Below are 108,896 nucleotides of genomic sequence, written 5' to 3'. Positions count from 1 at the left end.
GCTATTTCTCAAGTGACTGTGCTAATTTACACTCCCAAAAACAGGATAGGAGTGTTTCTCTATCTCCACATTCCTGAGAGAAGTTGCTGTACTTTTGACCGTTTGATAATGGTGATTTCAACTGAGTAATAGCACTTTTCTGTTTTATTACCTGTCATTATTTGCCATGAACTTAGTGAGCTGGGATTGAAGCATGGACAGGCTGCATGAGGCACTCAATAGCAAACGAGGTGGCTGTTGATCTGTCATAGCGAATACTGCACATGTTGGCGTTGTGTATTCTTTATAACATGACCTCCACCTGCCTGAGCAGCTTAACCTTTGCACAATCAGAGACTGAACCACTACCCAGGAAAGAAAATGGGCCATATCAGGTGACAGGCAATTGGATATTTGAAATGGCCGCATGAGTTTCTGGTCCCACTGTGTTCAGAGAATCAGAACTGGGATGCAGGGTACCGACATGGACATGAGTGTGACTTCAGAGAAGAGGTTCAACCCCACCGTGTTGTCATCTAGGGATCACACAGAGCTTGGGTCCAGATTTAGCAATACTCAGTGAGCCTGGGATCTTCTAGGACCCCACTGAGGAGAAGATCGAAGAAAGGGAGCAGGGTGCAGCTGGTGTTCATTTGGGGTTCAAGGTTATCCTGATTCCATTTCCAGATGGAAACTTACTGGATACTTGACGTTGGAGAACAGATACAACATTGATAAGATTTGATGTTCTCATCTTTAAAGTGGAGATGCTATTTGAATCACCTTTCTTCTAGTGATAAAAAAAAATGCATTATTTTCTCTAATGAGTCACCTTTAATGTCCATATTTATATCAAAGGTCTCTGTAAGACAATTTAGGCTTTTTTTTTTGTAATCTTTATTTTTTTTTATTTCGGCATATTATGGGGGTACAGATTTTAAAGTTTCAATAAATGCCCTTCCCCCCCTCCCCCCACAAGTCTGAGTCTCCAGCAATTTAGGCTTTTTAAAATTTTCTAACTCAAAATACTTCAACTCTCGACAACTACAGAATTCTAAAGCGGCATAAATTCCAGCTCCACCTCCACCTTCAGTAAGCTGCCTTCCCCCGTGTCTGCACATGAAATCCCCCTCCCTGGGTCTCCTTTGCTTTTCTGATGAGAACACTAGTCTTCTTGGATCAGGACCCGATGATCTCATCTTAACTTGATTATATTGGCAAAGGCCTGTCCACAGTCACAGGTTCTTGGGCATAAAATTTCAACACATACTTTGGGGGCACTTGTTGACTAACAGCATCCCCAAAATACACAGAAGTGAAATTAATCAAGGATGTGCAATACTTATACACTGTCAATTTAAAACACTCCTGAGAAAAATTTTATAAGACCTAAATTAATGGAAACTCATCCCAAGATTACAGATTGGAAGAGTTAAAGTTGTATAGCTGTTAATACTCTCCAAGGCAGTCTACAGAATCAATAGATACCAATCAGAATTTTAATTTACATTAGGCAACATTGAGAAGTGCACATGGAATTATAAATTACCCAGAACAGTTAAAAACCTTTTTTTCTTTTTTTTTTCTTTTAGGATATTGCAGGGGTAGAAATGTTTAGGTTACATATATTGCCTTTGTCCCATTCAAGTCAGAGCTTCAAGCATGTCCATCCCCCAGACAGTGCACAACACATCCGTTAGGTGTGTATATACCCACTCCCTCCTCCCCCCTCCCACCTGCCCGACACCGATGAATGTTATTATTATATGTGCACTTAAGTGTTGATCAGTTGAAACAAATTTGATGGTGAGTACATGTGGTGCTTATTTTTCCATTCTTGGGATACTTCACTTAGTAGAATGGGTTCCAGCTCTATCCAGGATAATAAAAGAGGTGCTAGATAACCACTGGCTGAGTATAACCTCATGGTATACTTATACCATATTCTATTAATCCACTTTTGTATTGATGGGCTCATGGGTTATTTCCACATCTTTGTAATTGTGAATTGTGTTGCTACAAACATTAAAGTGCAGATGTCCTTTTTATAGAATGTCTTTTTCTTTCTTTTGGGTAGATGTCCAGTAATGGGATTGCTGGATCAAATGGTAGTTCTACTTTAAGCTCTTTGAGGTATTCCCATATTACTTTCCACAGAGGTTTTATTAGTTTGCAGTCCCACCAGCAGTATATGAGTGTTCCTATCTCTCCTCATCCACACCAACATTTCTAGTTTGGAGACTTTTTGATAAAAGCCATCTTCACTGGAGTTAAGTGATATCTTATTGTGGTTTTGATTTGCATTTCCCTGATGATTAGCGATGTTGAACATTTTCTCATATGTTTGTTGGCCGTTAGTCTGTCTTGTTTTGAAAAGTTTCTGTTTGTGTCATTTTAAATGGGTTTGTTGGTTTTTTTATTGCTGATTTTCCTGAGATCTATATATATTCTCATTATCAGCCCTTTATCAGATGTGTAGCACGCAAATATTTTCTCCCATTTTGTACGTTGTCTGTGGGCTCTAATGACAGTTTCTTTGGCTGTGCAGAAGCTTTTTCCTTTGATCAGGTCCCACTTATTTATTTATATTTTATTAGAACATGATTTTTATTTCATCATATTATGGAGGTACAAATATTGTTAGGGTTATGCTGTGATTGCCTTTGTGGTCTTCTTCAAAAATTCTTTGCCTAGGCAAATGTCTAGAAGTTTTTCCGACTTTTTCTTCTGGAATTCTTTTTTTTTTTTATTTCGGGATATTATGGGGGTACAGATTTTAAGGTTTCAATAAATGCCCTCACCCCCCACAAGTCTGAGTCTCCAGCATTACCATCCCCCAGATGGTCTCACTCATTATGTATGTATATACCCGCCCCCCTCCCCCCCTCCCACCTGCCCAATACCCTATTACTGTAGTACCTATGTGACCACTTAGGTGCTGTTCAGGTAATACCAATTTGCTGGTGAGTATATGTGGTGCTTGTTTTTCCATTCTTGGGAAACTTCACTTAATAGTATGGGTTCCAGCTCTAACCAGGAAAATATAAGATGTGCTATGTCACCATTGTTTCTTAGAGCTGAATAGTACTCCATGGTATACATATACCACATTTTATTAATCCATTCTTGGATTGATGGGCACTTGGGCTGTTTCCACAGCCTTGCAATTATGACTTGTGCTGCTATAAACATTCGAGTGCAGGTGTCTTTTTGGTAGAGTGTCATTGGATCTTTGGGGTAGATGCCCAGCAATGGGATTGCTGGATCAAATGGTAGAATCACTTGTATCGCTTTAAGATATCTCCATATTGCTTTCCACAGAGGTTGAACTAGTTTGCAGTCCCACCAGCAGTGTAGGAATGTTCCTCTCTCTCCGCAACCATGCCAGCATTTATTGTTTGGAGATTTTTTGATAAAGGCCATTCTCACTTGGGTTAAGTGATATCTCATTGTGGTTTTGATTTGCATTTCCCTGATGATTAGAGATGTTGAGCATTTTTTCATATGTTTGTTGGCCATTCTTCTGTCTTCTTTAGAAAAGTTTCTGTTCAAGTCCTTTGCCCACATTTTAATGTGGTTATTTGATTTTTTCTTCCTGATTTTCATGAGTTCTAAGTATATTCTAGTTATCAGCCCCTTATCAGATGTGTAGGATGCAAAAATTGTCTCCCATTCTTTAGGTTGTCTCTTTACTTTCATGACTATTTCTTTGACTGTGCAGAAGCTTTGTAGTTTGATCATGTCCCATTTATTTATTTTTGTTGCTGCTGTGATTGCCTTTGGGGACTTCTTCATAAACTCTTTGCCCAGGCCGATGTCTAGGAGAGTGTTTCCGACTTTTTCCTCTAGAGTTCTAATAGTTTCATACCTTAGGTTTAAGTCTGTTATCCAGCGTGAGTTGGTTTTTGTGACAGGTGAAAGGTGTGGGTCCTGCTTTAGCCTTCTACAGGTGGCTATCCAGTTTTCCCAGCACCATTTATTGAAAAGGGATTCTTTTCCCCAGCGTATATTTTTGTCTGCTTTGTCAAAGATTAGATGGCTATATGAGGATGGTTTTATATCAGGATTCTCACATCTATTCCACTGGTCAATATTCCTATTTTTGTGCCAATACCATATTGATTTAATTACTACAGCTTTGTAGTATAGTTTGATATCTGGCATATTAATGCCTCCAATTTTGTCTTTGTTGCCTAGAATTGCTCTTGATATTCAGGGTCTTCTTTGGATCCATATGAAGTGTAAAATTATTTTTTCTATATCTGTGAAGAATGCTGATGGGATTTTAATAGGTATTGCATTAAATCTGTAGATCAGTTTGGGTAGTATAGACATTTTGATGATATTGAGTCTGCCGATCCACAAGCATGGTATGGATTTCCATCTGTTTACATCCTCTGCTATTTCCTTCCTCAGTGTTTCATAGTTCTCCCTGTAGAGGTCTTTTACGTCCTTGGTTAAGTATATTCCTAGGTACTTTAATTTCTTTGTTGCTATTGTGAAGGGAATTGAGTCTTTGATTTGGTTCTCAATTAGATTGTTGTTGATGTATATGAATGCCTCTGATTTCTGTGTATTGATTTTGCATCCTGAGACTTTACTAAATTCATTGATCAGTTCCAGGAGTTTCTTGGTTGAATCTTAGGAGTTTTCTAGATACAATATCATATCATCAGCAAACAGTGAAAGTTTGATCTCTTCTGCCCCTATTTAGATACCTTTGATTCCATTTTCCTGTCTGATTGCTGTAGCCAATACTTCCAGCACTATGTTGAACAGAAGTGGAGATAGTGGGCAGCCTTGTCTGGTTCCAGTTCTAAGTGGGAATGATTTCAATTTTTCCCCATTCAGTATGATGTTGGCTATGGGTCTGTCATATATGGCTTGTATCATTTTTAGGTATGTCCCTTCTATGCCTATTTTCTTAAGTGTTCGTATCATGAAAGGGTGTTGAATGTTGTCAAAAGCTTTTTCTGCATCTATTGAAAGAATCATGTGGTCTTTGTTTTTGCTTCTGTTTATGTGGTGAATTGCATTTATAGATTTACGTATGTTGAACCATCCCTGCATCCCTGGGATGAAGCCCACTTGGTCATGGTGGATTATTTTTTTGATAAGTGTCTGGATTCGGTTAGCTAAGATTTTGTTGAAAATTTTTGCATCTATATTCATTAGGGATATTGGTCTGTAGTTTTCTTTTTTTGTTGCATCCTTTCCTGGTTTTGGTATCAGAGTAATATTCACTTCTAAAAGGTGTCGGGGAGATTTCCGTTCTTCTCGATGTTGTGGAATAGTTTCTGCAAGATAGGTACTAGTTCTTCTTTGTAAGTGTGGTAAAATACGGGTGTGAAGCCATCTGGACCGGGACTTTTCTTTTTAGGGAGATTTTTAATTGCTGTTTCTATTTCAGCTCTTCAGATTGGTCTGTTCAGGGAATCTATTTCTTCCTGGTTGAGCCTAGGGAGGCTACGTGTTTCTAGAAATTTGTCCATTTCCTCTACATTTTCCAGTTTGTGTGCATAAAGATTTTTGTAGTATTCATAAATTGTATCTTGTATCTCTTTGGGATCAGTTGTGATATCTCCTTTTTTATTCCTGATGGAGCTTATTAGAGATTTCTCTTTTCTGCTTTTCGTTAGCTTAGCCAATGGTGTGTCAATTTTGTTTATTTTTTCAAAGAACCAACTTTTTGTTTTATTAATCTCCTGAATAGCTTCCCTGTTTTCAATTTCGTTTAGTTCTGATTTGATCTTGTTGATTTCACTTCTTCTGCTGGGTTTGGTGTTGGTCTGTTCTTCTTTTTCCAGCTCTTTGAGTCGTTTCATTAGATTGTCTATTTGTGATCTTCTTGTCTTTTGGTTATAGGCATTTATGGAGATAAACTTTCCTCTCAGAACAGCTTTAGCTGTGTCCCAGAGGAGTTGATAACTTGTCTCTCCATTGTCATTTTCTTCATAAGATTTTTTTATTTCCGTCTTGATTTCTTCATTTATTAAGTAATCATTTAGTAGGAGGTTGTTTAATTTCCATGTTTTTGTGTAGAAATGTGAGTTTCAGTTAGGGTTGATTTCTACTTTTATTCCACTGTGATCTGAGAAGGTACATGGTATGATTTCTATTTTTTATTAATTTCTTGAGATTTACTTTGTGTCCTAGGATATGGTCAATCTTAGAGAATGTCCCATGAGCTGATGAGAAGAACATATATTCAGTGGATTTTGGGTAGAATGTTCTGTAAATGTCAGTCAGACCCAATTGTTCTAGAGTTTTGTTTAAGTTCATTATTTCTTTATTAATTTTCTGTTTGGAGGATCTGTCTCGTGCCGTCAGTGGAGTGTTGAAAACTCCGGTGATTATGGAGTTGCTATTAATCCATTTGCTTAGCTCCAGTAAGGTTTGCTTTATGAATCTGGGTGCACCTAAGTTGGGTGCATATATATTTAAAATTGTTATCTCTTCTTGTTGGACTGTGCCCGTCACCATTATGTAATGACCCTCTTTGTCTTTTACTACTTTTGTTGGTTTAAAAACTAAATCGTCTGAAATTAGAACTGCCACACCAGCCTTCTTGTGGCTTCCATTTGCTTGGAATATTGATCTCCACCCTTTTATTTTTAGTCTATATGCATCCTTGCAGGTTAGATGTGTTTCCTGAAGACAGCATATACTTGGCCTGTATTTTCTTATTCATTCAGCCAGCCTATGTCTCTTGAGTGGAGAGTTTAAGCCATTCACATTTATTGAGAGAACTGATAGGTAAGGTAGATTACTGTTCATTATGTTGGGTTGGATGTTGTTGCTATGATTTCTGTCTTGAGCCATTGTAATATCTGGCCTTTAATATCTTCGGGTTTTGGTTGTTTTTATATTTGTGGGTTATTATTATGATATTCCATGCGTAACGCTGTTTTAAGTACTTCTTGTAGGGCTGGTCTTGTCTTGGTGTATTCTCTGAGCCTTTGCTTGTCTGAGAATGTTTTTATTTCTCCTTCATATACGAAGCTTAGTTTTGCAGGGAATAATATTCTAGGCTGGGCATTGTTTTGTTTCTAAAGAGAGAGAATGCGGCCCCAGTCTCTCCTTGCTTGTAAAATCTCATTAGAGAAGTCTGATGTTATTTGAATTGGCTTTCCCTTGTATGTCACTTGCTTCTTTTGTCTTACAGCTCTTAGAAGGGCCTCTTTAGTTGATACTTTGGTCAGTCTGATGACTGCATGTCGTGACGTCTTTCTGTTTGCATTGAATCTCCCAGGGTTCCTCTGAGCTTCTTGAATTGTATATCAAGATTTTGAGCAAGGCCTGGGAAATTTTCCTCTATTATATCATCAAACAGCTTGTCCAACCCTTGAGTGTTGTCTTCTTCCCCTTCTGGTACCCCTATGACCCTCACATTAGGTTTCTTCACATAATCCCACAGCTCTTGTAGGCTTTGCTCTTTTCTCTTGTTTCTCTGCTCTATTTCTGTGACTGATTTATTTAATTGGAGGGTGTTATCTTCAAGCTCTGAGATTCTTTCTTCTGTTTGATCTACCCTGTTCTTGAGACTTTCCACTGTATTTTGTAGTTCCTTGAATTGATTCTTCATTTCCAGGAGTTTGGTTAAACTTTTCTTCATTGTGTCTATTTCTTTTTCCATATCCTGGAGGCTTTTTGTGGTTTTTTTGTGTTGGTTATTTAGTTGTTGTTGCCGCTGGGTGAGTGTTCTTATGATCCACATACGAAATCCCTCCTCTGTCATATTGGTTGCCTGATTTTGGTTGGTGTCCGTTTCTAGGGGGCTGGTGCTCCTCTTTAGGGGTGTGTTTTCCATTTGGTTCTTCAAATTTCCTGAGTTCTTTCGCTGATTTCTTCCCATGTCGATCAGTTGTTGTTTCTTTCCTATAGGTTATTGTTTGGGTATTCACACACCTTGTTTAGTTTCTGAGGCGTTAGGTAGTGTCTGTGGGTGAAATTGGACCACTCCCTGTATATTGAGTCAGTGGGTGCCGTGGAAAGGCTTTGCAAGATGCTGTCCCTATCAGTAGGTGGTGTTTGCTTGGAGGAACAGGCTATGCTGTTGATTTTGTGTCCTGTTATCAACTCTTGTTCTGGCTGGATCTGGGTTGGGTAAGCCTGCCCTCAGGCGGTTAGCAGGGGTCAAAGTTCTGTTCTCTGCTTCCAGGAAAAGCTGTCAGGGCGGGGCTGGAATGGTCCTGCTCAGCCAGAAAGTCTGGGTGTGGGGGTGGGGCTGTCTGAGACCCACAGTCTGGAGTGGGTCTGGCTTCTTTCCACCCTCCCCAAGTCCGCAGCTACTCCCTGGCCTCTGTCAGCAGGCCGGACCACAAGCCACCAGGCGTCCCCGGACCGTGATGCCGGTGGGGAGGTTCCCTGAACAGGAACGCCACCTGGGTTGGCAGCATGGCCTCCTCCTGGGAGGAGGGTTGCCCTCTAGGACGCCGATCCGCCCCTGGAGGCACACACACCTAAGTAGGCTGTTCACGTATAACCCTTCTGTTCCCCGGAAAATACTAGCCCTCGGTGCAGGGGATCTGGTCTGCAGGTCCGACCTCTGGGTCCCAGAGTTCAAACTGTATCCCCACCAGGGAGTGGATTTCTGGTCCCAATTCACCCACAGGGAGCCCAAGCTGGGTCTATGTCTCTCAACCTCTGAGTCAGCACCGTTCTCCTGGGAACACGGTGCCAGCAGCACCTGGGAGGGCGGGCGGGTAGGGAGCTCACAGTCTGAGTTCCCCTGAGTCAGGTGTAGGGTCCCAAACGGGAAGGTCCCATTCCCTGGAGGTGCTTCCGGCTGGTGGCTGTATTGTCTCTCTGGGCAGCCGCGGGTAGGGTCGGCGGAGGGGAGGAGGAGGCAATATGGCGCCTGCCGCGCGGCTCTGGTCTGTGCACACGGTTTTGCCCGGAGGAAGTTGGGAACCTGGTGCCACATCTGCTACAGGCTCACTGCTGGCTGGTGGCTGCAGTCTCTGGGCTGGTGTCCGCAGGTCTCTCCACCCGCTGGGGAGCCCACCAGCAGTCCCGAATGCAGGGGAGGGGAAACAGCAAAACCACCTACCCTTGCCGCTGGTCTCCGGGCTGCTCCGGTGGTCTCAGCCTCCAGTTCTCCTCCTCAGCCTTCTCCCGTGTAGTCTCCCGGGGCCTCAGGTACCCCTCCTTCTGGCCCTTATCCGCTGTACGCTCGTCTTCTTGCTTCTTTTTTCTAATTTCTGCTAGAATCTGTCTTTTCTGCAGAGACACTCTGTCTGGCAGTGTTTCTCGTCCGCCATCTTGCTCCTTCCCCCTTAATGGTTAATTTTAAGTTATTTTAACTTTATCTCGAAAAAAGAGTATATATGGAATATTTATAAAGTATGTAGCAATGTCCCAGCATGTTGGGAATGCAATCTTACTGCCCTCATCATGTACACTCACAGTGCAGTGAGAGAAGACAGCATTCTCTATGCCCAAACCAAGTACAGAGGTGCTTTGGTTTTGCTTTCTCCCTGCATACACTGGTAAAGGGTAAGAAAAAATATGGCCTTATGTTGATAGCACTGTTCCATGGTCCATCTGGACCTCTTCAACTTTTTGAGCTTCCCCATCTCCTAAATTCTGGCTCTTAATCTGATGTCCCTAATGCACCATGCCCTGTATGTAAACACCCTTCCTGTTTCCCCTATCAGGACACAGGCCTAGAAGAGTGGCTTCCCTGGTTCCTGTACACAGAAATGTGCACAGGGATGTGTCGTCCAACTCTAGTTTCAGCACCATGGCTAGGGCCTATGAGGACTCATAGCTTCCACCACCTTAGGGCATCTTAGTTGATGAATTTACATAAGCTTAATGCCCATATTTGGACTCTTAGCAAGTGGGTCCTTGAAGGCATCTAATAAATAATATTCAGTCAGAGCATTAGTGTAAATTGGAAAAAGTCAAAGGGATGCCAGTAGATAATGTTAATTCAAACTCCTATCACAGTTCATCAATTCTGAATAGGAATAGAATTTAGGAGCTAAAAACATTGGTCCTTTCTGCAGCAGGACAATCACTGGGTGTCATGTACAGTTGACCCTCTCTCATCTCCCTCAGGACATCTCTTCCCAGACTGGGTTCAGGATACTAATTCTTGGACATTGCCCTAAAGACGATAGGTTAAGAGGCACATCAAACTGATTTGAAAATCTTGGTCTACCTCTTATTATCTCTGTGTCCTTGGGAAAGTCAATTCACCTCTTTGAGGCTCACGTTGCTTTTCTACAAAAGGGCAGTAATAATGGGGTCTGCTTTGCAAGGATGATTGGCGGATTGACACACAGAGATTGGTACAGTCTGCCTCTCACAGGAAGCCAGCAGTTTAGCTAAGAGGCAAGGCTCTGGAGCCAAGTAGGCTGAGACCTGATCTAAACTCTGTCTCTATTAACTATGTGACTTAAAGAAAATTAGCCACATGCCTCCATTTTGTCATTAGTAAAATGAGGATAATGCTAGTAGCTACCTCCTCGGTTTGTGCTGGTGGGCTACTTAGTTAACACAGGTGAGCTGTAAAGTGAAATTCTAACATGTCCACTCAATAATGTGGGCTGTTATTTTTGTTACTTTTATCATTATGTGCCTAGACAGAGCCTGATAAACCTTGCTCAGTAATAATAGATGCTTTTATGAATGATCGTTATGATTTTTGAAGGCCCTTAGACATCTAACACATACTCTGGTTTACTGGACTCCCCATCTCAGAGTTAGAGACTCCTTGTCAGCCTGTGGGATGATGACAATTTTAAATTTATATATTCATTCCAGAAACATCTCTTGGTACTCTGGTGTGCCACATTCTGTGCAGGAAAACTGGTTAATTAGAAATAAGTTAAAGTCATGCTGTGCTATGAAAAACTGTGACATAGAGAGCCATGAACTATGCTGCCAGGAGCTTAGGTGCTGCTGTAACACAAGAGGGGCACCAATTTCTCTCTAATGAGTGAGGAAAAGCTTCTTGTAAGTGTAAACTCAGATGGTATCTGGAAGAAAAATAGCTCAGAGAAGAAGGGGGAAGAGAAGAAGGGTAGAGAACATGTCAAAAAGAGAGAGAATTCAGTATATTTAGGTAACATCAGGTATAAGGGGCTGGACCTTACATAAGAGTGAAACTTGAGGAAGACAATTTTCCCCAATTGCTGGAGGGATCAGTTGATCCTTACATGTTAAATTAAGTATTTAATCATTTACCATGTAAAGGCTGAACATCAAGGCAATAGGAGAGACATCCAGGTGTGTTTAGGAAAATAAAGCAATTCAATGTTCTTGGATTAAAAAAAACAAGAGAGAGAGGGAGATGTAATGAAAGAAGATCACACAATCGGCCTGACACACAATCCATTAAGTGTTGAATACCTGGTGAATAAATAATTAGATCCTGAGAGCACTTGTGTTTCACTCTGTGGGTGTGAGAGTTCTGAGCAGGAGAGTAAGATGCTCAGGTGTGGTTGTAGAACCAAGCTTACCTGGAGCTAATGGGGTGGGCAAGGGTCTCAGAGGTGCTTATGTAATAGTCCAGGTGCGAGAGGATCAGGCCTCATTTGGAGCAGGGGCATTGATGAAGAGAGAAGGAAATGGGTTGGGGAGAGATTCAGAAGGCAGAAGAAGCAGACCTTGATGATTGTTCATGGGGAAGAAAAGCAAAGAGACAAAAATTACTCTCAGAAGTCAGTTCTAGGTAATTGGGCGTGTGGCAAACATACTTCCAGAGCAGGATACAGAAGAAGCACTGCAGATTTGGGGAGTGAGGAGAATGGATATTGACTTCTGTTGTGGATGTGGTGGGTAAGAGGGTCTTATAGAATATTCTTCAAAAGAAGAGTCAAAGAGCAGCTGGACAGGACTGGAAATTCAGCCCAAAGCATAATCAATGCAGAAGAGAGGTAGGAAAGAATCCAAGGTGCAGGGAAAAGCTAGGAAAGGCTGAGTCGCAATAAGTGAGGGTGACTCTAACCCAAGTCTCTGTGGTGGACAACCACCACTCCTTACTCCTTATCAATCCTTTTGTCCATCCCAAACCTCAAACACTGTGTCATATGTAGCGAAGTTTATACTTTTTGAGTCTGCGCTTGTGAAGGTGAAAATAGAAGCTCACTTTCCCTGCCTCCCATGCAGAAAAAGTGCAGGCATGTGAAGTAGACTCTGCCCATCAGAATGTGCCCATGTGAGATCTCACACTGGAAGTGAATGCCACAGAGAATTAAACACCATGCAGAATTCCTTATGACAGAAGATTGGTGCATCCATAAAGTTCTCAGGGCAGCAGTGGTGCAGTTTAATTTAAACATGCACAGATGAGCCCCAGTGGTGAAATTTGTGCTGTCTGATACCACCCAGTACTGGTAGAGCGAATGTGAGTGTCCCAGCCCAATGGGGGCCAGATTGACACCTCCCAAGAGAAGTTCTGTGTTCTAATCTGATTTCTGTTCCTCCTTGCAGGGCCTCCTCCAGGTCGGAGTCTTGTTCCTCCAGAGGTGCTGAGAGTTCCCCAAAATCCTTCCAGAACTTTAGGTTCCACATCAAAACTACAATGAGATATCACCTGACACCCATGGCCACCACCAGAGGAACAGAAAATAACAAGTGTTGGTGAAGATGTGGAGATACCAGAACCCTTGTACATTGCAGTGGGAATGTAAAATGGAGCGGCCATGATGAAAAACAGTATGGAGGTTTGTCAAAGCATGAAATTTATAATTTCTGTATGATCCAACAATCCAACTTCTTCTTTTTGGTATATGTCCAAAGGAATTTAAAGCAGGATTTCTAAAAGATATTTGCTCCCTCAACCTCATTGCAGCATTATTTACAATAGCCAAAAGGTAGAAGTAACCTAAATTTCCTTCAACAGATTAATGGATAAAGAAAATGTGTTATATATTATACTTACCATGAAATAGTACACAGCCTCATCCAGAAGAAAACCAAAATTCCATGTGTCAGGGCGGGGTCGGCTCCTCTGTCCTTGAGCTGGTGGAAAGTGCCCAGCATGCCCAGTGAGGTACATGAGATGGACACCTTCCCTCCTGATACTACCACATGGCTTGGGTGGGTGGAGAGGAAGGATGTCCAGTCCTGAGAGAGGAAGTGGGAGCCTTGTTAAAGGAGGACCTTCACCCCACTTACCCCCAGGGGTGGAGTGTAGGGTGTGAGCACTACCCCCCCCAGGACACACTCAGTTCCCATCTGTCTGTGAGGAGGAGCCCACAGGGGGGAGAGCACCCAGCTCCTCCCTCTCACCTGTCACCACCAGGTGCAGGAGGTCAATGAGCTTGGACCAGACATTCCAGCCATGATATGCACACTGGGAAGCCCATGTGTGTGAGCTTGTGTATTCAGTGTAAAAATCAGCCTTCTTGCTCAAGTCCTGTAGGTCTCATGTATCTATAGGTTGAGAGACTCTCACTTTATTCACATGGTGGACATCAGCCTGCGGTGACCCCTGTCACCAGATGGTCACATGAATCCCCGTGGTGAGAATGGAGCCAGCGTCAACCCATATGTAGGGTCTGGGCAAGGTCCTGGGAATGTAATTTGAGCTGGAGTTCCTTGGGGTGGCCTTCTCCCTCAGTTTTCCCAGCTGTCACTTCAAGGCCCCTTCAAGGTCACCATATGCCTGGATCTCTGTATCCCCCAATCCTTTTGCCCAAAGTACCCAGGTTGGTTCTTTGGATTGAACAAGGAAGTGTGGGGTGACTCACCTGCCTGTGCTGGTTCTATGGCTTCAGCAAGACCTGGCAGGCAGAGTCCCTGTGAGAGCTCATCCCCCACCCACATATAGAAGCTGCTCCAGGTCTGATCTGGCCCCTGGGAGCTGGTGTCACAGATGGAGCTAAGCACACCCGCTCCTTCCTTCTTTGCCTGCATCATATTTAAGGGGTTAGAAAGGTATTTTCTAGGTCAAAATTTTCTCAGAGCTCTGACTATAAGGATATACGGACATGTTAAAATCTCAAGGTGTGTGTCTGGCTGGGGCAGGTGGGGATACCTGTGATGAGCTGTTCTGTTGGGAGGAGCCATGTTTTCTGGGGCTGAAGTGTTTGTCTCGGTCCTGATCATCAGCAGTATGAATGCCAGGCAGAGATGTGGGTGTCTTGTTTGGAAGAAGATGGAGAGGTGGGGAAGGATTTTGATCAGGAAAGGGTCAGTGACAGATCAGGTTGGGGCCAATGAGAATAATGAACTTCAGCAGGGAGTGAGGACCCAGAGTAGGGGACCAGAAAGGAGGCTGATGTGACAAGACATCTCCAGTCTCCAGCTAACCGAGGATGGTGGTGAAGGACAAGGAGACCTGGGTAAGGAGGACTCAGGGGCACAGCTGTTTGGGTTCATTCATGTGTGAAACAGAAGCGAGTGGGGAACTGAGGGCTGCTCCACTCTCTGCCTCGGTTCACTGGAGGAGCCAATGGGGCCATCACAGGACAGATGATCCCAGGAGGAGGAGGAGGCTGGGATGTGTTTGTAAGACAGCTAACTGACTGGCAGAGGAAGCACAGCCTCCCTCCTCACCGGGGTATGTGGTTTTGTTTCTCCCAAGCACTTCCTCCCTCTGACTTCCTCATTCCTATAAGTAGCGGCACCTTCTCTTCGTCTCTCTCCTTTAAAACCCCTGAGTCATTTCTGCTTCCTCACTACCTCTGCTCCCCCTGCCCATTGCCCTTCATCTGACTGTGGATTCTGTTTTCATGCTTTGGGAAAGAGCATTCATTGGAGGAAGTCACAGTTTCCAGTGTAAGATCTGGGGGTAATGCCTAGTCTTGATCGATCTTGAGCAGACAGCATCCTCCTTTCCTACTTTCCTTTATTGTGGGAAAATGATAATGACCCCAACTCTCAGAGTTAGTCTGAAGATCAGCAGTGTCTGGACATGGAGGGGTTTCAACCTGTTGTAGTTTCAATGACCAGATTAAGACATGTGGTGAAAGAGTCCTTATGGCAGGAACCACAAGTGGGACTTCCCTGAAACTGCCTTCAGACCGAGAGGGCAAATCAAAAGTCATATTACATCCTTGCTTGATTAGCAAGTAGTTGACCACAGGATTCAGGAGTGCTGGTGTTTCTTCCTGGATTCTACAGTTAAGCCCAACTGAAGGTAACATTTCATCAGATGGTAAAATCGCAGATGAAATTTCATCCGTGGGTTAATGTTTAATCACTTTGGGACTTGGGGCATCTGTGACCTGGTGGGAGTCCTACCTGAGACAAAGATCCTGTGTCATGATTTAATTTCTTAATGTCTAAGGAGTCTCTAGGGAACCACCTCCTTTTTCCTTGCACTTATTTTTATTGAGGCAAGATTCATAAAACACAAAACCGACCAGCAAATTATACAACTCATTGGCATTTAGTAAATTAACAATGTTCTGCAGCCACCACATCTATTTGGTTGAAAGACATTCACCACCACAGAGGGAAACCCCATTGCATTAAGCAGTGTGTCTCTGCCACCTCCTCCCTGGCATCCTCTGACAAACCTCAAACTCCTTCATGTTTCTGTGGATTTTTTTCTTCTGAATGTCATATTAATGTAATTGTACAGGATATGACATTTTGTGTATGGCGTCTTTCACATAGCTTCATATTATTAATTATCATCCACAGTGGGTATATATATATATATATGTATTCCACACCTTTTCATGGCTGAATAATATTCCAATGCACAGAGATTCAGTTTATTGATTTATTCATCAGCTGATGGACATTTGGGTAGTTTTAACTTTTTGTCTATTGTGAGTAGAGCTTCTATGAGCACTGATGTATAAGTAAGTGCTTGTTTGAACATCTGTTTTCAATTTTTTGTGTTATATAACTAGTAGTGGAAATCTAGGTTACATGGTGATTTGGGGTTTAATTTTTTGAGGAACTGCCAAATTTCTTTCCAGTAGCCAAACCATTTTCAGTCTCACTAGCAGTGTATGATGTTCCCAATTACTTCACATCCTGGAAAATACTCGTTATTGTCTTTTTCTTGTTCATTTATTTCTCTTTGTAGTTAAGGGCAAATAGTGGGTTTAAAGTGGTATTTCTTTATGGTTATTTATCTTATTTTATTTTAATGACTAATGCCATTGAACATCTTTTCATGTGGTCACTGTCCATTCTTGTATCTTCTTTGAAGAAATGTCTATTCAAGTCTTTTGACCAATTTTTATTTGGGTTGCTTGTCTTTTTGTTGTTGATCTTAGGTATGTTTATATATTCTGAACTCTAGACCCTTATAAGACATGTGGTTAGCAAATACTTTTCAGGATTGCCTTTTCATCTTCTTGGGTGCATCTCTGATAAACACGAATTTTGAATTTTCATAATTTCAAATTATATATTTTTCTCTTGTTGATTGTGGTTTTGGTGTCACATCTAAAATTTTTTTCAAGAACAAGGTTATGAAAATTCACTTCTGGGTTTTCTTCTCAGAGTTTTATAGTTCTAGCTCTTATATCAATACATTTCTAGTTAATGTTTGTGCATTGTGTGTCGTAAGGGTCCAGCTTCCTTCTTTTGCATGTGGATATCCAGCTTTCACAGCACCATTTGTTGAGGAGACTGTGATTTTCACATTGAATGTTCTTGGTACCCTTGTCAAAAATCACTTGACCGTATGTATGAGTTTATTTCCTGTCTTACAATTCTATTCCATGCATCTAAATGGCTATACATCTGTCCTGAAATTCATTTGATTAATGATGTCCTGCAGCAAGTTTTGAAATCAGGAAGAGTGAGGTGTCCAACTCTTTCTTTTCCTTAAAGTTTTCAACTGTTCTGAGTAACTTATAGTTCTATGTGCATGTTTTCAATGCTGCCTAATGTAAATTAAAATTTTGATAGGTGTCCATTGATTCTGTAGACTGTCTTGGAGAATATTAACAGCTATACAACTTTAACTTTTCCAACCTGTAATTTTAGGATGAGTATCCACTATTTTAGTTCTCTCAAAATTTCTTTCAGCAGTGTTTTAAATTGTCAGTGTATAAATGTTGCACATCTTTGATTACATTCGCTCATATGACATGAGAAGGAAATCAAGGGCATCAAAATGGGGGCAGAAGACATCAAACCTTGGTCTTTGCTGAGGATATAATCTTATATCTAGAAAACCCCAAAGATTCTGCCAAGAGACTACTGAAATTGATAAGTATAGCTAAAGCAACCTTAAGCAAAAAGAATAGATTGGGAGGCATCAATAGTACTACTCAGTCACAAGAAAAACAACGGTGATTTAGCATCTCTTATATTATCCTGGATAGAGCTGGAGCCCATTCCACTAAGTGAAGTATCATAAAAAAGGAAAAACAAGCAGCACCTGCAGTCACCATCAAATTGGTATTAATTGATCAACACTTACATGCACATATGGTAGTGACAGTCATCGGGTGTTGCACATGTAGGGGGGGAGCAGTAGATGGATATATTCATACATAATGGGTGCGGTATGTACCGTCTGGGAGATCGGCACGCTTGTAGCTATGACTTGGGCAGAGCAGAGGCAATATCTGTAACCTAAATATTTGTACCCACGTAATATTATGAAATTACAAAATTCAAAGAAAAAAATTAAGCAAAATTAAACTTAAGAAAAGTTAAATAAAATTTATTTCAGCAGTGTTTTATATTGTCAGAGTATAAGTATTGCATATTCTTGATTAAATTCAATCCTATGTATTTTTGGATGCTATTAGGAGTTGAACAGTCTCCCCAAAAGATATGTTGAAATTCTGTGCCCAAGAATCTGATTGTGACCAGGCCCTTGCCAATATAATGAAGTTAAGATGGTTCATAATGAATCAGAATGGGTCCCGATCCAAGAAGTTTAGTGTTCTCTTCAGAAAGGCAGGAGAGATACAAGAAGGGGGATTCCATGTGCAGACACAGGGGGAAGGTGGAGACAGAGATGGAATTTATGCTGTCCCAGCTGAAGACTGCCTGGGCCACAAGAAGGTTGGAACAGTCAAGTACAGCTGCTTCCCTCGAAGCTTCAGAAGGAGCAGAGCCCAGCTAGCACCTTCATTCTTGACTTCTGGCCTCCAGAATCGCAAGAGAATAAATTTCTATTTTTTAAAGCTACCTAGTCTGTGACACTTTGTTGCAGAAGTTGTAGGAAAATGACACAGGTTCTGGGACTGGGGAAGGGAGCTGCTGTGACAGATACATAAAAATGCAGATGCCGCTTTAGAATTCTGTAGTTGTCGAGAGTTGAAGTATTTTGAGTTAGAAAATTTTAAAAAGCCTAAATTGTCTTACAGAGACCTTTGATATAAATATGGACATTAAAGGTGACTCATTAGAGAAAATAATGCATTTTTTTTATCACTAGAGGAAAGGTGATTCAAATAGCATCTCCACTTTAAAGATGAGAACATCAAATCTTATCAATGTTGTATCTGTTCTCCAACGTCAAGTATCCAGTAAGTTTCCATCTGGAAATGGAATCAGGATGACCTTGAACCCCAAATGAACACCAGCTGCACCCTGCTCCCTTTCTTCGATCTTCTCCTCAGTGGGGTCCTAGAAGAGCCCAGGCTCACTGAGTATTGCTAAATCTGGACCCAAGCTCTGTGTGATCCCTAGATGACAACACAGTGGGGTTGAACCTCTTCTCTGAAGTCACACTCATGTCCATGTCGGTACCCTGCATCCCAGTTCTGATTCTCTGAACACAGTGGGACCAGAAACTCATGCGGCCATTTCAAATATCCAATTGCCTGTCACCTGATTTGGCCCATTTTCTTTCCTGGGTAGTGGTTCAGTCTCTGATTGTGCAAAGGTTAAGCTGCTCAGGCAGGTGGAGGTCATGTTATAAAGAATACACAACGCCAACATGTGCAGTATTCGCTATGACAGATCAGGAGCCACCTCGTTTGCTATTGAGTGCCTCATGCAGCCTGTCCATGCTTCAATCCCAGCTCACTAAGTTCATGGCAAATAATGACAGGTAATAAAACAGAAAAGTGCTATTACTCAGTTGAAATCACCATTATCAAACGGTCAAAAGTACAGCAACTTCTCTCAGGAATGTGGAGATAGAGAAACACTCCTATCCTGATTTTGGGAGTGTAAATTGAGAAATAGCACAGAGTTTCCTCAAAATACTAAAAATAGAACTATCCTGTTGATCCAGCAACCCGCTTTCATGTATATATCTGAAAAAGAAAGGAAATCAGACTATTGAGGAGATATCTGCACCTCAATGTTCATTGCAGCACTATTCACAATAGTGAAGATATGGGTTCAACATAAGCACCATCGGTGGAAGAATGGGTAAAGAAATGTGATATATATACACAAGGGGATACTACTGAGCCATAAAAAGAGTGGAAGTCATGTCATTTGTTGTAACATGGATGGAACTGGGGAAAGTAATGTTCAATGAAAAAAGCCCGACAAGCTCTGACTCTCACAGAGTCAGAGAGTAGCATGGTGGTGACCAGAGGCTGGGAAGGGGAGTGGGAGATGTTGGTTGATGTGTACAAACATAGAGTTACACAGAAGGAATCAGTTCTCATGCTTGATAGCACAGTAGAGCAATATGGTTAATGATAATTTATTGTATATTTCAAAATAGTTTGAAGAGAAGTTTTGGAATGTTCTCAGCCCAAAGAGATGATACATTTTTGGGGTGATGGACATCCAAATTACCATGATTGGTTCAGTACACATTAATAGCATGTATCAAAATACCACTTGCACTCTATCAATATATACAATTGTTATGTATCAATAAAAAAGAAGTTGTGTTATTTACCGATAATGACAAGTTCACTTGTCAACCAAACAAAAGTCAAGAATTGCATGCAATCCAGCAACCCCTATGATTTCCATCTGAAAAAACCTTCCAAAATTGTCTCATTTATAATCACCGTTCCGGACTGCATGGGATTTATTCTTTTCTATATTTATGGAGTTTAATTTAGGTATGCCTTTCCCAAAACAAACAAACAAACAAACAAAAACCCAAAATGCTATCTCCTTCTGACCTTTATGTAGTGGGCTAGCCTTGCACACTTTCTGTAATGTTTTTCTTCCATTTACTCACTGTAATATCAGAAGATTGATATGGGCTTGTCTTTTACATTTAGCTGCACATTTGCACTGCCATATAATACATAACGGTGGACATAAACCACATATTTTTCTTTTTTTACAGATGTGTTTTTCAGTTTTGCAGCTGTCATTTAATATAAGTGCCACTCCTATCACTGCTCTTGTGAACATAACCTCATGCACATGTGCACATTTTCCTCTAGGGTACATACTTTATGATTATAGCCAGGTATCTTTTCATTTTAACTGGATAGTTCCACTATACTCACCAAATTGATTGAAGTAATTTGTAATCCTACTACTAATGTACTGAATTTTTAAGTGAACACTGTTATTTCTTGCATTCAATATTGCCATTTTTGTCTGTTGGTTATCATGTGAGTATTTGAGGATTATGATGTCATAATTTTATTGTAACTATGCCCTATAATTTTATTGTAACAGTGCCCTAACACTGAAGCAGAAATACCATTACTTCTAAAATACAGAGAAATAATAGGGCATATGTATAAGCAAGATGTGCTTCAGATGGTCTGGGCTCATGTATGAATACAATTCCGTTCATTGCTTCCCAAATGTGCATTTGGTTATGTCTCATTGCTACCTTGAATTTGGCCATGAAAACAAATTTATGCTACAGAATTTGGCAAATGCCACAAATCTGAGGATTTAAAAAATACCTTTTTCAGAATCAAGATATCGGGTCATCAAAGTGACCGGGTCGTCACTTTAAAAGTCAGCGTGGTGACTTCAGGTGATGCTATTTCAGGACAATCTATATGGACAGCATCTGATAAAGAGTGAAGGGCTTGTAGAGTCTACACAGGTGTTAGGGCATCCTTTGGATTTATATTTTCCTGCTTGGAATCTGATATTCTCTGACTGTTTCAGTTGTTGAAGCAAGTTTGGAAGTCTGAACTGAAGAGATGGAGACTGGATGAAGAGCATCAGGGAATGAGGCCAGTAGGAATAAAGGACACTGTGTGACATGGCAGTGGACCAGAGCAGGAAGGTGCACAGAGGGCTGGACTCAAAGCTGCCATGTGGGTCGCAGCTGCATGTCTGGGTGGCAGGAAGAGGGACCCAGTGGGGAAAGTCACTGTTTGTGGAGAGGAAAAGCATCGCAGTTCAATGGTCCTATTCAGAAACACTCCATGCAGTGTCCCTGCACTCGGACACTGATTCCCCCTCTGGAAATGAGCAGCAGACAGAACAGACAGCACATGCCCTAGATTCTCTTCCAGAACCTCCTGGGGTCATCAGATTTACTTCCAGGGATCGACCACTCTGGACGGTGTGTTGTTGTCTCTGGAGTTTACCTCCCGGCTGCATCCTGGTGTCTTCTCCGGCTGTGCCAATCCTCAAACAGCAGAATCCCGAGGGCCACCAGGATCAAGCCAGCCAGGCCCATGCGGACGAGATTCTCCACTGTGTAATCCTGGGGGTGCGGGGCTGGGGATTGTGGACAAAGAGATCAGAGAGGCCAGAGCAGACCAAAGTCACACAGGATCCCTGGAGGTTCCCCAGGGACACCGTCCTCCCCTGGACAGGCCTGACCCTCTGTGGCCAGCCCATGACTGAGAGGGTGTCCTCACTCACCACTCGTGGGGTCTGGCTTGTTTTGTGAGGGGCTGATGGTCTCAGCTGCTCCTGAGCATGAAAACAGAGGGCAAGGGGCAGAGGATGAAGAGATCTGAGCTCAACCTCTCCCTGGGGCTCATGTCTCATGACGTGACTTTCATGTAGTTTCTCAATAAACCCTTTCTCTGCTGCACCACGGTTCAGTCTAGCCTTCTCATTGAATCATTTCCACTTTCCTGTTTCTTTGGATTCACACTTTGCTTCTGAGTCATTTTGGGAGAGTTTTGCTGGATACTAAGAGCTCAGGACCAGGAAGGAAAATGGTTCCCCCCATGCGGAAATAACAGAGCCCTTGTGTGTTCTCTGTTTTGTCTGGGAGAGAGGACCATGCCAGCTAGTTCCCCCAGAAATGTGCATTTCCACTTAGCAACAGTCGAGCACCCAGAGGACATAGATGTGGGGTTGGTCCTGAGGGTGAATATCAGGGCTGCCTCCCCTTTAGCCCACCTTGGCCAGGTCACCTGAGGTCTCATCATCCCTTTAATCTTATGTTAATTAATTCTTCATATAGCTGGGAACAACTGGAATGTGATTCATACACACATGCATGCACATATACAAATGAATACTTCTAAGGGGTGGTGTTACCACAGGCTCATCAAACAGTATTTCTGCTTTTATGAAGAATTAGTTTATGTGGAAAGACCAATAACAATCATGTAAAAACAGAACACATAAAAAATATCGAGGATATGGATGAATATGAATATACATGTAGATATATATATGTATATACATATGTATATATAAAAAGCTTTCAATATTTATTTAATATTTAGTTACCTACTTATTAATATTTTAGGTATGAAAAATTGTTATCCAATTTAAAAGTAAAGAAGTGATATTTCAGCCGGGCGCAGTGGCTCACACCTGTAATCCTAGCACTCTGGGAGGCTGAGGCGGGCGGATTGCTCAAGGTCAGGAGTTCGAAACCAGCCTGAGCAAGAGCGAGGCCCCGTCTCTACTATAAATAGAAAGAAATTAATTGGCTAACTAATATATATAGAAAAAAAATTAGCCAGGCATGGTGGCGCATGCCTGTAGTCCCAAGTACTTGGGAGGCTGAGGCAGGAGGATTGCCTAAGCACAGGAGTTTGAGGTTGCTGTGAGCTAGGCTGACGCCCCAGCACTCACTCTAGCCTGGGCAACAAAGTGAGACTCTGTCTCAAAAAAAAAAGTGATATTTCTATTTTCTTGTAGTTTATATAAATTTTATCAGTAAATTAGAGAAAATTAATTACAAAAGTAATGGAATAGAGGAATTCTGTAGTAAATCAATTTGAAATAAAATGAATATAGTCAAACTAATACCTTTATATTTAGAAAATATAAAGGAATCAAAGACTTCTCTTATAAGTTATTAAGGAAGTTGAACAATTCTTTAAATTGCAATGAATGCATACAATTCTTACAAATGAAATTGGAAAAACATTTCTTATGTTCATTAATACACCTTCATTTTTAATGTGAGGATGGGAGGTATTGATATTAACATGAAATTATTTTCCAAAGCAAATGCATAAATTAAATTAAGTCCAAATCAAAATGGGAATACTCTTATTTTTAAATCATAAATCCATGTCACTTAAATTAAAATTATAAATTTATATATTCAATTACTTCTTTAAATGTTTCCGAAAATGAGGGAGTGACATTACATCACTGTGCACAGAAATTGCAGAATAGACATGAGTTACACACAAGACGTGCTGTGCAATGATTCCCTTACTTGCCCCAGTGAGCAGGTGCAGGTCCCACCTTAGTCTCAGGTGTGCACTGAGCACAGAGGCCACCAAGGGAGCACAGGAGGGGCCGTGCCCAGCGGTAGCCACAGCCTGGGGAGCCTCTGTCTGAGGGGTGTGTCTGGTGTGGGCTCCATCCTGACCACACCCAGGTCCCACCAGGGCCTGAGCAGCCTCCTGTCCTGTCCTGGCAGGGCCCAGGAACCCCACATGTGTGGGTAAGGGGCTCTGTCCTCAGGGTCTCTTGGAAATGAGAGATAAGAGCTGTGAAGGGCACGTTGTCCTGTCCCCTCTCCAACTCGCCAGCCTGTCCTCCCCTCCACCTGCCCCAGCATCTTCCCTGTCTCCAAGTCAGTCCTGGACACCAAATCCTGCAGACCCGGCCCGTTCTCCTCCTCCTGCTCACCAGACATCGTCCCCAACAGGTTAGAGGCCTGGGCATCACACAGAGCTGCATGGGTGTGGATTTAGTAAACATACGAGAGATGTCGTGTGGTGCCTAAGAGAAGGGAGATTCTGAACCAGTGGGATTTTATAAATCTTTGCTGTTTCCATGATATTGGGGCTTCCTCTTACTAAGATGAAATTCCAACACTAATGTACAAAAAACACATGTACCTGCCTCTGTCTTCCTTAGTTTTTAAACTGAGTGAGTTACTGGGAGGAGCAGGACAGGTCCAGAAAGGGCTGGAGACAGGAGAAGGTCTAGGAAGAGCCACATCCCAGATGCCCAGGGGTCAGAAAGAAAGGGTGTTTGGAGGTCACTCCCAGGCAACTCCCCCTTATTCAGAGGGGAACCCAGGGCAGGAGGGGGAAAGGCTTTCTCAGAAGTTCCTCCTCCCAAGGAGAGGTGGAGCCAACGCAGACCCCACCCCCTCCCGGGCTCCCTCCCACCAGACTCCTAGACTAAGGCCCTGTTATGTTCCCTCCCCTGGTCCTGGCTCCCTGGTGAGTCGAGATGGCTCCTGGGTGTCCTTCTCAGGGAGGGGGCAGACCCGGTCCCTCCCTCCATCAACTCTGGTCCCTCCTTTCTTTCTGGATCCCGGACACCTCCTTCCCCTCTGCTTACCACAGAGGTCACAGCTGCCCCATCCCCAGAGCCCCAGAAGCCACGTGGACCCACCTTAATGTTCACCCTACTCCCTGCTCCTCTGGGGAGCAGATCCCTCCCCTCGATATTGGGAATAGGATTGAGATAAGTCTAGAATTTTCTCTGAGGTCAAGGTAACTGTTTCCATCACCCATTGGATCAGGACCTGGAGGTGAGGGGCTGGGACACCCGGAGGTTCTGATTCTGAGGAGGAGACATCAGGAGGTGGGTGGATGGGGCCTCTTCCTCCACCTTCAGTCTTATCACATTTCCTCTGAGGTTCACCTACATCTCATTCCACGTTCCCTGCCCTGCACCCTCACTGAGAATTCAGAGTGCTGCCCATAGGTGGAAGGTCCTGTCTATTTCCACTTTTCAGGGCAGGACCCTCTCCTGGGGGTGACCTCCTTCACCGCACATTCCTTGTTGTCCCAGAGCTCTCCTGGGGCAGGGCCTGAGCTGATCCTTTGAGCTCAGACAGGACAGGGTTGGGGTCCTCACCTGAGACCTCCAGCTCCAGGGGGTCACTGGGCAGTGACAACAGGTAGGGGGAGGTGCTGAGTGAGCCATAGCACCTATAGGTGCCCCCGTGGGCTGAAGTCACAGGACTCATGGAGAATTCAGCCTGGAACTTCCCAGCTCTGTCCTTTGATCTGAGATTCAGGGGGGGATCGGCTGCCCCCTCCTTGGTCAGAAGGAAAGTGTCCATCTTGCTCTGTGACTGACACAGCAGGGTCACATCCTGTCCTGAAGCCACTGTGGGGCCCGGCTGCACCAAGAGGGAAGGTCTTTCATTGAGCTGTCCTAGAGAGAGGAAGGGGGAGTGGGGGAGGTCTGAGCTGAGACCTCCCCAGGGCCTTTCTCTGAGGACCCTCAGTGTCTCTGTCTGTCTCTGTGATCTCTGGGTCTCCTCCTCCCTACCCACTGCTGTCTCTCTCTCTGTCCCTCCCAGAGACCCACCCCTCATTCCAGCCATCACCCCTGGGGCTCCCCTGGCATGGCCTGTGCAGAGTCTGGGTTCCTGACCGACCCCACTGGGCTCCTCACCTGTGATCAGGATGTCCAGGGGGTCGCTGGGGGCCGACAACACAGAGGAGAGGTTCTGTCCACCATAGCATCTGTACTGGCCCCCATGGGAACTGCTCACAGGGCCCAGGGGGAAGTCGGCCTGAGACAGCCCAGCCTGGGGCTGCCAGCCAGGGCTCTGGGCAAGGACACGTCCCCCCTCCTGGGACAAAATGAATCTGTCGTAGCCGACATCAGAGTGACACTGGAGGGTCAGGCTCCTTCCAGGGGCCAGGACACGGCCCTGCGTGCTGAGCAAGGAGGGCTTCCTAGACACACCTGGTGGAAGAGCAGGCTGTGGGCTGCAGGGGCTGGTTCCTCCCAACACCTCCCGTGTCCTGCCCTGGCCCTGCAGGTCCCGCTGTCTCTCACATTCTGGGTCTCTGGACCTAGGAGCCCTTTCTTCACACTCAGGACTATCTTGGAGGCATTTAAGAAAAATAGGGTCCACCTGCTCCCGGCCACTGTCTCCCTAATGCGTCCTCATCTGACTGAGCTTCAGGACGAACCAGCAAACAGCCCCTCCCAGGTGAGAGTGACCTCCCTTGCAGAGCCCCCCCTGGGGCCTCCCTTGTTCCTCACCCCTCCTCCACACCTTGCTGTGGGGTCACTCCCATGGCCTGCCATCAAACAATCTCCTAACAACTGTCCCCAGATTGTGTAAGAGAAGGTCGTGGCTTCCTCACCTGACACCAGCAGCTCCAAGGGGTCACTGGGGCCCAACCACACCCAGGGGTTGTTCCTGTAACAGCCATAGCATGTGAACGTCCACCTGTGGCTGGGGGTTACTGGGCCCACAGGGAACAGGGCCTGGGACCACACAGAGGAGGTTCGCTGTGAGTCCTGAGTCCGGTTGAACTTTTTTTCTCCTTCCTTAGTCAGAATGAACTTGTGAAATTCCAGCAGTGAGCCACATTGGAGGGTCACGTTCCCTCCTGAAGTCACAACAGGGCTCGGCACGGCTGAGAGGGTGGGTTTGCCATAGAATCCTAGGGGAGAAGGAGGCAGCCATGTTCAATGGGATTACACCTCCCACATCACCCCCAGGGCTGGGCTGTGACAGGGAGACACCCTGAGACCAGACCCCTTCCTGAGGGCAGAGCCTGGGGCTGGGACCCCGAGTGTCCTCTCACCTGTCACCACCAGCTCCAGGGGGTCACTGGGCTCTGACCACCCAGCAGGGCTCTGATAGGAACAGCGATATCGTCCTGCATAGAGCTCTGTCATGGATGGGATGTTGAACTTGGCCTTGTTCCCAGGCTCCAGTGGTGTCTGTCTGTCCCAGAGCTCTGATCTTCCCTCTTTATCCAGACGGTACACCATGGCACCCAGCATCCCCTGACACCAGATGGTCACAGGGCTCCCCTGGGTGATCACAGAGTCTGGCTCAGCCCAGAGGGTGGGTTTGGGGAAGGTCCCTGGAAGGAAATCAGAAACTGGGTCCCAAGATGTCCCCACCCCTCAGATCCCAGCTCTCAGCCCAGGACCCTCCAGATGTCCCCGTCAGTCAGCCCAAAACTGCTGTTCCCCATCCCCAGCTTCCCAGGGGCATCCCCTTGTCTCCAGTAAGGAGGAGGGACCTGGGATAGCTGAGGACAGACTCACCTGCCTGCACGCGGGCCCTGGTGCCCAGACTCAGCCCTGGAAGAGAGTTCCCTGTGAGAGATTTGTCCCTGAAGGCTGAGCACGTCCTGTCCTCCCCAGGAGCCTCCTGAGCCCCTGGGGTCTCCTGCTAGAGCAGGGCCTGGCTGTGGGGTGGGGTCCCCCCCAGTCCAGGTCTCCCTCCCCTCTTCCCATCTCACCGAGGCAGAGCAGGGCCGTGAGGGTGGGGGTCATGGCGTCTCCTACCACTGGCCCGGCTGTTCCCACAGGACAGACAGACACACAGGGTGTGGCCACTTGGCAGCTGAGTCCTTCCTGTCACGGAGTTGTCACATCAGCAGCCCCACAGGAAGGGGAACTTCCACCCCACTCCAGAAGCCTGGTTCTCTCTCATTTCCCCAGGGCTGGGGTGAGCACCAGGCTCTCTGCAGATGTTTTAGAAATGGGATCTCCTGGACCCCCAGCCACCATCTGCCTCATCTCACTCATCTCAGGATGTAGCAGCAAATAGACCTGGTGCCCACCTGTTCCACTCCTTTCAGGTAAGGATGATGAGGGCGTCTATTCCCTCAGAGCCTCCACATGGGGCCTCCTTCCCCCCTCAGCCCGTCCTTCAGCCCAGCGCTGCGGGTCCTCACCACGGCAGTCATCTCCCCACCCTGGAGACACTCCAGGGAAGCTGCAGGTTCGAGCCCATGGCAGACTCAGACCAGCAGAGACACACGGACATCTGTCATCGCAGTTCTCCTAGAGCTGCCTTGTGGCCGTGAGCACGAAAGGGACAGGGACATACAGGGCAATACGGGAATAAAATATGACCCTTTTCTTGGCCCTACAATGTGTGTGTGTGTGTGTGTGTGTGTGTGTGTGTGTGTGTGTGTAACCAATAGTCCCTTCCTTCTACTTCCTTTTTTATTATGCAACAGCTTCCAGCCCCAGCTCCCTGGGAACCAGCACCTGAGTCATTCCTGTCTACTTAGGGCAAAGTGTTTCCTTGGGCATCCCTCTGAACCTCAGTCCATGTCCAAGGTTTTTGGAACAATTACTTAGGCAGAAGCCCTGATTTGGGTGTTGGGTGGGGAATTCTTGTCTATTTCATTCCTGCTCATTATCCATTGCCTGTATGTCGAGGTTTTTTCTTTGGAATATGTTGTCAGGGGCCCCACTCCTCACACTGCATGTGGGATCAGTGGTGCCTGGAGGATGGGGGGGGGGCGCTCATTCATGGTTAATTTACAGACCAGGTTAAGACACGAGTGGTTGGGACATGAGGGGATCCTGGTGTCTGCTCCAAGATCAAAGTGGAGGATCGATGCTCTCACCCAAGGACCCCCATCTGTTCTTATTATCGAGTAATGCTTCTTCTAATGTTTCTGAAACATGTAGCCATGGTCTTACGCTGAAAAACGTTAAAAGAAAACTTCCCAATATAGGAAACCATAAGAAATAACATAGAGAATAGGTGGATGGCCACTGGTTTCTGGGAACACCCAGTGGATGTTAAGGTGGAGCTCTCACCTCTGTGTTGGCCATCAAAGGAACTCGAGTGTCCTCACGGGCAGAGAGGTGCTCAGGGGTGCAGGCTCAAGCTGGAAGCTGTGGCTCCCCGTCCCATGTGTTGCCAGGCAGGCACAGGGCCATCTTTGCTTGCTGACCCAAGCCCATGGTCAGCACTGAGACACCTCCCCCTTGCGTGTGTGCTCAGATGCACTGCAGTACTGTGAGACATGGGCGAATGTACCACTCACGTTGGACCCTTCTTTGTTGGGTACGACTCTAAGCAGACACTGGGTTTGGAAGAGTGGAAACCATGTGGCAGGGGAAGCTGGAACAATTCCTTTTTCAGTTCTGAACTCCATGGTCAGTATAGGAGAAAGCTTCCCATGGAAAATCAGGTTTGTGGGAGGTGAACCATGCAACCAAAATGAACAATAAAGAGTAATCCTCTCCAGGCACGGTGGTTCACACCTGTAATCCTAGCACTCTGGGAGGTGGAGGTGGGAGAATTGTTTGAGCTCAGGAATTGGAGACCAGCCTGGGCAAGAGCGACCCCATCTCTACTAAACAAAGAAAAAAATTAGCAGGGCATGGTGGCGCATGCCTGTAATCCCAGGTACTCAAGAGGCTGAGACAGGAGCATGGCTTGAGCCCAGGAGTTTGAGGTTGCTGTGAGCTAGGCTGACACCACGGCACTCTAGCCCAGGCGACAGAATGAGACTCTGTCTCAAAAAAAAAAAAAGAAAAAAAAAAACAAAACTCAAAAAACCAAGCCAAAACAACAATAAAAAGATTAATCCTCATCATGTTAAAAGTGCTACCAGTGACAATCTACAGCCTCGTTATTGAGGGTTATCATATCCAAAGAAATAGATAGTAAGAATGTAGGAAACCCATGTCAAATTAAGGATATTTAAATATTTGAAAAAATATGAAGAAAATTGAATTTTTGAGACTAGAATTTGTATTTACTTTAGAAGAATGAACTTTATAATAAATGAACTAGAAACTTTAGAGGTGAAAAATCAGATTGAATAAACACCATCAAACATTTTATTTTAGGAAGGCTAAGATGCAACTAAAGCAACAGTTAATAAATTGGAAAATAAAAAATGAGAGAGTTTTTCAAAATGCAATATAGAGGGACCCTAAATGGAAGTTTAAGGTATATGGTGCAATTAAAGGAGGAGAGACAACATCATATCTACTGTGGATGTCGGAAGGAAATAAGGGAAAATGGTGTCTGTCAACAGTTCAAGAGATAGTTAAACATTTTACAGAGATAGGGACAGACAAACTAAGTGCTATGGTTATGCATTTATAAATGAAATGTGTATCTTAAAGCTTCACAGTCATATATAGATAATGAAGAATAAATCTTAAAAATACCCCCTACACTGAATTGTGTAGTATTAAAAGGCGAAATTTATTTTAAGTGATTTTTAATTCAATAAACACACACACACAAAGACAGCTGGCCTGGAAGCCTAACAAACAGACAAATAAAAAAATCCCTAAAATTACTTCTTAGAGAAAATGCAAATTACTTTCAGAAGAATGGAATGTTCATTGAGATTAGAATTCTGAACCACAAAAAAAAAAATGACCGAAGATATTAAACACACATTTAAGGAATTCATTATGAATGAAGTATCTTTATACTAACCCAAATTATTAAGGGCAAAGGTAAAAGTGTCAACAAGTAACAAATTCCAAAGCATGAGGAAGCTTCGGGCAAGACTGACCTGCTGGGGTCGCATCTCAACTGTTAACCCACCACATCAAGGTTCACCATCATGAAGAATGAGGAGGGTTTGGGGGGTAGATGCCTTAAAATCAGATGTGCTTTACCTTCTAAATATTGTATCTTTTTTGTTATGATTTTAATGGACACACAATAATTGTACATATTTATGGGGTGATATTTTGATACATGTATGCAGTGCATAATGATCAAATCAGGACAATTAGCATATCCATCAGCTCAAACATTTATCATTTCTGTGTTGATATCATGCAAAATCCTCTCTTGTAGCTATTTGAAAATATATAATAAATTGTTCATTATGGTCATCCCACAGTGCTATTGAATACTAGAACATAGTCTTCTATCTGGTTGTAATTTTGTGTCTTTTAACAAATGCCTCTTTATCTCCCTCCTTTCCTTCCCTTTGGCAGCCTCTGATAACTCCTATTCTACTCTTTACTTTCGTGAGATAAACGTTTTTAGCTTCTGTGTATGAGTGAGAACGTGTCATATTTGTCTTTCCATGTCTGACTCATTTCACTTAACATTATGTCCTCCAGGTACATCCATATTGTTGTGAATGACAGTTTCATTCTTTTTTATGGCTGAATATTATTTCAGTGTGAATATATACCACATTTTCCTTATCCATTCTTATTCTGATGGACAAGGTTGATTCCATATCTTTGCTATTTTGAATTGTGCTGCCATAAACATAATAATACAGGTATCTTTTTGATATATTGATTTATCTTCCTTTGGGTAGATACCTAGTAGTGGGATTGTTGGATTAAATGGTGGTTCAATTTATATTCTTTGATGATCTCCATACTGTTTTTTATAGAGATTGTACTAATATATAGTTCCACCAAAAGTGTGTAAGAGTTCCCTTTTCTTTGCACCCTTGCTAACATTTATTTATTTTTTGTCATTTTGGTTATAGACATACTGAAAGGTGTGAGGTGATATCTCACTGTCATTTTTCTTTGCATTTCCTTGATGATTAGTGATGTTGGGAATTTTTTCATATACCTGCTCATGATTCCTAAGTCTTCTTTTGAGAAATGTCTATTTAGATCATTTGAGCATTCGTTAATCAGATTATTCGTTAATCAGATTTTTACTGTTGAGTTGCTTTTTACTGTTGAGTTTTCTTCCTTGTATATTCTGGATATTAATGATTTGTCAGATGAACAATTTATAAATACTTTATCACATTCTCCAGTTTGTCTCTTCACTCTATGAATATTTTTCTTTGCTGTGCAGAAGTGCTTATTTTTTATTTTTAAAAATGCTTTTGTCCTGTTTTTAGTATTTTATATAGCACGAGTATTTTCATATAGTGCTGAGAATACTTTGCAATCTTCAATTTTAATGGCCGCTTAACATTCTCTCTTGCTGTAGTTTTTCTGCTAATTCTGGTATGGTTGGACATTTTTCTTTTTCTTTTTTTGTAATTTCAAAATCCTAAAGGAGTACAAATATTTTATGTTACATGTATCATTTTTGTAATGCTTGAGTTCTGACTTTAGGTGTGCCTATCACCCAAATAGTGTTCATAGTATCTATTAAGTAGGTTTTTTATGCTTTCCCTGCTACCCACTACCCATGGTTGATTTCCATTGAGTTTTACTGCCCTGTATGCACATGTGTGCTCATCGGTTAGTTCCAATTTAAATAATTGGAACTAATTAGTTCTAATTAACTAATTCCAATTAACTAATTAATTACATGTGGTGTTTGTTTTTCCATTCTTGTGATATTTCACTAAGGAGAGTGGTCTCCAGTTTTATCTAGATTGTTGCAAAAGGTATTAATTCTTTTTTATGGCTGACTAGTACTCCATGATATACATATACCACATTTTATTAATCACTTATGAATTGATTGGCACTTTGGTTGATTCCACATCTTTTCAATTGTGAATTGTGCTGCAATAGACATCCAAATCCAGGTGTCTTTTTGGTGAAAAGTCTTTTATTCCTTTGACTAAATACTGATAGTTGGATTGCTGGATCAAATGATAGGTCTGCTTTTAGTTCTTTGAACTCTCTCCATACTGTTTTCCATAGAGGTTGTACTAATTTGCAGTCGCATTAACAGTGTATAAGGATTCCTTTCTCACTGCATCCATGCCAGCATCTGCTCTTTCTGAAGTTATTAAGAAAAGCCATTTTTACTGAGGTATCATATTGTGGTTTTAATTTTCATCTCCCTGATAACTAGTCACATTGAGCATTTTTCATATGTTTATTGGCCATTAGTCTTTCTTCTTTTGAGAAGCTTCTGTTTATATCTTTGCCCGCTTTTTAATAAGGTTGTTTATTTTCTTCCTTGCTGATTTTCTTGAGTTATTTGTAAATTCTGGTTATTAGTTCTTTACTGGATGTGTAGCTTGCACATATTTTCTCCCATTCTGCAGGTTGCCTATTTGTTCTGTTGATTTTTCCTTAGCCATACAGAATCTTTTTAGTTTAATCAAATCTCATTTATTAATTTTTGTTGTTGCCATTATTATCATTGAATATTCTTGAAGGGAGGCAAGATGACTGACTGGACACATTGCTTGTCAGACCTCCCAGAGAGAAGGAAGAGTTTCAGATAACGTGCTGATTCATGTACAATGCAGTTCTAAGTATTTCCCATAGGTTATTTCTACTCATGAAAAATTCCCTCAGTGTTTGCTTGTCTGGAAAAGACTTAATTTCTCCATCATACATGGATTTTAGTTTTGCAAGATACAAGATTCTAGACTAGCAGTTGTTCTGTTTAAGAAGATTAACAGTGGAGCCCCACTCCCTTCTGGCTTATAAGGTTTCTACTGAGAAGTCTGCTGTTAGCCTGATGGGTTTTCCTCTGTAGGTCAGCTTTTGCTTACATCTGGATGCTTGTAGAATTTTTTCATTCATTTGACTTTGGCCATGTTGATTATGATGATGATTATGATTAATATTGTGTGTCTTGGTGACGTATCTTGTAATGAATCTTCCTGGTGTTCAATGTCCATGTTGAATCTATACTTGTGAATCTCTGGTAATACCAGGAAAGTTTTCCTCAATAATTCCCTCAAACAGGTTTTCCATGATTTTAGCTCTTTTTTCTTCTCCCACAGGGATACCTATAATTCAAATGTTATTTCACTTCACATAGTCCCACATCTCTCTGTGATTGCTCAGACTTCTTTATACTCTTCTCTGCATCTTTGCATGACTGGGTTATATCAAGAGCCTTGTCTTTAAACTCTGAGATTCTCTTTTTTCATTTGTTTAGTCTATTGCTGATGCTTTCTGCTGTGTTTTGAAGTTTTCTAATGACTCTTCCATTTCTTAGTTCTTTTTAAAAATTTTTTTCAATTGTTTAATTTCAGCATATTACAGGGGTACAAATGTTTAGTTCTATTATATCGTTTCTTATGTTGTCTAGCTCTTTAGTGACTTTTTAATTAATTTTCTGGACCTTTTTTCTTCTTTTGGTTGGTTTTGAACTTCCTCTTCAATTCCATTCATCTTATTTGCCATCCACATTCTGAATTCCATTTCTCTCATTTCATCAATTTCTTTGTGGAGGGAGTCCACTACTCTAGCTTCATTTTTATCCCTTGGGGGTGTCAAGCCATTTTGTTTTTCATACTGCCAGGGTTCTTTTGCTGGTTTCTTCTCATCTGGATCCTCTTCTTTCTGCTCTGGGTTAATAGAATTGCAGGGCATTTGTTCTCTTTTGCTAGGAACTCCCCTCATTATTAGGGGAAGGGTAGGACCCTAGATGGAGCTTTTGTGACCTACTGTGGAATGCTGATCCATCAGGGCAGAGGTGGGTGCACTTAGAAGCCTGTAGAGCAGCTGTTCTGTTTTGACCCATTCCCCTTTGAGTGCTTCAGTTAGAGCCCGTAATACATGATCTTTGTGTGGGATTGGGGGCTTGTTTCCCAGCTTGTTGTTTGGAGTTCGAGGTGGGGGATGAGGATGCAACCCTCTTCGCCATGGCTGTTGTTGTGGGAGATTGCTCTGCCTGGAGTCACCTGGTGGTGGTGACAGTGGCAGCTGGGTGAGTCTATATAGGCAGTGGTCATGGATGACTGGGCTGTTGACATTTGTACAACCTGGGCCCAGGGGTAATGTCTGTTCAGGACTGGGGGTCCCAGATGAAGTGTTGGACCCCAGGGAGGTTTCACTGGTCTATAGACAGTCATGGAGACTGATGGGTATTGTCTTTGAGCCTACGCTCAACTTTTGAATTTTTTGAGTGTTATTGCAGGCCTTGTGGGGTCCCGGTGCTCTGGGGTAGTGCCTCAGACTCAGACACATAGAGAGCTTGAGAGCTGGCTCTAGGGATTACAGGGTCAGAAGCACACATATGGAGCACTGTTCCATCAGTGTGGAGACTGCCCACATGCAGTGCAGTGTCTCTTCACAGACTCTGAGTAGTTCCTCAATCAGCCCAGAGGGCTGCAGTGGTGGAGGGAGACCCCTGGTGGCTTGAGCTGCCTGCAGGTCCTTTCTGTCCTACAAAGCAGTGCTCCCTCAGGTTGCTTCCATTCTGCTGTCTTCCCCTCTTCCCCAGCAGCGCGAGTTGTATTGAGACCCCCAGCTTAACCTCTGAGTTGGTGGGCAATGCTTGTGAGTTGGATTCAGCCCATTTGGTTGAGCCAGTAGATGGTGTAATGGGCTGTAGAGTGGTTCTCCTTGTCAGTGGTTGATGCTTGCAGAACAGAGCCAACTGCAGAGATGTCCTTTTGTGCCTGTAATAAGATTTAGCGCCTTTAGAGAAGCCCTTGAATGCCCATCAATAGGAGCGGCCCTGCACTCCCAGGGGATTGCTTGTTCTCTGTCAAAGAGAGGCTGGTGGAGAAGGGAGCCTGGCTGGGTTATGTTGGGTGACCCTAGAAGGTTCTGCAAAGTCTTGGCAGGGCTCAAAGGTCATATCCCAGGCCCCTTCAAAAAGCCACAGGGAGAGAGGCTGATGTGACCTCTCAAAACTTAAAGACTGATCATGGGGGAGGGGCAGTCTGTAATTTACCAACTGGTTCTCAGAGTGAGCTCCACCTCTCTCTCACTACTCCTGCTCTGGGAACTTACTCCTGTGTTGGCAAATGGGCACCCAAACGTCCCGGTTTTGGTAGCAATGGCACTGGGAACTTTACACAGGGGGACCCACCCTCATCAGACAGTGTGACTTTCCCATGGGGGTTGGGCACTCCCCCAGATCACTGTGGCTCAGATCCCCAATGTACTCTCCTGTCTGTTCTGGGGAATGGGTTTTCTTGCCTCCCGAGGCAAGCTCTCAACTCTCTCCCTTGTGACCCCTAGCAACCTGCTTGAGTCCTGGGGACACAGGATCCAGCCTGTGTGTTTGACCTGCTGGCTTGTGTCTCCAGGGAGTGCCGACAGGCAGGGAACCCCCACGCCAGTCACCCCTGGGTCCACTGCAGGTCCTCAAGCAGAAAGGTGTGGGCCGCACTCTGGGGAAACCTCAGACTGGAGGATGCTGCAGCTGATGAGGGGCAGCCACTCCCAAAAGTCTCAATATGCCCTCTTGGCTGCAGTGGGTGGGGGAAAGATAGGAAAGAAAAGGGTCTGAATGGAAGGAAGCCGAGACCCATATCCTCTGGTCCCTCTCCCTGGAAGGAACCCTGCCTGGAACATTCAGGCTCTGGGATCACACTGTTTCTTCCCACTGTTCAGTGGTTGCCACAGTGCTTGGGCTCATAAGGGTGGAAAGGCTTCCTAATAACTCAGTAGCCTGCTGATTACAAAGCTGTGTGGGAGGAGAAAAGGGATCCCCCCTTACCCCTTCACTGATCTCTGAGCTTCTTTGGGTTTGGTACTTGCCAATACCTATTTTTCTTTTTCTTTTTCTTCTTCTGCCTCACAATTTCCCCTCCAGGAAGTCCCTGGCAGGGTCTGGCACTTCTTCCTCTGAACTACACCTGAGTGGTGCCCATTCCCCCCTCCACTTTGTCTGAAACCCTCCCTTCCCTCTGGGACGCTCCAGCCAGCGATGTCTCTAGTCAGCCACCTTGCCCTCTTTCCTCGTGTCTTCACTGGAGGAAAATGGAGACCTGCAGAAGGATTTTGATTAGGGAAAGATCAGAAACGAGGAGATTGGGGCTATGAGAATAATAAATATTGGCAGGGAGTGGGGCCTGGAGTAGGGGACCTGGAGGGAGCCTGAATTGGTGGAGATAAGACATGTCCAGTCTCCAACTGATCCTAGACTGTGGTGAAGGACCAGAGGACCTGGGTAAGGAGGACTCAGGGGCAGAGATGTTTGGGTTTCTTCATTATGTGAAGCAGAAGTGAGTAAGGAATTGAGGACTGCTCCACTCTCTGCCTCAGTTCGCTGGAGGAGCCAACACGGTCATCACAGGACAGATGATCCCAGGAGGAGAAGGAAGCTGGGACATGTTTGTAAGACTGTCAACTGACAGGCAGAGGAAACACAACTTTCCCCTGGGTCTGAGTGTGTGGTTTTGTTTCTCCCAAGCACTTCCTCCCTCTGACATCCTTATTTTTTTTTAGTCTTAAAGGAAAATTTATTGAAAATAAAATATACTTCCCCCAAATTCAAATTAATGTCAAACCCCAAAAGAAATCACTAGCTCCTCAGCAATTGATACCAACTTAAATGAAATGGTTAAAATGACAGATGAAAAATTTCAAATATGCATTTTGGAACTTTAAGATTTAATGTCTGCCCTGCTGGTTTTCAGACTTTCTTGGGGCTTGTTGCCCTTTCTTTCTTTCGGAATGAGAGTACTTACCTAATGCCTGTACCACCATTGCATCTTGGAAGTAAATAATATTTTTTGATCTGACAAGCTTAGAGGTGGCAGAAACTCACCTTCAATCTCAGATGAAATTTTGGACTTTGGACTTCTGAGTTGTTGGTTGGAAGGAGCTAAACTTTTGAGGACTATTGGAAGCGGGTGATGGTATTTTGCAATGTGCGGTAGGCTAGACATTTGGGGGCCAGTGGTGGAATGAAATAGTTTGGATGTTTGGCCTCTCCAAATATCATGTTGAAATCCAATCCCCAGTGTTGGAGGTGGGGACTGGTGGGAGGTGTTTGGGTCATGGGGGTGGATCACTCATGAATGGCTTGGTTCTCTCTCTACAATAAGGAGTGAGTCCTCACTGTATTAGTTCACTAGTTTGCCCAAGTGCTGGTTGTTTAAAAAAGCCTGGCATGACCTCCCCCTTCTGTTAGTCCTTCTCTGACCATGTGACATGTCTGCTCTCACTTTGCCTTCTTCATTGATTGGAAGCTTTCTGAAGCTCTCACCAGAAGCAGATGCTAGCAAAATGCTTCTTGTATGGGATGCAGAACCATAAGCCTAATAAATTTCTTATTTATAAATTATCCAGCCTCAGGTATTTCCTCTGTAGCAATGCAAAACAGAATAACACACCTGTGTGAGCACAAAACTGTTCTCTTTAATTCTATTAAATTACTCTTTCCCCAGGCTGCGATATTTTCTTGGCATGTACGTGACTATCAGAACATGGATGAATACAGGGCAGGATCCTCTGAAGGTCTCCAGTTCTTTCTGGGCTATCCTCTTCAGGACTATGTGCTGTGAACTCTAGCTATCTTGGTCTCCCTAGACATCTTGCTCTGTCTCATCAACTCAGGAGACTGCCCTCAGTTCCCATTCATTTACTGAAGCCTAGAAATTCTCTCAAGGCAACAAACTGAGACAATTATAAGACTCACTTCATTTGTTACCTCTTTCTGAAGTATTTCTGTGTCTGTTATCTTAGTTACTATGGCCTCAGACTCTAGTGGACCTAAACTCCAGGCCAGTGCCAGGAAACCTAAGGTCTAAGCCCACCCCAGTAGGCCCTGGTGTTCAATCAACCTTCACAGATCTGGGCTCCAGGATTGTCTCTACTGACTCAGGCTCAAGGATCACCCCAGTGCCAGGCTGGCCCCTGTAGACTCAGGCTTCAGGCTATCTCCCATGGACACAGGCTCCAAGTATTACCCTGATGACTCAGGCTTTAGGCTGTGCCCCATAGACTGGGTCAACAGGTCCATTACAGTAAACCCTTACAGCAGGCCAGCCCTCACCACCCAGAAACCAGGCCCATTTACCTGCCAACAAAAGTGCAAGGCCAGACTGCCCAAGATGCCAGCAGCACACCCAACTACAGACTATACCACATGGCCCACTCAAAATCTATAGGTGTGCTGACTTGCCAAGTGCTTTCCCTGATGAAACCTGTCTGTAAGTACTGGAATACTACTTCTTCAATTGTGGAGACACCAATGCATGACACAGGGATCACAAATAGTCAGGAAATATGACACTACCAAGGGAAAATTAAAATAATACACTGGTAATTGACTCTAAAGAAGTTGAGATCTATAATTGAAAAGAATTGAAAAATATTTAAATATAATTATCATAAGGAAGCTCAGTGAGCTACAAGATAATACAGTTAGATAACTAATTAAAATTAGGAAAACGAGAGGGGCGGAGCAAGATGGCGGACGAATAACACCGCCAGACAGAGGGTCTCTGCAGAAAAGACCGATTCTAACAGAAAATAGAGGAAAGAAGCAAGAAGACGAGCATACAGTGGACAAGGGCCGGAAGGAGGGGTACCTGAGACCCCGGGAGAATCCACGGGAGGAGGCTGCGGAGGAGAACTGGAGGCTGAGACCACCGGAGCAGCCCGGAGACCAGCGGCAAGGGTAGGTGGATCTGCTGTTTCCCCTCCACTGCATTCGGGACTGCTGGTGGGCTCCCCAGCGGGTGGAGAGACCTGCGGACATCAGCCCAGAGACTGCCGCCGCCTGCCAATGGTGAGCCTATAGCAGACGTGGCACCAGGTTCCCAACTTCCTAAGGGCACCTCCGTGTGCACGGACCCGAGCCACGCGGCAGGCGCCACATTGCCTCCTCCTCCCCTTCGCCGACCCTACCCGCGGCTGCCCAGAGAGACAATATAGCCACCAGACGGAGGCACCTCCAGGGAACGGGACCTTCCCGTTTGGGACCCCGCCCGCCCTCCCAGGTGCTGCTGGCACCGTGTTCCCAGGAAAACGGTGCCGACTCAGAGGCTGAGAGACATAGACCCAGCTTGGGCACCCTGTGGGTGAATTAGGACCGGAAATCCTCTCCCTGGTGGGGATACAGTTTGAACTCTGGGACCCAGAGGTCGGACCTGCAGACCAGATCCCCTGCACCGAGGGCTAGCATTGCCCAGTGCACAGAAGGGTTATACGTGAACAGCCTACTGAGGGCTGTGTGCCTCCAGGGGCGGATCGGCGCCCTAGAGGACAACCCTCCTCCCAGGAGGAGGCCGTGCGCCCAACCCAGGTGGCGTTCCTGTGCAGGGAACCTCCCCGCCGGCACCACAGTCCGGGGAGACCGGGTGGCTTGTGGTCTGGCCTGCTGGCAGAGGCCCAGGAGTAGCTGCAGAGTTGGGGAGGGTGGAAAGTAGCGAGGCCTGCTGCAGACTGCGGGTCTCAGACAGCCCCACCCCCACACCCAGACTTTCTGGCTGAGCGGGACCATTCCAGCCCCGCCCTGACAGCTTTCCCTGGAAGCTGAGAACAGAACTTTGACCCCTGCTAACGGCCTGAGGGCAGGCTTATCCAACCCAGCTCCGCCCAGAACGAGAGCTGATAACAGGACTCAAAATCAACACCATAGCCTGTTCCTCCAAGCAAACGCCACCTACTGACAGGGACGGCATCTTGCACAGCCTTGCCACGGCATCCACTGACTCAATATACAGGGAGTGGTCCAATCTCACCCACAGGCACCACCTAACGCCTCAGAAACTAAACAAGGTGTGTGAATACCCAAACAATAACCTAAGGAAAGAAACAACAACTGATCGACATGGGAAGAAATCAGAGAAAGAACTCAGGAAATATGAAGAACCAAACGGAAAACACACCCCCAAGGAGGAGCACCAGCCCCCTAGAAACGGACACCGACAAAAATCAGGCAACCAATATGACAGAAAAGGAATTTCGTATGTGGAACATAAGAACACTCACCCAGCTGCAACAACTCAATAACCAACACCAAGAAAACACAAAAAACCTCCACGAAATGGAACAAAGGTTCAACAAAGAGATTGACACAGTGAAGAAAACTTGAACCGAAGTCCTGGAGATGAAGAATCAACTCAGAGAACTACAAAATACTGTGGAAAGTCTCAAGAACAGGGTAGATCAAGCAGAAGAAAGAATCTCAGAGCTTGAAGATAACACCTTCCAATTAAATAAATCAGTCACAGAAATACAGCAGAGAAACAAGAGAAAAGACCAAAGCCTACAAGAGCTGTGGGATTATGTGAAAAAACCTAACGTGAGGGTCATAGGTTTAGCCAAAGGGGAGGAAGACAACACTCAAGGGCTGGACAAGCTTTTTGAAGATATAATAGAGGAAAATTTCCCAGGCCTTGCTCAAAATCTCGATATACAAGTTCAAGAAGCCCAGAGGACCCCTGGGAGATTCAATGCAAACAGGAAGACGTCACGTCATGCAGTCATCAGACTGACCAAAGTATCAACTAAAGAGGCCCTTCTAAGAGCTGTAAGACAAAAGAAGCAAGTGACATACAAGGGAAAGCCAATTCGAATAACATCAGACTTCTCTAATGAGACTTTACAAGCAAGGAGAGACTGGGGCCCCATTCTCACTCTTTTGAAACAAAACAATGCCCAGCCTAGAATATTATTCCCTGCAAAACTAAGCTTCATATATGAAGGAGAAATAAAAACATTCTCAGACAAGCAAAGGCTCAGAGAATTCACCAAGACAAAACCAGCCCTACAAGAAGTACTTAAAACAGCGTTATGCACGGAACATCATAATAATAACACACGAATATAAAAACAACCAAAACCCAAAGATATTAAAGGCCAGATATTACAATGGCTCAAGACAGAAATCATAGCAACAACATCCAACCCAACAGAATGATCAGTAATCTACCGTACCTATCAGTTCTCTCAATAAATGTGAATGGCTTAAACTCTCCACTCAAGAGACATAGGCTGGCTGAATGGATAAGAAAATACAGGCCAAGTATATGCTGTCTTCAGGAAACACATTTAACCTGCAAGGATGCACATAGCCTAAAAATAAAAGGGTGGAGATCAATATTCCAAGCAAATAGAAGCCAAAAGAAGGCTGGTGTGGCAGTTCTAATTTCAGACGATTTAGTTTTTAAACCAACAAAAGTAGTAAAAGACAAAGAGGATCATTATATAATGGTGAAGGGCACAGTCCAACAAGAAGAGATAACAATTTTAAATATATATGCACCCAACTTAGGTGCACCCAGATTCATAAAGCAAACCTTACTGGAGCTAAGCAAATGGATTAATAGCAACTCCATAATCGCCGGGGATTTCAACAACCCACTGACGGCACGAGACAGATCCTCCAAACAGAAAATTAATAAAGAAATAATGGACTTAAACAAAACTCTAGAACAATTGGGTCTGACAGACATCTACAGAACATTCTACCCAAAATCCACTGAATATATGTTCTTCTCATCAGCTCACGGGACATTCTCTAAGATTGACCATATCCTAGGACACAAAGAAAATCTCAAGAAATTTAAAAAAATATAAATCATACCATGTACCTTCTCAGACCACAGTGGAATAAAACTAGAAATCAACCCTAACAGAAACTCACATTTCTACACAAAAACGTGGAAATTAAACAACCTCCTACTAAATGATTACTTTGTAAATGAAGAAATCAAGACAGAAATAAAAAACTTCTTGAAGAAAACGACAATGGAGAGACAAGTTATCAACTCCTGTGGGACACAGCTAAAGCAGTTCTGAGAGGAAAGTTTATCTCCATAAATGCCTATAACCAAAAGGCAAGAAGATCACAAATAGACAATCTAATGAAATGACTCAAAGAGCTGGAAAAAGAAGAACAGACCAACCCCAAACCCAGCAGAAGAAGTGAAATCCAAAAGATCAAATCAGAACTAAACGAAATTGAAAACAGGAAAGCTATTCAGGAGATTAATAAAACAAAAAGTTGGTTCTTTGAAAAAATAAACAAGATTGACATGCCATTGGCTAAGCTAACGAAAAGCAGAAAAGAGAAATCTCTAATAAGCTCCATCAGGAATAAAAAAGGAGATATCACAACTGATACCAAAGAGATACAAGATACAATTTATGAATACTACAAAAATCTTTATGCAAACAAACTGGAAAATGTGGAGGAAATGGACAAATTTCTAGAAACACACAGCCTCCCTAGGCTCAACCAGGAAGAAATAGATTCCCTGAACAGACCAATCTCAACAGCTGTAATAGAAACGGCAATTAAAAATCTCCCTAAAAAGAAAAGTCCCGGTCCAGATGGCTTCACACCTGAATTTTACCATACTTACAAAAAAGAACTAGTACCTATCTTGCAGAAACTATTCCACAACATCGAGAAGAACAGAAACCTCCCCGACACCTTTTATGAAGCGAATATTACTCTGATAACAAAACCAGGAAAGGATGCAACAAAAAAAGAAAACTACAGACCAATATCCCTAATGAATATAGATGCAAAAATTGTCAACAAAATCTTAGCTAACCGAATACAGACACTTATCAAAAAAATAATCCACCACAACCAAGTGGGCTTCATCCCAGGGATGCAGGGATGGTTCAACATACGTAAATCTATAAACGCAATTCACCACATAAACAGAAGCAAAAACAAAGACCACATGATTCTCTCAATAGATGCAGAAAAAGCTTTTGACAAAATTCAACACCCTTTCATGATACGAACACTTAAGAAAATAGGCATAGAAGGGACATACCTAAAAATGATACAAGCCATATATGACAGACCCATAGCCAACATCATACTGAATGGGGAAAGATTGAAATCATTCCCACTTAGAACTGGAACCAGACAAGGCTGCCCACTATCTCCACTTCTGTTCAACATAGTGCTGGAAGTCTTGGCTACAGCAATCAGACAGGAAAATGGAATCAAAGGTATCCAAATAGGGGCAGAAGAGATCAAACTTTCACTGTTTGATGATGATATGATATTGCATCTAGAAAACCCCAAGGATTCAACCAAGAAACTCCTGGAAGTGATCAATGAATTTAGTAAAGTCTCAGGATACAAAATTAATACACAGAAATCAGAGGCATTCATATACGCCAACAACAATCTAATTGAGAACCAAATCAAAGACTCAATTCCCTTCACAATAGCAACAAAGAAATTAAAGTACCTAGGAATATATTTAACCAAAGAGGTAAAAGACCTCTACAGGGAGAACTATGAAACACTGAGGAAGGAAATAGCAGAGGATGTAAACAGATGGAAATCCATACCATGCTCGTGGATCGGCAGACTCAATATCATCAAAATGTCTACAGTACCCAAACTGATCTACAGATTCAATGCAATACCTATTAAAATCACATCAACATTCTTCACAGATATAGAAAAAATAATTTTACGCTTCGTATGGAACCAAAGAAGACCCCGAATATCAAGAGCAATTCTAGGCAACAAAAACAAAATGGGAGGCATTAATATGCCAGATATCAAACTATACTACAAAGCTGTAGTAATTAAAACAATATTATATGGGCACAAAAACAGGAATATAGACCAGTGGAACAGATGTGAGAATCCTGATATAAAACCATCCTCATATAGCCATCTCATCTTTGACAAAGCAGACAAAAACATACGCTGGGGAAAAGAATCCCTCTTCAATAAATGGTGCTGGGAAAACTGGATAGCCACCTGTAGAAGGCTAAAACAGGACCCACACCTTTCACCTCTCACAAAAACCAACTCACGCTGGATAACAGACTTAAACCTAAGATATGAAACTATTAGAACTCTAGAGGAAAAAGTTGGAAACACTCTCCTAGACATCGGCCTGGGCAAAGAGTTTATGAAGAAGTCCCCAAAGGCAATCACAGCAGCAACAAAAATAAATAAATGGGACATGATCAAACTACAAAGCTTCTGCACAGCCAAAGAAATAGTCATGAAAGTAAACAGACAACCTACAGAATGGGAGAAAATTTTTGCATCCTATGCATCCGATAAGGGACTGATAACTAGAATATACTTAGAACTCACGAAAATTAGGAAGAAAAAATCAAATAACCCCATTAAAAAGTGGGCAAAGGACTTGAACAGAAATTTTTCTAAAGAAGACAGAAGAATGGCCAACAAACATATGAAGAAATGCTCAACATCTCTAATCATCAGGGAAATGCAAATCAAAACCACAATGAGATATCACTTAACCCCAGTGAGAATGGCCTTTATCAAAAAATCTCCAAACAATAAATGCTGGCGTGGTTGCGGAGAGAGAGGAACACTCCTACACTGCTGGTGGGACTGCAAACTAGTTCAACCTCTGTGGAAAGCAATATGGAGATACCTTAAAGCGATACAAGTGAATCTACCATTTGATCCAGCAATCCCATTGCTGGGCATCTACCCAAATGATCCAGTGACACTCTACAAAAAAGACACCTGCACTCGAATGTTTATAGCAGCACAATTCATAATTGCAAGGCTGTGGAAACAGCCCAAGTGCCCATCAATCAAAGAATGGATTAATAAAATGTGGTATATGTACACCATGGAGTACTATTCAGCTCTAAGAAACAATGGTGATATAGCACACCTTATATTTTCCTGGTTAGAGCTGGAACCCATACTACTAAGTGAAGTATCCCAAGATTGGAAAAACAAGCACCAGATATATTCTCCAGCAAACTGGTATTAACTGAGTAGCACCTAAGTGGACACATAGGTGCTACAGTAATAGGGTATTGGGCAGGTGGGAGGGGGGAGGGGGGCGGGTATATACATACATAGTGAGTGAGATGTGCACCATCTGGGGGATGGTCATGATGGAGACTCAGACTTTTGGGGGGAGGGGGGGAAATGGGCATTTATTGAAACCTTAAAATCTGTACCCCCATAATATGCCAAAATAAAAAAAATAATTAAAAAAAAATTAGGAAAACCATATGCAAGAAAAATTTAAAAATCAACAGAGAAATTAAATCCATAAAAGACAAACAAAAATTCTGAAGCTAAAGAACACAATGACTGCAATGAAAAATCCATAGAGAGCTTCAATAACAGATTGTATCAAGCAGAAGAGTGTCCCGGCCCGCGGGACCTTCTGTTACTCGCGGGGGAGAGGGGGACCGTGTCTGAAAGAGATGAGCGAGAGAGAGAAACGAGACCCGAGACCAAGCAAATGGTTGTCAAGGTCTGCTTTACTTAGATTTTTAGTGGGTTTTATAAGTATACAAAAACAAGGAAGTCAAAACAAAAAATAGAGTAGTGATGATGAGGCTTGGGTCTGGGTTGATTAGCCCTAATCAGTGTCTTATCAGTATCTTGTTTTTGACTGATTACTCATCTCCAACCGGAACATTTGCAGTCAACACATCCCGGAGCATTCCGTGGTCAGCACGTCATGGACTGCGTTCTTCTCGGAGCTATAGCTGGAATTTTCCAGGGCGAAGTCCGTGCGTAGGACAAGTCATAGGGGAGTTGAGGGTCTTTGAGGGTCCTTGCCTCTAACATCTCCCCCTCTCTTTATTAATATGAGGGAGGTTTATATAAGTGGGTGGAGAGCCTGTCTTAGGCTACGCGATGGGCTTCCGCGACCAGCACCCCAAACATAAGATCTGGTGATTAATGTGAAGGTGAGGCCTCTGTCTTAGGCTATGTAGGTGGCATCCAGCTCCGGCACTTCTGATTATGAAGTGTGCCCCCGGGCATGGACCTACAATATTCCCGTCATGGAGTTACCTCACAGCTGGCGGGGTGTGCACCTGGTACACGGCATCGCGATAATCCCGTCATGGGCGTCTCCACAGCCTTTGGAACCAACTGTGTTCCATGTCTGAGGCAAGGTCTGAGAAATTTAAACCCTCTGTGGCTGAATGGGGAGACTCTGTATGGAGGTCTTCTCTGGAGCCTCTTTGTTCTAGCCGTTGGTAAAACACGGAGACCGATTTTTGTGTGGCTGCGTCTACCTGTGACTGCCATGTATAGTTGTAGATCTGATGGATGTTGGTTGCGATGGTGCTCTTGGTCACGACTAGAATCAGGCATAGGAGAGGCAGCACCTTTTTTCGGGGAGTCATTGTAGTTCTGGAAGAGAACAGAATTAAGAATTCTTCTCAGGGGATTCCCTGGGTGGGTTATATAACTTAATCGCTCTCTCTGGTAGCCATCTGGCGTTTCCTGCCTGGGTATCATAGATGCAGGCATGTCCTTTTCCCCATATGAGGACAGGGTCAGGCCCCAGCCATTTGCCTGTAAGCGGCTCTTTCCATAAGGCCTGTGCATAAGTATCTGTGGTGGATGGGTGCCAAAGGCGGTCGGCGGCCGTTTTACCGGCAGTGTCAAAGCTGAGAAAGTTTAAAATGAACAGGGCATGATTAAGTAGGGTTTTGGAATTACCTGTTAAAGGGTACAAAATTCCTCCTCCCGATTGTAGTCTGGAGAGCATATTTTTTAACGTCTGATGAGTTCTCTCTACAATACCTTGGCCCTGAGGGTTGTATGGAATGCCTGTAATATGCTTGATGCCTAACTGCACACAAAAACTTTTGAAATTGGAGCTGATATACCCCGGGCCATTGTCAGTCTTAATAACTTTAGGCTGAGGGAGGGAGGTGAGACAGGCTATAACATGGCTGATAACGTGGCGGGTGGCCTCGCCTGTTTGTAGGGAAGCAAAGATAAATCCACTGCAAGTATCTATAGAGACATGTATATATTTAAGCTTTCCGAAAGGGGGGTAATAAGTGACATCCATCTGCCAGAGCTCCCCAGGGATCAGGCCGCGAGGGTTGACTCCTAGGTGTGGCTCAGGGAGAAGGGTAAAACAAGCCCTGCATTGGCGGACGATTTCTCTGGCCTGTTCTTTAGTAATGGAGAATTTAAGCCTGAGGGTATGGGCGTTGAGATGGTGTAAATCATGAGCCTGGCGTGCAGCGCAGACAGGATCAACAGTGATATTGTGAACAGCGCCTGCAACGCGAGTCGCCTGATCAACAAGATTATTTCCAGCTACTAGAGGCCCAGGAAGGCCAGTGTGGGCGCAAATATGGCCTATAAAAAAGGGCGCAGAACGGGAGTGAATGAGTCCTTGTAGTTGCTGGAACATTTGAGTGGTATTGTTGAAGGGCCGAATATGAGGCACAGTTTCCAAAGTGGCAACAGCATGAGCAACATAAGAACTATCAGTATACAAGTTAAATGGTGACTGATCTACGTATTTGAAGACTGCGACTAAGGCTGCTAATTCAACCAGTTGAGCAGAGAAGAATCTGGTGGGAAAACTGCGGACCTGGCCATTAATGCTATAGGCCGCGGTGCCTGAGGAGGAGCCGTCGGTAAAGACTAAGATGGCTCCTGGAATGGGGGAGACTCTTGTTTTTTTGGGAAATATTACAGGTGTCCGATAGAGGAACTGAATTAGTTTATCAGGGGGGTAATGATTATCTAGTTTGCCCTGGAAAGACGTACAGTTAACTGCCCAGTCATCATCAGTCTGTATTAGCCACTGAATTTGGGAAGCATTGTAAGGGAGTATTATGATATCTGGATCTTTTCCAAAGAGCTTAAGGGAGTTTTCTCGCCCCAATCGAATAATTTTAGCTACTAAGTAAGGGTAGGTGGGAAGGACTTTAGGGGAGGAAGCCGATAGGTGAACCCAAAAAAGAGGCTTGCCCTGCCAAAAGAGTCCTGTGGGCGAAAAGGGGGTGGGGAGGACAATGAAGTACAAGGGGGAATCGGGGGAGAAGTAGCCAATGGCCTGGGCATTTATGGCCTGCTCGACTAAATCGAGCGCTTGCTGCCCTTCTTTAGTTAGGGAGCGGGGAGAGGTTGGGTCAGTATTTCCCTGCAGGATGTCAAATAGGGGTTTTAACTGTCCTGTGGTGAGTTTTAAATATGGGCGAAGCCAATTAATGTCTCCTAGAAGATGCTGAAAATCGTTAAGGCATTGAAGAGAATCTTTTTCTGATCTGTACTTTTTGGGAGAGGACCTTGTTGGGGAATAATTCAAAACCTAGGAACAGGTGAGGGGGACAGACCTGAATCTTTTCGGGGGACAAGTGGAGGCCTCGAGCTTGTAAGGCCGAGATAACCTGCATAGTAACTTGATGTAAGTTTGCCTCATCGGCTCCGGCTAAAAGAATGTCATCCATATAATGAATTATATATAGTTGAGGATGTTGAATTCTAAAAGAATCAATTGTCTGAGCCACATATTTTTGGCAAAGGGTAGGGCTGTTGGCCATGCCTTGAGGCAATACTCGCCACTGGAAACGCGGGGAGGGTCCTATACAATTTACTACCGGAAGACTGAAGGCGAAGCGCTTACAGTCATCTGGGTGCAATGGTATGGAGAAAAAGCAGTCTTTCAGGTCAATGACTATCTTATAGTAGCCTCTGGGGATAGCTACGGGCGAAGGCAAACCAGGCTGGAGTGCCCCCATGGGAACCATTGTTTGATTAACAGCCCGCAAGTCTTGTAGTAGCCGCCACTTGCCAGTCCTTTTTTGAATGACAAAAATGGGGGTGTTCCATGGTGAAGTAGAGGGCTCTATGTGTCCGGCAGCTAATTGTTCCTGCACCAACGCGGTAGCTGCAGCTAGCTTGTTAGATGGGAGGGTCCACTGATCGATCCAGACAGGTGAGTCACTTTTCCAAGTGATTTTATCTGCCTGAAGTGCAGGGGGATCAATGGCCCTTACAAAAAATGTTCTTTGAACCCTAGTCCTGATCTGTCTGACTTAGGGAGGGTGGTTAAGGGTGCTCTTAGTCCCTGACCCTCTTTGCCTAAACCCTGTCCTGGGAGGAATCCCTGTTTAAGCATTTGGCTGGCTACAACTTCATTGGGGCTGCACATAATGACATTCATTTGTGCAAGGATATCACGCCCCCATAAGTTAACAGGCAGGTTTGGGACTACAAAGGGTTGGGTGGTGCCTTTGTTTCCCTCAGGGTCTTCCCATGTTAAAATTTTTGAGCTCTGGAGAGTATTATTAGACTGTCCTATACCTTGTAAGTGTGTAAGTGAAGGCTGCAATGGCCATGATTGGGGCCAGCTGTCCTGGGCAATAACTGTGGAATCGGCGCCAGAATCAAAGAAGGCCTTTAAAAAGTTTACCATCTAACTTTAACCGCAGGGTGGGTCATTTTTTGGTGATAGCTTGGACCCAATAAAGATTAGAAGAGCCAGGGCAGGAAGCACCTCAGTTAGAGGCGATGGCTGGGAAGGATGTATTAAGGGGCAAGGGCAATGCCTGAGCTAAGCGCTGTCCCTTAGAGACACACACAGGGCCGGTGAGCGCACTGGCTAAGATGTTAATCTCCCCGGTAAAGTCACTATCTACTATGGAGGGGTGGACTATGAGCCCTGCAAGAGTGGAGGAGGCTCGGCCCAGAATAAAAAAGAACATGTTAACTGGTGGGGGTCCAAATGAGCCAGTAGGCAAAATTTGAACACCATCTTCAGGTCTTAATACTGTGTCGGAGGAGGCACACAAGTCCACTCCTGCGCTCCCTGTGGTCGCTCGGAGGAGTCTAGGGGCTGGGGATCCTCTTGTCAGCTGTTCCCCGAGGCCGACTGAAATTGAATAGGACAAGGGGCCCGGGGCTGGCCCCTCAGGCCGTTTCCCGAAAGGGGTGGCAAGGGATTTCCAAGGGCATCGGTCTTAGAACGGCACTCACTAGCCCAATGGTATCCCCTCTTGCAGCGAGGACAGATGGAGGGGGGCCGAGTTGGCCTGCCTGGTGGTCCACTGAGGTTAGGGGCAGCAGAGGAGGTGGCTAAGGGGCATTGCTTTGCAAAGTGTCCTGGCTGACCACACTTAAAACAGCCTTTTTGGGCCGGGCGCTGTGGCTCACGCCTGTAATCCTAGCTCTTGGGAGGCCGAGGCGGGCGGATTGCTCAAGGTCAGGAGTTCAAAACCAGCCTGAGCAAGAGCGAGACCCCGTCTCTACTATAAATAGAAAGAAATTAATTGGCCAACTGATATATATATAAAAAATTAGCCGGGCATGGTGGCGCATGCCTGTAGTCCCAGCTACCCGGGAGGCTGAGGCAGAAGGATCCCTCGAGCCCAGGAGTTTGAGGTTGCTGTGAGCTAGGCTGACGCCACGGCACTCACTCTAGTCTGGGCAACAAAGTGAGACTCTGTCTCAAAAAAAAAAAAAAAAAAAAAAAAAAAAAAAAAAAAAAAAAAAAACAGCCTTTTTGTGCCGCAGTGCCTTGAATGGCAGCCCCAACCGCAAGCTGCACAGCCTGCGACACCTTATGGGCGAAGGGGTCAGCATCATTACACATTCTAATCATGTCATTGAGGTCTTTATTTTTAAGTTTGCCCCTGAGGATGGCCCTGCAAGCACTGTTAGCATTTTCATAGGCCAATTGTTTAATAAGCCTATTATTCTCATCCTCGTGCCCAAGGGTTCGTTCAGCAGACTCTAAAAGCCTGCCCACAAATTCACTAAAGCCCTCCTGAGCTCCCTGGGTAATTTTTGTCAGGGGAGTGAGAACAGATCCCGTAGAGGGAAGTGCTCGCCAGGCGCCGAAAGCGGCTGCAGCGGTCTGAGACAAAAGCCCGATTGGGAGTCCCCTTTGGCGCTGTTCAGTGGCAAACTTCCCTTGTCCGCTAAGTTTTTCAAGGGTCCAAGAGGTAGAATTGGGGTTTTTTAAATTATTAGTAGCCGTAGTTTGACAGCGGTCGAGGAAATCGGCTTTCCACGAGAGGAACTGTCCGCGTGAAAGGACTGCCTGAACCAGCTTGGTCCATTCTCCGGGGAGCAGGTAGCCGCCTCCGGAGGCTGCCTCTAGGAGGGAGTAGGTAAAGGGTGCATTGGGCCCATACGTCCTAACAGCAGAGTTTAATTCTTTTAAAGTCTTAAGTTTTAGTCTGCGGAACTCAGTAGGCTCTGCAGTGGGCCCCGGGACTGCCTCCTCTGGGGGGTCATCACTATCACTTTCCCTTTCTCTCCCTTCCGTATCTTCATTATCTGAATCTTGGGGCGGGGACTGGCTCGAAGAAGGGGCGGCAAGGTCTCCTTGCCTATTAGACCTGGTAACTACCGGGAATGCTAGGGCTTTATGGGAGGATTTTAAGGATTTCTTATGTAAGGTGACGTGAGACTGGGCGGTCTCATGACGTGGGTGGCTAATGAAAACCGAATCTTTAAGCGTATCTTGGAGGGAGGACAAGTCTTTGGAAAGCTGGGCAAACTCTTTTTGAAGTTGTAAAACATCCTTTAATTGCGTAACCCTTTGACTTAAGTCTTCTTTGGTACGCAAAAGTAAGGGCATTGTAAGGGGAGGTATTAACAAAGGTGCGTAAATCTGGGGCGTGTAAGGAGGCGGCCATTTGGGATCGTAATATTGGACTGCTTCCTCTCCGAGGGTAGCCTCTTCGGCGGGGTCGAGGGACTCTCAGGGGGATTGTTTTTTGAATACCGGGTAATTAAATGCATGAGGAGCCGTAACCTCGGGTAAGGGAGGGTAGAGGGCCTTGGTGTCTGGCCTACTAACCGAGGGCTCGTCTTTAGATGTCTGGAGCTCAACCGATGGGTCTGGAGGGGGCATATTAATACAAACTGAGGGGCAAGGGGAAGGACATGTTGATCTTTTAGGATTATCAGGGGGGGCCGACCCTTCGGCCGCTCCTAAAGACGTTTTCGAAGCGGACCGCGACACGGGTCGGAGGCGGAATTCTGCTACTGAGAGCAGCTGCTTTTTATTGGGGTCTGAATCTGCCCCTTCAACAATATCTCTGATTAGTCCCCAGTACAAAAAAACAGATCCAGGGACGGCATCTGGGCCTTGATTTAGAAGTAAATCGTTTAAATCTCTACCTACTTTTTGCCATTTGTGTGGGTGAATCTCAGGTCCACCAATAATAAAGCAAGGACAAGCACGATCAATGAACACAAAAAACTTTACTAAGTCTTTTTTCTTAACTCTAATTCCTCTCTCTCTGAGTGAGGCCTTGAGATCCTTGATAAAAACGGCCTCTTTAGACAATGAATGGCCCATCTCGATGGGGTGACAATGTAAAAATTTACTCACCAGACCGTCGACTCTGTGAGCGGCAGAACGAGGGTCTCTGTAGGGTTTCCTTCGGCCGAAGAGCGCTCCGTGGCATCACCCGACAAGTACCTCGAGCCCCACGTTGGGCGCCACTTGTCCCGGCCGCGGGACCTTCTGTTACTCGCGGGGGAGAGGGGGACCGTGTCTGAAAGAGATGAGCGAGAGAGAGAAACGAGACCCGAGACCAAGCAAATGGTTGTCAAGGTCTGCTTTACTTAGATTTTTAGTGGGTTTTATAAGTATACAAAAACAAGGAAGTCAAAACAAAAAATAGAGTAGTGATGATGAGGCTTGGGTCTGGGTTGATTAGCCCTAATCAGTGTCTTATCAGTATCTTGTTTTTGACTGATTACTCATCTCCAACCGGAACATTTGCAGTCAACACATCCCGGAGCATTCCGTGGTCAGCACGTCATGGACTGCGTTCTTCTCGGAGCTATAGCTGGAATTTTCCAGGGCGAAGTCCGTGCGTAGGACAAGTCATAGGGGAGTTGAGGGTCTTTGAGGGTCCTTGCCTCTAACAGAAGAGAGAATCAATTATCTGGAAGAAATAATGTTTTAAATTATCCAGATAGACGAATTAAAAAAAAAAGGAAAGGAAAGCATGTGGGACTTGTGAAACACCACTGAGCAAATCAATATATGCATAATAGGAGTCCTAGGAGGAACAGAGAAAGAGAAAGGGGCAGAAAGTTCACAGTTCATTGAAGGAAATAACAACAAATGATTTCTAAATCCAGGGAGGGAAATGCATATCCAGATTCATGAAGTCAAAATAACCCCACAGAGATAAAAGATGAATGATCTTTACAGTGACATGTTATTACCCAATTTTCAAAACTGAAAGAAAAATTTAGAATTCTGAAAGCAGCAAGAGAAAACCAACTCATCACATACAGGGAACTCTAATAAGACTATTAGCAGATTTCTCAGCAGAAACTTTGCAGGCCAGGAAAGAGTTGGATGATTGATTCAAAGGGCTAAAGGTAATAATAAAAAAAACCTGCCAATCAAGAATACAATGTCCAGTAAGGCTATCCTTCAGAAATAAAGGAGAGATAAGTACTTTTGCCTACAGACAAAAGGTGTGAGAATTCATCACCACTAGAACTACATTAATAGAAATGCTGAAGAGAGTTCTTCAAGTTAAAACAAAAGGATACTAACTACATTAAAAGATATGAAAGTATAAAACTCATTGTAAAGATTAAAAATAGTCAAATTCAAAATATTCTAACACTGTAATGATGATGCTGTGATTTTACCAGCTAAGAGCTAAGAGCTAAAAGAAAAAAATTAAAATAATTTAATTTATAAGAATTTGTTAAGGGATACATGATATATAAAACTATCAAACTGTGACATCAACAGTATGAAATATGGGGAAGGAGAAGTTAGAGTTTTCACATATAATGAAGTTGTTATCAGCTTAAAATAGACTTCCTTGATTATAAGATATTTTATGTATGCCACATGGTAATTACAAAGATAAAATCAGTAATAAATATACAAGAAATAAAAGGAAAGAAATTGAAGTATAAAACTAGGAAAAAAATTATGAGATCACAAAAGAAGACACAGCAGTAGAGGGAGAATGGTACATAGGAACCACAAAACAGTGCAAAACAATAACAAAATGACAGATTTAAGTCTTTGCCTATCAATAATCACTTTAAATACAAATGGATAAAATTCTGTGATCAAATAGCACATAATGGCTGATCAGATTTTAAAAATCTGATCAAACTCTGTAGCCTACAAAAGTCACACTTTAGCTTTAAGGACACACATGAACTGAAAGTGAAGGGATGAAAAAATATATTTTATGCACAGAAAAACTGGAAGAGAACAAGGATACCTTGGTACAGTTTGGGCTACCCTGGTACAGGTTAGTGACAGGTGTCAGTATCTGGGAAAGCCAGGGCCATAAGGTAACAGTTCCCAATTCTCACCAAGCAGCTGGGAATGTGAGGCCCTAGGTGGAAGGAGAGAGGTGGGAGATTCCAACATGGGCAAGGTCTGGTCAGGTGTAAAAGGGAAGCCCCAAATGCTGATGTCACCATAAGGACAGGAGGGAAGGCTGAGGAAATGGCCTGGACGGGGCCATGGAAGCCCCTGACACAGGATGGGAGGAGCAGGAAAATGAGGAGGGAGGTGGAGGTTGGTGGGAAACAGGATCCTGTCTTAGAAACAGGAGAAAAAGAGACCCAGGAAATAGTGAGACAACGGGCAATCATCATGAGTATGAGATGTTGAGAAAAAAATCACTGGAGAAAGGAGACTGGCATGCTGAGGAGTGGTACCCGAACCACTGCTCCCTGATGCGCTTCCCAGAATGCATCTGGATCCATCTGGGCAGCATCCCTGATGGCTACTCCAAGCACACAGTCTACATGGGTTCTGAGTCACCTTGGGCTCCAGAGTGAGCTTCAGAACCTTGGGGATGTCCCTCCTGGGCCCTGGGGTCTAATCTCTCTGGCGGGCACCCTCTGGTCTCCATCCTTCAGGGCCCCCCCACTGGAGTCCCATCAGCTGTGCCAAGCTTCTGCCAGAACCATCACCAGGATCAGCAAGACCACACCGGCCAGGCCCATGTGGACAATGTTCCCCAATGTGTAGTTCTGGGAGGTGCCAGCTGGAGAGAGAAGGAAGAGGTCACTGACAGATGACACTGAAATAGGAGCTACTCCTCCACTTTCCTGTCCAGAACCTGCCCCTACCCCAGCACTTCCCCTGGGCACATTGCCAGGTGACTTACCTGTCAGGGAGCCTGTTTCTGTGGGTGGAGGGCTGACCTCACTGAGGGTTCCTAGGAATGAGAAAAGGTTATGAAGGGCTGGGGCAGCCTCTTCTCCCCTTCTTGGACTGACCTTGTCATCCTGAGCCCACCAAAGACTATCTTTTTATTGGCAATGCCCTGATCCCTGGCTTCCCAGCCTCCTTTGGCCCCCACCCACAGCACCCCGAGATCCCTGAGTTCACAATGCTCAGGTCCCACAACCAGTCAACAAGAGAGCCCCAGGGACAGAGCAAGGCTGAAAAAGTCACACCAGTCTTTGCTCCAACTCTGCTCTGGAAACTAGGACAAGTATCATTTCCTCTTGGATCTCAAATCTCTTTTGTCCTGGTGTCTGAGGCTTTCCTGGGGACATGGTCCTGAGCACACAGAGACGAGGACCCTGGGGGCTGATGAGCTGAGGTGGGGCCAGTGCTGGGATCTCCACCCTGGTGTGTCCTCAGGAACCAACCTTGCATGGGGGTGGTGATTGTCAGGGCTCGAGGTCTGTAGGTCCTAAGACCTCAGTGTACAAAGACCATGGGGATGTCACCCTAACCATCAGGGTCTCCTCCTCCTGGAAGGCTCCATTCAAATGTCAGAGGAGAAGAAGGAATTAAAACTCACCCAGGCAGCTGGACAAATAGGCCCAGACAGTGGGGCTGCTTCACCCCATCACATCCACAGGGAGGCAGACAGGCAGCTGTGAGATGTGGGAGACTGGGAGAGGGGGCAGCCCGGCCACTCCTCATCCTTCTCACCTCTCTGCTCTGAGGCAACACCCCCTTCAAGGGTACGTGGTATAGGGCATACGAGGGCTGTCCGGAAAGCATCCGGCTGCTCAAATGAGAATGGTTACAGTGCCAGATACTTTTTAGATGGACCTTGTGCGTCTCCTTAAAGGAGCACCCTTTCATATGAGCATCCTTTCATATCATTGTGATCTTTTCAGTGCTTATCATATTTTAAAATCATATCTACATATCTGTGCATATGCATAGATATAGATGCACACAGAGACACACACAGACACACACACACACACAAACATTGACCCACACACAGACGCACATGCACTGCTCCTCTCTCTCCCTCATTGTCACCCTCTCAGGATCTGTCCCCTAAAGGCCCCTTCCCCGAGGTGTCCACACATCCCGGATGGCCCAGAACAGACGTGGTGTCAGGCACTCTCCCTTCATGTCTAATCTCACCATCCACCCTCCAGGTGGTGGGTGCTAAGGTCCTGCTGTTGCTGGCTGAGAGGGGCCTCCATAAGACTCCTCCCCAGGGGACAGGGGAGACTGTTGGTCAGAGGTCTGGGTCTGAGGTCTGGCTGCCTCAGGCGCTGCGGGAATTTTTACAGTCACCTCGTTTTATTTCCCCAAAATGGGGAAGAGAAGACCACACCCTTCATGTTGTTGTCAAAAGGAAACGTCACTCTGGGACCAGACGGAGCCCTGTACTACTGTTACTGGTGTTGGGGGTATGGGGGGGTGGGATTCAGTGTTCAGAGAATGCCCATCTAGATCCTACAAAGCCCATGCTCAGCTCCATCCAGGGCAGGACTGAGGGCCCTGCAGCCTATTCTCTGCCACAGAACCCCCAGGACTGGATGCCCCAGGCTGAGGGCTCTGCCCCTCAGCAGCCAAGGAAGGGGCTTGGGTCACGGAGCTGGGGTCCCTGGGGTTCCTGTGAACAGGCAGGAGGAGGCCTGAGAGCCTGAGCTGTCCCTGTCTGTCCCTGCTAGCCTTGCGCCTGACTCCTCAGTTTCCAACTGAGGCCCACCCGGCCCCATTCTCCCCACCTCTAGATCATACATGAGGCCCTCTAGATTCCTGAGAGAAGGACAGGGACACCTGGGGACCCAAGGATGCCCCCTCGGTGCTAGGTGGGTTCCAGTGTCTTCTTCACCCTCTGGTATTCTGCTGACGGGCAGGACACTCCTTCGGAAGCTCCCCCGCACCACGATACGTTAGCATAGACCAGCTGGTCCCTGTGCCAGGGACTGATGGGGGGGCAGGAGCCTTCTCACCTGGGCTCAGGGTCAGGGGTCAGCCTTGAGGCTGACTTCACCGAGGGGGGTCACGGTGCCAGGCCATAGGTCCCCTAGACTATTAGGGTAGTCTGACAGACTCAGGGTAAATGAGATGAATGTGCCCCAAATTTGAACAATGGGGGCCACCCCAGCACACTGCGTCAGGTCTTTGGGACGTGTGAGTCACAGCATAATGAAGAGAAAACATGCTCTGATCTAGGAGAAGAAAGTGCCCACCTCTGTCCCTTGGTTGAGTGGGACCCTCCTCACTGGACCCTGCTCCATAACGTCTCCGGGATTAACCACGGACACAGGCACAGATGACGTCATCCCAAAAGCGCCATCCAGCCTGCTCAGGGACCAGCCTGGGCCCTGTGACCTGCCCAGTGGGAGGCGGACCACAGCAGAGGGGACATGGCCTGGAGCCGCCACAAGTTTGGGCTGAGTGGAAAAGATGTGTTTCATGCACTGTCTTGACAGGAATTATACACACTTCCTGAGGGCTTGTGTTCCCCCACCCACCCTGCGAACCCACTCCCCACCCTGCCCCGCAGGGCCAGCTCTGTGCCCACCCAATGCTGGGGCTGAGTGGCCAGCCCATCCGTGGTGCCCAGACGACACCAGGGCTCCAGAGCCCTAAGAGGATGTGAGGGCAGAGGGGATTCGTGTGCAGAGCGGGAGAGAGGGGAGGGCTTGGGGTCAGGAGGAGGGCAGGGAGTCTGTGGACAGAGGACGAAAGCTGGGACAGGTCCGGGGACCAGAGGACGAACCTGAGACGGGGGTGTGGCTGCTGACATCCTCACCTGTTGCCGCCCGCTCCAGGGATTCACTGCGCTCACACCAGCGGGAACTTTTACAATGGATGCAGTAATAACTCCCAGCCTTGACTTCCCTGAATGTGTCAATGAGAAATCTGGCCTCCACGTCAGACGGACCAGGCACAGAATTAACATTCACGAATTTGGGGATTGGAGTCTCCCTCGCCAGGTGGATTGTTTCAGCCCCAGCAGGTCCCTAGAACACCACAGTCACAGGCCATCCCCAGAGAATCATGGAGTCTGGCTCAGCCGAGATGGAGGGTCTGGGCAGGGGCCCTAGGAGGGAAGCAGAGGGGGGCCTCAGGGTCCACTGTGAGGAAACAGCCTTTCCTTCTGGTGAGGGACAAGAGGGAAATGATGCAAGACTGTGATTGCCTGCACCACATCTGCACTGCACATTCTCATTTGAATCATTTGAATCATTGAATCTCATTTTTAGCTGGGCATAGTGCTTCATGGAAAAACAGACAATACTTGGCAACTGCAGGATCAGTTCTGTGCAGCTGTTCTGTTACCATGTCTAAGCCACTGAGATGAGGCCTTGTTGGTTAGATTCCCAGGAAGGGTAATTTAAAAGTAGCAATTAGGCCAGGAAGGCCTTTTTCTTATTTCTGCCTTTCCTCCCCTTCCAGCCTGCAGACAGATGTGGTGGCTGGAGCAACAGCAGCCATCTTGCAACAAGAGGTGATCTTAATGCTCGTGGCAGATGACTAAGATTCCAGAGCAGAACGAAGGAGTCTACATCCCTGGTGGTATACTGAAGCTGCCATAAGATCTCTGGTGGAGTTTCAGATCTTGGAAGAGAATGTCTAGCAAGAGCTGTGATGTAAGAACATTTAGGGAGTGAAAGTCAAAAGTATTCTGTGGTCAATTCAATGTGGGTGGACAAAAGGGGAAATTAAGGATGATTGTGTGTCATGCGGCCCAGGACTGATGATGCTGGCTGAGAACAGAATGTGGCGTGTGGGTAATGGAGAAGCAGGTTTATATGGTGCAAAACATGGGTGAGTTTTAGATATTGGGAATCTGACATGTCTGGAAATCAATCACTGACATAGTCCAGGTGTGTGGAGCAGTCAAGAAAAGACTGTCAAGGGATAGGGGGTGTCGTGGCCCGATTACAGAACGGGGATGACACACACAGAACATATACAAAAGACACCGACAGACAGAATTGGCTGCAGTCCCTGAAGAAAAAAGGACACAGAGACAAGAGACGGTTTCAGACTGCAGCACTGAAAACGTGCTCATCATTTATTTATATACAGTTAAATTGGGGAAGCGTCCCACAGCTATTTTCTCATGCCAGCTACTTTCCCAGCTACTTTTTGGTATGTGACTTCCCATGGCCAACAACACCTGCTTTTCCAGTCAAAGAAAAAAGCATGGCCTTCTACAAGAGATCTCTTTGATGTTTTGTACTGTGTACCGCCTTCAGATAACAAACGATCTTGGCTCGAGTGTGAGACTGAAAAATCCTTGACCATCTTGCAGCACCTAGCACTGCGTGCTGGTTACCAGGCAACCTTGGCTCGCACGCGAGGCCACAGGTTCTTGGACGTTTGCCTGGAGAAACAGTTTCTTCAACAGGCCAACAAGCCACGTCCTGCTAATAGTGGTAACAAGCAATGGGCTCCTGTTCTGCTGACTTGGGGTCTCAGCCTATCTGACCCCAGGACAGCTCGCTTGCTTCCTTCAAGGAGGTGCATGGCCTGGACTCTCCAGGACTCTTCGCCCTCCTCCTGTGGTGGCAGGACAGGCCCTGCGGTCAGGAAGTGTGCAGGGTGTGCTCACAGGGCCTCGACATGGGCTCAATGCCCACAGTCTCACAGGAAGGGAGGTGGTCAGCTCTCGGGCCCCACCCGAGCTTCCCCTGATAGAGCCACAGGGAGGCCTTGGTTTCCAGAAGGTGCTTCTAGTAAGACATTTCACAACTAGGTTGAACCCATGTCCAGCTTAAACCCACACACTGTTAACAGATAGACGGATAAATAGATGCATGGATACATAAATCACAGAGGGATAAATACATAGATAGTTCATAGATACACAGATGCACATATTCATAGATCATACGTACATAGATAGATTGGCAGACAGATACAAATGACAGATGGCTGGCTGGCTGGCTGGATAGTAGACAGGGTAGATGGAAGCTGAGAAACTGACCGGTTCTGCTTCCGTAACTAACAGGCTGACAATTCTTAGGCAAGAAATTTGCAAACAAACTCTCAGATTCCCCACGTGAAAAAAGGGAACCATAAAATTCTCCTGAGAGCTTCCTATTGTCATATCTGCGAGGTGCACGGCACAGAGGTCTTGAGCACACGGACACGATACTCAGGCCTGGTCTCCTTCGTGTTCTCCAGGGCAGGCTGCACCCCGGGTGCTATGACACCCTTCCCCTACCCCTCCACCCCCCGTGATGCTGGGCTGCCGCTCTGGCACCTGACCCCCTGCTCTCCCCCTGGCCCAGGTAGGCCCTGTCATTAGAGGGTGCTAAAGGGGGTACTGGTCTGAGAGAAGAGGTGCGACATGACTAGGCTGATGTTCTTTAATATCCTCACTCTAAACTGAGAGCTCCCAAGTCTACAGATGCGAGTGCCTTAAGGAAGCAATTGTTTGTGCAAAGGTTGGTGGACAGGGCGTTTTGCACTGTGCAGCCTGAAGATACCCAGGTAAGTCTGGCATGGTGGTAGATTCTGGTCTGTGGCCCTGGTGGGCCTCCTTGCGCCCATTGATGGCACAGAACACTACCTCCCTGACTGGTGAGGCGAGGTCTCATATCCCTGATGACTTGGCGTCTTCCCAGCGTTTCCTCCTTCTGTATATTCATGGAAGTCTGCACCTGCGTCCCAGTCTGCTGGGTACTGAGGGCCCTTCTGCTTTTCCTTGGCTCTAAAAGCTTCTCTTATACCTTTAAAGGCTTTTACGTTTCTGTGGCTCTTCATTCGTTTTTCATTTTCTGTCCGGCAGGGCCCAGTGCTTCCAGATAGTTAAAAGCATCTGTTAGGTCTGATGTCTCCAGTGGCCTCGTCTGACATCCTAAGTCACAGGAGGGAGGAAGCTGAGGATTCCACTCTGCCCTGGGCTCCTGAGGCTGGCATTGGCCTCCCAGGGTTCGTGTCAATCAGGATATCGAGGGAAGGACCTGAGATTTTCAGGGTCATAGTCAATGGAAAGGCTGGCCAGGCTGTGGGCACCAGGTGAGTTTCAGGCAGAGCTGGGGTCCTGGGGAAGGCACTCCCCTCACATCCTTGCAAGCAGCAGGGTGTGGTCTGATGACAAGGGAGGAGGGGCCTGCAGCATTGGCTATGTCCCATGCCCCACCTCCTCTCTCAGACCAGGGGTCTCAGCCTCTCCCAGGGCACAGACCTGGGGTTTTCCACAGATCTGGGTCTCAAGCCCAGGAAAGACTCAGTCATGTTGATCACATTTCTTCAAGGAAAGAGAAACACGCTGTCTGATCTGAGATCCCTCCATTAATTAAGGCCCATGTGCTTTGTGACTCTTGGCTGGACTCTACTCCCCAGTGTCTGCCCAGACTCCATGTTCTCCATTGACCACTGGTGACTCAGGCTGCCCTGAGCTCTGTTCCAACTGGACCCAACTTCTGGGCTTCTGTGTTCACTTCTACACTGTCTAATTTTAGCAAGAATCCTGGTAAGTCAGTGGAACCCCAGATATCTGATCACCCTCTGTATCTTCCCGGGTTCCTCATTCTCCACCATCCCCAGGTGATGTCTGGTCACCTTCACCAGCCAACAGTAAGAACCCAGTTAGAATGGTTTAACCAGAATCCCTTACCTCTGATGTTTCCTCTTACTAATTTTCCATTTACAGGCCACCCTACTCCTTGGCTGTAAATTCCAAGTTGCCCATGCTATATTCATTCAGACCATTTTCTTTTCCCCACTGCAAAATCCCATTACTGTGGTCCCTATACCTATTGTATTGGTTTTGAATAAAGTCTTCTGTATTATGCTTTTAAAAAGTGGCATTGGACGATTTTTTCTTTAACTCCCCACCCATCTGGTACATGGCTCTAAGAAACAGAAGTCCAGACCCCTGGGCTCTGCCCTGGACAGAACCCAGGAGGTGGTTGGTAGATTTTGGCAGCGTAGTTAGCACAGAGGGCATCCCTCCTGTGCTCAGAATGTCTTGGCTCTGTGGTCAGAACCACTCTCCTTGGAAAAATATCTTCTCTTTCTGTGTTTAAACAATCACTCTCAATCCCCAAAGAAACAGGAGGAAGGGTCTGGGAATAATATATATATAAAAAATATATAATATATCTGTAAAATCCACTGATAACCCAAGAGACTCAAAACCAAATACATAGTACCAGTGACTGTTTATTAAAGATCCAATCATTTTACAATTGTTTTATTTTCATAGATTTATGGGGTACAAGATGACTTCTGTTATTTGTATATATTGTATAGTGGTGGAATCTGGGCTTTTAGCGTACCCATCACCTGAGAATTGTACATTGCACCCCATCAGTGAATTTTCGTCCCATTTGTATATCTTTTGAAAAATGCATTTCATGTCATTTGCCCACTTTCTAATGAGGTTGTTTTTTTTCTTTTTTCTTGCTGATTTCTTTTCATTCCTTGTAGATTCTGGATATTAGTCCTTAGTCAGACACAGTTTGCAAATATTTTCTCTTATTCTGTATGTTGTCTGTTTACTTTGTTGATTATTTCTTTTGCTATGCAGAAGCTGTTTAGTTTAATTTAGTCAAATTTGTCTATTTTGGGCTTTGTTGCATTTGCTTTTGGGGTCTTAATCATAAATTCTTTGCCTAGGATAATATCCAAAAGAGTTTTTCCTAGGTATAATTCTAGGATTTGTATGGTTCAAGATCTTACATTTAATTCTTTGATCTATCTTCATTTAATTTCTGTATATGGTGAAAGATAGAGATCCAGTTTCATTCTTCTGCATATGGTTACCCAATTTTCCCATGACCATTTATTGAATAGAGCTTCTTTTCCCCAGTGTGTATTTTTGTCTGCTTTGTTGAAGAATAGGTGGTTGTAGGTATATGTCTTATTTTGGGGTTCTCTATTCTGTTCCATCAATCTATGTCTCTACTTTTATGCCAGTACCATGGTGTTTTGGTTACTATATCCCTATAGTATAATTTGAAGTCAGGTAATGTGATGATTCCATTTTTGTTCTTTTTGCTTGGATTGCTTCCATATAAATTTTAGAATGTTTGTTTGTTAGTAGACAGGGTTGTCATATGTTTTAAATAGTTGTTTATAAAATGCTTTTTGCAAGCCTCATGGTAACATCAAATCAAAAAACCTACCATGGTTGTGCAAATAAGTAAAACTCAAGGAATTAAAACATGCTATCAGAGAAAAATCACTTTTAACAAAGGAAGACAGGAAGAAAGTAAGAAAGAAAGTGAAACAAAACAACCAGACATCAAATAACAACATGGCAGATATAACCCCTCACCTATCAATAATAATGTAGAATAAGAAAGGTCTAAACTTTCCAGTTGACAGGCATAAAGCAGCTGAATGGATTAAAAACAGGAGCCAACTATATGTTGTCTGCAAGAAACACATTTCACTGATAAAAACACTTATTTATTGAAGGTAAAGGAATAGAAAAAGTTATCCTATACAAATGAAACAAAATTTTTCTAGTTCTGTGAAAAATGAAGGTGATTTGGTATTTTGATGGGAATTGCATTGTATTTGTAGATTGCTTTGGGAAGTATGGTCATTTAAACAATATTGATCCTTCTGATCCATGAGCATGGGATGCTTTCTTTTTTTTTTTTTTTTTTTTTTTTTTGGTCTCTGATTTATTTCATCATTGATTTGTAGATCTCCTTGTGCTCCGTGTAAAGATTTTTCACCTCCTTGGTAAATTTATTCCTAGGTGTTTTATTTATTTATTTATTTTGCACCTATTGTAAATGGGATTGGGTTTTTGATTTGGTTCTCAGCTTGGTCATTGTTGGTATATAGACTTTTTTTTATTTTTGTACATTGATTTTATAGCGTGAGACTTTCTTGAATTCATTTATCAAATCTAGGAGACTTTCAGAAGCCTCCTTAGGGTTTTCTAGGTATAAAATAATATCACAATCAAACAGACAATTTGACTTCCTGTCTTCCAATTTGGGTACACTTTTATTTCTTTCTCTTGCCTCATTTCTCTGACTAGGACTTCCGTTACTATGTTGAATGGAAGTGGTGAAAATGGGCATCTTTGCATTGTTCCAGTTTTCAGAGAAAGTGCTTTGAACTTTTCCCTACTCAGTATCATGTTGCCTGTGGGTTTGTCATATATGGCTTTTATTATTTTGAGGTATGTTCCTTCCAAGTGTTTTGAGGACTTTTATTATGAGGAGATGGTGCATTTTATTGAACACTTTTTCTGCATCTATTGAGATGATAATATGATTTTTGATTTTAATTTTATTTAAGTGGTGATTCACATTTATTGATTTACATATGTTGAACCATCCTTGCATTCCTAAGACAAAATACATTTGATCATGGTGAATTATCCTTTGATGTGCTGTTGGATTTGGTTTGCTAGTATTTTGTTGAGGATTTTTGTGACTATGTTCATCAGATATATGTTCTGTAGTTTTCATTTTTTGTTGTGTCCTTTCCTGACTTTAGTATCAGGGTGATACTGACTTTATAGAGTGAGTTAGGGAGGATTCTTTTCTTCTTGATTTTTTAGAACAGTTTCAGTAGGATTGGCATCAGTTCTTTGTACATCTGGCAGAATTTGGCTGTTAATTCATCTGCTCCTAAACTTTTTTTTCTTGTTGGGATACTTTTGATTACTGATTTGATCTCACTACTTGGTATTGGTCTATTCAGGATTTTTATTTTTTCCCATTTAATCTCAGGAATTTGTATGTTTTCAGAAATTCATCCATTTCCTCTAGGTTCTCCAGTTTGTGAACATATAGTTGTTCATAACAGTCTATGATGATCTTTTGTATTTTTTGCTTTTGTGAGACATGGTTTCACTGTGTTTCCTGAGCTAGAGTGCAATGGTGTCATCAAGGTTCAATGTAACCTCAAACCACTGGGTTCAAGAGATCCTCTTGCCTCAGCCTCCTGAGTAGCTGAGATGACAGGAACATGCCTCTGCACTGTGCTAAGTTTTTGTGTTTTTTTTTAATTTCCTTAAGCGATAGGGTCTCCCTATGTTGCCCAAACTTGTCTCAAACTCCTGGCCTCAGGCAGTCCTCCTGCCACAGCCTTCCAAAGTGCTAGGACTATAGGCATGAGTTTCTGTACCTGTACCTGTGATATCAATTACAATGTCTCCTTTTTCATTTCTGATATATATATCTTATCTCTTCTTTTCTTAGTTAGTCTAACTAATGGTATATCCATTTTTTTCTTTTCAAAGTACCAAGTCTATTATTTGTATTGGTTTTTATGGGCAATAATTCATTTAGTTCCACTTTGATCTTTGTTATTTCTTTTCTTTTGGAATCTCTGGCTTTTGTTTGTTCTTGTTTTTCTGGATCCTTCAGGTAGTGTTTGGTTATTGATTGTAATCTTTCCACTTTTTGATGTAGGCCCAAAATACTATAAATTTTCCTCTTTATCTGTATTCCACAGGTTTTGATATGCTGTGTTTTCATTTTCATTCATTTCAAATTTTTTGAAACTTTTTGGTCTTTATTTCTTCATTGACTCAGTGGTCCTTCAGGAGCATGTCATTTCATTTCCATGTGTTTGTATAGTTTCTGAAGTTCCTCTTCATATTGATTTCTAGCTTAATTACACTGTGGTCTAAGATGATACTTGACAGGATTTTAAAAATTTGTTAATACTTATTTTGTGGCCCATAATGCAGTCTGTTGGGGGAGTGTTCCATGTGCTGATGAAAAGAATGTGTAATCTATTGATGGCAGATGGAATGTTCTATAAATGTCTGTTAAGTCCATTTGGTCTGAAGGCCAATTTAAGTCCAATTTTTTTGTTGTTGATTTTCTGTCTTGATGAGCTGTCTAGTGCTTTGAGTGGGGTGTTGAAATCTCCCACTATTATTTTATTGCTGTCTATCTCTTTCTTTATGTCTAGCAATATTTGTTTCTGAATCTGAGTGTTCTGATGTTGGGTTTGTATATATTTGAAATCATTATATCCTCTTGCTGTATTGATCCCATCTCTTTATTATTATATAATAACCTTCTTTGTGTTTTTTCTGTTTTTGATTTAAAGTCAGTTTTATATTGGTATAGCTACTGCTGCTCACTTTTTGTTTTCCTTTGTATGGAATATCCCTTTTCCATCCCTTTACTTTGAGTCTATATTTGTCCTTATGGGTAGGATGAATTTCTGGTAAGCAGGATATAGTTGGATCATTTTTTATCTTTTAAATGGAGCATTTAATCCATTTATGTTCAAGGTTAATATTGATATTTGAGGCTGTGTTCTTGTCATATTGTTAATTGATTTCTGGTTGTTTTTTATATTTTTTGTTCCTTTCTTCTTTTTAAACATTTTTTTATTTCAGCATATTATGGGGGTACAAATGTTTAGGTTATGTATATTGTCTTTGCTCCACCATAGTCATAGCTTCAAGCCTGTCTATCCCCTAGATAGTGTGCTCTTTTTGTCTTTGTGTTTTGCTGAATTTTTGTCATGTTTCCATTTAATTCCTTTCTCTTCCTTCTTTGTGGGATAGTTTTATGAGACATGTGAGTTTTATATTTTTCTGTGTATTCATGATGGTGAATATTGACCTTTCATTTTCATGTTTAAGACTCCTTTGAATATTTCATGTAGGGCTGGTCTAATGATGATGAATTTGCTTAGAATTTGCTTGTCTGGGAAAGACTTTATTTCTCCTTCATTTATGAAGTTCTTTCCAGCAGAATATAAAGTTCTTGGCTTTATATATTTTTTTTTGGTGGTTTTGTTCTTTCTAAACATTGAAAATCTAATCCCATTTTCTTGTGGACTATAAGATTTCTGTTGAGAAGTCTGCTATTAGTCTGATGGGTTTTCCTTTATAGGTGACTAGACACTTTTGCTAATTTTAAAATCCTTTCTCTCACTTTGACTTTAGTCATTCTTATTATAATATTCCTTGGTAAATTCCTTTTTGCATTGTATTTGCTTAGGGAACATTAGGCTCTTATATCTGAATGTCTAACTCTGTTGCTAGTCCTGGGAAGTTTTCATCGATTATTTTCTTTAACCAGGTTTTCTAAATATTTTAATACTTCTTCTACCTGTGGGATACTGATAGTTCCTAAGTATGGTTACTTTACATAGTCCCATACATCTTGAAGGCTTTGCTCATTTTTGTAATTATTATTATTATTGGTCTGACTGGATTATTTCAAAAGAACTATCTTCAAATTCTGAGGTCCTTTCTTCTGCTTGGTCTAGTCTATTTTCATAGGTTTTCAATGTGTTTTGTATTTCCTTCAATGAGTTTTTCAGCTCCAGAATTTCTGTTTCTTTAAATGATGTCTACCTCCTTGGTAAATTTATCATTCATATTCTGAATTGATTTTCTGATTTCTTTGTATTGGTTTTCAGATTTCTCTTCCATCTGATTGAGTTTCCTTAGAATAAATATATGAAATTCTTCATCTGGCATTATGATAAATTCTTCTGGGTTGTGATCTGTTGCTGAGCAATTGCTGTGGTCCTTTTGTGGTGTCACATTGCTTTGTCATGTTTTCTGTGTCCTCTCATTGATATCTGCATAACTGATATGGCAGGTGCTGGTTCTAAATTTTTGAAATTGTTTTTGAAGAGGAAATTTTTTTTCTGAAGGTGTATATATTAATATGTTGTTGGTTGAGTAAGGACACTTTGGCTTTGATTTGGGGTGCTTGAAATAGTGTGATCTTTGTATGATTTCTTAGGCAGTACATAGCATATGTGGTATCTGTGATTTCCTTGGTGGCTTAGGGTATAGTACAGTTATTAGCTGAAGCTGTGCTGAAGTTTTGCTGGGTACTTGAACAGAAGTCATGTCAGTCTTTGAACCCAGTGGTGAATGCAGTGGACTGAGTGTGCCTTATTTTAGGCACCAGAGCAACTTATACTAGCAGTGGTGTTAGTGTGTCCTGGGGAGCCAATTCTTGGGCCTTCAGGTGGCTTGCTTAGAACCCAGTAGTTGGAGCAGAGGCCCTGGTTTGTGGGAGGGTTCTCAGGCCCCTAACTAAGTGTCTGATGTGGTGTGGAAGGTGGCAGTAAAAGTGGTGGATCCACCCACTAAGACCCAAGTGGTCCGCATTTGTGTTATTGGTAGCTACTGTGGATTGTGCAGGCTAGTCCTCAGTCCCACAGCTGCCTGTAACAGAGTATGGGCTTACAGGCAAAGAGAGTAGTGCCCCTTTCGGGCAAGCAGCTTTGGCAAGAAACTATGGGGACTGCTGTTCACTTGTCTGTCAGTCTCAACAGCAGGCTCCACCAGGTCAGTGGGGTCTTTCCCAGGGGTGCATGGGAGTGCCTGGGCTCCTCTATCACTCCTCTGAGCCTGCAGGGCACACCTGGTATCTAGGCTCTCAGAATGGTGCCCAGCTCAAGCTGCTCTAAGCTCAGATGCCTGCAGCATGTTATGTGGGTTCCCTTTCTGGAGCAACACCTCTGCATGCTTGCTCTCCAAGCAGCTCCCTATGTCAATCCCAAGAGCTACATGCACCAGGGAGTTCTCTTGTAGCCAAGATCATAAAAGTTTGTGTAAGCAAGTGGATCCCTGAGGAATTCTCTCTCAGTGTTTCTCCACATCCCGGAGCTTCTCCAGCCCTCAGCCATTCCCCAGACAGCTGAGTTTCCCTGAACCCTCCTCTTACCCACTTTGGTACTTTCTGTTGCTTCTCTGGTGAATCCTAGCACTCTCCTATGAAATGTGAGAATCCGCTTACTATTCTGTTTCCTCTCTGTGGAGGAGGCACATACTACTGTGTCTATTTGATCATCCTAATCCTATCTCCCTCCAATCATTTAAAAATGATTTTTCTCCGCATAGGAAAGGCTGGTGGGGAAAGGTAGAGGGAGGGCATGTTAACAGACAAATCAAACGTTTTTGAGGAGGGCATGTGCTAAATCAAGTGTGCCACAGATCTATGAGTGGTCATTGCCGAAATGTTAATGGGGGTAAGGATTCCTTTGGTAGATATTTAAGTGAAAAAGCAGTTTACAAAAGAATCTCTACATCATTTTTAATGTGTGGGGAAAGCATGATATATATGCATAAAAAAGCCAGGTAGAAATAATGACAATAGCCAGCATTTATCCAGCATTTTACATTGAATGAACTTTGCTTTATTTTACTGGAGTATCACTAAAACCCAACGAAGTATATTCCATCCATTAGGAAATTGAAACCTAAGAAATTAAATAGTACTGCATGCATGCACGTGAAGGTACCATCATAGGTATGTGTTGGTATATGTGCATGTGTGTACATATGTGTATGAGTATAAAGGTGTGTGTGTGTGTGCACATCTGTGCATGTGCATGTTTTCTAATAAATGTTCATTTGTGTGTGTGTATGTGTGTAACAGATCAAGATGTACTCGGTTCACAATTTCTTTATTTTGTCTGTCATTGATCTGAACTCAACTCATAAGCTGCCCATCTTAAATAACAGGGAATGCACACATGTTTCCGAAAGTTTAAACTCAGCTCTTCCCAATCATTTAAAACTCTTTAGTCTAAATCCATCTTTCCAGTTTCCTTCACCTCAATCTCCTTCCCAGGGTGGAGCCAGCAGGGAGGAACCCAGTGTCAGAGGTGACAATTGGGATAATATGTGACTCCGTGTCCTCCTGCTGGCCCTCATGCCGGAGCTTTCTGCAATATGTGGGTTTGCTCACCAGGTTGCCAGAGGCCCCTGCTGATGTCTGTGTCCAGTGGTATCAAGTCCTCCCTATCTCTGCTCCCTCAGAGCTTGGGGACTCTTCCTCTTGACACCATGTCCACTGAGCCCCAGGGGTTCTGTGGGCATCTGTGGATGGAAGGTCAAGAAGAAAAGATAAGTCCCTGTGTCTGTTTTTCTGTCCTCTTCCTAGAGCTCCTCCTCTTCCCACCAATCCCCCAAGAGTTTTTTCTTGAGTGTTTCCTAAACCATATCTGTCCTGCTTTCAACTGCAGCCTTGCTGCCTGGACTTACAGGACTTCCTTACACTGGAGCAGACATTGGGACATGGTCAGCCCACCTGTGCTCTGCAGGCGGTAGAAAAATTCTGAAATTCCCTCCCTCTACTAAGGCAAGGCTGCCTCCTCGCCTTCCTAAGAGCCCATTTACTGACCTGTCTACTTAAGATCACAGCCAAACAAACAAGATTGCACTTGAAAACACACTGGACTAAGAGTTGAAAAATAACCAAAGACAAAGACACAGAGAGAGACCCAGAGAGACAGAATGTGTTCCAGGTGAAAAACAGAGAAATTCAGTCATAATGTAACAGAAGGAAGCAAAGATGAACAATATAAGGTTAGGAAGCAGATCCCTGGAGGAAGTTAAACATGAATACAAATAGAAAATTAAATCTCACTACAAATTAAAATTGGGCAGGAAAACGAGGCAACCAGCCTCTCTGGGCCAGAACAGAGACCTCCCAGCACAGTGAGCTCAGCCCATCCCAGGAATCAGGAGCCCCATAAGGATATACAGTTTATATTTGCATACAAATATAAAATTGTTGTATAGACAAAATATATACAACTTATATTTGAATATATTAGGCCTGGCCAACCTTGGACAAGTTATTTCGTGTCTCAGTCCTTCAATTCTTCTTGAAAAGCAGAGAGAATGAATAGGAAATGCTGTGGGGAGATTGTGTGAGAAAAGAATGTGTTAATCTTTAAAAAGAACTAAATAGAAATTGCTCCTTGGGAAGAGCTAGTTAAGTTTTCCTTGAATTTTTAAAAATAATCTTTATTTTTGAAAGTGACTGATTTGTGAGCATTTATTTTATTTAATTTTTTAGGCATATTATGGGGGTACAAATTTTAAGGAAAATGGCCTCCCCCCCCCAACAAGTCTGAGTTTCCAGTGTGACCATCCCCCAGATGGTGCACATCTCACTCATTATGTATGTATACACCCACCCCCTTCCTCCCTCCCACCTGCCCAATACCTTATTACTGTAGTTCTTATGTGTCCACTTAAGTGCTGCTCAGCTAATAGCAGTTTGCTGATGAGTATATATGGTGCTTGTTTTTCCATTCTTGGGATACTTCACTTAGTAGTATGGGTTACAGCTCTATCCAGGAAAATACAAGATGTGCTATATCACCATTGTTTCTTAGAGCTGAATAGTACTCCAAGGTATACATATACCACATTTTATGAATCCACTCTTGGATTGATGGGCACTTGGGCTGTTTCCACAGCCTTGCAATTATGAATTGTGCTGCTATAAACATTCAAGTGCAGGTGTCTTTTTGTAGAGTGTCATTGGATCTTTTGGGTAGATGCCCAGTAATGGGATTGCTGGATCAAATGGTAGATTCACTTGTATTGCTTTAAGATATCTCCATATTGCTTTCCACAGAGGTTGAACTAGTTTGCAGTCCCACCAGCAGTGTAGGAGTGTTCCCCTCTCTCCGCATCCACGCCAGCATCTATTGTTTGGGTACTTTTTGATAAAGGCCTTTCTCACTGGAGTTAAGTGATATCTCATTGTGCTTTTGATTTGCATTTCCCTGATGATTAGAGATGTTGAGCATTTTTTCATATGTTTGTTGGCTATTCTTCTGTCTTCTTTAGAAAAGTTTCTGTTCAAGTCCTTTGCCCACTTTTTAATAGGGTTATGTGAATTTTTTCTTGCTGATTTTCGTGAGTTCTAAGTCTATTCTTGTTATCAGCCCCTTATCAGATGCGTAGGATGCAAAAATTTTCTCCCATTCTGTAGGTTGTCTGTTTACTTTCATGACTATTTCTTTGGCTGTGCAGAAGCTTTGTAGTTTGATCATGTCCCATTTATTTATTTTTGTTGCTGCTATGATTGCCTTTGGGGTCTTCTTCATAAATTCTTTGCCTAGGCCGATGTCTAGGAGAGTGTTTCTAACATTTTCCTCTAGAATTCTAATAGTTTCATACCTTACGTTTAAGTCTGTTATCCAGCGTGAGTTGATTTTTGTGAGAGGTGAAAGGTGTGGGTCCTGCTTCAGCCTTCTACAAGTGGCTATCCAGTTTTCCCAGCACTAATTATTGAAAAGGGATTCTTTTCCCCAGCATATGTTTTTGTCTCCTTTGTCAAAGATTAGATGGCTATATGAGGATGGTTTTATATCAGGATACTCAGATCTCTTCTACTGGTCACTATTCCTATTTTTGTGCCAACACCAGATTGATTTAATTACTACAGCTTTTACTATAGTTTGCTATCTGGCATAGTAATACCTCTGATTTTGTTTTTGTCTTTTTTTTTAAGTAGTTTTTTTTTATTTCGGCATATTATGGGGGTACAGATTTTAAGGTTTCAATAAATGCCCATTTCTCTCCCTCTCCCCAAAAGTCTGAGTCTCCATCATGACCATCCCCTAGTGATTTTGTTTTTGTTGTCTAGAATTGCTTTGGATATTCGGGGTCTTTTTTGGTTCCATATGAAGTGTAAAATTATTTTTTCTATATCTGCGAAGAATGCTGATGGGATTTTAATAGGTATTGCATTGAATCTGTAGATCAGTTTGGGTAGTATAGGCATTTTAATGATGTTGAGTCTGCCGATCCACAAGCATGGTATGGATTTCCAACTGTTTATATCCTCTGCTATTTCCTTCCTCAGTTTGTCATAGCTCTCCCTGTAGAGGTCTTTTACCTCCTTGGTTAAGTATATCCTAGGTACTTTAATTTCTTTGTTGCTATTGTGAAGGGAATTGAGTCTTTGATTTGGTTCTCAATTTGATTGTTGTTCGCGTATATGAATGCCTCTGATTACTGTGTATTGATTTTGTATCCTGAGACTTTACTAAATTCATTGATCAGTTCCAGGAGTTTCTTGGTTGAATCTTTGGGGTTTTCTAAATCTAATATAATATCATCAGCAAACAGTGAAAGTTTGGTCTCTTCTGCCCCTATTTGGATACCTTTAATTCCACTTTCCTGTCTGATTGCTGTAGCCAGGACTTCCAGCACTATGTTGAATAGAAGTGGAAATAGTGGGCAGCCTTGTCTGGTTCCAGTTCTAAGTGAGAATGCTTTCAATTTTTCTCCATTCAGTATGATGTTGGCTATGGGTCTGTCATATATGGCTTGTATCATTTTTAGGTATGTTCCTTCTATGCCTATTTTCTTAAGTGTTCGTATCATGAAAGGGTGTTGAATGTTGTCAAAAGCTTTTTCTGCATCTATTGAAAGAATCATGTGGTCTTTGTTTTTGCTTCTGTTTATGTGGTGAATTGCATTTATAGATTTATGTATGTTGAACCATCCCTGCATCCCTGGGATGAAACCCACTTGGTCATGATGGATTATTTTTTTGATAAGCGTCTGGATTCCCTTAGCTAAGATTTTGTTGAAATTTTTTGCATCTGTATTCATTAGGGATATTTGTCTGTAGTTTTTTCTTTTTTTTGCATCCTTTCCTGGTTTTGGTATCAGAGTAATAATTGCTTCATAAAAGGTGTCAGGGAGGTTTCAATTCTTCTCGATGTTGTGGAATAGTTCCTGCAAGATAGGCACCAGTTCTTCTTTGTAAGTGTGGTAAAATTTGAGTATGATACCATCTGGACCAGGATATTTCTTTTTAGGGAGATTTTTAATTGCTGTTTCTATTTCAGCTCTGGAGATTGGTCTCTTTAGGAATTCTATTTCTTCTTGGTTGAGCCTAAGGAGGCTGTGTGTTTCTAGAAATTTGTCCATTTCCTCCACATTTTCCAGTTTGTGTGCATAAAGATTTTTGTAGTATTCATAAATTATGTCTTGTATCTCCTTGGGATCAGTTGTGATATCTCCTTTTTTGTTCCTGATGGAGCTTATTAGAGATTTCTCTTTTCTGCTTTTTGTTAGCCTAGCCAATGGCATGTCAATTTTGTTTATTTTTTCAAAGAACCAACTTTTTGTTTTATTAATGTCCTGAATAGCTTCCCTGTTTTCAATTTAGTTTAGTTCTGATTTGATCTTGTTGATTTCACTTCTTCTGCTGGGTTTGGGGTTGGTCTGTTCTTCTTTTTCTAGCTCTTTGAGTCGTTTCATTAGATTGTCTATTTGTGACCTTTTTGACTTTTGGTTATAGGCATTTATGGAAATAAACTTTCAGAATTGCTTTAGCTGTGTCCCAGAGGAGTTGATAACTTGTCTCTCCATTGTCATTTTGTTCATAGAATTTTTTTATTTCCATCTTGATTTCTTCATTTATGAAGTAATCATTTAGTAGGAGGTTGTTTAATTTCCACATTTTTGTGTAGAAATGTGAATTTCTGTTAGGGTTGATTTCTACTTTTATTCCACTGTGATCTGAGAAGATACATGGTATGATTTCTATTTTTTTAAATTTCTTCAGGCTTACTTTGTGTCTTAGGATATGGTCAATCTTAGAGAATGTCCCATGAGCTGATGAGAAGAACGTATATTCAGTGGATTTTGGGTATAATGTCCTGTATATGTCAGTCAGACCCAATTGTTCTAGAGTTTTGTTTACGTCCATTATTTCTTTATTAATTTTCTATTTGGAGGATCTGTCCCGTGCCATCAGTGGGGTGTTGTAATCTCCAGTGATTATGGAGTTGCTGCTAATCAATTTGCTTAAATCCAGTAAGGTTTGCTTTATGAATCTGGGTCCACCTAAGTTGGGTGCATATATATTTAAAATTGTTATCTCTTTTTGTTGAACTGTACCCTTCACCATTATATAATGACTATCTTTGTCTTTCACTACTTTTGTTGGTTTAAAAACTAAATCATCTGAGATTAGAACTGCCACTCCAGTCTTCTTTAGTCTTCCACTTCCTTGGAATACTGATCTCCACCCCTTTACTTTTAGTCTATATGCATCCTTGCAGCTTAGATGTGTTTCCTGAAGACAGCATATACTTGGCCTGTATTTTCTTATCCATTCAGCCAGCCTATGTCTCTTGAGTGGAGAGTTTAAGCCATTCACATTTATTGAGATATAGATAAGGTGGATTACTGTTCATTCTGTTGGATTGGGTGTTGTTGCTTTGATTTCTCTCTTGAGCCATTGTAATATCTGGCCTTTAATCTTTGGGTTTTGTTTTGTTTTTATATTTGTGAGTTTTTATTATGGTGTTCCGTGCATAACACTGTTTTGAGTACTTCTTGTAGGGCTGGTCTTGTCTTGGTGAATTCTCTGAGACTTTGCTTATCTGAGAATGTCTTCATTTCTCCTTCATATATAAATCTTAGTTTTGCAGGGTACAAGATTCTAGGCTGGGCGTTATTTTGTTTCAAAAGAGTAAGAGTGGGGCCCCAGTCATTCCTTGCTTGTATTGTTTCAGTTGAGAAATCTGGCGTTATTTGGATCGGTTTTCCTTTGTATGTAACTTGCTTCTTTCATCTTACTGCTTGTAGGAGGGTCTCTTTTGTTGATATTTTGTTCATTCTGATGACTACATGGCATGCTGTTTTCCTGTTTGCATTGTATCTCCCAGGAGTCCTTTTGGCCTCTTGTATTTCTAATTCTAGATTATTGGTTAGACCTGGGAAGTTTTCCTCAATTATTTCTTCAAAAATTTTATCCAACCCTTGGGTTTTTTTCTTCCTCCTTTTCTGGAATCCAGTGGACCTGCAGGTTATTTTTCTTTGTATAATCCCACAATTCTTGTAAGCTTTGCTCATGTCTCTTATTTTTCTGCTCTAACTGTGATTAATGTATTTGATTGAATGAGTTGTCTTCAACCTCTGAGATTCTTTCTTCTGTTTGGTCCACCCTATTTTTGAGGCTTTCCACTGTGTTTTGAATTTCCCCAAATAAATTCTTCACTTCCAGGATATTGGATTGATTCTTCTTCAAGATCTCAATCTCCTTAGTGAATTTTTGTTCCAATTCTTGTATCTTCTTTGTAGTTTCTTTGTGTTGGTTAACCATTTTTTCTTGCATATCATTGAGCTTTCTTACAACCCAATTTTGGAATTCTTCTTCTGTCATTTTTGTGTTTTGGGTGTGTTCAGACTCTGTTTCTTGAGAGCTGGTGTATCTCCTCAGGGGAGTATTTTTGATTTGATTTTTTTAGTTGTGCTGGGCCCTCCTCATCTGGATCTATTGCTAGAGCTCAGGTGTCCACTCTTTTGTAGTTTCTTTATCAACCACTGGGGTGAGCTCTTCCCCCACACTTGGTAGATTCTCCTAAGGGGGGGGTAGCTTCAGGGGGTTCTCCCTAGATTTGAGGGAGAGTGGGTTTTTTTTGTCTCGCCCCGCCTCCAGGGGTGGAGCCTAACACTTTTGGCAAGAGAGATGCGGGCTGTGGGAGGAGGTATCTCCCCAGTCTGCCCTGCACCCTGGCGCCCCAGTGGCTGTAACTCCCCTGGGCTGTTAGACTTCTCAGTAGTTCGTTGATGGAGCCACACCTAGCAAGTCGATCACAGATTGTGTAGGGGTGGCATTTGCCAGGAGAGACTCTAGGGTGGGCGGAGGAGGGGGACTTGCCTGCTGATGGCTGGGCTGTGGACCCCCTCAATGGCGACCACTTGCCCACTCACAGGGCACCAGTACTGGGGGCAACTGATTAGGGTGCGGCTGGTGCTGGGTTGGGAGCCTGGGTCAATGGGACGCCCCATTGCGCCTCCTCCACGCCGCCTGCCCAATCGCCTGTTCAGCCACAGCCCTCGCTCTTACTGACCCGCCCTGTACGGTTTTATTCACCTGGGGCAGTTCCAGCTTAGAGTCCCTGCTTAGTCTCACTGATTACCAGAGGCAAGTCCTCTAACTGCCTCCCCTGTCCGCACAGTTCAGATTCCTTCTGTCTTGGAGCCATCCTAGCACGGGGCTCAGTGGAGATCACGTTGTTTTCCACCATTAACTGGACTTTCCAGCACCCTCTTCTGCCACAATTTCACACCAGTTTCAGACAGGTCTCTGGCTGGGTGGGTGTGGAGGTCAATGGGGAAGCAAGGAGTCCTCCTGTGGGTCTGATCCCACTTCACCATCTGGCCCGGTGGGCCGGCGCCCTCCCACTCGCCCTATTGTTTGCTTTGCAGTCTCCAGAGATTGCGATCTTATCTCCCGATCACCTTGTTTTTCCTTTTATGAGAGTCCCGCGCTGAACCACTGTGGATTCTTGATGCTGCCCTTGTAGTGGGGAGATCCACTTATGTGTAGTAGACCAAGATCTGTGTTTCCTTCTCTTGGAGCAGGATTCCGGGGGGGTTACCTCTACTCCACCATTTTCCCTCTCCGAGCATTGATTTTATAGTCTGAGACTTTGCTGAATTCATTTATCAATTCATATAACTTTAAAAAAAAATACTAGCCTTGTTTCTTTTGTGTTATTTTATTTTATTCTTGATTTTCTTTTGAGATAGGGTCACCCAGGCTATAGTGGGGCAGCAGGATGGTGGCTCCCTGCAACCTCCAACTCCCCAGCATAAGTGATCCTTCCACCTCAGCCTCCTGCGTAGCTAGGATTACAGGTGTGACCCACCATGCCTGGCTAATTTAAAAATATTTTCTAGAAACAAGGTCTTGCTGTGTTGCCCAAGCTGTTCTCAAACTCCAGTCCTCAGGTGATCCTCCCACTTCAGCCTCTCGAAGTGCTGGGATTACTGGCATGGGCCGCCTTGTCTGGCTTATGTATTCTTTTTTTAATTGACAAATGTAAGTTGTATGTATTTATGGAGTACAGTGAGGTGTTTCGCTGTATGTTTACATTTGAGGTCTGCGGTCCCCACAGAGACTTGCCCATGGCAGGCTTGTTACTGTCTTTTGTAAACACACACACACGTATATTAAGCCGAATGGGACGCTCTCGCCCCCTAGTGGTGCATAGTATAATTTTTGTTTTAATTGGAATGGTGAGAAGAGTTTTGACGCTGTAAATGGGGCAGAGACGACAGACACATCCCAGGCCACAGCGGAGTCGGGGCTCTCCCGTCCTGTGTGAGTGCACGCATGTGTGCGTGCGTGTGTACACTGAGTGCAAGTGTGTGGGTGCGTGTGCATGTGAATGTATGCTCCCATGCATGTGCACGTGTGTATACCAGTGGCTAGGTGGGGTCGTCTCTTTGTCTTCTTCCAGCCACACCTCCCCTGAGCCCATCCTCATTCATCCCTGATACATCAGTCACTTTCATCAGGAAACGCTGACACCAGCTCCGAGTCCTGCAGTGAACAAGTTCAGGGCATCTAATGTGCAATGCGAATGGTGAGGGATGTGCTAATGAATTTGACTGTGCTAATCATTGCACAATGTGCTGTATGTGTATATCAAATATCATATTGTATATATTGAACGTATTCAATAATTGTGAATCGAATACTTTTTGAAAAAAAAGAAAATGGTGACACTGCCTTTGTGGCTTTCATTTCCCCCACTTAATTTGACAACTGTGAAGGCAGAGACTGGGTCCAAGTGACCTGTGCACCCAGGACCCAGCACAGGGCTGCCAGATGTTAGGGTTTTAAAACAATTTATTGACACACAAAATAAATCATGACCCAGAGAACTAGGCTCAGCCCTCAGTTGCACACTGGGGAAAACTCTTATAGACATCAGCCTAGGAAAAGAATTTATGAAGAAGACCCCCTAGGGCAAACACAGCAGCAACAAAAATAAATAAATGGGACCTTATCAAATTAAAAAGCTTCTGCACAGCCAGGGAAACTATCATTAGAGTGAATACACAACCTACAGAATGGGAGAAAATATTCGCATGCTATACATTCAATAAAGGGTTGATAAAAGGAATCTATATAGACCTTAAGAAAATTAACAAGAAAAAATCAAACAACCCCATTAAAAAGTGGGAAAAGGACATGAGCAGAAACTTTTCAAAAGAAGACAGAATAAAGGCCAGAATAAAGTCCAGAAAACATATTTTAAAAAGTGTGGGCCGGGCGTGGTGGCTCACGCCTGTAATCCTAGCACTCTGGGAGGCCGAAGTGGGCAGATTGCTTGAGGTCAGGAGTTTGAAACCAACCTAAGCGAGACCCCGTCTCTACTAAAAATAGAAAGAAATTAATTGGCCAACTAAAAGTATATATACAAAAACTTAGCCAGGCATGGTGGCACATGCCTGTGGTCCCAGCTACTCGGGAGGCTGAGGCAGGAGGATCGCTTGAGCCCAGGAGATTGAGGTTGCTATGAGCTAGGGTGACGCCACGGCATTCACTCTAGCCTGGGCAACAGAGTGAGACTCTGTCTCAAAAAAAAAAAAAAGTGTGATTGCTGGATTAAATGGTAGTTCTACTTTTAATCCCTTGAGGTATCTGCACATGACTTTCTTTAGAGGTTGCACTAGTTTGTAGTCCCACCAGCAGTGTACGACTGTTTCTATCTCTCCCCATCCATGCCGGCATTGGTTGTTTTGGGACTTTCTGATAAAAGCTATTCCCACTGGAGTGACATGATATCTCACTGTGGTTTTGATTTTCATTTTCCTGATGATTAGAGATGTTGAGCATTTTTTCATGTTGGTTGGCTGCTAGAGAGGAACATAGGACACTCAGCGTGATAAAAAGGTGACAGGGTGATACATATGCAAAGAATTGAGAATGCGAGGAGGGTAGAGTGCACGCTGCTTCTCTGTGAATTCACAATGCTGCGTTTAGGGCAAACAAGCCATATATAGGTAGTAACCTGCGCCTTTCCCTTCTTTCCATGGGAGCGGTGAGCTGGCAGGCTGCCTCTAGTCTGCCATTTCTTTTTTCCCTCCCAGAGGCTGTGCTTGATGATTGATGCTTTTGTGATATTTGTTCACATCATCTAAATTGGATAATTTCTTCATGATGTCCACTTATAATCTTTTGAAGTCTGCAGGATCTGTAGTGATGTCCCTTGTTCAATTTCTAATAGCAGTAATTTCCCTGGGGTAGAATTCTCATCCTTCTTCTGTGGTCTTGCCTCATTGCCTAAAGGGAGCAATGAGTTGGGTTAGTGCTCTAGGCTTGAAGGGAAAGCTGATCTGTCTTATCTTATGGATCTTTATTTTAAATATTCCTCCATCAGTCCTTGCCCATGTAAATTGGCACATAACCTCCCTTGTCTGGGCCTCACTTTCCTTGTTTGGAGCATGCTTTTTTTTGAGAAAGAGTTTTACTCTGTCACCCTGGATAGAGTGTAGTTGCATCATCATAGTTCACTATAACCTCAAACTCCTAGACTCAACCAATTCTCCTTTCTTAGTCTCCTGAATAGCTGGGACTATAGGTGCATGCCAAGATGCCCGGCTAATTTTTCTATTCTTTTTTTTTTTTGAGACAGAGTCTCACTTGTTGCCCAGGCTAGAGTGAGTGCCATGGCATCAGCCTGGCTCACAGCAACCTCAATCTCCTGGGCTCAGTGATCCTACTGCCTCAGCCTCCCGAGTAGCTGGGACTACAGGCATGCGCCACCATGCCCGGCTAATTTTTTGTATATATATATTTAGTTGGTCAATTAATTTCTTTCTATTTTTGGTGGAGACGGGGTCTCGCTCAGGCTGATTTCAAACTCCTGACCTTGAGCAATCCGCCCGCCTCAGCCTCCCAAAGTGCTAGGATTACAGGCATGAGCCACCGTGCCCAGCCTAATTTTTCTATTTTTAATAGAGATGGGGTCTTTCTCTTGCTCAGGCTGGTGTTGAACTCCTGACCTCAAGCAATCCTCTTGCCTTGGCCTCCCAGACTGCTAGGATTACAGGTGTGATCCACTGCACCTGGCCTGGAGCATGTCATTATAAGCCACACTTCTCATAGTGGTTGTGGAGCCTGATGTGCCTGGGACATGGTGGGGCTCAATCATAGCTGGTTTCCAGACATGAAGGTTTGGGGACATGAAAGGATTCTGGTGTTAGATTCTTCAGTCAAGGCCAACAATTGATATGTCCATGAAAGAAGCCCCATCTGTCCCTATTACTTAGAAATGATACTTACAATGTTTTATAATATATACTTATGTTCTCATGCACAGCAAGAACAATGATAGCTCCTGCAGTCGGTAGGGCACCATAAGAAAGAGGAGAAAGCAAAGCTAGGTGGCCACCAGTGTCTGGGACCATCGAGGGATTATAACAAGTAAGTTTCCAGCTCAGTGAGGGACAGAAGAAGATGCCCAGGGTCATCACAGACAGGGAGGGAGTCATGGCTCTGTGGTGAGGTTGGAGCTATGGTTTCCCTTCTCTCGAATTTTGCAGTGGGGGCTGGAATACCTGCACTCCCTGCCCTGGGCCCACGGTCACCACTGAGCTATCCGTGTGAGCGTGGGGCAGGTTCACTGCAGCGTCGTCAGACATGGTGACAGTGTGAGCGTGAGGCTCCGCTGGACCTGACACTGCCTGTACGACCCTGAGCAGACACTAGCTCTGGACAGCAGATGCCTCATGGCAACAGCAGATGGAATGGCCCCCACCCCTTTCAGCTCTGAGCTCCAAGGAAAGCCAGGAGAGAAACTTTCTATGGAAGATAAAGTGTGCGGGAGGTGAGCAGTCACACAAAAAGGGGCAAGAAGGAGGAAACCCTCATGCTGACGAAAAGTACCACAATCAACAATCTACATTTACGAAAAAGACACCTGCACTCAAATGTTTATAGCAGCACAATTCATAATTGTAAGGCTGTGGAAACAGCCCAAGTGCCCATCAATCCAAGAATGGATTAATAAAATGTGGTATATGTATACCATGGAGTACTATTCAGCTCTAAGAAACAATGGTGATATAGCTCATCTTATATTTTTCTGGTTACAGCTGGAACCCATACTACTAAGTGAAGTATCCCAAGAATGGAAAAACAAGCACCACATATACTCACCAGCAAACTGGTATTAAATGAGCAGCACCTAAGTGGACACATAGGTACTACAGTAATAGGGTATTGGGCAGGGGGGAGACGGCGGGGGGGGGGGCGGGTATATACATACATAATGAGTGAGATGGGCACCATCTGGGGGATGGTCATGCTGGAAACTCAGACTTGTGGGAGGAGGGGGGGAAAAGGGCATTTATTGAAACCTTAAAATTTGCACCCCCATAATATGCCAAAATAAAAAAAACAATCTACAGCCTCATAAACGGAGGTCACCATATCCAAAGAAATAGAATCCTGGGAGTATGTGAGACCCATCTTAAAGTAAGCAAATTTATATATCAAAAAAATACAAGAGGAAATTGAATTTTTGACCCAAGAATATAGATTATACTATAGCTGAATGGGCATGATAGAAATGAATTAGAAATCAGAGAGGTGAGAAATCCAACTGAATGAACATGATCAAAACATTCATTCCTTTAAAGACAAGGCACAGCTTATGAGCCAATAATGAAACTGGAAGATAATATTGAGCCAGTTTTCCTGCATAAGAGATAGTGAGAACTCAAAAGGAAAATTAAGGTCTAGGAAGGAGCAGAATGTGGAAGGACAAAGTCACATCTACCTTAGGATGATGTCCTACAAAAGCTCAAGAGATGCATAGTTATTAAGGGCAACGTTGAAGGGTCAGGTGTGGACAAATAGCTAAGCACGAAGCAGCCCAGGGCAAGGCTGGGCAGGTGGGATCCGTGTCGCACACGTTGAACCCGCCACTGCAGCCTTCAGCTTCATGGGGGGTGAGGAGGGGTGGGGTGATGAGAGGGAGAGGAGGGGTGGGTAGATCCTTAGCCATCAGAGGTAGTTCTAAGTATTATATATTAATATTATTCTTTCATTAATGTAAAATAATATTTTTAAGTATTCTAATAGATTGAGATTAAAAGGAAGGCATTTCCAGAGCCATAAATTCAACTATTTTATTGTTTTCATATTCAGAGAAAGCAATTCTACATCATGCAGTTCAGTTAGAGGAATATTGAACTGAAAATGGAGAAAGTGAGGGAAAATGGGGTGAAAACTATTGGAAAATTACACATACGCATATGCACAGCCACACACATGCACAGGCATACATATATGAGTACTCAGAGTTCAGCTATTGTGTGATTAGAAGCTGTGCTCTGTAAATGAGAAGGATGAATGAATCTTTGTTCAAAATATATAATTGAATGAATACTTAAAAATGTCTCTAGTTCTTCTAAATTATCCTTTTATTACCATGTATGTGTAAGAGTAATTTACTTACTTAAAAATTTAAGTCCCACACCCCCCCCAATCACCCAGCAATGAGGCACAATAGATCCATGTAAAATAAAATGACAAAAAAGTAATATAATATAAAATTATTTTAGTAATAAAAGTTGATATGTTATGTTTTAAATAATCTATAAACAAGGAAGAAATAGCACCAATAAAGGTTCAATCATCTACTCACATATCCTTGAAATACACACAGCATAAACTGACACATGCTTCAGGAATGCATCAGACATAAACTATTAAGTGTTTACTAGACAAGAAAGGAATTATCTCTCAATCTTTCCCAATTGCTATCTTACACATTATTTTTCCTTTCTATAGTGCAATTATTTAATAGCTAACACTAAAATATATTATCTTTTAAACCTTTAAATACTACATGAAATAAACAAAACCCTCAATCATTCATGGGATCTATATTTGAAGTTATAAAGTAAGAAGAGACAATAAAATTGCAATATATCAAAAATGTAGGATGTCAAAGCAAAAAAGAAACATACATAATCAATATCAGGAATGAAAGAGGGGACTGTACTATGTTTCTCTACATAATGTTCTCTTCTTTTGAACTTTATGTAATGAGATAACCATGTACACATTCTTTTTATAATCTTTCATTTATTCCCCATCATGTTTGAAAACTGAACTATGTTATGGTTTGTCATTTTCATTTATGCATTTCACTACCTCATAACTAATACACCACTGGGTACATTTGCCACATTGTCTTTGGTTTTTTCGGTAGATGGATTGTTATATTTTATAGTTTTTGGCTCATAGGAACAGCACCCCATCACGTTTGTGAAGGCATCCTGGTATATATGCACACACTTTCTCTGCGGCATATACTTAAGGGTCATAGCTGTGTCTCTCCTCTATTTAACCAGATAATTCTGATCTTCTCCCGTAATTGACCAAAGCAATCCACACTCCTACGAGTAACGTACTACAATTCTACATCTGCATGTTCTCAACAAAAAATGATGTTGCGGTTTACTTCTTTTCCCTCTGTTGTGCTATGATTTTGGCATCACAATTTTACTGAAACTGCACCATAACAATGAGGCAGAAATTGTCACGACCTGCAGATAAAAGGAAACATGGCTGCACATCGGGACTCTCACCAAGTTAGGTAGCATCTGGCTCATACTCACTTGTGAATGACAGTTCTGCCCACAACTTCCCAGCTCAGCATTACATGATGTCATATTGGCACCTTGAAGTTGGTCATGAAGGGACCAAAGTAATCAGCAAACGCTATAAATCAGGGACTTTTTTCAATTTTTTTAAATCAGAGAGCTGGTTTAACAACACACCACGAAGCTGACTGTTCAAGCACCAGTGTGTAGATTCCAAGTGATGATATTTCCATCAAAGTACACAGTTAGCACTTGATGAAGAGTGAAGGGAATGTATAGTCCACACAGGTGCTAGGGTGCATCATTTTGGATGTATCTTTTGAAGCCGGGGATCTAATTTTTGCCCATTTATTCAGTGACCTAATCCAAATCCATGTTCAGAGACAAAGACAGAAGGAATCAATCGCACATACCAGGGAAGTGGTACTTAGAAATAAAGGAAAAAGTGTCACAGGACAGTGGAGCAGAGCGTGAGGTACAAAGAGATGTGACTCAAACTTGCCCTGGGGATGAGCCCACAGGTCACAGGGAGACGACGGAGGGAGGGACAGTCAGGGAGTCAGCAGGGGCGGGAGGGCAGCACACAGAGCGGTGGAGGCAGAGTCCTCTCAGACACGTCCTGCCCCGACCCCGTCTCCTCCCCGCGGCGTTCTCAGCAGACAGCTCCCCAACTCTGCCCCAGACTTTCTTCCAGAACCTCCTGGGGTCATCAGATTTGTTTCCAAGGCCCTCCCACTCTGGATGGTGCGTTGTTGTCTCTGGAGTTTACCTCCCGGCTGCATCCTGGTGTCTTCTCCGGCTGTGCCAATCCTCAAACAGCAGAATCCCGAGGGCCACCAGGATCAAGCCAGCCAGGCCCATGCGGACGAGATTCTCCACTGTGTAATCCTGGGGGTGCGGGGCTGGGGATTGTGGACAAAGAGATCAGAGAGGCCAGAGCAGAGCAAAGTCACACAGGATCCCTGGAGGTTCCCCGGGGACACCGTCCTGCCCTGGACAGGCCTGACCCTCTGTGCCCAGCCCATGACTGAGAGGGTGTCCTCACTCACCACTCGTGGGATCTGACTTGTTTTGTGAGGGGCTGATGGTCTCAGCTGCTCCTGAGCATCAAGTAAAGAGGGGTGGGGTGAGGAGTTGTGGAGCCCTGAGCCAACATTGCCTGGGTGATAGAGTCTTATGCTGCTATCTACTTCTCATGCCAGAACTCTCTGTAGCCCCTCAATGAACCCTTTCTCTGCTGCGTCAGAGCCCCCCTGGTCTCCTCATTGGACCCGCCCAGTCCCCAAGTGTTATTTGCATTCAGGTCCCTTTTCTGAGTCGCTGTGGAGCACATTTGGCTGTGCCACAAGACTCAGGAGCAATTTCTCCTCAGCAGGACTAGTTGAGCCCTTGAATGTTCTTTGTTAGTTTTGAGACACAGGACCACGTGAGTTAATCCATCTGTGGGGGAGTCTCCACCCATCAGAAGCTGAGCACCCAGGCTCTGTGGATGCGGTGTTGGTCCTCGGGGGCTCCTGAATGTCAGGGGCACAAAGGGGGGAACGTCTGGGCTACTTCCCCTTCACCCCACCTCAGCCGGGTCACCTGGGGTCTCATCACCCACTGAAGCTCTTTTCAAATAATTCCTCCAATAGTCGCAAACATCTACAATGGGATGAATATGTGTGTGTGTATTTGTTATATATATGCATATATTTTTGCATATATACATATAAACACACACATACATAACAGACATGCATACACACATATACATATTTACACATACATATATGCAGATACATTTTCCAAATGGTAGTGTCAAGTCAGTGGATCATTAAGCATGTTTCCGAATGCCAAGAGTGTGGATATCATTGAATACTCCAAGAACAAACCTGTAGGCATGCAGCAGTGAAAAGCGTTAGTTGGACGGATGACAACTTTAAGCTGCAGATTGTACGTGTTGTGGTTTGGATGTTTGCGTCACTTCCAAAATCCATGTTTAAACTCAATCCCCAGGGCCCCAGTATTAGGAGGTGGGGCCTTGGGAGGTGACCGTGAGGGCCGTGCCCTGGTGCGTGCATTAGTGCTCCTGTCAAAGGGCTGGAGGGAACCAGCGAGGCCGCCTTCTCGCCTTTGTGTCCCTTCTGCCACGCGAGGACACAGAATTCTCCCCGCCAAAGGACACAGCACTCAAAGTGCCGTCCTGCAAGCAGACACCAGGCCCTCACCAGACACCGATCCTGCTGGTGTCTTAACTTGGGCGACCTCGTCTCTAGAACTGTGAGAGATAAGTCTCTATTGTTTATCAGCCATCCCTGTTTCAAGTATTTTGCTATAGCAGCATGAACAGAATAAGACTACACGTGTGTGTGTGTGTGTGTGTGTGTGTGTGTGTATGTACATACATATAAAAATGTACTAAATAGCTACACAAAACTGTAAATATGTAAATGTAGATGTGTATGTACGCATATATACATATATGTATAGGGAGACAGAGACAGGGGGAGACATAGACATTAACAGGTGAGAAGGAGGCAGGTCTATCCTGGACAGTGTCCCAGCGAAGGTCCCACATGGAGATGACACTTAAGCTGGTCCCTAGGGAGCAGCAGGCCCCAGAGAGGAGCCACATGAAGACCCATCTCTCTTCCTGAGCCTCCCGCGTTCACTGTCTCTCCCTCCCTCTCTGTATCTCTGGTCTAACTGTCTCACGCACTCTGCATCCCTGAACTCCCCTCACCCCATCGTCCCACCAGGGGCTCAGCTGGGGACCCGTCTAGACTCTGAGCCACTGGGCAAGGACGGGCCTTTCTCACCTGAGACCAGGAGCTCCAGGGGGTCGCTGGACTCTGACCACACCTGGGGGGCGTTCCTGTGATAGCCATAGCATCTGAAGGTCCAGCTGTGGCTGGGGGGCACGTGAGCCACAGGGAACAGGGCCTTAAACTGCCCACGGGGGTGTTCATGTGACTCAATATGCCAGGAGAGCTTGTATTCTGTCCCCTGAGTCAGAATGAACACGTTGAATCTCAGCTGTGAGTCACACTGGAGGGTCACCTTCCCTCCTGGGGTCACGACAGGGCTCGGCACGGCCGAGAGGGTGGGTTTGCCATAGAATCCTAGGAGAGAAAGAGGCAGCTGTGTTCAATGGGGCTCACACCTTCCCCATCACCCCCAGGGCTGGCTGTGACAGGGAGACACCCTGAAAGCAGAACCCTTCCTGAGGGCAGAGGCTGGGGCTGAGACCCTCGAGTGTCCTCTCACCTGTCACCACCAGCTCCAGGGCAACACTGGGCTCTGACCACCCAGCAGGGCTGTGACAGTAACAGTAATATCGCCCTGCATAGAGCTCTGTCATGGATGGGATGAAAAATTTAGCCTTGCTCCCAGGCTCCAGTGGTTTCCTTCTGATCCAGTGTGCTGAGACTCCCTCTTTATACAGATAGTACTCCTCAGCGTCCAGGGTCCCCTGACACCAGACAGTCACTGGCCTCCAGTAGGTTATCACAGAGTCTGGCTCAGCCCAGAGAGTGGGTTTGGGGAGGGTCCCTGGAAGGAAATCACAGGCTTGGTCCCAAGATGTCCCCACCCCTCAGATCCCAGCTCTCAGCCCAGGACCCCCAGATGTCCCCGTCAGTAAGCCCAGAACTGCTGTTCCCCATCCCCAGCTGCCCAGGGCTGTCCCCTTGTCCCCAGTTAGGATGAGGGACCTGGGCCAGCTGGGGACAGACTCACCTGCCTGCACACGGGTCCTGTTGCCCAGACTCAGCCCTGGAAGAGAGTTCCCTGTGAGAGATTTGTCCCCTGAAGGCTGAGCACGTCCTGTCCTCCCCGGAAGCCTCCTGAGCCCCTGGGGTCTCCTGCTAGAGCAGGGCCTGGCCGTGGGGTGGGGTCCCTCCCAGAGGCAGAGGCAGAGCAGGGCCGTGAGGGTCGGGGTCATGGCGTGTCCTCCCACTGGTCCGGCTGGCAGGTGGATGAGACCACGGGGCATGCAGGACAGACAGACACTCAGGGTGTGGCCACTCGGAGGCTGGGTCCTTCCTGTCATGGGGTTGTCCTACCAGCAGCCCCAGAGGAAGGGGAACTGCCCTCATCCGCAGGAGCCTGGTTCTCATTTCCCCAGGGCTGGGGTAGGTAAGCCCCTGGTTCTGTGAAGACATTTTAGGTAGCAGTGGGGTCTCTGCTGACCCCCCGCCACTGTCTACTTCATCTGCCTCATCTCACAGAAGTTTAGGACTTAGGAGCAAATAGACCCAGAGCCTTCTACCTTGGCCCCTCCCAGGCGAGGGTGATGAGCTCCACTCCTCCCTCTGGGAGCCTCCCCACGGGGCCTCCTTCCCCCCCTCAGCCCGTCCTTCAGCCCAGCGCTGCGGGTCCTCCCCGCAGCAGTTGTCTCCCCACCCTGGAGACGCTCCAGGGAAGCTGCAGGTTCGAGCCCACGGCAGACTCAGACCAGCAGAGACACACGAGCGTCTGACAGCGCAGTTCTCCTTGAGCTGCCTTGTGGCCGTGAGCACGAAGGGGACATACAGGGCAATATTGGAAGAAAAGTGACTCCTCCCCTGGCCGTGGACTGTGGGTTTTCATTGTACCAAACAGTTCCCCTTATGGACTTCCCAGTTCTTTTTAGCTGCAGCCTCCACCCACATCTTCCTGGATACAACCCTTGACTCATTTCTGCCTCCTTGGTGTCCTTGTTTCCTTTCTTAGAACTGCTCTCCTCATCCTGTGATCCTTCCTTCGAGCTTTAAGGACAGTGAGCAGGTTAGCACTATGATTTTCAGGGGAACGTTGACCTTCATTTAAATATCCATCTATTGTCACTGCCATGGGACCTTGGGCATCAACATCCTCCCCTGGGCGCCCACATGCCCAGACGCACACATGTGTGAGCACTCAGGGTCCAGCCACAGAGTAATTAGAGCCCGTCTTCCCTAAAGGAAGAGGATGGATGAATCCTTGTTCAAAGATACATACTCTTGCCAATCCTATTTAACAGAGTACTGGGCAGAGCAATTAGGCAAGAAAAAGATGTAAAAAACATTCAAATTGGAGAAGCAGATGTGATATTGTCTCTGCTTGCTGCCAACATGCTTTTATATATAGAAACCCTAAAGACTCAACCAAAAAACTGTTAAAACTGACAAACAAATTTAGTAAAGTTATAGGATACAAAATTAACATAGAAAAATCAGTAGCGTTTCTACACACCAACAACAAACTATCCCAAAATCAATCAAGATAAAAATTTCATTTTTATCTTTATTTTCCATTGAAAGCAAACTTAACCAAGGTAAAGATCTCCATGCTGAAAACTACACAATGTTGATGAATGAAACTGAAGAATACAGAAATAAATGGAAAGATGTCCTATTCATGAATTGGAAGAATATTGTTGAAATGTCTATACTTGCAAAGCAAATTACAAACTCAATGCAATCCTTATCGATATTCCAATGTCATTTTTCACTAAAATAGAAAAAAATCCTAAAATTTTAATGAAACTGCAAAAGACCCTAAATAGCCAAAATAACCTTAAGCAAAAAGAACAAAGCCAGAGATATCAAACAACCTGCTCTCAAAATCTCCTAAAAAGCCATAGCAAATAAAGACAGCATGGAACTGGCACAAAAACAATGATCAATAGAACAGGACAGAAAGCAAAGAAATAAACCCAAACATTTATGTTCAACTGATTTTCACAGGTGCCACACAATGGGGAAAGGGCAGTCCATTTAGTAAATGGTGCTGGGAAAACTAGATATTCATATGCAGAAGCAAGAAATTTGACCCTTATCTTACCCCATATACAAAAGTCAACTCAAAATGGGCAGGACAAAAGCTCCACAACATTGGTTTGGGCATGGATTTTTTGGATATGACCCTGACAACACACAAGTAACTAAGGCAAAAATAGACAAATGGGATGGCTCAAACTACAAAGCCTCTGGGCAAGAAAGGAAACAATCAACAGAGTGAAAAGACAACCTATGGACTAGAAGAAAATATTTTCAAACCTCATAAGGGATGATAACATAAATATATAAGAAACTCAAACAACTCAATAGCAAGAGAATAACCTCTCTGAAAAAACTGGCAAAGAAACTGAATAGACATTTCTCCAAAGACATACAAATGGTCAACAGATATTTGTAAAAATACTCAAGCAAAAAGCTTTGTCCATATCTATCGAGATGATTTTTAAAATTTATTCTGTTACTATATTGAATTGTACTGATTTATTAACAATTAATCTACTCTTGCCTTCCATAAACAAAAATAAAAAAATAAAAATCATAGTGTGCTCATGATGTATTCTCCATTTTATATATGTCCAAATAATATGAATCTTATTAGCGATATTTGTTTAGAGATTTACATTTATGATCATGAGAGAGATCTTCCTATGATTTTCCAAATTTGTAATTTCCTTGTTAGGCTTTGGTATCAACTTTTTCCTTACCTGGTAAAATATATTGAGTATAATTCCTTTTTTTCTATTATCAGTGAAAATTTGTGTAAGTTTGGGGTGTAGGTTTGTTGTTTGTGTTTCTTAAGTACGTGTTTGGAAAAAAAAAACACAGAGTTTCCTGAACTGGAGTTTACATTGTAGGGATATACACACACACACACATACACACACACAAATATATACACACACATATATACACTATATATAATGTAAACATTCAGATTTTCTATTTTATTCTTATGTCCATTAAGTAAACTATAGTTTAGAATATTTTGTCCATTTCATCAGCATTTTCTAGTATACTGGCATAGAGCTGCTCACAATGTTATTAGTTTTTGAAAATGGGTGTAGGGTCTGTAGTGCTGCTCCCTATCTCATTTCCATATGGAAATATGTGTCTGTTCTATTTTTTCTTGTTCATTGTGGCTAGGATTTACAAATGTGATTGATGTTTTCAAGTATAATTTTTTGACTTTATTGAGTTTTCCATTAATTTTTTTTTTAATTGAAATGGAGTCTTGCTGTACATCCCAGGTTGGTCTCAGACTCCTAGGCTCAAGCAGTCCTCCTGTGTCAGCCTTGGAGTAGCTGGGATTACAGGAAGGAGCTACAGCACCCGGCTCAAGTTTTGTTCGTCCTCATTAATAGCTCCTCTCCTCACTATGATTCTGTCTTACACCTTCTTTTGGAATAATGTATTATTCTTTTCCTAAATTCTTGATATGATAGCCAAGGTCATTAATTTTTTAGATTTTTCTTTCCTTATTCATTCATGGTCCATAGTTTTCCAATTTCATAGTTTAATATGTAATATTTATATTATCAGTCAATTTAAAACATTTACTTAAACTCTGATTTTCTTATTTAACTCATTGATTATTAAGAAGTCTGTTGCTTTATTTTCAAAATGTGGAGATATTAGTTATCTCTGCAGAATTAGGCAACTCCAAAAGGTTTCCAGAACTTCCCAGTAGTCTTTGTCAGGGTTCCAGGCTGGGGTTCGCTGGTTAGTGTCCTGGGGGCAGCTCCTGTGCTTTGCAGGGTCCCCAAGTCTCCCTCCATGCAGGGTGGGGTCTGGTTCCCTCCTGGGCTAGTGGATGGCCAGCGCAGCGTACACGCTGGGCTCAGCTGGAGGTTCTCTCTCCTGGGACAAAGGAGGTGCAGTTGTCCCCCGTCTGGGGGTCCAGCTGTGCAGCTGGGCGTAGGTCACATCCTGGGGGTCTTCAGATGTGGCAGCCTGCAGTGGGGAGAGTGAGAGGGAAGGTACGTGGTTGGGGTGGGAGGAGGCCTGGGGTCCTGGGGAGGAAAGGACCTGCCTGACTGTCCTTCTGCCTGTCCCCTTCCTGCTGTCTGTCCCTCATGTCCAGGAATTCCCCAGAAGGTGGGGAAGGGGGGAGGCCACTCCCCACCTGAGTCTGGAGTGGTTCACCTGGGCATGTGTCACTCCCTGGGGGTCTTTGGGGGTCTTTGTCATGTAGGCTCTGCTGGAGAGAGACAGTGACAGGGTCTCCTTGCTTCCACTCGACCTCCTGCAGTTGCTTTTTCATACTCTTGTAAGGGTGATCCAAGTATGTCACTTTCCTGATGGAATCTCATGGATTTCCTAAGTCCTTGGAGGGCCTGGCTGCTTCCTCCCTGCAGTGCCAACCTCTTGTCCTCACACTCTGGCCCTTGCTCCTTTGGCCCCAGCCACAGGCCCCTATACTGACAGAGCAGGCTGCTGCCTCAGGGCCTTTGCACTGGCGGTTTCCTCCGCTGCAGGTGCTCGTCCACTAGACGTCGCTACGGTCCTCTGCACTCAGGCTTCTCCTCAGAGGACACCTGATCACACGCCCTCCCCTCATACCTCAGACCGGCCCCCTGCCCCATGCACTCTGTCCTGCCCCTTGCAGTATGTTCCCTAACGGCACCTTCGCACCCCTGGCCACTGCATCTACGTGCACATCATCTCTCGCCCCCAGGTGAGCAGGGAGGCTGGGGCAGCTTCGCTCCCTGCTGCGTCTGCAGCTGCTTCCTGCAGCCGGGCGAGAATGAGCCCCGTGAACACTGTCGGGTGAATGAATGAAGGGCGCCCGGGGACCTGGGTGCTGCATGGATTCATGCAGCCGCTGAGGCCTGGGGAGCATCTGACACCCAGACGGTCAGATGGAGGACGAGGAGCTGGAAAGGGGCCCACGGGTGGCAGGAATCCGGGGAGTGAGGTCGCACAGGCAGGAGGAAGGTCCACTGTGGGCCGACGCTGAGAGCGAGTGAAGGGAGGGGGGGTGTCCGCTGGGCTCAATGTGGCAACAGGAGCCTTGGTGCCCTGGACAGGGGCAGGGGTCTCACCCGGCTGTCCAGCTCCACCTCCTCCCCAGGCTGTGTGTCCTTCACGGCAGCATCTGCTGGGGCAGAACGGGGGGCTCGTCCCCTGGCAGGACCCCCGGGACCCCTCAGTCGCACCAGCCCCCGCTCTGGGCCCAGATGGGGCCACGGGATCCAGGGAGTGGCTGTGGTGTCCCCGAGGCCCCCGGTGTGGGGTTCAGACCGTCCCCCCTGAGCCCCAGACCCTTCCCAGCCTGCCCCTCCCCCACTGCCGCTGACCCTTCCCGCCCGTCTCCCCCAGGGCCCCCTCCTCTCACAGAGGTTTTCTTCCTGGTCGTCGGCAGCGGGGCTGGACCTGGGGAGGACACGGGGGTGAGGGGCGGTGAGGGGGCCGCGGGCGGGTGCAGTCCGGGGTCTTCGGGCAGAATTACCTCTTGCGCAGGCCTCTGTCCTTGCGCTCTGGCTCCGCGGCCCCCGCAGGACGTGGGAGGTCAGCCTGCCTCTGGGCTGGGAGCAGATGGACAGAGTCTCAGCCCGGGCAGGTCACAGCCCGCCCCGCTCACGCACCTAGAGAGGAAGGGCCTGGAGACGTCGCACGGACGCGCACGCGCACAGACTGAGCCACTCAGCGCACACTGACACTGCGCACGCGCGCAGGCTGAGCCACTCAACGCACACTGACACTGGGCACGCGCGCAGGCTGAGCCACTCTGCGCACACTGACACTGCGCACGCGCGCACAGGCTGAACCACTCAGCGCACACTGACACTGCGCACGCGCGCAGGCTGAGCCACTCTGCGCACACTGACACTGCGCACGCGCGCACAGGCTGAACCACTCAGCGCACACTGACACTGCGCACGCGCACAGGCTAAGCCACTCGGTGCGCACTGACACTGCGCACGCGCTGACACTGCGGTGGCTCCCCGCGACTGACTGGAAACCGCGGGAGCAGGTTTTCTAAGTGGACTTTCCCGCCTGTTTGCTCCGCCCTGGCTGGTGCCTGAGCCCGCCCTCGGGCGCCCCTGCGTCCCCCACGCCCCACTCACCCGACGACCTGTGTTTGCCCCGATGCCGGTGTCGGAGGAGGAGGAGGAAGAGGAGCAAGGAGAGCAGCAGGACGAAGGCCACCGACACCGCGATCAGAACCTCCAGGAACCTTCCCTGACCTTGGGAACAAGCGACATCAGGAGTGAGGAATGACGTCATCAACTGAGCACCCACTGTGTGCAGGCACATGCTGGGTCTCTGCATCCGTCACCTCCAGCCCTCACCAGCCGTGCACCCTGGGATCGCCCCCACCCCCACCCATTTCACACCGGAGGAAACTGAGGCCCAGAGAGGGGAATCGCCTGCCCCAGGGTGCCCAGCCAGGAGGCAGCAGAGCTGAGAAGTGACCCAGGGAGATGACGTGTAGCCCTGTTCCCTCCACCAGACCTGAGCCCCGAGGTGGAGGGACAGAGCCTGCAGCCCCGCACCGCGGCCCGGGTCCCCTCCCTGCACAGCGTGGCCACTGTGGCAGCCGGTGGGACAGGCCACAAGCAGGCCCGGGAGGCTTCCCTGGGAGGTCTCCTGTCCCAGGAGGCCACAGCAGAAGCCAGAACTGGAGGGAGCCAGACCTCTCCCCTTTAAACTTAGAGAAAACTGAGGCCCAGACAGGGAAGGGCTTGTCCACACCCTGTGTCAAGAGGAGCCTGAACCAACAGCTTAACTCGGCCCCTGCCTCCCCTGCACGCCCCCACCTCCCCACACAGAGCCCCTCACTCACCACTCTGGGGCCGGACCCCGTGGGGGAGGGGCTGATCCTCAGGCCTCCTGGTCAGGGCAGGAGCTGCCGGGCGGGGCCGTCTGATCCCCACTGCAGCCCGCCCCTCCCCCAGGCTTGGCCCAGCACCTCCCCTACCTGGGCCCCCCACCCCTCACCAGACCAGCCTCAGAGCCCTGGGATCCAGGGGCCCTGGCATTTCTGCCTGACTCCCACCCCCTGGATACAGCCCATCCCTGACTATTTGAGGGAATGTGATGATGGGGGACTCAGCACTGCCCTGGGGCAGGCCAAGCTCCTTCTGAGCCAAGAGGCTCCTGGGACTCACCAGGTGTTGTGGGGTGCTCTGTGGCTGGGGGGCTGGGGTGCACCGAGGGTCCTGGGAATGAGCACAGGAAGGGCGTGAGGGGTGCTGCAATTTACAGAGACCCCATCCCCACTCAGACTCTTCTGCATCTGCCCTGTGGCCTCTCAAGACCCTCCTCCACTCACCTGTTGTCTTCCGGATGCAGGTGATGGGAGGGAGTGGACTACGTGGGAGGGCCGCTGTTGGCCTCCTGCCATCGGTGAGGAGAACCTCTGGCTGAGCCTCTCCCAAATCCTCTTCCCCCCATCCCACCCCAGGGCTCTCCTGGGCAGGGCCCTGAGCTGACCCTTTGAGCTCAGATGGGACAGGGTCGGGTCCTCACCTGAGACAATGAGCTCCAGGGCGTCACTGGGTTGTGACCACACCTGTGGGTTGTTCCTGTAACAGCCATAGCATCTGAATGTCCACCTGTGGCTGGGGGGCACGGGGCCCACAGGGAACAGGGCCTGGGACTGCCCATAGGAAGTTCGCTGTGAGTCCTCAGCCAAGGAGAAATGTTCTCCCTCCTTAGTGAGAATGAACTTGTCAAATTCCACCTGTGAGACACACTGTAGGGTCACTTTTCTGCCTGGGGTCACCACAGGGCTCAGCACGGCCGATAGGGTGGGTTTACTAGCATAGAATCCTAGGAGAGAAGGAGGCAGGCATGGTCAATGGGGCTCACACCTCCCACATCACCCCCAGGGCGGGGCTGTGACAGGGAGACACCCTGAGAGCAGAACCCTTCCTGAGGGCAGAGCCTGAGGCTGGGAGCCCGAGTGTCCTCTCACCTGTCACCACCAGCTCCAGGGGGTCACTGGGCTCTGACCACCCAGCAGGGCTGTAATAGTAACAGCGATATCGCCCTACATAGTGCTCTGTCATGTGTGGGATGTTGAACTTCGCCTTGTTCCCAGGCTCCAGTGGTGTCTGTCTGTCCCAGGACACTGAGTTTCCTTCTTTATCCAGACGGTACCCCTGGGCCTCCAAGGTCCCCTGACACCAGATGGTCACAGGGCTGCTCCAGGTGATCACAGATGCTGGCTCAGCCCAGAGGGTGGGCTTAGGGAGGGTCCCTGGAAGGAAATCACAGGCTGGTTCCGAAGACGTCCCCACCCCTCAGATCCCAGCTTTCAGCCCGGGATCTCTCAGACATCCCCATCAGTCAGCCCAAAACTGCTGTTCCCCATCCCCAGCTGCCCAGGTGTGTCCCTTGTCTCCACTGAGGAGGGACCTGGGACAGCTGGGTACAGACTCACCTGCCTGCACACAGGTCCTGGTGCCCAGACTCAGCCCTGGAAGAGAGTTCCCTGTGAGAGATTTGTCCCCTGAAGGCTGAGCACGTCCTGTCCTCCCCGGGAGCCTCCTGAGCCCTGGGGTCTCCTGCTAGAGCAGGGCCTGGCTGTGGGGTGGGGTCCCCCCCAGACCAGGTCTCCCTCCCCTCTTCCCATCTCACCGAGGCAGAGCAGGGCCGTGAGGGTGGGGGTCATGGCGTCTCCTCCCATTGGCCCCAGCTGTGCAGATGAGCAGACCACGGTGTCCACAGGACAGACAGACACACAGGATTTGGCACTTGGAGGCTGGGTCCTCCCTGTCACGGGTTGTTACATCACCAGCCCCACAGGAAGGGGAAGTTTCTCAGAGCCTAGCTCTGGTTTCCCTAGGGCTAGGGTGTGCACTAGACTCCCTAAACACATTTCAGACAGAAATGGGGTCTCCCCTGATCCTTGGCTGCTGCCTTCCTGGTCTTAATTCCTTTCTGACCAAGTGTCAACACATTATTGAGTTTTGCCATGTGCCTGACCATGGTAATGTATCAGTGACCAAATTTGATGAAAGACTGAGTTTACAGAACTCAGATTATCATAAAGGAGATACCCAGTGTGGCAGCTCTGTATTGCTGCTCTAAGAAATTTCTACAAGCTTAGATTCTTAAGACAACACAGATTTATTATCTTACAGTTCTGGCTGTCGGAAGTCCACAGGGCATCTCCCTGGGCTGCCATCAGTTGTCATCAGGGCTGTGTTCCTTCTGGAGGCTCCAGGGAGAATCTGCTGTCTTACCTCCTCAGCTGTCTGCAGGCTGCCTGCACTCCCTCACTCTCATCCCCTTCCATCCTCAAGTCCAGCAGTGATGTTATTCCAGCCCCTGCTTCCATCTTCTCTTCTCTGATGTCACCCTCCTGCCTCCCTCTTTCACGTATAAGGCCCCCTTGGGATCACATTGGGCCTACCTGGATAATACAAGATGATCTCCCTGCTGCAAGATCATTAACTTAATCACACCCACAAAGTCTCTTTTTCCATGTAAGGTATTGTATTCCAGGTTCTGAGGGCCAGGATGTGAACACCTTTGGGAGGTCATTACTCTGCCTGCCACATGCCTTCACAAACTCCTTTAGCCAAATCTTGTATAAACCACTTCTGTTTGATGATGAAGAGCAGCTGGGCATGGCCAATTGCAAGATTGGGTGGTCAGTCTATACCCAATTCCTGACGGCAGCTCACGTCACATAGTGATCTGCCCACTCAAGGCCAAGTGCTCAGTCTCTACTGCAGCCCAGTAGCAAGCTAGAAGCTGTGTCACAATTTGAGAATAATCTCTGCAGAAATGGCTCAGCGTGGCTTCAGAATCTTAAACGACTATGTTGTAAATTCATCCATAACTTCCTGCCAAAGGCTCTGCGTAGGAACCTCACCTGCCTCGGGTGCTTCAAACACCATTGCATCTGCTGGGTCACAGGCTCAGGCTGTCTACAGTCTGCACCTGTTCCAAAGAATCCTTTTATTCTGGGACCCACTCAGAGCCAGCAACCTTTCAAGGTACTTATTAAATGGGTTGAGGTAGCATATCCAAGGTGGTATGTGTTATCTCCAAATGTAAGAAGAGCCCCATAGGTCTCTGACTTGTCTCTTATGAGTAAGAGGTCAGATGGAGTGACATGTCTTCACCTTGGGGGACTTACTTCATCGTGCCTCAGGCAGCTGGACTCCTAGAGATTTTACTGAGGCAGCAAAATCCTGAATTTCAAGGATGATTTCTTTCCCATTCTCTGGAACACGTGGTCTCACAAACTGGAGTATTTGCTCCTCCCTGTTGAACAGGTGCAATCAGTGCATCATCGATGTGAAGGACCCAGGTGACGTTCTGTGCCGTGGAGACGCGATCATGGTCCCTGCCGACTAGCTGACAGAGGGCTGCAGTCAGTACAGCCCTGAAGTTGGGCAGTGGACATGCACTGCTGACTCCTTGCAATACACACGTAGAAGATATACTTTTTCCAGACCAGTAGCTGCACTCAAGTGCCAGGGAATCTGTGGATTTTCTCCAGTAACGAAGCCTCAAGAAGAAATTGAGGCTCCTCAGCTGAAACTGAAACCTCCATCTGATTTACAAGAATCCGCTGCCGTTCTCCACAGTCCATCTGTTTCCTGCACAGGTCAAATAGAGGAGAGGAACAAGCATGTGGAAGTCCCGATAGAGTCACCGATCCTGACACTTTCTCCAGATAAGTGGAATTACTTTGGTTTCGCTATTCTGTTAGGAAAGCATTTCCAGTGCTGTCCACATGACCTTTCCTTCCATCGTATCTCTTATTCCATCTGTCAGGAAAGCCGCTCCAGTTGCTGGGGATGTCTTTACACCTGGAGCTCTCCTGACCTCATGAAGGACCTGCAGGGTGCGTTCAGACACCCAGCCATTAACCGCCTCATCTCCTCAACTCTTTACGCTGGCAGTTAGTCAACCAGTGGGGTCAACAGTGAGTGTTTTAGTAGAAAAAAAAGATCCACAGGACACAACATGTTACTATGTTACCAAAAGATTATGGTATCCAGGAGTTTCAAAGAAGCGGCTAATCTGATACTTAGAACTAATTTTATGTTACCAACACATTCAGTGTCTATTTCTAAATAAATAATTGTCCCCATCGGGGAAGGACGTGTACTTCAGAATTTGTCATAAGGATTTTGTAGACAAACAGAAAATAAGCAAATAAAATGTCTCATTAAATTATAAACTACATCTTTTTCATTGCTTAGTCAAATCACCAGCACCTCTCACACTGTGCTCCAGCACGTAAACCACAAATATCACACACCTAATGTGTGTGGTGTGCACCTTCTGGGGAATGGACACTCTTTAAGCTCTGACTCAGGTGAGGCAAGGACAATGTACATAACCTAAACATTTGTACCCCCGTAATATGTTGGAATAATAAAAAAATTAAAAAATAATGAATGCATTATATGGACATTCACATAACAAATAAATACTAAATGATAAATGATTGATTAGTTGATCATCAATGCTTAATTTAAGAATATTTATTAATGAATAGTAAATTAAAACTTCAGTGATGAGACTTCATAAGGGGCACATTATTAGTAGTAAAATAATTCATTATTAAGTAATTTGTTGCCAATGCTGAATTTAAAAATATTTATTGATGAATAACCAATAGACAATATGCTTCTGTGAAGACTAATAAAAGGGATACATTTCTGGAGGTAAAATTAATTATTGATTACTCTGTCATTGATGCTTAATTTAAAAGTAATTATTAGTACACAATAAATTAATAACGGACCAGTGAGAAGACTAATTAGGGAGAATTATAACAGTGAAATTGAAGGCTTATTTTAAATATATAAAATAATAGTAATGAACATATGATTCACTGTCCTGCATGCAGTTTGGCAGTGCTGGGTGGTGAGTTTCAGAAGCAGGACGACTTCCCTGCCGGCCCCCTGCATGGAGGGTAGCGAGAGAAGAGCCCCGAGGTCTCACTGACTAGGAGGATGCTGTGGGTGGGTGAGCACCCAGCACCTTCAGTCTGTTTTTCCACATTGAAACTTTCACCGGAAGCAAAACAGCTATTTCTCAACACCTCGGCCCCTGTAGTAGTCCCAAATAAGATGCCTGACTTTTCCTTTTCAGAAAACAATTTCTACCTATCATAAGCCCTAGTTCTGTGTTTCAGACGTTTCCCAGATGTGTCATGGAAGAGAGACAGCCCAGTGCTGCGTTTAAGGCTGAAGGTCAGAGCGCAGTGTTCTCTGCCCCGGGTGCTGCCTCTCCCCACACTTCAGTGTCTGTGTTCATCTCTGTATCCTGTGAGGCCATGGAATCCTGTTTGGATCAGTCCTGTTTGAAGCAGGAGTGTGAATGGGGACCTTCAGGGTGACTTTCTTACAGCTGTTGGTCACAGCAGGTGCTGGTGTGTGGAGATGCCTGAGGGCAGATGGAGGAGGGACTCTGCAGAGGAAGAAACTGTGAGAGAATCCCAGGGAGGAGGTTTGTCCAGTGACACCTCGTGATTAGGTGCTGGTTACGCATTCGTGGGGGAATGCCACTCGGGTGACATTGTCCTCATCTGTTCCTTATTGGTGGTTTTTGCTTTGACAGCATCGTTAATTTGGCATCCACCAGGTTTCTCCACAGTGAAGTTGTTATGTGTCCTTCGTAATGAATAACTGTTTTGTAGGGGGATACTTTGAGACAATGTGAATATCATGTTCCTCATCCGATTTTCAATTACTAATTTCAGCAGATACTGTTATGCTGCAACAAAAGCTGTCTCTTCACACAAATATATTCACTTATATAAAAATAATATTGCTTATAATATCCCACTGCTTTTACTTTTTTTTTTTTTTTACTTTTATAGATTTAGGGGGTAGGAGTGTAGTTTTATTACATGGATATATTGTATAGTAGTGAAGTCTGGGCTTTTAGTGTACCCATCACCTGAAGAATGTACATTGTAGCCAATAGGAAATTTTTCCTTCCTCATGCAGATCCATCCCTCCCACCTTCTGGAGTCTCCAGTGTCTATTTTTCTACTCTGTATGTCCATGTGCACCTATTGTGTAGCTCCCAAATATAAATGAGAATTTGTGGTATTTGAATTTATGTTTCTGAATTATTTCACTTAGGATAATGGCCCCAAGTTCCACCCACATTGCTGAAAAAGAGTATTTCATTCTTTACATGGCTGAGTAGTATTTCATGGTATATACATACAACACTTTCTTTATCCAAACATCCCTTGATGGATACTTAGGTTGATTCCATAGCTTTGCTATTATGAATACTTCTGTGGTTAACATGAGTGCACACAGCACTTTTACATAATGCTTTCTTTTCTTTTGGGTAGATATCCAGTAGTAAGTTTGCTGGATCTAATGGTAGTTCTATTTTAAGTTGTTTGAGAAAACTCCATAATGTTTTCCATAGAGATTGTGCTAATTTACATTCCCACCAACAGCGTGTAAGTGTTCTCTTTTCTCTGCATCCTCACCAATGTCTGTTGGTTTTTGACTTTTTGATACAATTCATTCTGACTGGTGTAAGATGGTAATTCCTTGTGGTTTTAATTTGCATTTCTCTGAGGATTAGTGATGTTAAGCATTTTTTCATGTTTCTTGGCCACTGGTATGTATGTCTTCGTTTAAGAACTGTCGATTCATGCCCTTTGCCTACTTTCTAATGGGGTTATGTTTTATACTTGTTGAGTTCAGTTCCGGGTAGATTCTAGATATTAATTCTTTGTCAGATGCATAGTTTGAAAATATTTCATCCCATTCTGTAGATTCTCTGTTCAACTATGTTTATTATTCCTTTTGTTGTGCAGAAGCTTTTTAGTTTAATTAAGTCACTTTTGTCCATTTTTGGTTTTGTTGCATTTACTTCTGAGGACTTAGTGATAAATTCTTTTCCTATACCAATGTGCAAGAGAGTTTGTCCTAAGTTTTCTTCTAGGGTTTTTATAGTTTCAGGTCTTATATTTAAGTCTTTAACCCACAATTGTTAAATTTGTATATGATGAGAGATATAGGTCCAGTTTCATTCTTCTGCATATGGTTATCAAATATTCCCAGCACCATTTATTGAATGGAGTGTCCTTTCCCCAGTGTATGTTTTTGTCAACCACAGTTGCACCTTCATGGAGGAAAAAAGCTCTACTCAAATGAAAGTAAATTCAAGAATAAGAAGTGACAGCTTCTCCAGAAGAGAAGAAACCAGAGTAGGAACTCTAGCGGTTTGAAAAACAGAGGGTTTCAACACCTGCAAAGGATCTCACTAGCTGTCCAGCAATGGATTCTAACCAAAATGAAAATTCTAAAATGACAGATAAAGAATCCAAAATATGGATTATAAAGAAGCTCAATGAGATCCAAGAGAAAGCTGAGAGTCAATGCAAAGAAATCAGAAAACAATTCAATATATAAATGAAAAATTCACTAAACAGACAGATGTTTAAAAGAAACAAGAATTTCTGGAAATAAAGGACACGTGGAAGGCATTGCAAAATGCAGTTGAAAGCTCCAAAAACAGAATGAATAAAATAAAAGAAGAATTTCAGAGCTTGAATACAGGTCTTTAAAAAACTTAATCATAAAAAAATAAAGAAAAAAGAATAAAGCAAAATGAATGAAGCCTTTGAGAAATATAGGATTATGTAAAACAAAAAAACCAACCTGTGAGTTATAGGCATTCCTGACGGAGGAGAAGAACAAGCAAAAACCTAGAAAACTTATTTGAGGGAATAATTCTGGAAACACCCCTGGCTTTGATAAAGAATTAGACATCTGGATACAAGAAGCCCCACACCTATAACCAGCTGATCTTCCACAAGGTCCCATTGCTTTTAAATGCCTGTGGGATACAATCTATCCCTTGTGTTTCTTTCTGTTGTAGTCATCAGATGCCTCTAGGCTGTCTTATTTCCTCATGATTCTCAAATCAATATCCAGTTTTCTCTAGCATCATTTTTATCTATTTTTAGTTGGTCGGTTTCACTTAACAGTACATCCTGAAATTCACCCCCTGTAAAAATAACTTCCTTATTGTCTTTTACAGTTCTTTTTTGACTATAAATCTAAGTTTAGCCCCTCTACTATGTTTGGGCATTTTGGGATCCTTTATCAATATGTCACAAGTGCTAATAATGTTTCAATTAATAACCTTTGAATATATATATGTATATATATGTATATATATATATATATGTATATATATATTCATTTTGTTAGAGATGTGCCTTCAAGGAAAATTTCTTGAAGGCATTTCCTGGGGCAAAAGTAAATGGGCATGTGGTTTGTGGTAGTCATTGACCATTTCCCCTTAAGATGGATTATTCCGTTTTGCATTTCTACCAACATTTTAACAGAATATCTGGTTTTTCAGAGACTTTCTAAAAGCAGTGAGTTGGAAAGCTTATGATTTCTGCCAAATACGCAAAATTGCATGTCAGTGTATTTTAAGTCTGACCCACACTTAAGTGCATATTTAGTAGTAACATTCAGGCAGGTGGGAGCGGGGAGGAAGGAATGGGTATATTCACACCTAATGGGGCAATGCTTAATGGCTGGAAGATTGACATGCTTGGAGCTCTGACTTGGGTCGAGCAAAGGCAATATATGTAACCTAAATATTTGTACCCCCATAATATGCTGAAATTTTTAAAAAGTTTGCAGGAAAGTGCCAATTTTGTCTTTTTAAATCAGTTCCTATTCATACCATTTTCCACTTTATCTTACTTTTTCTTCAATAATTAACATCTATATATATGTTAATTGTCTATGTGCATACACATATACATACAGAATATTTGATTTGTCGATGTTTTCCCTTAGTTTTCCTTTTGTGTCTTGATTTTTCGTGTGTGTGTGTGTGTGTGTGCGCTGCGCAAAGCTTCATTTGATTTTATGTAGTTCAATTCACAGTATTGGCTTCTTACTATGTCTGGATTTTGAATTCCATCTTAAAAGTCATTTTTGATACCTAGGTCATACAGGAATTCACTCAGGTTTACTTCATGCACTTCTGTGATCCATTTGTTTATCTATTTTGCATTTACACCTCTGATTCACTTGCAGGTAAATCTCATGTACTGTGAGTTAAAGCTCTAATTTCACCCTCTCTTCCCCAGGTCCACCTTTGCCTTGATGATCTGATGTATCATCTTTATCACACACTAAACTTCTAGATGTACTGAATCCATGTCTGAACTTTGTGTTACATTGCTCTTCTCTATCTAATCTCGTGTTGGTGTCCAGTTGCTTAACTACAGGGGTTTTGTAGCACATTTTAATTTCTAGTTGAGCTAGTCCCCCACCTGCCATAGGTCTAATTATCTGTTGTCTTCCTAGCTATTCTTACATTTTAATTTTAGCATATGAATTTTCAGATTCCTTTGTTTAAGCCTGTTGGCACATTTTGGGGGAACTGCAGTACATTTACAAATTAATGTAGAGAGAACAGACATCTTTAGGATGCCCCAGAGATAAGATGTGTCTTGCCATTTGTTCAAGTCTAATTTTTGTGCTATTCAGAAGTATTTGAAAGATATGCACTTGTGTATGTATAAATTTTGCACATTTCTTATTGCATTTATACTTTAGAGTTTTTCTTTATTGTTGATATTCAAAGTGAAGATGGGGTTTTCTCTTTCATTTATCACTTCTGTGTGGTCACTATTTATGTACATAAAAGCTGTTCGCTTATATCAATTACTTTTCTAACAATTTATTTGATTACTTTATTGTTGAGTGACTTCTCAAGCCCTCACTCTGACTGCATGATACTTCTTTTCTTACCCATATCCCATGTTTTTCCAAATCCCTACAAACTACACACTTAAATTCTCCCTAGTATTCAAGGTCTGCAAGGACCTGGCTCATCTTTTCTTTCCAACCTCAGTTTTTACTCAATGTTCCTACCAGAGTAGAAAAAAATACAATCCATAGTAGGGCAGGATCCTGCATTGCAAAATGTTTAGCAAAACTAAACTTCTACCATAGTCCATTCTAAGTTTCATATTATTCCTATTTGTTTTTTCTTGGCAACTGGCCTTGTTTATTAGCACGTAGATGACAATGAAAAATTCTTAAAATTCAAGCATTGTACTGAGAAATCGAATCCAGAGATCAAATAACACTATAAAGTGAGAATCTTTTTTTAAATTTCATCTTTCCTTATTTACTTTTTTAAATTTCAAAGTATTACAGGTATACAAATGTTTTTGATTACATGGCCTATCACCCAGATAGTGTTCATTGTGCCTGTTAGGTAGGTTTTTGCCCTCCCCTCTTCTCCTCTCCCACCTGCTTAATTTCCATTGTGATTTACTTCCCTCTATGCCCATGTCTGCTGGTCATCATTTAGTTCCAATTTAATAGTGAGTACAGATGGTGTTTGTTTTTCTATTCTTTAGATACTTCACTTAGGGTAATGGTCTCCAGTTCCATGCAAATTGTTGCAAAAGGCATTAAATCATCCTTCATCATGGCTGAGTAGTATTCCATGGTGTACCTATACCACATTTTATTAATCCACTCATTAATTTATGGGCATTTGGGTTGATTCCACATCTTTGCAATTGTGAATTGTGCCACAATAAACATTCGAGTACAGATGTATTTTTGATAAAATGATTTCTTTTCCTTTGGGTGAATACCCAGTAGTGGGATTCCTGGATCAAATGGTAGGTCAACTTTTAGTTCTTTGAGGAAGCTCCATATTGGTTTCTATAGAGATTGTACTAATTTTTAGTCCCACCAACAGTGTATAAGTGTTCCTTTTTACTTTTTAATTGACAAATAATAATTGCATATATTCATGGAGTATGATCTTCAAGTATTACCAAATAATGAGAAAAATAATAAGAATTATCTATGGACATGAAAAGTACCAGTTAAAAAAAAAAAAAAAAAAGAATTATCTTTTCTTCCCAGGAAAGTTTTTCCAGATATTTCTTTTTGAGTTTATGGAACCAGGTGACAAGCTAGATCAGGAATTATTTGCACATGACCATCTTTTTCCCTTGGCCTTTCAGAAAATTCTTACTTGATTTTTTTCTATAACACAGCTGGTTGTCACCACTCCTGGCCATTCCTATCTGTGCCCTCTGCTATCCCTGACAATACACAGGCAGGTGCAGGCAAGTAACCAATGCCTATTTCTACCTCACTTGCTCAACTACCTTCAGGAGTGGAATCAGCCAGGCACAGAAAGAGAAATACCACACGATCTCACTGTGTGGAACCTAAAAACATCTAACTCATGGAAGCAGAGAGTAAATGATGGTTACCAGGGGCTGGGGGTCAGGCCATTGGGGAGATATTGGTGAAAAATACAACATTTCAATTAAGCCTGAGGAATAAGGAATTGAGACCTATTGCACAGCATGGTGGGAACAGGTAATTATAATGAATTGTACACTCCAAAACAGCTAAAAGAGTAAATTTTAAATGTTCTTACTACAAAGAGATGATAAGTATGTGAGGCAAAAGGTATGTTAACTAGCTTGATCTAATGATTCCACAATGTGTACATATATCATAACCTCACATCATACCATATAGATATATAATTATTATTAGCCAAATAAAATGAAGAGATTTTCAAAAGAAAAAAGAAAAGAAAACAGACATAAATAAATAAACAACCAAGTCCGGGATAGTTTCCATCTTTAGACAGCTGCTTGTGTTAACGATTGCACTGCCCAACACTCAGCAGGCATCAGCTCTATTGGGCACGTCCTGCAATGATCTGGAATTGTGGTTTGTCCTAGGCAGTGAGTAATTAATTTTTGGCTCAGTTCTGCTTAAAAGGATGAGAGAATCTTCTAATTTCAGAACTGAAACACAGGGTAGGAGGGAAAAAAGGAAGCAGAGATTAAAGCACATGCAAAAGAAATTTCATAGTATGGCCCAGAAGTCAAAGAAGTAGAAGTTTACAGAAAGGCTAAAAGTCAAAATGCCAGAATCTTCATTAAATCCTTTGTGTTTAGGTTGTTAATGCTTTCAGTACTCCATTGTACCCCTTTGGGTCACTGCTGATTTCATATCGGGTCTGGTTGACAGCTCTGTCGGCCTCAGAGCTATGTGGACAGCACCTGCCTCAAGTATGTCCATGTGTCTCCCAACATTAATGTGTGAGGACCTCATCCAAAGCAATTTTAGCCAAAGAATCTGACAATGTCTGGAGAAAGCTTCAAGCAGTGGGAAATAGAAACCCATAAACATATTACCAAGTATCTCATCTTTTGGAAGGATGATCCTGGCTGGTTTTCTGCACATGACTAGAGATCCTGGTGTAGACTTGTCCACATCACCTACTGCAACGACCTCAGCGATGCATCCTGAGTTCATGATGAAGTGAGCTGAAGTGAGCTGTAGTGAGCTAAGCAAGCCATCCCAGGGTCAGATTGGCTGAAACCCCAAGTCAGCAGAACGGGAGCCCATTGCTTATTCCCACAATTAGCAGGACGTGGCTTGTTGACCAGCTGAAGAAACTGTTTCTCCAGGCAAATGGCCAAGAACCTGTGGCCTCACATGTGAGCCAAGGTTGCCTGGTAACCAGCACGCGGTGCTAGGCGCTGCAAGATGGTCAAGGATTTTTCAGTCTCGCACTCGAGTCAAGATTGTTTGTTATCTGAAAGCGGTACAAAACATCAAAGAGATCTCTTGTAGAAGGCCATGCTTTTTGCTTTGATTGGAAAACCAGGTGTTGGCCATGGGAAGTCACGCACCAAAAAGTAGCTGGGAAAATAGCTGTCATGAGAAAATTAGCTGCGGACGCTTGCCCAATTAAACTGTATAAAATAAATGGCTTGCGCAGTTTTGGCTGCTACAGTCTGAAACTGTCTCTTGTCTCTGTGTCCTTTTTTCTTCTGGGACTTAAGCCAATTCTGTCTGTCTGTGTCTTATGTATATGTTCTGTGTGTGCCATCCCCCATTCTGTAATTGGGCCATGACACATGAAGTCCTCTCCTTCACCCTGTCCCTGTTCCACTCCCCTATTCTTGGTTCCCATATAAACTACCTGCACTCATGTCCTTGTCATAGGTCCTACTTTTAGAGTAACTCACACTAAGGCAAGGACAAGATAATGCCATGAGTTATTTTTTTCAATAACATGATCCCTTTTCTAACTGCTGAACATCCCTCGCCTGAACCAGTCCAGGACTTGTTGGACTTTGCTCATTTATTCATCCATTCACCATTCAGTAAATCGTGCCCCTCCTCTCTGAAGAAACATTTAAGCACATCAACCTGTGGCCATCCCAGGAAGTGACAAGATAAAATTGAGGAAAGCCAATATGTTCTCTGCCCTCATGGAAGATCTAATGTTCTAGGGAAGTGAAATTAAATAAATTATTACATAAATACAACTAAAATTGGAACTAGAATTTGCCCCATGAAGGAAACTTTTAAAGCAATAGGACAGGATAAGATAAAAACATGACCTATTTTGTAAATTTGGGATTTAGAATGGTGAAGGGAAGCTAAAGTGTAGATCAGACCTCAGTAATGAGTTGGATTTATCTGAATGAAGCAATATCATGGGGAAGGAGAGGGAAAGCATTGTAGAGTATCAGGGGCAAAGGTCGTCAGATGAATCTTAACATATTAGATGAATATTATTAGGTGAATCTTAACATATTAGAAAAAATAAAAATACCACAAGAGTGATTAACTCTAATCCCCAGCTGAGCTG

At 44.3% G+C, this 108,896-nt stretch overlaps 2 protein-coding genes, 1 long non-coding RNA gene and 1 pseudogene across 10 annotated transcripts; 1 reads left to right on the top strand and 3 right to left on the bottom strand.

The window, feature by feature from the left end:
* Positions 1 to 19,509: 19,509 nt before the first annotated feature.
* On the bottom strand, positions 19,510 to 27,486 carry LOC105877172 (leukocyte immunoglobulin-like receptor subfamily A member 6; annotated as a pseudogene).
* Positions 27,487 to 27,506: 20 nt separating this feature from the next.
* On the top strand, positions 27,507 to 63,952 carry LOC105877185 (uncharacterized). 3 transcript variants are annotated; one of them, XR_012915879.1, is made up of 4 exons: positions 27,538 to 27,707; positions 58,812 to 59,005; positions 61,156 to 61,385; positions 61,625 to 63,952. It is a non-coding gene; the product is annotated as an uncharacterized LOC105877185 (long non-coding RNA). The 3 variants fall into 3 exon arrangements; XR_012915880.1 differs by adding an exon at positions 58,184 to 58,348 and having other exon boundaries at positions 61,156 to 63,952; XR_002222502.2 differs by having other exon boundaries at positions 27,507 to 27,707; positions 61,156 to 63,952.
* A 15,116-nt stretch (positions 63,953 to 79,068) lies between these two features.
* LOC105877179 (leukocyte immunoglobulin-like receptor subfamily A member 5) lies at positions 79,069 to 88,651 on the bottom strand. Of its 3 annotated transcripts, XM_012775523.2 has the most exons (6): positions 88,237 to 88,651; positions 87,766 to 88,050; positions 87,318 to 87,620; positions 85,566 to 85,616; positions 85,286 to 85,418; positions 79,069 to 80,182 (listed from the first exon to the last, which is right to left on the bottom strand). In XM_012775523.2, exons 1-6 carry the CDS (start codon positions 88,547 to 88,549, stop codon positions 80,176 to 80,178), a joined length of 1,092 nt encoding a protein of 363 aa, XP_012630977.2. In that variant the 5' UTR covers positions 88,550 to 88,651; the 3' UTR covers positions 79,069 to 80,175. The 3 variants fall into 3 exon arrangements, with proteins under 3 accessions (XP_012630977.2, XP_012630979.2, XP_020139106.2); XM_012775525.2 differs by lacking the exon at positions 85,566 to 85,616; XM_020283517.2 differs by lacking the exon at positions 87,766 to 88,050.
* Positions 88,652 to 91,178: 2,527 nt separating this feature from the next.
* LOC105877176 (leukocyte immunoglobulin-like receptor subfamily A member 5) lies at positions 91,179 to 96,967 on the bottom strand. 4 transcript variants are annotated; one of them, XM_075999008.1, is made up of 10 exons: positions 96,846 to 96,967; positions 96,649 to 96,684; positions 96,181 to 96,465; positions 95,733 to 96,035; positions 95,372 to 95,422; positions 94,328 to 94,447; positions 93,709 to 93,784; positions 93,595 to 93,632; positions 93,302 to 93,357; positions 91,179 to 92,210 (listed from the first exon to the last, which is right to left on the bottom strand). In XM_075999008.1, the coding sequence occupies exons 1-10, from the start codon at positions 96,892 to 96,894 to the stop codon at positions 92,064 to 92,066; spliced, it is 1,161 nt and encodes a 386-aa protein (XP_075855123.1). In that variant the 5' UTR covers positions 96,895 to 96,967; the 3' UTR covers positions 91,179 to 92,063. The 4 variants fall into 4 exon arrangements, with proteins under 4 accessions (XP_075855123.1, XP_012630961.2, XP_012630965.2 ...); XM_012775507.3 differs by having other exon boundaries at positions 93,302 to 93,354; XM_012775511.3 differs by lacking the exon at positions 93,302 to 93,357.
* Between the last annotated feature and the right edge of the window lie 11,929 nt (positions 96,968 to 108,896).

The sequence above is a fragment of the Microcebus murinus genome, chromosome 32, assembly GCF_040939455.1.
Source record: "Microcebus murinus isolate Inina chromosome 32, M.murinus_Inina_mat1.0, whole genome shotgun sequence".
NCBI classification, from domain to species: domain Eukaryota; kingdom Metazoa; phylum Chordata; class Mammalia; order Primates; family Cheirogaleidae; genus Microcebus; species Microcebus murinus.
The sequence above is the reverse complement of the archived record's forward strand: the minus strand, read 5'-3'. Positions and strand labels throughout refer to the sequence as shown.

Bases quoted from the DNA above. Each gene is read 5' to 3' on its own strand.
- LOC105877179 (XM_012775523.2), bottom strand. From the start codon at position 88,549: ATGACAGGAAGGACCCAGCCTCCGAGTGGCCACACCCTGAGTGTCTGT. The intron at 88,051-88,236 runs GTGAGTCTGTCC...ATTTCCTTCCAG, and splicing joins CAGGACCCGTGTGCAGGCAG to GGACCCTCCCCAAACCCACT. The intron at 85,617-87,317 runs GTGAGAAAGGCC...CTTGATGCTCAG, and splicing joins CCTGGAGCTCCTGGTCTCAG to GAGCAGCTGAGACCATCAGC.
- LOC105877176 (XM_075999008.1), bottom strand. From the start codon at position 96,894: ATGGGAGGAGACGCCATGACCCCCACCCTCACGGCCCTGCTCTGCCTC. The intron at 96,466-96,648 runs GTGAGTCTGTAC...ATTTCCTTCCAG, and splicing joins CAGGACCTGTGTGCAGGCAG to GGACCCTCCCTAAGCCCACC. The intron at 92,211-93,301 runs GTGAGACCCCTG...TCCCCACTGCAG, and splicing joins AGGTGGAGCTGGACAGCCGG to GCTGCCACATCTGAAGACCC.